We start from the raw sequence: 144179 nt of genomic DNA on the forward strand, positions 1-144179 counted from the left end.
ACAGTGGCTCTCATCTTAGAAAAAAAAGATCGGCTTTTGCTCTACCTGCTACAGAAGCTTATCCATGATGTCAGCAAGCATGTTTCAAGTGTTTACCAGAATAATAGAAATGTAACAGCAACTAAATTCTTTGCGCAATTAGACTAATTAAACTAGACATTTAGACTAATGTATAGACAAACTTGTTGTTTGCTGTTGTCCCTTGGAGGGACAATGAAATGAACATCATACTGTCAGAAAACCATGAATGGAAAGGAGGGATAAGAGGTCACGGATGCCATCATTTTGTAGGAAAGTTGGAATTCACCAACCAGCTGTGGCAATGAGAAGCAAGAAGGTAGGAGACATTTCAGAAAAGAACAGGATTTGGGGACTGGGTTTGGGGACTATAAACCCTGGAATAGTTGAAGATGGGTTTAAAATACATAGCCAAGAAGAGATAGTTGAACACTTTCCCGAGGATGTAGATAATACAGGAGGAATTTCCTGAGAGATTATTCCTGGGTGAACTCAATAGCTGGGGTGTTTATGAATTGCACTAAATGCTTATTTTGTGCTTTTAAAAATTCTAAATTCATGAAGGTCAGCAGGACTTGTGACTCACTTCCAAAGCACAGAGTATGGAAAAGGACAAATAGTTTGTATAGTGGAGAAACCTTGCACACGATACATTAGAGAGTGATGATGTTATCATGAGTGACGTCATGCTGATATCATGCACCACCTGCTACGATGAGATGAGAACAATAGTCCACCTCCCTGGTATTTTTCTTTCCCTGAACCCAGAACTAGAGTTAAATCAGACAAACCTGAACTGAGAGACAAAATGCCCTGCCATTATTCTTCAAAACTCCCAGGGTCATCAAAAACAAGGAAAAATGGAGGAATTGTCACACAGAACAGGAGATACGATGACTAAGGCTATGTGGTGTCCTAGATGGGATCTGTTACCTCCTTTGTTTTGATAACTGTTCCAGGGTAATGTAAGATGATAACATTAGAGGAAACTGTTCAGGTTGATGTAACTTTCCAATGTTTTGAAGGCTGGGACTGTGTGATGTAATGATAATATTGTTGGCAACAACTGAATAACAGCTGAACTTTCTAAAGCATTTTCACATGCACCGACTCATACTGTGACCATACAGCGAGTCTGGTAGAACAGGTATTTTTATGGCCATTTTATTAACGAGTAAACAGTGGCTCAGAGCCGAGCTTACCCGATATCAAAATTTTCAGTGCCTTGGGCTTAAACCATGATCTTATAAATCCAAATCCTGTGTTAGCTTTACTTCCTCAAAGTATTAGAAACACAGGCCAAAGTACATGTGCGTGTGTAGATGGGGGTGCGTACAAATAAATGGAGGGCGACCTAAAAGATTTGAAATGGCAGTCAAATTTCAATTGAGGTAAAAACCCCACTGAGGATCAAAGTCCAAACAATAAGGAATGAGTTGATTTTTTTTTTTTTACTTTCACAGATGTGCTTTTTCTTTCTCTACTCTTGTACCCTTTTATATTAGTGATAGTTTCTTAATAAAAATAAAGTGACCTCAAAATCCCGGTTTTGTGAGGCTGCTAACTTATTACACTCTGGAGCCCCCGAACCACTTTGACTACTTTTTTCCTTCCTCTGTCTCCAGCAGCACATATTTCTAAAGCTGATGTAGGGGTCACGTGGTTAAGAAACTCGTTGCACTTATTCTGTTCATACATTAGATGTGATTTTTTTTTGTACTTAATTTTCCTCGCCCCGATTACAATTGTCACGTCAATAGTCTTTAGTAAGGAGCACATCCAGATGATACTGTTTCCTTATCATTTATTTAGTTTTTATTTTTTAGGGTTTATTTATGAGAGAGAGAGGGACAGTGCTAGTGGGTGAGGGGCAGAGAGAGGGGGGGACCCAGAATCCTAAAGAGGCTGCAGGCTCCCAGCTCTCAGCACAGAGCTGGGTGCAGGGCTTGGCCTCTCAAACCCTTGAGTCGGGTGCTTAACTGACTGAACCACCCAGACATCCCTATTTCCTTATAAACAGCGATAATCTATAGTACAAATTCTGTACATCAGCAGCTACTTGTCTCACATTTTCAGTCTTCCTCATTTTCTACCAGCACAAATGACAAGGTAAAACCTGTGCAGAGTTCCCTCTTCTTTTAAACCAAAATGTATTCTTAAAGGTGAAATAATTATACTGTTATCTCAGGTTAAGGTTTCAAAGACAGAACCTTATGTGGATACTCCTGTACACTTATGCACACCAAGATGAGTATTTGAAAGCAGGTAGATGAGTTATTTGTGCTAAAATGTGGTCTTCCCTGTGGATTCTGCCGCTTGACAAGCTCTCCCTAGGCTTTGCTGCCCCCTTGGCAAACTGAAAGGATTTACAGCGAAATTCTGCACCAAGCCGGCTGGAAACTGTTCCCATTTCCTCCCTGGGTCGGCCTCTCTCCGGAGGCGTTTGGAATGGCTATTACAGATTCCCATTGGCTTGGGGAGGGTGCAGAGAAAACTTAGAACATCCATCCTGTGGAGAGACACTTTTTTTTTCTTTTAAAAGTAACTCCGTTTTCGCAAGAACCACGTGTTACCCTCTAAGTGATTTTTAAAGAACTTTCTTTCTTTCTTTCTTTCTTTCTTTCTTTCTTTCTTTCTTTCTTTCTTTCTTCCTTTCTTTCTTCCTTTCTTTCTTTCGTCCAGAATGGAGATGCAGAAAAAGGGAATCTGTTGAAAATTGTCTGAGTTTGCGCCGTGGGTGACGTTCTGGCTCATTTGGGTGTGACGGTGACAGCGGAGGCGGCTGGCTGTCAGTTTCTCTTGTCTAGACTTCCATTCCCCCTCCAGGAGATGACTTACTTCCAACTCCAGTTAACTTCTTGGGAGTCCGGAACACTTAGACAAAGATGCTTACAAAACGCAAAGCATCTGGGTGGCCAAGGCTGAGCCTCCTGTATTCTCTCTCTCTCTCTCCCCCTTATTTTTTAAGAATTCATTCATTCATTCATTCATTCATTCATTCATTCATTCTGCTTCCACAGGAGCCCGGGAAATATTGTCAATCCAAATCTAAGCACTTAAAGCTGACCTACTGTTTTCAATGTTGGTACGCAGATATATTTTCTGCATCATCTTTCTTGTCTGTGTTTCCCTTGTTTATTCCGTCCTAAGGCGCGCGCTCTCCCTTCCATCAGCCCATTCACATCTTAAACTTCCTCAAACCCGCCCCCTACCCCATCCTCCCGTGTCTTGGTGTTATTTGAATATGTGGTCGTCTGCTGTGGCTGACACTGGGTGAGTGGGTGGGAGACAGCTCTCCCTGCGTTTTCATTTGGATTTCGCGTGGGTGGGTGGGGACCCTCCACCATTCGTCTCGCACACGCAAGAACAGTTATAAGCTAGAATTAGAATGAGCGGCGAGTTCCACATCTTCAAAGCACCGCTAGGAAAGGAAATAATGCGGCGGGGGGCGGGGGCGCGGGAGGGAGGGAGGAAGAAACAGAGGAATAAAACCCAACTTTGCTGGCAACTTCAATACATCTGGTAACTGGAGGCAAAAAATAGATTCCGAGGGCTGGGTCTGGTCCGGATGAAACGCTAGGGCTCCTTCCCATGCCGGGGCCGGGCGCTGGAAGCCTGCCACTGGCGTCTTGCCACGCGAGTGCCCGCTGGAAACGCACGTGAACAAAGCTCTGGCCCCGCGAGCCGCCGCCTGCGGTTTCCGAGTCGATTCCAGCTTCTCCAGGGAGTGCAGGGCGCACACAGGGTTAAATTAGTCCCCTCCCCAGTAGGAGGGAGAGGAGGGGGAGGGGGGACGCAGCCTCCGGTCTTAGGCTGGGTACCTTGTAGTTAGTTGTACGGACGAAACCTGTCGCTGTCACTTGTGAGTTGGGCATCTTCCATTGTCGCCGCAGAAGAACCAGCGCCTGGAGGTATCGGCGGCGGCCGCAATCCCCGCGCCAAGGCGCTGCGCTGCTTCCGCCCGGGGTGCGTCTCGAGCCCTCGGTTCCGGGTGCGAAGCAGCTGCGAGGCGGCCGCACAGCGCCCGCCGCGGTGTCCACCCCGAGCAGGGATCAGGTTGGCCGTTCTCAACGATGGGCAGGAGGGACCTTGGCGGTGACCCCTAAAACAATACCATGCCCCGGGAGCCCCGCTGCTGCCGCGCCAGCTTCTTCCCTTTCCACCTCCCCGACCCTGTCGGATTCGGATGAGCCCTCTGCGAGGAGACACGGAGGCCAGGTAAAGGGACAGAGGTGCCAGGTGGAGTTTCCAGCAACTTCCAGGGCTGCTGCTAAGCGGCTGGGGGGTGGGGGTGGGGGGGCGATACGTGTATTTTTTGAACCAACGCAGGGGTGGTCATCGGGATGGGATGTTTTGGGTTTTTTTTTTGTTTTGTTTTTTTTTTCCCTCCAGAGAGAGCACAGGCTGCTTAACTCTCCCCCGACTTTAGGGAGGTCTATTTGCAGGTAGAATTCACCTCCTTCAAAGAGTTTTGTAACTGAGCTCTGGGTCAAACGCAAATTTGCTAGTTTGCTAGGAGGATCCATCCCCAATTGCGGGTTCTCCAGCCATTAAGCTTGCTGGAATCCAGCTTCTCACTTCCCCCGAATGAATACGCTAACTTCTAGGAGTAACACCCCCTACTCCGCCACCCCCGCGCCCGCTCCATCTGCTGATAATGTCACCGCTGTTATCGAGCGGCTGCATCCAAAGCCGGTAGCCCGCCTCCTGCCCGAAACCCGGGACTGATTCCTGGCTAAACGGACGCGGAGGAGGTGCCTTTCCCTTCGAGGTGCATTTGCCTTCGACTTGGGGAGAAGGTTACTTTCTTCCGAAACCAAGTCTTTCTCCAGCTCTGCTGCTCTTCGGTGGCCCAGCTCTGAGCTCGGCCAGCGCGTCTTCCTGGCGCGCCAGTGGGGGCGGTGAAGGCTCAGGGAGCACACCAGGCTGTACCCGGGTTACGTTCTCTGAGCCGCGAGCGTGGGACGCGGAGAGCCGGCGGAACACGCTACCCCGCACCCCCTGGCGCTAAGTGCGGGGGCCAGGCGGCGGCGAAGAGGGCGGGAGCAGAGCCTCGCCAGCTGCCACCGTGTCCCCGCGCGGGTCCTGCGCAGCCTGGGAAGATCCCTCCGCCGCGCTGACCAGTGTCGGGCTCGGCTCCGTGCCTTCAGCGCCGGCGCGGTCACTTCTCATTTCTAATCAGGCCCAAGATCAAGGTTGCCAGTTGAGGTCGGGGCATTAACCTGGGACATTAAGAATCGGGGAGCAGGGTGATTGGGGCCGACTGGACTCTTACTAGATGCCCGGGAAACTCCTGCATCGCATGGGGCTCCAGCCAGCGGCAGCTGCTGGTGGAGGTGGAGGCCACCACGGCTGTCCTCGCTGGCGCCTTGGTCCTGGAACCTCCCAGCAAGATGGCACTCTGTCTGTCCTAGTCCAGTTAACTCCCCCAGCCGTGCCCCCTCCTCCCGTGGATATTTGTTAGTCACACACTGAGTCTGGGGAGAGGAGCGGTTATGTAAATGTGAATCAAAGTATTTTCCTGACCACTTTGCATAATGCAACAGGAGCAGCGACCCGCGGGCACAAACCCAGGTCGTGTGTGCGTGTGTGTGTGCGCGCGTGTGAGCGCGTGTGCCAGCGTGCGTCTCGGGCGTGCGTCTGGGTGGATCCGTGCGTGGCTTGTGCTTAGGAGGCAAATGGGGCGTTTCTCTAAGTCGTCTTAACACGGCTAAGGCGCTCAGATACGTGAAGGCGGTAGACACAACAGGGATGAGAAGGAAATGGAAACAATTGGGAAAGTGGTGCCAAGTGACTCAGGCTTTGAACTGAGGACGGGGAAATCCTCCCGAGCCCGTCGCGGCCACCGCCCCTGCCCCACTCGCGGTCCGCGACAGCCCGTGGATCCCCAGGGAGTTGGTCCTGCGCTAGTTTCAAGCTTGCTGTTTGCTTCTCGCGTGGCCCCACCGACGGCGCCTCTCCGCGCAACCCCACGCTTGGCGCGAGCTCGCTCTCCCTCTTCTGTTCGCATTCAGCCTCTCTACAGACTTGTTAAAACATGACAGCAACTTACTGGAGCCAGGAGGAGCGACGATGAAACGAGAGCAGAAAACCAGAACCTTTTAAAATATGTTTTCCAAGAAAGAGACGTGCACCTGGTTTTCTTACATTACTCTTTAACCTTTGCAGAGAGATTGCTAAGTGGAAACGTCGCCTGTATACAAATCAGGCTCTTTTTGCTGTCGAGTCTTTTTTCTGAACCTTTGACGCTGAATTTAGTTGTCCGTGGTAATCTACGGGGAAAGTGAACACCCCTTTTTCCCAGCAGCCAGAGTGAAGGGAGAAAATAGGTGTTCAAAATGATCATGTTAAACTTCGGGTTATTTTTCCAATTAAAGTTATTTGATAAGGTCCGGGATCTGGGAATTAACGGGGGATGGGATGGGGGTGGGGGCGCAAATCACCAGGGTTGCCTTCATTTGAAATAACGCCATCTTGGTTGTGAGACTTGTTATATTTTTACCCTCTAATCTCACGTTTCGATCATTTCTCCGAGTCTAAGTAATAGATCCTCTGCCTTGCAAGTACATCGCAGGCGGGCGGGGTGTGGGGGGGTGGGAATCGACTTTCAGCGCTCAGACGTTGGCATTATCCCTGAGAGTTGGGAGGTGGGAGGGGGTGCAGGCTAGGGAGAGAGGAGAAGGCGTGCTCGGTCCGGGTGGCATCCATGGTGTTGGCCCAGACGCCCTGCAACTCTCTTCAGGGAGGAGAGGGTTAAAAGCCGAGTGCGACTTTGCCTCTTGGAAAGCTTAGGGTTGCAGCCGCGCCTCCCAAGCATTCTTTAAACCAGAAATGTGGGAGGGACTCCGAAAGGGAGGGAGTAAAGGAGGGGGGCAGAGAAAGAGGACTCGAGGAGGGGAGCGCGCCAGAGCGCGGGGGACGGAGGGAGAGGAGGAGCGCGGGAGCGGCGGAGGCGATCCCGCGAATTCATTACTGTAAACATCTCCCGGGGGTGTCAGGAGGGGTGGGGGTGGGGGCCGCGGCGTCTACATTAGCCCGGCCGCGTCCGAGCGTGGCAGCAGTGAGGTCGGAGCAGCCTCGGGACCCACACCGGGGCCGGCGCCGCACTTGGAGCGAGCCCCGCGCCCGCCCCCGCGCAGCGCCGCGCTGCGCCCGGGTCCGGGGCTCTGAGCGGTCAGCTCCGGGGCGCCCGGGGCGCGCACGCCCGGCTCTCGGGCCGCCCCCCAAGGTCCTCCGCTCCCGCGGAGCTCCGGCGCTGCGGGGCCTCTTTCCGCTGCCTTCCCCGCTCGCCCTCTTCTTTCGGGACTCGTGGCGCGGTCGAGGCGGAGAGGGGGAGGCGGAGGAGGACCAGAGGCGGGGGCCGCGGCGGCGGGAGCCGAGAGAAAGTGGCATGCCCGAACCCTGGAGGCGGAGGTGGCGGAGGAAGGGGGAAGACGATGCCGCGGCTCCGTAGGGGAGAAAGGCGAGAGCGAGCGAGGCGAGCGAGGCGAGCGGGGCGCCCGGGCTCCGGCCGGCTGCGGGGAGGCGCGCGCCGCTCTGAGGCTCCGGCCTCCGCACCCCCGAGCCCCGACGCTGCGGGCGACAGGGCTGGGCTTCGGCAGCCGCCACCGTCGCCGCCTCCGCCACCCGGAGGACCGAGCAAAAGTTTGGATCTGGGGGAGGACGCGGCGCTGAGCGAGATTACCACCGGGGCTGGAAGGAGACCTCGAGAACCTTCGCAGGTAATGCGCACCCCCAACCCTCTGCTTCCGTGCCCGGCCGCTGGGCTTCTGCTCCTTCCCAGCGCCTTTGCTGACGCTGGCCAGACAGATCTGACTGAAAGTAAGAGGGAAGCGAAGTTGGAGATCCCGGGGATGGGCACCAAGCGCGGGGAGATCTACAGTCAGGTTAGAGGGGCCCGCGGCGCTTCTCTGCCCCCGGTGGGCAGCTGTGCGGGGAGGCGAAGCTCCCCCTGGGGATGGAGGAGAACCCTCGGCCCCAGCTGGGGCCTCTTTTCGTAGCTCGTTGGAAATTGAGAATGTGGATTGGGGGCTTTTAGTATTCTTCAATCCGGGGGAATGATGCATGGATTGCACTAATTCCCACCCTCACCTTCACCCTCTCGCTCTCTCAGCCTTATTTAGCGTCTTTTAAAGATGATAGGAGCCCACTCCCATTCGCCCACTCCGTTTAGCTGGTGCAGGAAAGCAAATCTGGGCGTGTGTGTGTGTGTGTGTGTGTGTGTGTGTGTGTGTGTGTGAGAGAGAGAGAGACAGAGAGACAGAGAGAGGGGGAAAGAGAGAGAGAGAGCGCGGGAGGGAGGAGGAGAGAAATTCAAGGAAAGGGAAACATTTTACCTTTCCCCCCTTTGACATCCTCGGATCTTTCCCTTCCTCCCTCCTTCCATTCACCTTCTGGCGTCATAAAATAAAAACTTTAGAAGTCACATTTTTATTGCAGGCTGATAAGAAAAGCATTAACCATTGACGACGTGAGTTTGCAGTGTTTGTAGTGTGTGTGTGTGTGTGTGTGTGTGTGTGTGTGTGTGTGTGTGTGTTGGGGGGGTAGTGGTGTTGCGGAGAGGCCGGTTTTTCCGTGGTGGCCTGATGCGCCATGGTGGGGGTGAGTGTTAGAGTGTGTGCACTTGGGGCGGGGGTGGGGGGTGTGCAGCGGAGAGAATATGGTCACGTTTCCCAGAACAGCAGCGTTACTTAAGCTAACTAAGAAAAGAGCTCCTGCTTTTCCCTCAGAGAGCTACAGAAAGATTCCAGCCCCAACTCTCCAACCTCCCCTTTCCCCCCTGTTGAGTTTTGAGTTTCAAAGCAGCTCCTCCTTTGCTGCTGCCACCATCACTATTAGGATCATTATTTATTCACCTGGAAGCTCATCTTGACTCCTCTTGTAAATGGAAATCAGTCTCCAAGACCTTTTGATTAATTTTAGTGGAAGGAATCTCTTGTAAAGCTTACAGTAAGCTAATCAAGTGCAAGGCGCAAATCCGTGTAAATGCTCACGCGGGAGTGCAAGGTGCTGATTAGGTTTCTTCACATGCTGCATTTGCTATGCAAAGCCCCATCTAAATGGGAGCTATTGCTTCCCACTCAGCTGGGAGGCTCTTAAATCACACAGCATCTCAGGGGAGCTTTGGGGCATGTCCCCTTGCTCACAGGCTGATTGCTAAATGTATTATGTCTAACTTCTCCTAGCCAAAAGCTAGTATGTAGGCTAGCTTCCATATAGGAACCCATATTGTCTGTGGACTTAAGTGATATGACCTTCTTAAGTCTCCAGTGAAAGGATCCCCCAACCATTTTGAGGTAATAGAATGCAGGTTGGCGTTTGTCCGGGGATGTATTTAGTTGTTGCAGTATAAACGTAAAATTTTAGGTCAGTATTTAAAGTGTGAGAACTGGACTCTTTTTCTTTTTTATCACTAAGCAATATGCAGCAGATTCATAAGATCGACAGGCCACCATATTAGAAGAGAATAAATCTTTGGGGAATACACATGCCATGAAAAGTTGCCCGTTCCCCATGATGCTATTGTTCTTCCAAATATAACTTTTCTTCCTCTCCTCCTCAAAAGCCCCAAACAGGATAGGGTTAAACCATTTAAGACTTTTTAATGATCATCTATGGCAGTGCAACACCATACTGTCATGTTGAATTGCCAGTATGTGAGTGGAGGAGGTTGGAAGACGAAATTTCAAGCATTATTCAATGTCTCTGCCAGTAGGTACAAGAAATCGTAGAAAGAATTGGGCTAGCTGTGTAGCAGAACCTATTACAAATACAAACCTAGCATGGAAAGAATGCTGGGTTTTGTTTGTTTGTTTGTTTGTTTGTTTGTCTTAATGCCCATGTCTGAACACTTCAGTAGTTTCATTGCAGTTTTAGAAATTCCGGGGGGAATTTCTTCTTTAACAGAAGAAAGTAGATTCCCAAATGACACCATGCTGGGCTGCCTTGAGGTTCCCTAGGCAGTCATGGTTTTTCTCCCCCCTATGCTAGGTTTCAGATGATGTGATCTTATCCGAGTTTGACTTTGACCGGCTGGATCTAATTTGAACCTCCTCTGATGCCTGTTACATTTATATTCTGGCCTGCTGGAGAGTTTGATTTAGGATTTAGACATATCTCCCTGAAGCAACCTTATATCTTCCCAGTTTGAAGCTGTGGTTTCAAGAAAGGCTCAAGTATGTACGTCCAGAAGCTTTATTCTGTAGAGACTCAGTGTGAACATCTGATCTAGTTTGACTCTTTGGTCTTGTAGCCTACAAGGAAGAATTCCCCTTCTGCAATGAGCAGTGTCTGAAGTTAAAAAATAGCAAAGGGTGTGTGTGTGGGGGGGAGGGGGTCTCGGTTTTGCTCACTATTTAGAAGATTCAAAAAAGGTCAAGGTGATGCAGTTGTGTTTCTATTCAGGTCAGACCTTTCTGGATAATCACCTTTTGGTATTTTTACTTTAATTTCAATTCAAATTCATTTTTCACTAGATTACTTTAATAACTTTGTGGTTTCTGCCATGGTGATTCAAATTCAGTCCATTAGTGACCTCTATCTGTGAGAAGTGAATACTCATTGTTTTTCTTTCTTCTCATCAGTCTGCAGATTATGTAGGGGGAAAAAACGCGAAGGCTCTGTAGTTCTTTCGGAATATTTAGATTTCCGAGCCTGATTTTTCTAATACGGAGTTCAGCATGGGTAATGATATTTAACAACAGTAATAAAATGTTACAGGCTAATAGGCTACTAAATGGTTATTCCATATAGCATCGACAGTATGATCAATATAAATAAAATACCAGTGCTATCCACTGCCAGTAAAAAGATTGTACAGTCAGGTAGACTAATGTTTTGAGACTCACAATGCTGCTGGATGTAAGTGAAATTTTATTGCCCCTAAGTGCTTACATAACAAGGAAAGCTTGAGACAGGCTCAGAACATATATGTGATAACTAGACTTCGTGGTAGCAGTGTGTGTATGTCTTTAAATTCAGCTGTGCTTCTGCTGTGAACTTATGGGACAGATCAAGGACAGGCGAGGTGGGATGTGAGAAGGGTGTCTATAAACAGATGGTCTTTTAAGGAGACTTTTAAAATCTGATTCCTAATCCCAGCTTTGTCTTCTGAGGGTTTTGAAATTGAAATTTCAATTTGAGTTGATTATCCTAAATGGTAATTGAAGACAAAGTTTACTGAATTTCTTAGGTGGGTGGATACCATTATCTGACATTTTCCAGATGGTTTTTGATGGAGTGGTATTCAGGGATATGGAATTTTTAGGAGGTTTTCTTTCTTTTCCCTTGGGCAGGTTTTACGCAAAAGACATTTTTAAAGACATTATTATTATTATTATTATTATTCAACCATTATAGTACCCTAGCCAACTTTCTTTCTTTTCCCCGCCTTCCAAATGCTTTGCTTTTTAAAAGTTACGTATTTTTTTTTCTAGAACTACATGTTGGGGATAGGAATATGACTCCCAGTATCTTTTTACTCTTTTCAGCAACGTGAACTCCAATTAAGTATCTGTTTATAGTAAAACACACACACACACACACACACTCACCTACACATCAAGAACCCTTTTAAGACAGAGATTCTTTTCAAGGTTTTAAATATGTTTCTTTTTAAAGAGCTATGACACAAATATTGTAATAAAAATATCCTGTGTTCCGATGAATACAGAGACTTATTTCAGTAGCATGGAACAGTAAAACACTGTATTAGCAAAATAATCAGTGGTATTTTCAGTACATGGTCAAAATCTGTTAGAACCTTCATGGGTTTTTTTTTTCTTTCTTTCTTGGCGAATTTCACATCTACTGGTCTTTTTTGGTTTTCTTTGATTCCTTCTACTGGGGTTCTTTGAAGTGATTCAAAATTAAACAGTAGCTACTTTTTTTTAGGGAAATTCATCATGGTATATTCAGGATTCCAGAAGAGTTAATGATGCAGAAAAAGTCCTGTAAAACATCTTTCTAAAAGAAGTCCTTCTCTTGTGGGCTTCCCACTTACTGGCCTCCTGTACCATTTGCAGTGAATTGGAACTCCGTTATTTATTTATTTTTCAAATACCACCTCTAACTTAATTTAATGTGGGATGTGTTTCTGCAGAAGCATGCAGCACCATGTGTCTAGAGTCTCCTGAACAAAGCAGTGTCGTTTTTATGGATCTGTAATAAGGGAAAGTCAAAGAAAATATCCTTGTATACTTTGGGAAGTCAAAAGGCCACATTCACGATTCTCAAACACTGGTCAGTTATTCTGCTGATGCTTAATAAGGCCACACGTTTTCCGGCAGTTTAGTGGTTAAAGACCTCAGCCATTTTTTTTTAAGCATTCACAGAGTAAATCTCTGGTCCTCCTACCCGTTAGGTGCTCATTAGAGCTGAGCAGTTTTTCTCACTTTCTTCCCTGGTTGCTTTTAAGGGAATGTGCAGGAAACTTGGCAAAAGTTCCTCTGTCCCCTTCAGTTCACAGGTCATGTGTTATATTTCAGTTCTCTTTATTAGAGCTTTCAAGACACAGATAAAAGAATCTTCTATCTGAACCTTGTAAGAACCTGAGGGCTTTTGGATTTAAACCCACCAAAAAATATCAGGTCTCAAAGTTCATAGAAGCTATTAGGTCCTTGGAATATCGAAACCCCCTTCAACAAAGAGTACAAGAACAGTGGCTCCTAAAGTCTGTTCACAAATATAGTGCCCACTGAAGTCAACAGAGGTCATGAGCTGAATGGAAAACATTAGACTCATATCAGTCCCGAAATAGGTCCATGTGCTGGTGTCACTCTTATCCCCAGCTGCCTAGGGGCGTCACTTTCATGAAAATCCAGTGTCAAAATAGCCTTTGTGATAGTTTCCTTTCCCACTTTGCTCCAGAACTTGGACTCAAGTATTTTGAAGAAGGAAATAATGCAGGGAATTCTAATACTCCTCATAGATAGAGGGAGGTGAACGTTACAGAAGTAGGTTGGAGAAGCATTTGACATAGAGGTTCCAGAAAATTCTGTCTAGGCTTCGAGGGATGAAATTGATTCATACCTAGCCTTTCCCCCTCTTCTTGTACCTTTTCCAATTATCACATGCGGGATTTTATTGCTCACAACTGCCTCTGTGAGTTGGTCTGAGAGAGCCCTATTAGTCTAGTGTCTCACTGGATGATGGGAACCAGAAACAAGTAGAAGGCTACGTAAGTCTGCATAGAGTTCCCCTTGAGATCCTTTGGCTTTGCACAAAATGATGAACGTTACATTTTATCCCATAGATGTTGAATTCTCCAGATATAGTTTATAAGTTTCTTCCTTTACCAACCTAACCGAAAAGATTAGAGTTGGATTTTTTATAAAAATATTAACAATTATTTCAATCACATAAATATTTAGATGTAAAAAAATAGCATTTCTTGTCTCCCCACCATTATATTAAATACAAGTTTTCCTGTTATGGATGGCTTTAATTTTATGATGTAGGCCTTGTGATTTGGGACCTTAACTGTGTTGAGGAGTGAGCGGTAGGGAGATTGTTGTGGAGGAAAGAAAATATATGTCTATATAAAGAAAACCTGTATTCTCATGTCAGCACACTCCTTTCTACATTATGACTTTGGACAAATTACTTAATCTGCTGGAGACTTAATTTCCTTTCTGCAGAGTTCCACAGGGTTGGTGCAGGGTCAGATGAGATTAATGTGTGGGAAAATACCATGATAATCATACAGTGTTATAGTTCCATAAAGGCGCATTATTCAAATTGATAACATTTACCTATGCAAGACTGTCATATGCCAGGATAGTTCTAGGTCTTATATTAAGACAGTGTCCTGCCTTCCAGGAGCTTTGGTTTTTGTGAATGCCATGAGATATCTATCACCCAAGCAGTAAAGTGTCAGTAAAGTGTCCACATCATTTTTTCCTTTCATTTAATGGTGCATTTTCTTCTTTTGTGAGTTTTCTCTGTTTTGATGCAAGTATTCTTTTCAAGAATCAAGGGTAATTATGGTGAGATCTGTGTAAGGGCCAAGCTTCCCATCCTTGACAGGTTGGCTTAATGTTAGAAACTGAATTTATCACAAATGGTTTCCACTGAGGATCTTTTGGGAAGAAACCATTAACATTCCCCGCAGTAAGGCTGTTTCTCTTCTTGGGTGCATTTATGCTTCAGTCATCCAAGTTACCTTTTGCAAAACACAAGTCATTAGTAGAATATATGATGGTGTTGGGGCACCTGGGCGGCTTAGTTGGTTAAGTACCTGACTTTGGGCTCAGGTCATGGTCTTGTGGTTCTTGAGTTCGAGCCCCGTGTCAGGCTCTGTGCTGACAGCTCAGAGCCTGGAGCCTGCTTCAGATTCTGTCTGTCTGTCTCTCTCTCTCTGCCCCTCCCTTGCTCATGCTCTGTCTTTCTCTGTCTCTCAAAAATGAGTAAACATTTAAAAATTAAAATATATATATATATATATATATATATATATATATATATATATGATGGTGTTTAAAACTTTGGTTTTGCAACATGAGGCAGGCTGGTGAAAAGCCTGCCTTTTTGGTAGAGCAAACCTAATAAGCTCATTACCAATGAGTGGAAAGACTTGATTTATTAAGATACCAAATTACTCTCCAAAGGTTGGCCTTATTTTGACATTGTTAGTATCACAAAACCTTTGTGGGGTAGTTTTTTGCAACTTATTTTTCCATAGTGTTTTTCAGTTGTGTTTTTATAACTGTCACATCTGAGACATTTTAATTTTAAATGTTTCAAGAGTTACCGTGTTTATTTTACTTTCCTGATTTGTATACATGTAGGACCTTGTAAAGGTGAATTTGTAATCATTTTATGGTTGCTTAATTGAAGCTTGCAGAAAACACATGCATATGGGAAGTGTATTTATAAAATGTATGGTTAGGTTGTGATTCTTGATCAGAAGAATGTTTTTATCAGTCATTTGGACTTATGACAATCTGTATTTAATAATGTTCTTTTCAGTTTCTGACTTACAGTTTGCCAGAGTTCTGACACTGCCTTCCTTTTTCCTTTTCTTTCTTTCTTTCTTTTTTTTTTTTAATTGATGAGTATTTTAGCAGTATGTTGTAAAGTACCTGGCCATATAACTATATTTTTACATGACAAATTACCTTTGTAGTTTGGCAAAATTAATCTGAGTGCTTTCTGTTCTGGCAGTGCTGAGTGACACAATAATAACATTTGAAGAAGGAAAATGTTTGCAACTACTCTGAAGAGTTCTGCTAATAAAACAAGAAGAATCTGGAGGTATATGTGTGGGAAGTTAGAAATGCACAAACAAATCTAAGTCTTAGATACCATGGGGAGGGTGTACTATTACATTCTTAAGCTTGGTGGTGCTAATCTAGCCCATATGTCCCCAACAGAATGGAATAATGAGATAGCCCAAGTTATTTTTAATTGGACATTTTCTTTTCCAAATAGGTCCTAAGGAAACTCTAAATAAAGAGAAGCACAAAATGCAATGAGGGGATATATTTTTGTGTGAATGGCTTGATACTCATGAAGGAGATATGATTCTTTTAGAGACAGAAGGTATGCACCAGATGATAAAGCTTTTCCATTCATCCAAGAGGTGACTTTTAGCACTTGCTGTATGCCAGCCATAGAGTAGGACTGGAGAGGCAACAATGATGCAGGAGGATCCCTGTCCTTGAGGTTGCCTAGGCTGGGGAGGAGAGAGGGAGACACAAAACCTAATTGCATTATACTTCTCCATGACCGAGGATCAGTCAACCCTAAGAAATGTGCCAGGAATACACAGTATTAATGAAAACCATGGACAGATTTTTCAACATCTTTAAATTTTTTTTAATGTTTATTTGTTTTTGAGAGAGAGAGAGAGAGACAAAGTGTGAGCAGGAGAGCGGCAGAGACAGAGGGAGACACAGAATCCGAAGCAGGCTCCAGGCTCTGGGCTGTCAGCACAGACCCCAACGTGGGGCTTGAACTCATGAGCCACAAGATCATGACCTGAGCTGAAGTCGGATGCTTAACCGACTGAGCCACCCAGGAGCCCCTTCAATGTCTTTTCATCTTTATGTCTAGTATAAAATGGGAGAAAACATTTTCTACTCACCGAGCTGTTCTTCTGAGAGGGTTGAGATAATTATATAAAATGCCCCCCTGTGTGGCACACAGTAGAGGCTTAATAGATGCTGACTGCAGATCCTTCTCTCTCCAAAATGATGATGATTCCCCTATGTTACTTTTCCCCTTCTACAAATATCTTTGCCATTTCTCTGGAATCCCAAAAAAGGCGTTTGACCCCTTGAACCGATTCACCAACAAGATACAGCTTCTTCTGCAAAATAAAATCTCAGTAGTATGCGTGTAACGGAGCATGAAAAGGACAGCAAAGGAAATAAGCACTTCACACGGTGGCAGAATGAGCTCATAGCTAGTGGTGTATCTCACAGTCGGCTGGTGTCATAGGGGTCGGACAAGGGAGGGGAACAGAAACGAGGACACTTTCATCTGAGTTCTGGGGAATCAGAAAGTGGTGTCAACGGGGGCTTGTCGAACTTATGGTTTTGCTGTTATGGTTGTGGATGTTGTTGTTGTTATTGTTGTTCATTGAAAGCACAGGCTTTGGCACTCGAAGAGTACTTCTCCATGCAGCCCCCTTCACCTCCATGCACCCTTCCGGGGTGGCCAATGCCTGCAGCTTGCAACAAAGTCCTGCGTCCAGACTGTGACACTGGGCTTAGTGAGCTACAGTTAGTAGGTCTTTGCCAATGTACAGAGATTTTTATCCGGATGAATTTTAAACGCTTGCTTCACACAATTCATCTCACACATGACTCTTGGCAGAGTCCTGAGAGTATTTTATCGTAGAAGATTAACACGCAAATTATTGTTAGGTTTATATAATGCTTAGTTTGTACTTACAGAATGATTGCACCTTGCTGGTATAATGACAGATGCCTGAATCCGAATGATGCTAGTGGATTATCAGTTTAATGTGGAACTATTTCTTCCAGAAAGTAATTTCCAGTGAAATTAAGCAAAGGGGCTTCTAAGTGCTTCTATGGGAGATATTCTGAACAAATATAGTGCTCAAGGCCACTGGTCAAAATATACAATTCTGGGGTTATTTTTCATTTATCACCGTAATTGAATGTATGTATAGTATAAGTTTTGCTTTCTACTCAACCATTAAAATTTAGGTGTTTCCCCCCAGTATAAATCTATAAATTTATTGCTGTAGGAAATTATAGTTAACAAGCTGTTAAGCATGTCCCAGACCTCCAAGTCCTGAAGCGCAGAAGCTTTTCCTGAGAAGATCACATAATATATAATGTGGTATATATACATATAATTAATCAAATTGGAGAAGAGAGAAGCAGACACTAGAGTATATTTTGTAAGGTGTCCACATCTTGGTAAGTAGCTTCTGAACCAAATGTTCTACCCGGCGTAAAACAATAAGACCTTGTTTTGCTACTTTAGAACATGTAAGAGAGATTAACATTCTTTGGAAAATAGTTTAAAATTTTTCTTTGACTCAAATAGGTAAGGAACAAGTCCAATAGTGCTGACAGCAGTGGAATTTAAAACTCAAGTCTAATAATCTCTGAGTCCCGAAGGAATGCAAGGCAGACATCCGTTCTAGTCACGGGCTTGTAACTGGGGATTTGACAAAGGTTGAATCCTTACCGTGTGCCAAGCACCATGCTGTTTTGGCATTTGGGATATTCTTGCAAAGAAGACTTCATCCTTGCTCATCAAGAAATATGATGGGTTGGCCTAGAGATGCCCTTTGCCAAACTTGACTCATCCGTCTTAATTAACTGGAGAAGTTAGTTAAAAATCCAGGTTCCTGGGCCTTAGGCCTGGAGATTCCAATTTGTTAAGGCTGTGAGAAGCCTGGGGATATGGATGCCCAAAGACTCATGGAATTGGAGTTTACTGACCTACATAATTTTTTTAGGATTTTTTTTTTCTGACCCAAGATTCAGTAGTTTTAGAATCATCTGGTTTATAGTCATTTGTGAATTTCTATCAGTAATTTTTCTGTGTATTTTGTCACAAAGAAAATACTGCTTGATTTAACCCAACTATTCTAGGAAAGAACCTTCAGAGGGCCAGACGCCCGGACTGGCTTCTCTCTTGGTGGCCACAGTCTCCATATGATGCCTCCAGCTTCCATCCATGTTGCCTCAACTATTACACTGTGCTGTTTTTGGAATCCCTGCAATTACCCTCCTAAAAACCAAATGACATTACTTTGGTCATCTACCACTTGGATTCCCTGTCCCTCTGGATAAAGCCCATCTAAGCTTGTTATCATAACATGTGAGATCCATGAAATCTGCGTCTCAAACCATCATTCAGGCCTCATTCTCAAGCGCCCATCTCCTGCACCCACCTTTATGATTAGGAATGGCCTCTTGAGCCTTTCCCTTAACTGTTTATCCTTTATGTGGAATATTACCTCCTCGCTCTCCATTTGGCAAACTCATTTCCTTTAAGACCCACACAAATGTCACCTTCCCTCCCAGTCAAAATTACTCACTCCTTCCTCTGAGCTACTACAGCATTTTGTTTGTACCTTTATTATTTCCCTGTTCATGTTGTGTTGTAGTGTGTCTGTTCTAATGTCAGTCTTTCCCATTAGATTCCAAGAACCTTGGCTCATTCATTCCGTCTCCCTAGTGTTAACAATCATGCCCAAAGCACCAGGTTCTGCAGAAATGTAATTGAATAAATAAATGCATGATTGTGCTGGCCAATCCTGGAAGACAAGAAGATTCATAATCTAATGATAGGGATGGCTTCCTCGGAAGTGCATTTTCATTCCCATAGACTGGTTGCCCAATGGGGACAAAATACAATGCCCACCTTTCTACCTCACTCTAAGCAGGTTTGTCAGGCAAATGCCTGCTGGTTAACCCAACCCTGATCAGCATCAAGCGCTCCAAACCACACATGAGGCAATTCAGATGCCACACTGGAAGATCTGTTTAAAGAAGAAATAATTCCACTTGATGATCTATCTTTCTTGGCACTGAGTAAAACCATCAGTTAAGTAGATGTGCACGCAGATGTGGTTAACCATAGAATGAGAACTTAACTCGTACCATTAACTTTGTGTATCTTTCTTGGCTTAATTAAAGAGAGCGAAGCAAAGAACTTGTGAAAATTTTGTTCATTTGTACTCTCATTTTTTTGCCCTTTGCTTTTATTTTGTTGATTTTATCTCAGGCGCATGATTTCCTGATGGAGATATCTGAGGAGCCAGGGCTCTCCAGAGAGGAGAAAAGAAGACCTGAAATCATAACTCCTTAATCACTCTGTCTCCACAAAGCAGGATCCACCTTAGTGTTCATGACGTGCACATGAAGAACATTTGAAGGTTACGATAAATTCTAAACTTTCCAGGTTTAATGTGGTCATAATGGTGACAGACGTTGGACTCTCAGTCCTTCTGCTTAGGCAAAAGATAATTCTAACAGTACCTTGCTACTGTTCAAGGTGAATTATCAACTGATGGACAGAGGTGACTCTCATGCATGTGGGCTCGGTGTGTGCAAAGTTTCAGCAACATTTCTGATGCCTAAATAGGTGGAAGATGGTGGAACATAGTTTGATATGCTCCCACCTTAAACTTGACCCTTGGTTCCCTCGGGGCTGTCTGTATGTTGGCAGTGCTTTCAGTGCCAATAGGAAATACACAGAATGACACCTGAGTTGATTTTTGATAAGCCACTATGCTTTAATACTAGAGGCTTCGAACACCATCCTAGAAGAGCTTATAATGTTAACTTATGGGACTGTTTAGAAACAATATGCTCTTCTCATTCTTGAATCACACTTAGTATTAGCAAGGCCATATTGTCATCGGGGGATTAGGCATCACCATAATAATAATAATAAACAACAGCAATATATAAAAGTATGGATCATAGACGATGTTTATTTAGAGTATGCTTATGAAGTTCATGTATATTATCACACTGAAATCTTCATGAAACCCTATAAATACGTTCTGTTGAGTAATACTGCTAATAACCCAATTTGACACCACAAGAAACTAGAGTAGAGAAAATTGCCTTAGGTTGTTTATCTTATTTCGTAGCTATTATCTTTATAGGATAGGTGAGCACTGGGTAATTTCCAAAATCAACATTAAATTTGTTTTTTTCCATGCCTTAAAAATCAAATTCAGAGGTGATGGCTCATTGTCCTGTAGGGAATCTGTGATGTAAATTTCTGTATATGATTTTTTTTAATGGGTAACTATTTAGGAAATCATTCTTTGCTCTTTGCCTGTTTTTTGAGTGAAAATGGTTGTTTGGTTTCTCAAGGTATTTCTGTAAAATGGGAAGAGAGAAGACTCACTAGTTTGAAAATAAAGTATGGCAACTCTCATCCCATTTTCTGTATTAATGAAAGTCTACAGATAAATGCCTGATTGTGGGGTACATGTTTTACAGAGAACACTTTCCATTCTTTTCTTTACCAGCACTAATAATAAATAGTTAAATGAATTGATTTGAGAGTCACTTCCTTTTCCCTGTGGAGGTGATAATGGACAATAGAATGACCAGAGGGCAGATAATAGCATAAAGTCAGTGGCCCCTGAGAGAGCCTGGAAATAGTGGAGAATTGACTGTGTTATAAATAGGTCAGATTCTCTCCTTTTCTAGATCTATGTAATTGCTCAGCCCGTAGACTATATTGGGTGAAAAAACGAGTCAGAGATGGGCTGGAAAAGGCTGCTCTACACTGATGATTTGAAAATAAGCGCAGGATGCACTTGAAAGTCTTCACCCTGTTGAATGACATTTGGCCATCTCTCCCTTTGTGCATTTTGTACTGATGCACTTACCTCTGCCTATAGCAAAATTGTGTTTTCTGAATTCAGGGATCGTAGTGAAGACCTTCCAAATTACTGTCCTTCCCAGGTCCATCTAAATATTATCCATGCTGCCTTAATTCTTTAATTTCCACTCCTTAATTCCTTTGTTTCCCTTTAGACAGCTAGACCCTGTCTACTGGTGTTTCTGGGTTCTTCTGTCACCGTATGCCTACTATCTGTCATGAGGCAGCTCTGGATGAGTGGCATACTTGAGTCAGTATTCTTGAATCACACTGAGTATTAGCAAGGCCGTGTTGTCAGTGACCTGAGTTAATCTAGATGAGCTCATTGATGGAGTTATGAAAGCAGGATCTGCCCAGGCACGGGACCAGTTTAGTGAATGGCCCCATGGTCAGCCAAGCTCCATACCACATGAAAACACCAGTTCTGTTTGGCCCTTCGGGGAATTCTGTGGTGTTTCTTTCTGCAACAGTCTGAATTTGGCTGAATTGGGTGGAGCCAAAATATTTGCTATCTACAGTTTGCCACCGAGAGATGATCAGGTCACGTGAAAGAAACCTAAACATACTAGCGTCGCCCCTGCCAGTGGTGACTGCCTGGTTTGTCTGGACCGTATGCTTCTGGAACAGATCAGCCTGTGACCCCGTGTCACTCTTCCCTCTCCACTCTGAGTGCTGACCCGATTGGTTTTCTCCTGGACTTCAGGGTGGGTATGTGTCAGCATGAGCTCGTTGTTCGCAACTGAGTCCCAACAGAGAACTTAATTCATATTTCTTTGTTAAGCAAGTTATGCTGTCTAGAGCCACGATTTTGAGCCATATTTGATTACTCCTTTTATTTCATTTTCAACTCTTCTATCTCTAGTTTTATGCATCTTTTAAAAATGCTGTCCATCTTCCCCTTTCACTTTGGTTCCCTTGTGGCCCCCGTATGTCTTTCCTACCCTGACCTTCCCACCATAGTTACCTTAGTCTTCCTCATTCCAGGGCTGACGACATTACTTTTCATTATTTACAAGGTCAAGCCTAAACTTCTTAGCTTGATACTCAAGGCTGTTCCTTCTGTAGCTCTCCCTAATCTTCCCAAGGAAAGTTTATCTTCTCTTCTGAACTAAATTTAGAGTATGGCCTTACTTTTATCTTTATGGTAGTCTTACTGTGGTGTACATTTTTACCAAGTGCTTTGTCTCCACTATCTGTGAGCTCATCTAGCGCAAAGATCATGCCCAATAAATGTTTGAGGAGCTAAACTGAACTCAGGTAACTGACCCCAACCACCGCTGTGAAATTTGCACACAGCGCAAGTCCGTGTCTCCCTCTATACTGCTTCCCATCAGATTTTAAATATGGAAAAAATTAATAGTGACAAAGTTTGCACAGATAACTCTTACATTTTTGAGTTTTAAAGTTATATAATGGAATAAGCTCCCTTTGTTCCCTTAGTGGAATTTTTTGTCAAAGCAGTGTACTCTTGCTTTGAAAACAGGAAGGTAGAACATTCCAACAACATCATGAACCCTCTGTTTATATTTGCGAAACCTGTAGTCTTTCCAGGCCTTGAGGCAAGAGCAAATAGACATAATCAGAGGCATTAGAACTTGATTATGTTGAATTGGATTCTTATAACTGAGGCTTGATAGCCAAAATTAGTGGTGTGGTAGTTTATACTGAAAGAGATGTTTGCGTTATTGCAAAACCATAGACTTCAGCTTGCTGGAATCTTTGACGGCATCTGGATGTTTTGAAAAAATACAGCAATCACATGCTTTTTATTATCTCTATAATTGTGTTCTTTTTACAAGGGAGCTGCATAAAGACATAGGGTTAGGGGTAATGCAAGGCTATGACATTTGGATTCAGATTTGAATCCTGGTCCTGCCTCAGCCAACTAGGGTAACTAGAGCTTGTACGTTCTTTCTTTTTCTTCCTTCCTTCCTTCCTTCCTTCCTTCCTTCCTTCCTTCCTTTCTTCTTTCTTTCTTTTTCTTTCTTTCTTTCTTTCTTTCTTTCTTTCTTTCTTTCTTTCTTTCTTTCTTTCTTTCTTTCATCTTTTGGGTCTACTTTCTCAGTGTTTAAATAGAGGAAAAATAATATGCATCTCATAGGATCACCATGGCAAATTGATTCGTGATGCTCGATACATATCAAGTACTAGTCAGCATTAGCGCTCTTCCCCTTTGCCCTCTGACTTGAAATAATATGAATTCTGTGGCTTATAAATGGCAATTTTTTTTCCTACATGGACAAGACAATTTTTCAATCCTGTATCACTTTTCCCCAAAGGATCTCTGTAGGGACACAGTTCCTCCTACTCAGTTTCTCCATATCACTATTTATTTCTAGGGTCCAGAAGAAGATACAATACCCCAGAAATAGCCATTACTCTGTCTCAGTTAGGATACTCACTGCTGAAAAACTCTTAAAATCACTTATTTTTATGGGAAAAAATCTTTCCAGCAGTCTCATCGCCTCAAAAGCAGTGGGTATCCTGGATTATTAGAAAGGAATTATCCAAAGAAAGTGCTCTTAAAAACAACTGCCTGCAGAGGAGTCTGGCTTATCAACAGGCAAAAAAGGATTTTTTCTATTAAATTTCAGCTTGTCACTACAAACATGAAAATAGCAACAATCATAATATATTCTTTGGGGACAGTGCTGTGAATGTTCACCACTAGGTGAAATTCTCAAGTAAGAGCTTCTAAGAATGAACATGAACCGTTCGAGAACCCTAGGGAATGTCTATTAGGAAACAGGTAAACAACAAAATGGAAGCCATGACAAAGAGAGAAGCAAACAAGGCAAATTAAGTAAATAATTTCATTGCAGACCACACTGTGGAAAATACGATGTGATAGAGACACAGTTCATTTAGCCTGAATGACCAATGTAATTATAACTGAATAATGAATATTTTTTTTCTTTCTCTGCATAATATTATTAGTGTCACACTACCATTATGAAGGTGTTTTTCATATGAACACATCACAGCTATGCAAAATTATATTTATTGACTCCTTTTTGGGGAAAAATCAGGGTCATGTTAGCCTTTACTTAGATTTCAGTTCAAAGGCTTATCCATAGTCTGGAAACACAGTGTTAGAAGATAAAGAAAGATCTACACTATACAACATGAATGTTTTTGTTTTGGTTTTTGGTTTTTTGTTTGTTTGTTTGTTTTTACTTTTAACAAACAGATACTGGAACTTACCCTTGATTATGCTTTTCTTTGTATGGAGATATTGATCTCCTTATGTAAAATACTCTGTAAATCTGGAAGGGGTTTATGGGAAAACTATCTATAGCATTCCCTTTGTTAGTGATGAAAATAACAAGAATAATTATCTTGATGGTTTTAGCTTGTTTGGTCTTTTCATGATAAGCATAGAAAGAAGCAGAATTGCCATTGCCCCTCCTGTTCCGTGTTTCTGTATTTCTCAGTCATTCGCATAATTTCTATGAAAATGGATAGCAAATATATTCCTGAAAAAAACAAAACAAGTATTCAGATAATTCTTTGTCTTTGAGTGGTGGAGAGATTAGTAAATAATGAGATCCAGAGGAAATCTCTAATTTCATTTAACTGGTAGTTTGAGTTTGAATCTGACTCCACCCTTTTCCCAGAACTTCTCTCTTCAAAATTAAGAGCATGTTACTCAGCATTCAAGAAGAATGAAATCTTGCCATTTGCAACGATGTGGATGGGGCTAGAATGTATTGTGCTAAGTGAAATAAGTCAACCAGAGAAAGACAAATACCATATGATTTCACTCATATGTAGAATTTAAGAACAAAACAGATGAACATAGGGGGAGGGGGCAGGGAGGGAACAGAAGAGATGGACACAAACCATAAGAAACTGTTAACGATAGAGAACAAAAGGGGTTAATGGAATGAGGGGGAGTAGGGGATGGGCTGGATGGGTGCTGGGTACGAAGGAGGGTACTTGTGATGAGCACTGGGTGCTGTATGTATATGTGATGAATCACTGAATTCTACTCCTGAAACTCATATTGACCTGTAGGTTAACTCGCTAAAATTTAAGTACAACTTTAAAATGAAAACAAAAATTAAGAGCACGTTGCAGATGGAGAAGTGGGAGTTGGTATCTGTGAAATGTGTGAATATGACCCTCAGACTGCAGTTGAAGTGATATAAAGAATAGGATGGGGTGGGGCGCCTGGGCAGTTCAGTCTGTTAAGCATCCGACTCTTGATTTCAGCTCAGGTCATGATCTCATGGTAGGGGGATCTAGCCCCCCGTGGGGCTCTGCACTGACTGTATGGAGCTTGCTTGGGATTCTCTCTCTCTCTCCCTCTTTCTGCCCCTCCCCACTCACATGCACAGCTGCACTCTAAATCAATCAATCAATCAATCAATAGACAAACATTAAAAAAACTAACAGAAAATTAAAAGAATAGGATTATTTGGAAAAGTTAGGAAATGGGGTCAGAGAGACAGAAGCTTAAGAAACACCCCAGCAAGTCACTGGTAGGGATAACCTCCAAGAATTTCTTTTTCTGTGTGCAGTAGCTCTTACCCTTCCCCAAGGGATGGTTATTGGGAATGGATAAAAATATGAAATGTTTGTTTTTTTCATGTTGTTCCATCATTTAACTCTGTAGAGCCCAAGTGACGGCAGCAGTGGTTCCGGTGTCACCTCCACTGGTCTTGTTTAATGGGAATGGATGGGAGGGGCAGTTCCCTGTGGTCACGGGCATATCCAAGAATGACCCCACATAGAGGGAACCTCAGGTACAGTGTGGTCGTTCATTGTTGGAATTAGGTGGGCCTGAGTTTGAATCCCAGCTCTACTATTAACTAACTGTGACCTTTGGGGCAAAGTATACATTTTATCCAAGTCTCTTCTGTAAACTGCACACATTAATATTTTTTTAGAGTTATTATTAAATGATGTAAGAGATGAAAAGTATTATACATAATGGGATCTTAGTATATTGCTGTTAGTTTTATGTGTTGGGCTAATCACCACTGTATCCTAAGATGGATGGATAGATGCATGGGATGGATGAATATGTAGAGAGGTTCTTCCCTGAAATGTCTAAAAGATTCATTTTAGTTAAGATCACGGTGGGCCTTACTGGTATACCTGAAGATTTAATTTAATTGTTGCTGGAGGGAAATTATGGTATGAAGTGAGAAACTTGAATACGGGACTCATTCTTCATAATCTTTTCATTTTTGTAACTCAAGTTTCTTTTATTCCTTAAATTAAGCTTTCATTTTGGTTTTGCTTTCTGGTCTCCTGCAGTAGGTAGGGCGTATGTAATTATCCCTTTCTCAGAGAATCCCGAAGAGAAAAATGAAATGCTGAAGGGCATGTCCCTGTGTTTTGTGTACCTATAGTCATCCTATCAACAGTTGATGCCATGGATTGAATTGGATGGGCAGTGTGAGATACCCAGAAAATCATTCAGTTGGTGGGCAGAAGGTCTGAGTTTTAGTTCTGCCCCTAAAAAAGTCTTTGATATCTGTCAGACTGCTCAACCTTCTTGGACCTCAGTTTCTTCATCTGTTCTCCACTGGCAAGTTCCAGTAATTGTGTAATTATCGGAATCTGGGGAGCTAGCATTAGAGATTCGGAGCTTGGCTCTGGATTTTGTCTACTTGGGCTTGTAGCTGCCTTCCCTACTTCACAGATTTGGCACCTTGGCAAGGTACGTAATCCAAATAAGCCTCACTTTTCTCAGTGCAGTGGCAAGAGCCTTTAAATCAAAACCTCCTTAAAGAGTTGCCTTAGGATGAAACGAGGTCACACGTGGAGAGTGTTTAGCATAGTACCTGGTGCATTTATGTGCTCTATAAATATTAACAAGTTTTCCAGCATGGCTTATTAAAAAAAATGATATGGTAAGTTTCTCTGATGTTTTGAAAGAGCAGCAGACGTTAATGTGTCCCCTCATTACGCACCCAGCAGCTTAGGTCATGCCCTTCAAAGCTACCAAGGGCAGATGATCACAGAAGAACATCTCACAGGCTTCTTCAAAGAGAGATAGAGTCCCTCTAGCTCCCTCTAGGAGCTCAGTAAATGTTTGACAATGCTAATGCTGATGATTGTCAGAGCATGGAGTTTCCTGGTGCAGACAGGTAAGACACAGGGACCTTTTGGCTTAAGGCAGGATTTGGAAGGCTGATTATGGAACCTTTGGTGTGAGGGAGCTATTCCAGTAATCCTTCCAGAAAGAGGCCTAAACTGCTGTAACTAACAAGTCAGGTCTCTCTTGTATCTGACGTTTCTGCCATGCATTAAGTCTCTGGAAATTTACCAGCCTCACCTCCCGGATCTAGTTTCAGAAGACTGCAGAGGTAATGGCATTTTTTGATGCCAGGTTCAAGATGTGACTCTCACGTTTATTTTTAACTTTGGGAGTTTTGCAAATTAAAGACTTTCAGGCTCAACACATACCGCAAATAAGGCTGAGAATACTTAGAGAGCAGCCACCTTCCACCTGTTGGCTCTTTTCTTTTGCTTCAAGTAAGGTCATACGAGTGTCTGCCTTAGTCATTGTTATGAAATGCACACCCGCTCTCCTTCACAGCCTTCAGACAGAGGAAAAGGATGCAATGGATAATGCGGTATAAAAGTTTATTGGCCAAGATACATGCGATCAGGACAGAATGTGATGATCAAATTTTCTTAGAATGCAAACAGAGTATTTAGTAGTGGCCAACTTTTAAATGCTTGCCCCCAATATTCCACATGCCCCCCCTCTCTTTTTCTTTCTCCTTCTCTTGGTGATACCACTGGGATCGTGTATGGGTTCTTTTTCCTTGTTGAACTCCTTGGAACGACAGCTGTCTACGTCATATTTTATCCCCAGTTCCAGCACTGATCAGGTAAAAAAGTTAGCGATTCAACACATATTTGTGGAAAGAAATGAAGGAATCAGAGGAGGAGAGAAGGAAGGATAAAGAGGGGGGGGAAGGGGAAGATTTCAAGTTCCCTCCAACAGGCGATCATAAATAATTTCATTGGTGGTGGTGTTTCCGCACTGTGATTTTGGAAAATGACAGAGCCTTTTTGTGTTATTGAAGAAATAGCATAACAGATGACTTTTGGAGTACAGTGAAACTCAGCTCTGTGTGCTTGACACAGTTATCCAAATTACTGTACAAACAGAATAGATTCAGCTTTATGTTCATTAGCTTGTAGGATAAGGCATATACTTTTTAACATGAGTTTGAAGTTTAAATTGGAAAGAAAATCTCATCTAGGGCAGAAAATCAAGCTTCACTTCTCTTTCCATTCTCAGGTAGAAGAAAGGGGAACACATTTTATTTTATTTTTCAAAGCACTTAACTTATTTATTAAAGGACTTCATTATGCTCTGCAAGATACTACATATATGTAAGTTTAAAAAGGATGCATGACTGGGCCAGCAATCAGCAGCTATTTATAAAAGTCCCAAATACCAGAAAGTTCCAAGTACCAGTTTAGTGGTCTTGAGGGATTTAGTAAACTGTCATCTTACAAAAAAATTAAAACAAAAATTACTGCAGAAGACAAGCATTTGTCAGTGAGTGGTCACAGGCTGCAAATACTCTTTCTACAGAATGGAAGTATTATGTGCTTCATTCCCTGAAATATTAGTCGAGATAAGAAACACAGTCCAGGTGGGGCACCTGGGTGGCTAAGTCGGTTGAGCGTCTGACTTCGGCTCAGGTCATGATCTCGCAGCTTGTGAGTTCGAGCCCCGCGTCAGGTTCTGTGCTGACAGCTAAGAGCCTGGAGCCTGTTCCGGGATTCTGTGTCTCCCTCTCTCTCTGCCCCTCCCCCGCTCATGCTCTGTCTGTCTCTCTCTGTCAAAAATAAATAAACATTAAAAAAAAAGTATAAAAAAGAAAAGAAATACAGTCCAGGAGGCACCTGAGTGGCTCAGTTGGTTAAAGGTCCGACTCTTGGTTTAGGCTCAGGCCATGATCTCATGGTTTGTGGGTTCAAGCCCCATGTCGTGAGTATGCAGCCACTTGGGATTCTTTCTTTCTCTCTCTCTCTCTGCCCCTCCCCTGCCCGTGTGTTCTCTCTCTCTCTCTTTCTCAAAATAAAGAAACTTAACAATTTAAAAAAAAAGAAATACGGTCCAGGATGTACAACATGTTCATTTTTTTTTTTTTTTCGAAGCTGGCCAGTGGCATACATATAACTCTAGGTCCTATCAGACCACATCTTTGCAGCTTGAATGCTTATTTTGATGCTCCATCCCCCACCCTTAACTGAAAGCTGACATTCCAATTAAAGCTGATAATGACTTCAACTCACTTAACAGAGCTGAGAATCCCTCCCTCTCATATTGGGATATTTCTTCTTGATCCATTGTTTGTAAAATTTAATTCATTGACTTTGACCAAAGTAGTTAGCATTGTCAATAGGAGTGTAGTGTTACCGAGTGTTGGGGTTATGTTTTTGTAGCCATTTCTTTCTGAATGTAAAAACAGAGAGCTACTGCTGTGAGTTTCAATAAATTTGGCCTGGTTAGAACAGAACGGTATCACGACAGGATGCTGGTAAGGTGATTCTAAGGTTCTTTTCCCCTAAAGGCGGCTTGCTGAATGAGAGTCAGAGATGGCACTCTGTCATGAGCCAGCCTCACACGCCCTCACCCCCTGGGTATACATCACACCCCGCAGAAAGCACTGATATGAATTAAAGACCTATGACATCATCTAATAATGCCTGCCTAATGGAGAGAGGTATCATTCTGGTAATGTAATTTTGGTCCTTAGACACTTGCAAGTTAGAAATTTGATACCATTCTTCATGCAAAAGCTGTCTTTATTGAAAGGTAGAGATAGGAAATTTACAGGTGGTAAGGTACTGAAGGCTTTTCACATCAAATTTTACAGTCGATTCAGATCCTGATATAAGAGGGGCTGAAGGAGGCTGGAAGCCCTTATAATCTTGCTGTGCCTTCAGAGAGGAACTAGTCACTGTGTCAGAATATGACCAGATTCCTGTAAGATTATGCACAGATCGGCCATGGAAGTATTTCTCCTCTATGTAAAAATCTTAAAATGAATCTGGCAATGAGAAAAGAAAATGGGAAGAAAACCAAATAGTGAAAACTAGAAAACAAATAACTGTTATAACTTTTAGTGATTAGAGGAAGAAAATAAGCATTAAAATGTATACATGTTTCTATTTTCTAGCAGTGAGATGGTAATACAGTATGGGTAGGAGGGATATAAGTAAGAAATTTGCTGTGAAGTTGATAAATTCAGTCTTATGAATGTAGATATTTTATACTTTTAAGATCTTAAGATGGTTTTAACTGGAATATCCAGATGATTCTCTAAAAATTAAATCAAAGCATGAGTACCAGGCTGTGCAGTCTGGACATTTAAAATGTCTTGAAAGTTTGGTATTTTAGAGATAATTGTATAAATTTTATCTGCAATATTTACCAGTTTGAGAGAATGCCCAGTGGGCTGTTGAAAATTAAGCACATGGGAGTATGTGCAGGGCACTATCATCTCATTGGTAGGAGCTTTATTCGAGATATTCACCTTACCTTTTGACAAGTTCTATCCTGCATCCCAACACCCAGTGGGACTTTATTCATAAAACACAAAACAAAACAACAACAACAACAACAACAACAACAAAAACAGGTGATAACATTCATTTGGGAAAACGTTTTAACTTGGAAAATGGAATTGTAGCCTGAGCTTGGCCTGAGAACCACACATTCTTGGAAGGAACCTAGTTTCAACCCAGTGATTCTGCACACACTTTTCCCTGCAGGGGTACAGCTGTACCTGGAAAGAGTTGTAGAAAATGGGTAAGCTGGTCCTAGAGCCAGACTCCTTGGGTTCAGATCCCATCTCTTCCTTGGTGCTCAGTTGCTCTAGACAAGTTATTGTGTCTCTGCACCTGAGTTTTCTTATCTACAGCACAGAGATAATATCTACCTTATAAAGTTGTTGAGAAGATTTAATGAGTTGATGGTGCGATCTGCTCAGAACCAGCGTGGCAGGTAGTCTGTGCACGTCATGTATTAGCTATTTCTATTAACTATAAAGAGTGCTTTTCTAGCACAATTTCTGTCCCGTTTGTCATCAACTAGTAAACGACTTTGTGAACGTTCCTTGCTTTCTGAGTGATAAACCTAAAAAAACATAGGCCCCGTTACTCAACTGGAAGCTAAAGTCATGACTAATTTATAGTGTTCTCTTTTAAAGCTTTTTTTTTAAATTAGATAGCTACATTATTAGTTTGCAGATACCTTGAGACCAGAGTGCATATCATATTCGTTTTGTAAAACCTCCACGGCTCCTAACCAAGTGTTGAATGAAGTGATGAACAAATCTGCTTGAACTGCTTTTTCCCTACATTTATAGTATGAATATTAAAGTTTGTGAATGGAATACCCAGATTTTTCTAAAGGACACAGACCACGTGAGGTACCCACACAGGCCCAGAGATTATAAAAACAAAAGCAAACAAAAAAAGACGCTTCTCACAACTGCTTTTTGTAAAGGATCATGTCATGTTAGAAAGAAAATGGTGATTGCACCGATAGTTAATCTGCGACCCTTTTTAGGATGTAAAGCAGGTAACGGGCATCTCTAAAAAGTGTTTCTTATGATGTTCTAAGCATAGGTCATAAGAATAAGGAACCCTCTGTGTGGTCTGTTTGCTCTTGGAATACTTACGTCCTGCGCACGTATGTGTTTTCATCTGGTTATGAAATTGTCATTTGGTAAACAAAACCAGAGGCAGAGGGCTCTCATTTGCCCCCAGAGTTTTGGTCTGCTTTACCAGGGGATTTGCATTTCCACCCTGCAACATTTATCCTTACTTCAACGTTAATTTAAAAACAAAAAAAAAAAACAAGTAAATGAAAACAAACCGAGAAAACAAAACGGATAGGTTGTGGGGGGAGAATCAGAGTCACAGGGAGGTGCTTAGCTGATTTTAATGAGAAGCAAAGCAATGGCCAATGTTCCTGGATAAATGTCGATATGCATTATTAAGTGAAACAGTGGTAAAATATAGACTGTCAGAAGCATTTTTCTTCTGGAGACATGGGGAGAATTGAAATGCACTTTCAAAGGAGACGTCTCTTTCAGTGTTTCTTCAATCATTTTCTGTTTGAAGCTTTAATTACAGTGCTTCTCGCTACCTAATGCTTTCAGTTTAAAATCACATCGCAGAGGAGAGGGGAAGACACAGTTGCTCAGACGAACAGCAGCCGTAACATCAGCATCGAGATGTTTATTCACCGGGGTCTTCCCCCTATGTGATTCCTTCAGAGATCAACATTTTGTTTTGGGAATGCTTTTGTGTCATGCGTGTAGGACACAATGTGTCTTTAGAGTAATTGCTATGATATTGCTATTGCCAGAGCAGATAATAACTTCCAGGAAATAACGTTTCCCGAAATAAAGGAGCTGGCTAGCTCCATGGTCTTCTCCAGGTTTGGCAGTGTGGGTGGCTAGTGGCTTCCGAAGTGTTTAGTATCCTAATCAAAGAAACCTGTATTTAAAATATAGTCCTAGATCTAGATATGGAACATATAAGCATATACATACGTATAGATCTATATCTCTACACATGTATGCATGTGTATATACATACACTTATAACTGTCATCGTTACTCATGCTGAAGAATTTGTTACTCAGCCTAGTCGATACATACTCTTTGAACACATGCTCAGCTTAGGGGTGCCGAGGGGCAGAAGACTGAGCCTCTGTCTCTCAAATTCCTCGTGGCCTGGGGGTGGAAAGATACGTGAGGAAATATCATTGTGGTGGTTAGCAGGGTGTATGCAGCGGCTTGACAGCCAAGTAAAAATGAGCCTCATTTCCCCTGTGGGATCCTGAGAAGGCTCCAGAAGGAAGTGACCTTTGCGCTGGTCTTTGAGGAAGGAATTAGCTAAGCAGATAAGCAGTGAAAGGTCTATCAGGAGCAGCAGGTGATCAATTTGGGGCTAAATGGACATCAAAATGAGTATGAATTCTTTTGTTACCAAATAGTTTAGATGTTCTCTGAATGCATTGTTCTCTGTCCAGAGGGAAGGGAGTCATGGAGCCAAACCACAGTTGCTTGTAGTAAGGACTGTATGATAGGCGATATGTGTATATATACATGTATATGGGATACATAAGGCCCTTTATCAAGCTCGTTTATATTTTATTTCATTTTTAACTCGTAGCAGTTCAGCAAGATAGATGACTAGGATCATTATTTTTTCAGGTAAGGAAAGGGAGGTTTTCCAGAAATGGTGTCCCTTGCAAAAGGTCACATGGTTCAGTTTCCCTCCGGCGACGTTCCTGGACTCACCCCTGGAACCGAGTCTGCACTGCCCTTCCCATCCTGAGGGTGGATGGTGGGTTCTGGGTTAGATTCCAGGGTTCCAGTACCCAGGATCCCCCACGTCAACAGCATTTAGTCGGTGGCTTTCCTTAATCATTAGTCACTGATGATGCACAAGTAGTTAGTGGTAGTCAGTGCACCTGCTTGGTCACTATGACTTCATGTGAAATTGGCAAGACTTTTTATCTGTTTCAGGAAGCCCATAGGATTTGAGCAAAAATGTTGACTTTGTCACCGTTCTGCCAGGTCGGCTTCCCTTCTCCTGCCAGGAACTCACACAAATCTCTTACTGCTGTAGGCTCATTTCTGTACTTCAAAGTATTTCTGCCAGACAGACCTTGCCTGTTCTACCTCTGACTCTTCAGGGATGGGTAGGTTTGTTTGTTTGTTGGCTTGTTTGTTTGTTTGTTTATAAATTATTACTTATTTACTACCTGGGAGACGTATACCCACCTGGGAGGAGCAGTTTTGATTTTCCTCATTTGTACAGGGGTGACAGTGTGACCATATAACTAATTGAAACTGGGTCCAAAATCAGGAAGTAATGAGCAGAAAAATCCCTTAACCTATAAAAATTAGAAGTGATGTCATACAGCAAAGGACCGCCTCCTCCTAAAGACAGTCTTCCCATGTAGCATCCATTCTATGCAACAAGGAATTTGTAACGGCTAAAAAAGAAAATGTTGCTCATAAGCAGAAAGTTGAAAGATGCTATATGTACCAATGTGACTAGGCTGCTTGATTTTGGATTCTGCGATGCTTGTGAGAAATAAAAGAAAAAAAATGAAGAGGATATGAGGGCGATCTAGCTGCGACATCTGTCACCCATTGATCGCCAGGGTTGATTCGGCTGATCTGGCTGGCTAGGCGGGTGTCCCCTTCGTCCCTCACCACTCCATGTGCATCCCTCCCAAAGCTGCGCGCTCGGTCGAAGAGGACGACCTTCCCCGATAGAGGAGGACCATTCTTCGGTCAAGGGTATATGAGTAGCTGCACTCCCCTGCTAGACGCTCCAAACAAGCTCTCAAGGTCCATTTGTAGGAGAACGTAGGGTAGTCAAGCTTCCAAGACTCCAGACACATCCAAATGAGGCGCTGCATGTGGCAGTCTGCCTTTCTTAAAAAAAAAAAAAAATGAAGAGTATTCTTTTCTTTTTTCCCTACAATTAAGATCTTTTTGACTAAGAAAAAAATGCAGAAGAGCAATTACTCCGTTACTTTAATTACTCTCCTAATTATAACGATAACCTTGTCACATTATCATAATTCCCCAAACAGAAAATGCAGGCTCCAAATTGCACCAATATTTGTTAATTTTACCTTGTTAACGGCTCACTGTCAGTGCGCGGAGCACTAAAAATGTTCCCATTACCTTTCAGCAGCAGGGTATCTATTTTCTTCTCTCTCTCTTTCTCTCTCTGTCTCTCTTTTTTGCCTCTGAAAATGACGTTGCATGCTATAGAACATGTTTGTGTTCCGCCACCCCATGATACGAACACAACTTTTAAACACCTCCTCGCAGCTTCGAAAACTATCTGCGGAGCAGTCTGTCATTGTCCCCTGGCTGCTTGATGGTGACAGAGAGCTGGGCACGTATCTGGAGAAGGGAGATCCCAGCCTGGCGGGGGGCGGGGGGGGGGGGGAGGAGCTATTTATCAAGGTATCTTACAGTCTCAGTTTATGTTGCTGTAAAACGCTACCCTGAATGTTCTGTGAGATTATATCTGCTAGAAATTTGTCAGCCATCGCCAACATACGGTAAGGAATAAGGACATGCGTTCTTCCAGCCAACTTAAAATAGTCTGCATTTCTTTGCCCTCATTTTCAAAGACACTGACAACCAGGGACACTTGCTTGATGGTGCCATCTGTTAGATTGTGAACTGTGCAGCGTGAGTGCTGGGATTCTACTAGAACGCTCCCAGAACCCTGGCAGGTAGACATCAAGGCATCCTAATGCATGAGTCTTGCCCACGTGCAAATCCTCCCTCCATTATTACAGCAATGATATTGCTGATGTCCGATCAAGTCGCAGAATGACTGTTTGGTTTATAATGAATATGTAAGGGTGAGACAAAATAGAATCATACCAGAAGCCTTTCCAAGTGGAACGGTAAATCTCCCTTATTTTAAGATGTGGGATAATGTAGCCCTGAGAATCATTAATTCTTTAGACAGTCCGGGCCTTTGGTAAAATTAAGAAATCAGTTTGGTCATTATTATGATTGCCTTTGCATTTTCTTGTTGTCCTCTTTTAGTGCCCAGAAACTTCCAGAGCTCCCCATCCTGACTTCTATGGGACATTTTACTCACCATATTTTTTTTTTCTGTCCTCAAGCTCCTACCGATAAAACTAGTCTCAAGATGAGCTGGAAACTCATTCTGACCACAGTGAATATAACTGCCATCAGTGCTAAAGGTTACTTTTTTGAAAGTATTTACATTTTTGCTTTTGTTTCCCTTGCCTCCGGAGACATGTCTAGTAAGAAGTTGCTGCATTTTCAAACTGTGAGTAAAGCCTTGGGCTAAATGCAAGCAGTTTCTGAAATGGAATGTTTGGCAGCCCTGGGACAACTAATGGGGAAGAGTGTTCATGGGAGGAAGGATGCCATTTTCTTCTGGAAGTTCACTATACACCTGGTTGGCTTCTGAATAACCCATCTGACTCACTCAGGTTTTCAAAAGAATATTTTGTGTCACATAGACTTAGACACTTCTCAAATTCAAACCCAAAGTAATTGGAATGTTATATTAAAAAATAAGTTAAGTTTTTTCATGATTCCTGTATTTGGCAGGGAGGATGTCTGGCAGCGTGTACTGAGAAGACCAAGTTTGAGTGCAGTCTCTATCACCCTTTGGGTTTGAGGACCTAACACAGGTTGTTTGATTTTCTAGAAGTGCAGTCCCCAGCTCTGTTAACTGAGGTTCATAACAGCCACTCATAGACTTGTTCTGAAGATCACGTGAGATGGTATAATGTAGCGGAGAGAGGTGGAGAGTAGACAGGAGTGAAACACAGGTACCTATAGCTGGTTCCAGCTTGACCCACTGCTCTAGTCTTTTCTTTTTTAATCTAGATACATGATCTCTAATTTGTTTCATGTCATGAAGACAATGATGCTCAATGGGCATCAGTTATTTTCCTGCTCTTTAGAACATTCTTCAGGCAACAGCAGTTCACTAACAGGAGAAAATGCCATCACATGATTGCATCATATTCTTCAAAATGAAGTCTATTGATGGTTGAACGGTATAAACAACAAGGAACATAATTGGTCAGAATGACCCAGGGGAAACAACCCAATGAAATTAAACAAAGGAAATTTTATACTGTGAGGAAAAATCAATGGGTTGTAACAGAACCCTGAGTGAGGAGACAAAGCTCTTGAATCCCAGAGACCTACAGGCAATTGAAAAGCCTAGAGCCTCGGACTCTTGTTTTACTTTTCCAAGACTGTTAAAACACTGTTCAATATAAAGATACATCATAAATCAATATACTTTAAATCTATATTTTCTTACGTAAAATCAGACGCGCAGAAGCATCTAAAGCACATGCACTCCTTAAAAGGAAAGAGACACGTCATTTTTTGAGAATTACAGTTTTGTAGACTCTGTGCTGCCCTACGGAATTCAATCATTACAGAACTCTGATAAAGATGAATTGTCATGGTTATGCCCAAATAACATCCCAGCAGTTACTTCTGTCACCAGGGCCACACAACCAGGAAGTGATGACACTGGGATGGCTCCAGTTTCATCTGACTCCAAAGTGTATGCTATTTAAACAAATACACTGAATGATCCCCACCCCCCAGCTCCCGCCTTTTGTGACTGACTTGGTTCAGATCTTCTGTAATATCCAGACCTCAGTACTTAACATGACTTTAGAAAAGAAACACAAAAACAGAGAGGACTTCTCTCGCAAAACAACGTGAAATGTCAAACATCCTAGGTGGAGAGTATGGATGTGTCTGGTATTTGTAAGTAACTTACTAGATGACTCTTGACTCTAAATCTCAGTGAAGATACTGGAGTTGAAAAGGAGATGGGTTGACACATGTAAGAATCTTAGCATAAAACAGCCCTCAAAACAAAGTAGTGCAACACGTGGCACTTGAATAGACATCCAGAAGTCAGGGCTTCTTCCAGAAGAGGATCTTTATCAAAGCAAGTAAAGGATAGGCGGGAGGGTCTGCTGTTCAGTGGATCTGTTTTCAATATTTACATGGCAGAAAACCAAAGTGACACATGGCTACACCTACTCTTCTCTGCCCATACATGGAGAATATTGTAGCCAACTGGCATTTTTTCCCCCATGTCTCACTCATTGAATAGATTTGGCCAATGACTATGCATAACTTGAGTTGGATGGATAGGTTTAGAAACTTCATTGAATTTTTTACAGCCTTACAGTGAGTAGCAATTTGGAAATGTTAAAAGTAACACTGGTTTCCCTCATTTAATACAAATGGGTTATCTTAGAAAAATAGAAGATAATCAAAAATGGAACCAACAATATCCATCACTAACAACCTGAACTAGAAATATATTGAGGTAATGAAAAGCCTGAATCGTCACATCTCCACTGGGTCAACCAAGACCACTCCGAATGCATTCATGGAGGATCTATGTGAAGATATTTTGTCTTTGGCAAAAAGAGCTGATTTTCTGAGTGTGCCATTGGACTCACAGATAATACAGAAATAAAGTATTTGGAAGTAAGGTTCTGTCACTTTTGTATGTAGTTTGTAGACCGTAGAAAACCATTTTCTATGTCTTTTGTAGACATAGGTAACATTATTACAGAAAAATATGACTCTACCTATCATGATTGAAACAAAGGATATGTAATTTAATATAATGGCTCTTAAACTCTTCAGCAGCTCTGCATCGTCCTGCAGACCCGCTTCTTCATCTGTATGGTGAGGATTATAATAGTGCTGGTTTCAAAGGACTTGTTTTTTTGTAGTGATCAGATGTGAGACTGTATCTAAAAGTGATTTGTAAGTTGAAGAGTACTATTCATGTGCGAGTCCTAGTGGTGATTATTATTCTGATTCTACCGGATAGTTCATGCATTAAGCCATGTTTCATGTGGCCTGTCTTGTTATAAGAGGTTTGTATAGTAATACCCAATTTAAACCTATTTCCTTTGGTTCACTAATTTACTGTCTCATATTTCCTGTATAACTGTGAGTTATTTCGCATATGTAATCCTGGCCTTGCCAAAAAGCAAACAATTAATTTTATAATTCAATCAAGCCTTGAAGATTTTCAAGTATTGCTTCCTCAATATTAAGGAGAATTTTCAAACTCCTGAATTGATGGAGTTCCACCTAATTTATATAATATTAAAAGGAAAGCTGTTGAATCTGTACTGGTCATTTCATAGTAAGAAAGAGATAGGAAATTCATCATGCGATAACTGGTTTTATCTTGTGTCTGCCCTCCCGTTTCTATGACAGCAAGAAAAGAGTAGTAGAGTTACGAACTATACCGATTGTAGAAACAGAATTGATAGGATACTATATACAAAAGTCAAGGTACAAAGCCATAGAAATCCTAGAGTTTTTTGTTTGTTTGTTTGTTTGTTTGTTTGTTTTTAAAAACTCTACCCCCAACATGGGGCTCAAACTCACTATCCCGATAAAAAATTGCACGATCTACTGACTGAGCCAGACAGGTGTCACTCTAGAATTTTATTGTTTTTTTTTATTTGTTTATGTTTATTTATTTTTGAGAGAGAGAGAGAGAGAGAGAGAGAGACAGAATGTGAGCGGGGGAGGGGCAGAGAGAGAGAGGGAGACACAGAATCCAAAGCAGGCTTAGAGTTTTATTTTAAATGAGTCTTACGTGTCTGTCATTTCTCTTCCTTTAAAGGATCTTAGGAAAATGTGAATGAAATATCTTACATTAAGAATTTCCTTTTTGGTTTGTTTCTGGGTTTTATTTTTTTGGGGGGTAGGCAGGATAAGGATAATGACAATCTTCCTGGTCCAAATGACATGCAGTCTGGGGTGTCATATATTGTTTTTGCATAGGAAGAGTGATATTAATATCTTCGGTATGTATGGAGTCATAAAAATAGCTTTTGTCATGATATCTCTTGTGTGCCGTTACTTTTCTCATAAGAAATCTGTCACATTCATTTTAAGTTACGATGTGGATATGAGACAACTAGATACTGTAGTTGTTTTAATGGGCTGGGTGTAAAAATGATGACGTTTATGGAGATATCCAGAGTATTTTGTAGCATCTGGAACCCCACTAGTTTCTTAGTCTTATTAGTAGGAATATTACCAGCTCTCCAGTACCTGCATGACTAATGACCAAGTTTATTTATTTTTCTAAATGTTCAAATATTTGAGGAACCAAATCCATGGGGATTTATTAAGAGGTATATGCTTGAGAGTTCCTGTGGTCAGGTTATTGGTTTCAAAATACAGGTTGTTAGCTTTTAAAAAGAGTTTCTATTTTAGGTTGTCATGCTTAAAAGACACTTGGAAATGGCATAAAAAAGACTCCTACATTGAAAGAACTGTCGCAAGTCGTGAGGGAAAATGTGCTTGACATCACACTGATGTATGCGTACCTATTGAATTCATGGGTCCTTGGGAAGGTTTAGAACCTGTAATGGAATTTATTACAAAATGCCAACCAACAGGCCAGATCTTAGGGGGGAAAAAGTCACTGCTTGTGGAGTGCTTTTAATAGAGGATGAGAATAAGCAAAATGCACCAATTTTTATAAGATTGTCCCCAACCTCCAACCATTAGAATAAGAAAAATGGGTCTTGGCCCTCTGGCAAATCTAGGCCACGCTGACAGGTGACCTAGTGTAGGAAAATCACAAAAGGAGAGACATTTACAAATGCTACTATGCCAGTAGTTTTCTGATGAATTATCCTGATTATTCATACAATGGGGACTGGAGGACAAGGTATGGTCTAACTGGATAGATTCTCTTTCATATTGGCACTTGCCTAATTCTCTCTGGTTGAAGGCCTTAAAGAGAGCACATGAGCCAACAATAGTTTCTAGATGTGTTAACGTGGGGGAAAGGTCAGTGTTGTGGACTGAAGTACCATGGTGAGCCACACGTTCATGGGTCAGGGCAGATGGTATTCACTGGATGATGGCTGGGTCTAATTGTAGAAATTTACAAGGAAAACTTCCATTGAGAGATCAAAGTAACAGATTATTATTGCATTCAAGACTGGAATCAGACTTTGCCCTCTAAGAATAAAATGGCTTTGTCAAGAAATCCAGGGGATCATCTTGATTTTTTCAACCTGTAAGATAACACTTGGTAAATTTTCAAGGCTAATCCTAAAGGAGCCATTCTTACCATTCAAAGAGTATGAGTGTGTGTGTGTGAGTGTGTGCACGTGCTTAAGAAGGATGGGAATCTCGGCTTCTATTTAGGTGACAGCATTTTGGAAAATGCAGTGTTTGGTATTACTCAGTAGTTGATCCAAATACTTTTGGTAGAATACACAGGATTTATATTCCTGGCCTAGTTGAAGGGAAAAAAAATGTCATCTGGTGGCTGAAAAATAATCTCAGTGTTGGGTCCTATCAAATATTTGGCATGAATAAAAAGAAACATATCCCTCCCCGGTATCAGCTTCTAAGGAATGAAGCCAGCATAACTACTTTTCAGTTTGGTCATTTGTGAATTAGTCATGATGAAGAAAACAGTCTGTTTCTGCCAGATGAAGGGTAATAAGTGGAAAACTTTCAAGCAGTATAATATTTGTGTTGTGACTAAAAAGTAATGAAAATAGTTTCCACCGGTTACACAGAATTTCTTGTGATTCAACCAGTGTCATTGAGAGTTGGAGGAAGGACACATCGATTGGAACATATTTAAATGAAAAATGTGATGAGACCTGTGCTCAGGAGCCTTTTTTCTTTCTTCCCCCAAGGCAGCTGGGCCAGGAAAGGTGTGTGTGCCAACACAGCCCTAAATTGGGAGCAGGACTGTGGATTTGAGCTTTACAGAAGTGGTTATAACCATCCGGTTCAGCTGCCACATTGACATGTCCACGCAGAATTCTGTAGGCACCCGGGCACTGTTGTGAACACAGTATTCCCAATACTAGCTTGGTGTCTGCACATAATAGAAACTCCAAAAGTATTTAGAACCTCTAAGCTTCCTTCCAGACTTTTCCCATTAGTCCAAATGGTGCTTTCTAGGAAAATGGGGACTGTCTTTATACATTGTGTGTGCTTGCCCTATTGCTATATTGTATGGATTAAGAGCGTGAATTCTGGAGCCCGATAGTCTGGACTCAGACCTCAAATCTGCCATTTTCTTATGTAGGAGACTGGACAAGTTCCTTTACCACTCTGCCTCAGTCTCTCGGGTACAACGCACATAATTACATATGTACTCCTGTTGTGAGGTTGTAAGGATTGAATGAGTTAATATCTGCACAGGGCCTAGAATGGAGCCTATAACAGAGTAAATAACTTGATAAGTGAATTTTACTTTCCTGTAGAGATCAGAGGATTGTTTATCTTGCTTAACTTCTATGAAGAGCATGGGTTACCCTTCTCCCAGCAGGTGAGTCACAGAAGGCTTGTACAGAGCCACTAAGTGAGGAGTCTTACGACTTATTTCGAAATTACCCCTGTTCTCCTTGTGGTTGATCTCTTGAGAATTTGGCCTCTTTCTTGTTTCATAATGGGACAAATGAAGAGGAGATAGTAAAAGCAGGACCATGATGAGTTGGGGGAAGGAAGTGCCAGGGTAAGAACACGGACCTTTGAGGTAAGACACGTGGCTTTGTTCTAGTTCTGTCGTAGGCCAGTCACTCAGTTTCTCACTCAGTAGGAGTGTCTGCCCTGCTTGGGCAATCAAAAGAATTATTGTAAGAATGGACACTGAAATTAAAAGATGATTGGAAAACCTTAATGACCATGTGTGAGGCACTAATACACCAAGATAATGGTCATTGCTAGGTATATCTCCAAATGAATTTAACTTTGTGTTATATAATGTAAAGGGGGATTTTCCTTAAGAAATGTGCTCATATTTGGGAAGCTTGGAGCATGTCTGGACCAGAGGGGTACAAAAATGGTGATTGAGCATCACAGTCGGTTAACCAGCTGTTGGTTTCGTTTTGTTTTGTTTGGTTGTTGTTTGTTTTTTGTGTTTTTTTGTTTTGTTTTGTTTTTTGTCTTTTCTTTATTTCCATGAACCTCATCTGGGAACCAGGTGTCCCAATCCTGCCTCCCGCACCTCGCCATAATGAGGACACCTCACTGCGGAACCCCACCTTGCCTACTCTCTCCTCCTTTTCTTGCGATCTTTACCTTTCTCTTGTCAGTTACGAATCTTTTGAAACTCAGTTTCCTGATCTGTAAAATGGTGCAGGCTTTACTGACTTCGGAGGTTAATGGACATGGTATGTATATGCCTGGCATATATTAACCACTTCTCTCTGCCTCTCATTCTCTTAAAGATTTGTAGGTCAGTCTCTCTTTAATCTCAGAAATTCCAGCTATCATACTAACTGATCAGTTAACCCTTTCATGATAAATAGTTAACATTTAAATATTTTTTAGCATTTATTCATTTTTGAGAGAGAGAGAGAGAGAGAGAGAGACAGAGTGTGAGAAAGGGAGGGCCAGAGAGAGAGGGAGACACAGAATCTGAAGCAGGTTCCAGGCTACGAGCTGTCAGCACAGAGCCTGATGTGGGGCTTGAACACATGGAAAGCGAGAGATCATGACCCGAGCTGAAGTCGGACACTTAATTGACTGAGCCACCCAGGCGCCCCAATAGTTAACATTTTAACAGTAATTTCCTGGCAACTACACTCCTTCCCTGAAAAAGAAGGACTGTATGATGATGGACTTTTGGGGCACTGTAGCAAAGTAGCGAAGACTCTTTGGGGCAAAGAGGGCACTTTAGCCTCTACTGGTGATTACCATTTTGCTTTTGAGCACTTCCTTAGGATTTCTAGAAAGAAAAGAACCCTGTCTGCTCAAAGCAGCTCTGTCATTGCCACAGATTCTTGGCAGCTGACCATGTATTGTTAAGGCTACCAGTGTCGATACAGGTTTCCTTCTTCCAGTCTGGGATGGAGTAAAGGGGAAGTTTGAGCTCCTCTGGTTCCCTGGGCTGACCAGAACATGATAGCAGGATACTTTCTCCAAGTGGGAGTGTGGAACCCAGTGTGGAGTTCTCTGGGCTGGGACCATGGAACCAGGGCAGGGCAAGGACGGTTTGGGCAAGAGATCATTTCTTGCACCAAACACCACACTGGGATGCATTCAACTTGGCCCGTAGGGATGAACATTAGAGACAAGGGAACATTAGGAGCCAGGACCCTGTGAGTCCTTTAGAGTTCTAATAAAAGTCTGCAGACACTCAGTAAGAAATGTATTTTAAGGATTTCAGACGAGGCTTATTTTGTCCCCAAGCCCTCTGGTTACCATGGCTTGTTTTGTTTTTTTATCAGAGCTACTGAAAAATACATTTATCTTGCTAAACACTGATGAGCCAATGGCAGAATACCAATCCTGAAGTAATGGTATTAAAGCATTCTCTTTCGGTGCTTTTGGAGGGATTTTACATCAGCAATAAAAATGATCACAAATGCTGCCATTACCAAGATGTTTTCTCCTAAAAGTTTTGGTCGGTTCAATTTTGGGATCATGCTCATTAAATGTGACAGTGAATCTTAGCGGCTTTTATAAGATGTTGGTATGTCCATTTCATCTGCCACCGTATTCTCTAAACAGGCTTTCTCCGAATGGGCTTATCATATTTCAACGTAAGAAAAACATCCAAGAACAGAAACTGACAAGCTGCCTTTACACAAAATAGCACTCTTTGTCTCTACCATCCCCCTTTTCTGGCTTCTGGTATTGACAGCCATCACCCAAGAGGGGGAAGTTGCCACTTGGACACGTAAATTAGACCTTGGCTCCTTTAAAGATGTTCTCTTGTTCTTTTGCCAAGTTTGCATTGACCATTAAAGGTGAAAGCCCTTGGTTTTCATGGGTTTCAAGTTTCAACTCTAGATTAGAATCTATGTGAGGATATTCTAAATAACTCAGTAGATATTAACATTGAACATACAATAATTCAACTCCTTTTTTTTGTTTTAGGCATTAGGATTCATAGTTGTACTTTCTTACCTCAACCTGACCACAGTATTGGAAGCAGCTAAATGAATTCACATTTAGAGGTCAATTATTTTTTAAAACACTGCATAGATGGGCTTTAACTTGTACACTTAATGAAGGACCAAAGAGTGGAGTGTATGGTTTTAATGAATTCTTTCTGTTTGTGTTTTCCCTTAAATTCTCATTATTTCTTTGAGAACAACTCTGGTAACTTAATATATCCCGTTTTACTTTTTTTTTTCTTCAGTACACTCTATACTGAATTAAGAGTTTAGATTTTAAAGCATTGTTTCCTCAAGTGTGTAAGACCTGTCTCTAGAGAAAGTGTCCGTTTAGGTTTCTCGGTGGTATTGTCTTTGTGTGGTTGTGAGGCAGTAATGGGGCCTGGTGACATTCCTAAGGATTTGGAACCCAGAGATTTTCTTCATCTGTTTTGCTCAAGCTTGAGTGGTTTAAAAGGATATACTTTATTTCAGTATGGAACGCTATCTGCTAATGTTTTCCTCCAAAAGAGTACATCATTTTTTTTTCAACGTTTATTTATTTTTGGGACAGAGAGAGACAGAGCATGAATGGGGGAGGGGCAGAGAGAGAGGGAGACACAGAATCGGAAACAGGCTCCAGGATCTGAGCCATCAGCCCAGAGCCTGAAGCGGGGCTCGAACTCACGGACCGCGAGATCGTGACCTGGCTGAAGTCGGACGCTTAACCGACTGCACCACCCAGGCGCTCCGTGAGAGTACATCATTTTTAGAGTCTACCATGGTGTTGGCTTAGGGTTGGCCATAACGTTTTTATATTTGGATCTGCTGTAATATTTTTTAATATTCTAAAATATCTTTAAATGGAAATTATCACACTCTTGTGTATCAGTTTCAGAAATGTTAGCAAACTAAAAACATAAAGAATGTTATGGGATAGGGAGAATATTACATTATTAGGTGAGCAGAGAGTGCATATTGTGACATTTTCATTTAATGGTGCCTAACTGGCAGTTTAAGAGTATAATCCAATGGGTGGGCTGGTTAATGTGGGTATAACAAAGGAAAATAGTTTGTCTAAACTCTGAGCTCTTCCCTTCCACTGACATGTCCAAAGCCTGTCTAAAGATTGATGCCAAAGAAGGGAATCAAAGATAACCATTATTTGTCTGGTACTTCCGTAACTTTCTTACCATGGTGGAATGGGACATGAGTAATAAGATAGTGGAGTAGCAAGGTGGGCTGAGGCAAGTCCACTGAGACAGAACTATAGTGGGACTCTCCTTCTCTGACTCTGCATTTCACGTCTGAAGAATACAGTTAGCACCTTCTTTCTTTATCAAATGTGTCTTGATTGGGCTTGCCAAAGCTGTTAATGGCCTCTGTTTCTCATGGTATAAACCATTTGTCAAGAGACACCATTGTTTTATAGTCAGTGAAACGGAAATGTGTGTGTGTGTGTGTGTGTGTGTGTGTGTGTGTGTGTGTGTTGGGGAGGGAGGCATTAGTGCCAACTTACTAAGATTATATATACTCTACAATCAATCTTGTCTAAGCAACCCCAGACATTTTTGGGTGGCATCTTGAAAATGATCTCTGTTATTATCTGACGGTGGTATGGTAGTGAGCCAAACAATAAAATCTTGAGAACCATGGGCCTAAATAGCCATGGTCATAGGGTGCCTGGGTGGCTCAGTCGTTTAAGCGTCTGACCTTATTTTTGGCTCAGGTCATGATCTAATGATTCTTGAATTCGAGCCCAGCATGGAGCTTTGCACTGACAGTGTGGGGTCTGCTTGGGATTCTCTCTCTCCCTCTCCCTGCCCTTCCCCTGCTTGCACTGTGTCTCTTTCAAAAATAAATAGCAATAGCAATTGTTCATCTTTTGTGCCAAGCATTCAGTGCTATGATGACATGGGTAATAGTACATTACTAGAAGTCATCACTGGGCCCTGTGTTTTCTCATTTTTGCAGCTTTACTTATATCAGAAACCTAGGATTTTCTCTTCTCTGCTGATCTAAGTCCCACATCGCTTCAGAGTGAATCTCAAGTGGCTTCTCTTCATGAATTCCTGGGGTTTCTTCAACTCATGGTGGTTCCCTTTTCCTTGGAGCTCATCGGTGTTATCAGTTATACAACTTCTCTCATAATTCATCAGCTATCCATCAACTGCCATTTTTACTTTTATGTTGTCCTTTTGTTGTAGTTATTTTGCTGTTATTTTCATTAACTTCTCAAGCAGGTACAGTTATCTCCTTAACCAAGACATCAAGAGCAGGGCAATATGTCTTAGAATTTTTTGTATTATCATCATGAATTAATCAGGTCCAATATTCATGGCAGGGGTTATCAAGCATGTATTGGCTAATTGATTATAAGACAATTATATGCAGACAGTAAGTAGGCCTTGATATTCTTTTCCTGCTCATTTGTCCTCCTCTTAGCTAGGTACAGAGTTAGTTCAAAACTAAGAACAGTAAAACCTTGGATTGTGAGTAACTTGTTCTGGGAATATTCCACAAGGCGAGCAAACATTTCTAATAAATTTTAACTTGATAAATGAGCAGTGTCTTGCAATATGAGTAGTACATGATGCCGAACATCACATGATCACAACTGAGCCAATGTTTTTTCTCTCTCTTTCACTGCGGGATTGTGGTTGATTGTCTCCCATACTTGGATGCTCGGTCTCAGGCCACAGTGTTTGGCAGAAACCAGTGACTTTTCAGAATGTGGGAAGGTGCCCCCAACTGGCACTAGTATATTTTATGTCACTTCAAAGCACCTATGGACAGTCCTTTGCTTTTCCATACAAGAGTAAGCTTAGGAATGCTTAGCTTCATTCTAGGTCAGGCTACCTGCAGATATAGACCCTCTCCTCTGCTGCTTTATTGCCAATTACATTAAATACAGTACTTGGCAAGTTTATTAATACTGTACTGTAGTCAACATCCATGCCAGTGTATAAAATGACCCCCATGCAGAAAAAGATTCCATTGAACCAATAGATAGCAATGATTCCACTAGTGATAGTGAAAGTCGTCCTACGTAATAACACTCCTCTCTTGTCACCCTCACACCAGCCATGAAGGCTTTCAAAGATAAATGCAGATTAATTTGTTGATTTTTCTTTATATTTTGTATTTTCTTTATTATTTTGTACTATACTGCAGTATTGTAATTATTTTTATATGAATATTTTTGGGTTGTGGAACGAATCATCTGAGTTTCCATTATTTCTTTTGGGGAAATTCGCTTTGATATACAAGTGCTTTGGATTACAAGCATGTTTCCAGAATGAATTATGCTTGCAAAGCTTTTACTGTACTAGCAAATACATGGCAACTCAATGGGTCCAGAGGAACACACTCTCTTGCTTCTCATTCTTACCATTTAGTGAGCCGTGTGGCCTTCCATGTGGTAGGTACTTCACACATACTGATTTATTTCATCCTCATGGTAGTTTTTGTAATTACATGCTGGTATTTACATTCTGCCAATGACTAAGGGGCTCAGAGGGTTTGAATAACCTGCCCCATATCTCATGGACAGTCAAGGTAGAACTTGGATTTAAACAGAGGTCTGAGCAACTCTCAAGAGAGTCTTTATTGCTACTTTCCACTCTACTGAAGTTCTATTAACTATAGACCATGCTTCAGTTTTAACTCTCCAGTTCTTGGCCACTCTTACAACTGATTAGACATACTTTCTATGTTAAAATCTTCTCATGGCTGAGCCATGCCTTTGGACATTTGAAGTTCATAGTTAGCAACCTAGAATTGTCAGATATTGTCCATGGGAGGCAAATTCTCATCGCTTTTAAATGGAGGGCTAAATTGTAAATGGAGGAGTTATATTAAATGGTTAGAATATCACAGAGAAGAAAGTCTGCTGATAGCAAGAGAAGGAAACACTTTCTCCTTCATCATTTCTACCACAGATACAATATACACGCATGAACGCATGCATGCATGCACACACACACACACACACACACCACATATCCTTGGAAGCAAAAAGTAATTGAGTTTTATATTCAGTAAAGTGCAATTAGATTTTTCTTTACTCACTTTTAATGCTATGTTAACATTTACCGATACAATGAAGAAACAGCTTACATCTGTTGAGATAATTCCTGATTCAAATGTGGATTTCTTTATGCTATATTGTGATTGGACACTTACTTTGTAGCTAAGGAGTTTACACATTAGCTAAGGATAGAAAAATGTCTCAGCTCCTTCTGTTGGGTGTGCCAACTCCTTCAGCTGTTCAAGCCAGGATGTAAGGAAGAATTGTTTAGAAATGACAGCATGGGGTGAGTTCTGGCATTAGGTGTCAGAGATGCTATTCTCGGTCGTGATTCTGGATTGCGAATTTTGAGTGAGTGATTTTTCCCTCAGCATCTTCCTCTGAGTAGTGAAGAAGTGGTCCATGATAATATTTCATTAACCAGTATTTGGGTATACATGATCTCCTTTGGACATTCTCACATTAACACTTAAGATTTCAGACATCTGACCCCCCTCTAAAGGCTTAATGGAGTGATTTGAGCCATCAGAGAAATCAAACTTATTGTGTCTTCCTCATTTCCTTTTATTAGTCTGGGTTAAAACAGCCTTTCTCAAATATGTGTGTATCCAGACTCTCCCACAAGCAGGTAAACACAGTGCTGTTTGTCCCATAGGGGAAATAATCTGTAAGGGAGTCTCAGGAGTCAGCATTTTCGAAGGCCTTCTTAGGAAATCACAAAGCACGGTAATGATTTGCACCATTCACAGGTTCAAAAATAGTTCATTCAAAATTAGCTCATGACTGATCATAAGCCTAATAGATTCGATACATAAAAATACAGCCTGCACAATTAAATTCAAAGTTTTGATAAACAGTGAATGTATATGTATAAATATATGCATATATATAATTGCATACATGTGTCCTATGCTCTGTTTGTATCTTATTTTATTTTACCTGGCAGCCTTTCATGTGACAGAAACCTAACACTTGGGTGTTTCACAAGTGTTAATACTAGGAAGTCAGAAAGGATCCTGACACAAAAAGGCTATGTGGAGACTTTGGTACTGTCTGTTAACTTGTATCTTGATCCTTTTGAGAGCATTATATTAGAAAGAAATTTGAAGATGCCTTTTTTATCTTTTATTCTTTTCTTTGCCTTTATGCTGCATTTTGCCATTGTTGAATTCACTTTTATTTCTTAAATAAATTGGAGGGGTTTTTTTTAGAGTGCAGGGGAATTTAGCCACATGGCTCCTATTAAGCCATCACTTCATGTGGAAATTTGTTCCAGTGCTTCTCATGTGGGTACCAACCACCTTCTCCCTAAATCACGGAGCTCTATTTTGATGTGAGGCTTATGAGGAACCTAAGAGTTCCCTGTTGAATAATTTGTTGTCTTCCCAAATAGTTATTCTTCCAAATGGAATATTTTCCTCTGTCATTGAGTTGCATCTCTTTAGTCTCTTTTGGAAAAAAAATTTACCCAGGACATGCTGTTTACGATAGGCAACAAAGGCATCGGCCATCATTCGAGAGGAGACCGGGTCATTGCCAATACCACTAGGATTCATTTAGGTTGAAATTGATCTCTGGGTACCGCCCACCCTTATTATAGACTGACTCAGCGGGAAAGGCCTGTAGTCATTGGGTAAGCAAATATTTTCATTTTGGTTTTTATTTAATAAATTATCGGGCGTGGTTTTCCATGCACTTAATGGACACACTTGTCTTGTGAAGATGACAGATACTCGCACAGACTCTGTACTAGGTGGTTGTGATTACCAAGGAAATGATTCAGCTGCTCGGACCCAACCTGATTATCACCCTGAAGGTTGTTTATTCCCAAGCGTTGCTCCTGAGCTTTCCCCATGTCACTGAGATCTCGAAACCTGAACCCAAATCATCCCCCCCAAGTCCTTGTGTGTGAAAAGGGCCCGATGTTATATTGCAGGTAAATATTGAATGTGTATATCTGATACCTCCGGATGCCTTTGAATGGAGTGTAGGTGGGTGGGACACGGGACTTTGTGACCTGCAACCCTATTTCTCATTTTCTGGGGCTGTTGATAATTTGATTAGGTCTTACATAAATATTTCTTCAAACTCAAAAAATACCTATCAGTACCCCTCTCTCCCCCTCAAAACATTGTTTTAGAATGGATTAAGGGGTCCTGCAGCTCAAAGAAGAGAAGATGAATGCCTCCAAATTGACTCACTTTTTTTTTTTTTTAAAGTTAGGTTGGAACTAGAGAAATGAGATAGTTCTCTGCTTTGGGACAAGCACATCGGCCTCCCCAGTGGCACTCTCATGCAAAGGGCAGCTAACAGTAGTAATGAGAGAGGAGCAGTTTGGATTCCCAAGTCCCCCAACCAACATTGCTTACAGCAAGTGTTGAAAACCATGCCTCGGACTGTCCTTCTTCCTGTGGGGCAAAGCATTAATGAAGAGGCCAGAGGCAGCAATGTCCAGCCCCTCTGGGAGGTGCAGACAGTGAGTGTGTGCACGAGGGGAGACAGAATGGGGGCCTGTCTTTGTTCTACCTCAGCCCCCTTCCAGTCGTAGTTCCCCCATTCAGTGCCTTGGCTTTCGAGTGTCAAATTGTTGATCTGTAAAGAAGTGATAATACTACCTTCTTGGCTGGGCTATCCAGAAGATTAAAGCAGGTAATATATGTTAAGTGCTTAGCACAATGTCTGGGAGAGACATGGCTTTTAAGGAGTTCAGTAAACCTTAATTCCCTCCTGCCTGTAAAACTCCATTTGGGAGGGTATATTCTAGGATACTTATTGTGTTAACTCTTTAAGAGATTATTCACAACCTTGCTTATTTATTGTCTGCACTCTCTCTGATTAATAACCTACTATTGAGTTCACCAGTGACCAACGGAGATAAAATGATCTTTCTCTCCTCACAATTTGTGTCGTATTTGAAATTCAGGTCATCAGAAGCAGTCTCAGAAACTCATGACCAAACCCGCAGTTATTTGGGTTTCCTTCAGATTCACTGCTATTTTTTTTAATTACATGTGTTTTCCTATTTTCCTTTCAGGACAAGAGCTACGTATTTTCATCACCATGGTTATCTTCTGATGCTTTAAAGTATTTGCCTGTTTTCCTCTATTTGGGCATAGAGGCAGGGACGTTGTACTTTGTCTAAAAGTATTTACTGTCTCCAAAGAGTAGACAGAGTAACTTAAATTTATAAAGTGCTAAAACATTATCATTATTTTGTGTTTGGTGCTTGCAAACTCAGAACTTTACATGTTGGGAAGAGCTTTCAACACCTTCTTTCCCTCCTTTGAAAAATAATCAACATATTGCCTCTAGCATTCTTTCGAGGAAAGCCAAAGATTGTGTTTTCTGATTTTTGAGCATATAATTTTTATAGCAATGGCAGTACAAACTGCTTGTACCTTTTAGGGGTAACTTAACAATACGTTGTCTTTTTTTGTTAACAAACTCATTCAGATTTACAGCTCTTCATATTAAAACCAATTACTTGCTTGATAGTAGATATATTCCATTACATTGGAGAAAGGGCATTATAGATACACCTTGGAGGCATTCCAGATCCCCAAGAGCATTCATCTACTGTGCTAAGAAGGGAGCAAACATTCTGATGGCCAGCCCAAGTCCTTGCCATGAAAGTCATGATGAGCACATGGTTTGTATTTCTGTTTAGAAAAAGTGAAAAGCCAGTTCTGTCCATGATGTTAAATATTATTACTCCTCTAACTATAGCTCCGGCCATTGGTCAGCGAACTCTGCCACCCTTGTTAAAAACAAAATGGAAATTCAAATCTCACAATAAACAAGGAAGAGAAGATGGGAGCCTCCAAATTGACTCACCTTGTAATGGATTGCCACTTGTATTTTTCATTTTGGGTTGGCAAATCTGAGGCTCGTGGGATTCCATTGTGGGTGACCCCATTTAAATAATTATTCAAAGGCTTTCAAATCGTATCGTTCTGATGCTTGCGTTTGCTGTTGGAGTAGAAAACTACAAAGCTGAATCGATTTTTTAAAATTTATTTTTGTATTTTGTCAGTATGTATAAAAATGGAGGATAGGAAGGGAAATGATTCATTTTAAATGACGTATGAATCCATTTTCTCCTGCAGTGCTGTTACAGAACTCCTATTGACATTAAGGAGAGTTGAGTGCATCATGAGGAGGAGAATTCTACTAACTAGTCTAGTGCTGCTATCATTAAAAGGAGGTGCATGGATTTTTATTAATTCCCTGCATCCGTGACCCCCTTGGATATTCTGCTTTCTAGGCACTATGCTCATTGTTAGTCATCTTCTTAGCCTCCGAGGACTATGCCCTGCCTTCGATATGTATGTTCTGCTTCCTCTACTGTCGATAGGACTTGAGCCAGAAGGTCAAGGACAGACTTGGGCCTTTATTCAGCAAACAACAATCACTGCCTTTACAGAGTTTGTCAAGCTCTGAGTTGAGGAGGAAAGAGCCAGATATTTTTAATATTGCCTGGGTGCTGCTCTTTTTATTGTCAACCATGCACAAAAGGACATCCAGTCTGTTGTTGTTTTTAATACATAGACCCCCCCCCCTTTTTTTCTCTATTTCTACGTATAACCATTCAGAAAGCTGCTAAACATTCCAGGATGGCACTTTTGCTGACTCGTGCCTACACAAAAATCACAGGGGCACTTTGTTGACTAGGTGGCGTAAAAGCATATTGCAAACATCATTATCAGATGAGAACATCTTTATATAACCATTTTGAATAATAATGGCAGCAGTAGCAATGCTAACTGATGGATGATAAACCAAGAATCCATGGCCAAGTGGCTGTCTCTAAGAAGTCACCTTGCAAATCAGAGGCCAAGTGGTGGGAAGGATGCATTGGCCTCCTACCTAGGGCTGACGCTGGCCAAGAAAATAGAGGCCACAGCAGAGTAGGGAAGTTGAGGGTTGGGGAATGCTAACAGACCTTGGTTTTTGGTTATTTCATGTATTGGCTTTATGTAGCTCAGTGTAGGAGCACTTTTATAAGAAGAGTATTCCTTCTAATTGTAGACTCATACAAAGTCACAGATAGCTCTGTTGGAGGGTGAAACACCCCTGTCAGGTGGTAAAAGGGGTAAGCTGAGTCTAACTGAAATCTAGATGGCTGTCTATGCTCCTTCAACCCACACGGGCACTTCAAAACCTGGAACCATCTTATAAACCTGGGAAATATCTGTGCAGCAGAAACACATCGCTTCCGGTTGAAAACCCTTCCATCTTCTGGTCCTCCCAGCAGCTCTGATAGGAATCAGCTTTTGGAAAGCATTTTGAATTCTTTATTTGAGTTGACTGGCATCTGCAGTGAATCTCCACTCATATTCTAGTCTCCCCTTAGCAGAAGAGCCTTCTTCCAGATGGCCCCAATGGGTCTCATGCCCCCCTTCCTCTCAGAGCCTTCTTTGAAGTGCAGTGGTTGGTGGGAGTGAGAAGCCAGAGGGGAGGAGTGGGAGCCAGCTGAAATTCATGCTGCCTGGTGGGCTTACAGGTTTCTCCTTCCCTCTCTCTTTTCTAATGTATATATGATTTTGATTTTGAAATGTTTGCCTTCTCTGGACGAAAGTAAGAGAGAGTTGGTCTGGTTTTAAAGAACACCCCCAGGGCCATCCTGTTTATGCATAGTTGATGGTGACAAGCAGCTGCCACCAAAGCCATCAGTGCCAGGATTAGGAAATTGGGTGTATACTCATTTTATTTATGCTTGAATTATTGGGGGTAGGGGGTGGCTAAGGGTTGGGACGTCTCAGGAAATTTATAACTGCGTTCTGATGCTCTCTCTTCCCTAGTATCTCATTTTCCAGCTACCTGGAGAAAACTACTTTACCTCTCAGAACCTCAATATTCCGTATCTGTAAAATGGAAATCAAACTCTTGGCTCATAGGGCTGTTTGGAAGATTAAAGGACACAGTCTTTTAAAGCCCTTTGGATAGTTTCTGGTTTATCGTAACTACTTAAGAACCTGAATCCCTTGTCATTATCAGGACCATGTTTACAGTGCAACGAGTTTTTACTGAATCTGTATAGAGATCTAGAGGGCAAGAACTGACAGGGTCTCCTTAAAAGCAACACCTTTGGAATAATAACGAATACTCTTGGGAGGATATATGCCAATAATCCAGATGAGGGGGGGGGTGGTCATTCGATGCCTAGGCTATTGGAATTTCTTAACATGAGTAGTTCTCAAAAGGGGGTGCTTGGGTCATTTGTAGATTTGTCCTTGAACACTCAGTAGTCTGCTTTGGTTGTCTCAATTGTGTCACTCAGATGTGCATCTTGTCTTTCTTTCTGTTTTTAGTTGTTTGGATTTCTCCCAAAGTATTTGTGGCTAAAATTCCTTTTGGACTCTGAGCTGCCTTTTTTACATAAGCCTTGGAATGGAGTCAATAGAATGTCAAGATGCCAGGCACATTCAGCTTAATAGCAGGTGGGTGTCTGCCGGTCAGCGTGCCTGATTTGCCTGACAGTAGCAAATTTAGGCCAGAATTAATGAGCCAGAGAAGGTGCTGTTGGTGTTGCAGGATTTCTGCAGAGTTTCCAGAAGTCATTTTGTTTTCTCCTCCTAATGCGATCACGCGTGCTGAAGAAATTCGGGTTCACGTACGCACCCTTGTGCGCGTGTGGTGTGTGCGCATATGTTTACCGTGACATCGAGCCGACTCATTCTTGGAAAATAACCTTGACACACAGACCTCAAAATCTGGCTCATAAACCTCAGGAGAGTTGAGTTGAAGGTAACCGTTTGTCTCGGTCTTTTTAGTGGTCAAGGAGAAGAAGACATGCAAACGCTGAGTAAATCGCTGAGGTTTTGGTTTACACGTCCTAGGACACATTCCTGTTGTATGAAGAACAATGTCAGAAAACAACAGGTCAGCGGAAGGGAGATCCCCTGGGGGAAGGGAATGGAGTCACAATCCAGGGACTACTGTGTTCCAATCTTCTGCTGTTTAGAGGATGTTTAACATTGAAAACACTACCTGCCTTTTCACTTTCTTTTCCTCTGGGTCTTTACTTAGGTATCAGGGAGTAGAAAAAGACTAAATATGGAAATGCAAGTGAAGTGGTTGGTGTGCCTCATAGCTACTTCCTCAGCGGTGGCTTTCTAGCTGATCTGTAGAGAGAAGAATACAGAGATGGTTCTAGTTTCTTCCCTGTTGATGTTTTAGTTGGTCCTTTTTTCTTACTCTGTGTCTGGCATCAGGCTTTTTCTTGTTTCAGCTTTGGATTTCAGATAGACACTCGACTCTGGAACGTATGCTTTCTAATCGTTGGCCACGATGCCCTTTAAATTCCTGTGACCTCCCACGGCGCGATGATATTAAATATCCTGATCTAGATTTGGGCAGAGAATGAATAAAATGGAAATGAGGTTTATGCAAATGAGCTTCCCATTTGTTTGGAGACGGTCCGGAGGCTGCTGTGGCAGTCATGGAGTATTCCAGGATTCTAGAACAGAGCAAGCAGTGCTCTGAATGACAAGTCCGAGGCTTCACGTGGCTCATTACAGGATGCCACCTACCCCAGAGAAGACTGGCCTCTATATTTAGTGGTCAAAGAAAGGAAAACAATAGTTTGACTGTACCATTCAGCCCTAACTTAAACAGTTTAGAAAATTCTACCACGTCTCCACTTCTCGGAACAAATTGATGGTTGTTCCCTTCCTTTGGTTCAAAGCCCCAGTCCTCATGGACGTCTATAGTGATGAGTGCAGCACGTTAGCACTGGACGATTTCCATTTTCTTCTGGAATAAGAGGTTAAATTCTCCCTGTGCAATAGTCAAAAAGTTTGCTATATGGTATCAATTATTTTTAAATTTATAGAAATAGATTTTAATAATAAAGTTATTTATTTTTATTCAGGAAAAAGGTGTGTGTATTTATCAGGGCTATGAAGATAGTGCCCAAAGTTGCTTTGCCATATTTCACCGGAATGAAAAAGAGATCTAATATTTGGGGTTATTTTTCAGTGTTATTTCTGAATATTATTCTATCCACAATTAGGACGTGTGACAACAATGATTCTGTCATCGCATTTCAGCTTGGGTCATAGCCTTTGAAGGGATGAAGCCCGGGCTGTGGATGACAGCTGTACCTGCAAACGTGGATGCAATCTGGCATTAATTTATGCGTTTCCCTACAGTGAGGGGCACGGTTCTCTTTTTGTGGTATTCCTACTTTACCCTGGTTGTTCTTTTGTTGGAGGTTCACAAATGGAGAGCATCATCAGTGCAGTTTGTCAGTGGAAAAATTAAAGGCTTTGGAGGAAGAGCTAATTTTAAATATTTACTTGACTATTAATTTTTTCTGAGTCTCTGTTTTCATGTCTCTAAAAGCTGTACATAAGAAGTCTTTCTGGAACGTTCTTAGGAAGTTTAAATGAGAGGATATTTATAGTGAGCAGTACCTCTAACAGTGGAAGATATTTACTTACTAACAGCTGTCACCCCATACCCTGTATGATATACCAGGCGCAAGATATGCTCCAGTCCTATTATATATGCAGGCTGGTGGTAAGGCAAAATGAATGGAGTTTTGATATGATTCTGTTCAGCAGCCAGATGAGCATTAGTTTGATGTAATCTATTCTTACAATTACATGATGTGTGTGTGGAGGGAGGGGGAGCGGGTTGGTAATCATGGTTTGTTTGAATTCAGGAGCCTCTATGAAAGTGATAGAAAGCTTGAGTTGGGGAAACTAAGAAAGAAGTAGAAATTATTTGTCCAGTTACTCTGGGAGATCATTTTCAGCCCCACTCATTGATTTTCATTTGTACTTAGGGTTTTTTTTTTGTTTTTTTTGTTTTTTTTTTTGAGACAGTAGAGCCAAGTGGCTATGAAGTGTAGAATCAGGCCAGTGTGGGTCGCGGTTCTGACATTTATTGGTGTTCCTCTTCGGTAAGTTACTTACCCGCTGCGGGCTCAGTTTCTTCATTGGTATAATCGGAGTAACTAGAGAACCGACTTCATAAGGCTACTGTACGGATTAAATGAAGACATCTGGAATAAGATGTCTGGCACATAGTTAGGCACCCAATAGATACAACATAGCTACTTACCATAATGTGTATAAAGGGGATAATAGTTCGATCATATGCAGTCGTTGTGTGGATTACAGGAGATACTCGTGCACGGATTTGTCCTCTAAGAAAGTGCTCGGTATGTCTAGCCGTTTTTATTACCAACTCAGGATGAAAGCACCTAATGTTGAGAGATGTTAAGTAGTGACTGTGGAAAAGGACATCATTTCGTAGGGTTCCGTATATGTTAGACGTACGTTAATTTTTGTTGTATATTTCTACTGTATTCCTATATTCTGTATAATTTTTTTCAGAATAAAAATTGCTCATTGTTTCACCAAACAACGTTGTGGGTTAAAGCTAAGCTTCCTGCCCACCCCCCCCCCCCCCCCGCACTTATCGAAAATTAGAAAGCCATCTGAGAGGAAAGAATCTAGAGAAAATTCCTGTGTGAGGAGTGAGATTGTCCTTATGAAGGGTTAGGGCTCTAAGACTTGTATGCAGAAACTCATTGAGAAATAATCTCTGTAAGATGCTGAAAATTATGGGAGGGAGGTAGGGGGATCCAATCCTGACAGTGAGATTGCCTCTCCTAACATTTCCAAAAATAAATACTTCCGGAAAATTTGTTTCTGTAAGATAAATTAATTTTAATTTATACGATTTTTGTACTGTGCTATATAATACTTAAAGTAGTAGAGGTAATGAGAAAAAAAAAATATATATATATATAAAGTGCACCCGTTTTGTTAAATCAGAAATTAAGGAAACACTTTTGACCCATTCAAAATCTCGCTGTTGGCTAAAGTGGAATGAGATTTCCCAAATAGTAGCTTCAAGGAATTAATCCATTGAGTGACTGCTGGGCACTCTTTACCATGAGCAGAAGTCAAATGTGGGTTAAAGCAATGAATTTTGGGAGCAGAAAACTTGCAATTGAGTAGCTCCAGATATACCCAGAATAAGGCAGTGGATGCCATAGGGAGAAGCTGCGAGCACACTCCAGAGCGCCTACGGGATGAAGTCAAGATCAGACTGCCGGTCCACTTAAAGGGTATTGCTTCCAGGCTTTGTGCAAAGATGAAAATCTAACTTCCTTTACCAGGCGGGAGTGCCACATGCTGATTGCAGTGCTCTGGAGAGAGTGAATGCAGGAGCCTCCTGAAAATCAAGGAGAAAAAGGAGGAGGGGGCCTTTCTTAAGCTAATCAGAATCTGACAATGGCTAGAAGGATGTTTTAAGAATACGCGGTGATTGGCCGAGGTGTTTTGTTATTTGATTGGCTCCTGTGATGCACTGGACTGTCTTTATCCCTGTGATAGGATTTATTTATTTATCCCTCAGAGAATATGGGCTCCCCCATTCTCCGGAACCTGGGAGCTTTCAGTCTAGGGAAGGCTCCACAACTCAACTGCTCTCCTCTTAATCTCTATTTAAGCAACAGTGAACTAGGGCTCCGTAGCTACTTGCCTCGCCAAACGGAAGAGCTGATTAGTATTTGCACAGGACTAGGAAATGTCTTTTATGAATGGGATGTGCACGTACCAGGCTGTACAGTATTGACTGGGAGCACTGCACTTATATCCTTGTTTAAATAGTTAGCAGAAGACGTTACATGAAAAAAAAAAAAAAAAAAAAAAAAGAAAGTGCTGAAGCGTTTAAAGAGAAAAATGTGGAGGCCAATTAAAGCCACGAAAGGCCTTGTGAATCGTGCATTCGTTCTGTATTCGTGTGCAGGAGTAGACACGGAGGGCCTAGGTTGGGTGACTGGACTCAGTCAGGCTTGGAGGTTCTTCCTTAGCCACTTCTGCAGCTCTTTCTTCCCTTCCTGTCTTTCAGGACATGACAATATGCCCTCCAGAGCCACAGAGGACAGACGTCCTCCTCTGGGCTCCTGTGGCCACTTCTCCACTCACATGGCAGGCCTGCCTGGCCTCCGCAGAGAATGACTTCCTGTGCGGTGGCTGACCGCAGGTGCCCGCCGACACAGGGTGCTGAGTGGCACTGAGAGCTGCTTTATGAGCCCTGCAGAGGCGGTGTGCATGTCTGCAGCTGCGTGTCTGTGACAATACTGGCGTGTTCGGGCATCGCTGGCCCTACCTTCGTCAGGCCTTCTGTGTGGGAGCTATATGAGGCTTTTATACCCCCACTTACTTTTCATTGCAAACGGAGCATCATCCAAAAAGCATGCAAGGGGGGGCTGGCAGGGGGTGCCTGGGAGAGGCAATGAATAAAAATACAAGAGGGCTGAGGAAAGGCAAGAGACAGGGGAGGGCTTCTGTGGCATGGTGAAAGAATATTTAACTTAGAACCAGAAATGTGGTTGGCCTTCTACCACAGCTGCTGACTGGCCGTGTGACCTTGAACCCTGGTTTCTTTATTTGGAAGATGGTGGTCTAATCTTGCAGCTACCTGCAAGGTGGAGGTGAGATTAAGGGAGATATAATGCTTGTGGCGTCATCTGTCATCAGCACTCAATAAGTGTCTCCCGTCCCTAAGCCTTTCAAAGCCGTCCCTCTGCAGGTTTGAGTTGAGTATCTCCCCTCTGGGTTGAAAGAGCAAGATTGCTTGCTCAAATGTTTTATTCCCCATAACTAGTCTTTTTCAGATTTGGTTCATCCCAGACTATCATTTTTCTGGACAGTATTTTACCTTGTTGGTTAATACTGCCTTCCCCACTCAAAGGGGGCTCGGTAATGTTCAGTTATAAGAAAAGTACTAAACTTATCCTTATTTTAAAAACCACGAAACTTATTTCTGGTCACAAATATAAGGCAGAATTTATTTGCAAATAAATAAACCTGAAGTTAAAGAGTAAAGTAACCAAAAATAGTAATCTCAGTATAAAGAATCCGTGTGTGTGTGTGTGTGTGTGTGTGTGTGTGTTATACAGGAGAGTATACGTATATGTGTTGGGTATTTTATTAGGTATTATTTTACTTAATGTGTTATTTAGAGTTCTAGATTCTTCAGAACAAAGTTTGTGGAGATTAAGGATGGGTGAATTTTATTTTCTTCATATTATATATATCTAAATCATAAGAGATTGGACAATGCCATCTGGCCTTGGACTCTGTGACAGGGTTTAGGTGAAGAGCTGGGAAACAAAGATGAGGTGTTGCATTTTCTTTTCTTTTTGTCTCCTAGCTTATTGAGGAATAATTGACAAATAGAATTGTATATACATTTTCCTTTCTTTTTTCTATTTTTATTTCTCTTAGGCAGAGAGAGAGAAAGAGAGAGAGAGAAAGTTAAGAGAATCTCAAGTTGTGAGAATCTCAGCCCTCTTGTATCTTTATTCAAGCAGGCTCCATGGAGCTGGACCTGAGGCTCGATCTTACAACCTTGAGATCATGACCAGAACTGAAATCAAGAGTTGGATGCTTAACCAACTGAGCCATCCAGGCACTCCACATTTTCCTTTTTTAATGTTCTTCAAGAGTGCCATTGCTTCAGCTTTGCTGTTAGTCAGTAATAATGATAGCAAATACTTTTATATCATTTATCTCCTTGGCATTGGTTCTATTTGCCATATATATATGTAAGCACACATGCACATATAAAATACATATATACACACATATATACACACATATACATGCACAAACATACAAAATATATGACTTATGTAATTCTTTTTATAGAAGAGGTAAATGAGGCACAGAGAGGTTAAGTAACTTGCCCACAAGTCACACAGCCAGTGGAGCCAGGCTTCAATCACAGGGGGCTGTGTGACTTGAGCTTCTAGCAACTTCACTGACTTCATTGACGATGCTGGTGTAAGAAATCATGCTCGTTTAGGGGCGCCTGGGTGGCGCAGTCGGTTAAGCGTCCGACTTCAGCCAGGTCACGATCTCGCGGTCCATGAGTTCGAGCCCCGCGTCGGGCTCTGGGCTGATGGCTCAGAGCCTGGAGCCTGTTTCCGATTCTGTGTCTCCCTCTCTCTCTCTGCCCCTCCCCCGTTCATGCTCTGTCTCTCTCTGTCCCAAAAATAAATAAACGTTGAAAAAAAAAATTAAAAAAAAAAAAAAAGAAATCATGCTCGTTTAATGGGCATAAAGTTTCCTTACTGCAAGGTGAATAAGTTCTAGAGATCTGCTGTATAACATTGCGCCTATAGTTATAGTACAGTATCGTATACTTAACATTTTGTTAGGAGAGTAGATCTCATTCATTGTTCTTACCACAATAAAATGAAATTAAAAAAGAAAAGAAAAGAAACAATGCCTCAGACTGGTGTTTCATAGTCCTGATAAATTCCCCCTCTACTGAGGTGTCAATTCTTCCACAGTTTAGGAGTTGAAAATATGGTGTTTTGTTATTTTTTTTCAACATAAAAAGTGAAATATAAAAAGGGATCCTGGTTTAATTTTTTTAAGCAATTGAAGTTAAAACGCCAGCCAGGCAAATTCTCCTGGGCATAGTAGACACAGAATCACTGAGGAATGATCTTGTCATTTGTATAATGGGGCCATGATATTTCTCAAAGTCAGAAGGAAGAAGTTCACATCCAAAATGTCAACACAGGAAGGTAAGCTGCTTCTCATGGAATTTAGGTGAATCAAAGTAATTCCCACATAGCTTGTAAATGTTAAAAATAGTAGAGATTTTTTTTTTTGGTAATTTTTGGAGTTGCCTTCCCTTTATAAATCAGTATTATCCAGTTTAGCTATCAGGGAATCTCACTATTTTATATTACTAATATCTGACTTGATATTTGGCCTTTGGTTATGTCTTAGGTAAGGTGTTATAATTTCCAGCTTTACCATCAAGTGAGAAAACTCACTTTTACACTGTTTTCAAAATGATATTTAAAAAAAAACATTTATATTATTCCAGCATTTCAGAATATGGGCAGAAGTAGATTTTAAAAACTGCTTGGTAATCCAGTTTGTAGATGGCTAAGGAACGGAAAAAAAAAAAAAAAGCAGAGCTCATCTCGGTCACTCTAATTGATACTGACAACAGACACCATTTCCAAAGAATTCTTGTGGAAGAGCTACTCCTGCTGTCCAAGACTTCCCTGATTTGTTTTGTTTGCTCATTTGATGTGCAATCTTGTGGTTTCTGGCCCCCTTCACCATCTAAAGCAGAAAAACATACTCGATTCTCAGGCTCTTTTAACTGGAACTTGCTCTTCAATTTCTAACTGTTTCAACAAATGGAAGGACTTGACTGTGGAATTTTTTTTTTCCTTTTTAAGTGAACAGTTTGCTGTTGCTCAGACCCTACCACAGGTTCAACAGGCAAATGAAAACTATCTCTTCAGATGTGGTCACCCTTGACAGTTCGAAAGAACAAAATTACAACGCTTCAAGACTTGAAATAAAAACTCATCCTTGGAATGAGAGCTCATATTCCAAAGGTGATATTAAAATGATAATACGTTTTCATATTCTCTTTTTAGTCTAAAATTTCCCTGATTAAACACTACCCACAAGGCTGTCTTGTCTTCAACAGCCTTATAGTAAGAGTTCTGGAACCCTTGCTTGGTGAATGATGAGGAAGTGTTCTGGGATGCTGCTTTTATTTGAGCTTCCTTTTTTATTTTTGGTGATGTGGTTAGATTGAAATATTCTGGAATGAACCAAACTTGACTATGTGAGTACTGAATTTTATTTTTTATACTATTACAACTTAAAATGAGCGATTATTCTCGTGGCCTCTTATATTTTCCTTTCCCATCTTCTTGTGTTAAGTGAAAAACACAGGCACTGTTACCAATAAAAATTATTTAAAGAAATACTTATGAGGCAATCAGCATTCCAGTAGCTGGAGGAAGTGCTTTGCTTGGATTATGTCTTACAATATCCTTACCCACCTTTCAAGGAAGGTTCTGTTGTATTATTATCAGCATTATGCAGATAAGGAGACCTGGGCTTCCAAAAGGTCAATAACTTGTTCAGCGTCATGTCACTGGTTCAGAGTTTCTTCACGGCAGTGCGACAGTTTGAATTGAATAGCTCTTTGTTGTGGGGTCCGTTGGGCATCCATGGACTCCACCCACTAAATGCCAGTAGCACTTCCAGTCATGACTATTAAAAATGTTTAGGGGTACCTGAGTGGCTCAGTCAGTTAAGCATCTGACTCTTGATCTCAGTTCAGCATGGTCTCATGGTTGGTGAGTTCAAGCCCCACATCAGGCTCCACACAGACAGTACGGAGCCTACTTGGCTTTTCTCTCTTTTCCTCTCTCGTGCCCCTCCCCTGGTCATGTGCTCTCTCTCTCTCTCTCTCTCTCTCTCTCTCTGTCTCTCTCTCCCTCTCTCTTTCTCTCTCTCAAAATTAATAAATAAACTTAAAAAGAAATGTCTACAACATTGCCAAATATCCACCAGGGGAGGGGGGCAAAATGGCCCCTGTTGAGAACACTGGTTATGGGGCCTAGCTTGGGAATGTCTTAGATTAATCCCCTTCCTCTAAGATCCCACACTGCATTGCTTTTCTCTGTCCATATAGCAAATTGCTACAGCTCTTAGTTCTTCTTGCCTCTTTCCCCTGCTCTTTCTTTTTTCTGAACTTAGAGTTTTAGCCCATAGTCAATGGTCAATAATGTCTGCTCGTTCATCTCAATGATGGGCTAAAAGTGCAGTGATAAACACCCTCCTATTCTCTTTGTGGGTGTAGTCAGTTAAAATGGTGTAGATGTCTGCACATTGGGAAAGGAATAGCGCACACAAAGCAGCATGCATGAAGAAACATACAGTATGCGTTTTTTTTTTAATTGCTCATCTGTCTTGCCTTTCTCAGTGTGTGCTTGGGTGATGCAGTAGTCTTGTGTTCATGGGGTTGACTTCTAATCACTGTGTCCTATGAATAGCTGAGTGGCCTTTTGCGTTTCCTAATTTTTTGTGGTTTTGATGAAATGAGAACCACCCTTGTATCGTGGTGCCTCTTACTGTGACTTTAGAGAGCGGTGTGATGTTAACTGCTGAACACTTTGAAAAGAATCCTGAGACATCCAATTTGTTGAAAAGTAAATCATTATTCAGGGGGATTGATTTTTAAGATGATATGATCTATTTCTTAGTCATCACTATATAAAGTAGAAGAAAGCAAGGAGGTAGCAACACAAGTCTCTCCCAAGCTATCCTCAGGCTGGTTTCAGTATTCTCAGGAGTAGTCACCTTTTCAGACTTTATAGTCACTGAGGATTTGGACAAACATCATTTTTAATTTAAAAAAAAATTAATGTTTATTTCTCTTAGAGAGAGAGAGAGAGAGAGAGAGCACAAGTAGGGGAGGGGCAGAGAGAAAGACACACACAGAATCAGAATCAGGCTCCAGGCTCTGAGCTGTCAACACAGAGCTCAACATGGGGCTCAAACTCATGAATCGCCAGATCATGACCTGAGCTGAAGTCAGATGCTCAACCAACTGAGCCACCCAGGCTCCCCAGACCAATATCATTTTGGGAGAATGGAATGAAAACACCCATTGGTGGTGTCTTCATGTTGGTGTCATCTGTCCATTTCCCAGAAGCTGAGGACATATCTGACCTTGTTCCAGTCTAAGTGTGTTTGAAGTGCATTGTCCTATGGGAATTCATTTTCTGTGGAAAGTCTGCAGTGGGAAGCATTTGAACTCGGAAAATCTGAAGATGCACATGCAGGGGAAGGACCACAGTCCTGTACGTTGCTTGGGGAAGTTATGGAGCAGGTTCCCATCAGCACTTGAAATGTAATTTAGGTGAATGCTTAGGTGATCAGAAACCGCATCCCCTTCGGCCTGCAAAATCACCATCAAATTGTTCTTGCCAATTAGCATAGACAAGAACTGAGGATTAAACAAATCTTTATATATCTAGGTTAGTAGACAACTAAATGGTTCCTCTTAATTGCTTTTGATTTACTGAGTGACAGGTGTACATGAATGCTTAACTTATAAATGAGATTCAGTTTTGTCTCCTAAATATATAGCAGTTTTATTGCTTAATAAATATTTCTTGAGCTAAACCCCGACTCTTATGGATGTGAGGAATAAAGAGGCATTATGCTTACATAGAATGCTATATAAATTTAATATGCATTCATCTTATTGTTTTAAACACATAAAGCAGTCAAGAAATGAATGACTCACTCCACTAAATTGAAATAACAAAGTAAATTACAAATTGATTTTTTTAAGTGTCAAATTAAATATTTGTCTACATAAGTAGTTGATTTCACCCTGCCTGAGATGGGTCATTAAAATAGATGCAACAGGAAGAAAACAATAATCTTTTATGAGATTTTTTTTAAGAAAACACGTGATAGGAAAAAGATGGCTTTCTTATTTCTTAATGTTAATCAATATATTCTGTGATGATGGAAGAGAAAATAGAAAAGAAAGGAAATGACTCTAGAGAAGGAAGGAGGCAGCTCCTCCTTTGTTCTGCCTTTTACATCCCAATGGCCACATCCCCACTTTTCTCCCACTCTGGTAGCAGTCGGGTTACAAATTGTGGGACACACAGCAAATAGTGACCTTCACTCTCCCTTCCTCCTTTAACAGGAAAGAAAACTGGCACACACTTTCTCCTTTGGTGATGAAAGTGTATCAACTCAGAATAAATGGGCAAAGAAGTGCAAAGAAGTATTGGCATTACTCTCAGTCACAAACTGACCACATGACTTCTGCACCTGTTCATGTAGGATGCCATGCCGAGGGCAGTGGGGGATCCAGATGTGGAGAATATGCTGCATTGCCGGTTCCATGAGCTCAGGGCTTTCTTTGTAGTCAATCCATAATATTTTAAAATCACATTAATATTTTGCATAATATTTTCAAATCAGTGGAAAGAAAATACACAAACTATATCTTCATCTCCTGTATGTACTACATCTCAATTCACATCTGATACGGGTACCATTTTTTCCCCAGTATGTTATATAGTCGCCACTGGGTGACACTATGATTCATTAGGAAAATTTAGGTTAACATCTGGAGAAAGGAGAAAAAGATGATTTGATTAGATGTCTACATAAAATACCAAGATTAACTTTTCATTTCTTCGGGCATAGCTTTCAAATGGTTAACTAAAGATTTTTTTAGATTTTTCTTAAAACTTCTAAGTTTTTCTCTGATGCCTGTGGGCTCTACTCCGTGTTGCTTTTGAAATTGCCTCTTCCTTATGATATTCAGACTCTGTTTCTGTACCTCATCACCTGGCTGCATGGCGAGTAGGTTAATATAAGGTTTACCAAATCTTTCATATGATTTTTTTAAGAAATGGAATTGGAACCCTATTGATTTGATAAGATTGAGACATGTTGAGCCAAAATCAGTGGGTTCCAGGAGAATTTTAAATATGTCCTATACTTTCTGGGGATTGGAAATATTGAAGGGATATTGTTGAATATTTATAGTCTATCTGGAAACCAGTTAATAATGTTTTATAGATTTTGGACTCTTTATACCATTGCCAAACTTTAACTATTTCTTTTGGTCATTTAGCATTATGAGTTTTTTTTTGAGAGAGAGAGAGAGAGCTTGCATATGTGCATGCACGCAAGTCAAGGAGGACAGAGAGGGAGAGAGAGAATCCCAAGCAGGCCCCACACCTTCAGCACTGAGCCCAATGCTGGGCTTGAGCTTATGAATCACAAGATCATGACCTGAGCTGAAGTCAGACTCTTAATTGACTGAGCCACCTGGGCACCCCTATTTAGCATTATTTACATGTCTCTTGGTTGAGAGCACCAACTCAACTCAATCTCTTGAGTTGAGATTTTTATAGACCTGGCTCTAGCATTACAGGTACTCAGTATCTGATTTCTAAAAATTATATTTTAAATATTTCTATTCACCTTATGTCCTTGGGATCCCATCATTTCTCTGCTATTTTAATACTCAGATCACAAGTATCTCTTAATAATTTGTTTCAAATTTATCTAAAAACAATATTCATTAATACAAAGCTTATAATATTTAAATATTATTTACATTATATGAAGCAAACAAGTGATTAAAGTTTTAACTAATAGTAGTTGACCATACTTATTCTTTACCTAAAACGATTAGGTAAAATTTGTATTTTCAACAGTAATGAGGTTTTAAGCCCACTCAAATTGTGGTCTTCTGAATATTTTAATGAATTGGCTCTAGACCTAAGCAACTCAATCTACTTTGTCAAGAAAATTCATATCGCAGTTGATAGATCCAGATAATCTAGCAGCCATGTGAAACAGCCTAAACTCTGTCCTGACATAACCAAGATGAGCCTCTTCCTATGGCAGAAAACGTGAAGCTTGGACTGGTGGGAAGAGACACACAGAGCTGTATGCCCTCCCTGAAACATCAACCCCACTGTCTGATACCCATTAGCATGGCTTCCTTCCACTGAATTTCCAGAAGATAAGAATACACTTTAAAATATAAATTTGTCTTGATTAAGGGTGCCACGTCTTGATTTGGGCTCAGGTCATGATCTCACTGTCATGAGATGGAGTCCCACATCGGGCTGTGCACTTAGCATGGAGCCTGCTTGGGATTCTCTCTCTCCCTCTCTCTGCCCTCTCTCTTTCTCTCTCTCTCAAAATAAATAAATAAACATTAAACAATTATCTTAATTAGAAAGGGTCTCTTAATACTCTAGAACCCTTAAAATGGGACGAAGTTGGTTTCTAATTTAGAATAAGAGTAAACCCAGGAAAGGAGAGGCCAGTTGTAACAACATCTGACCCATAGGGACAGAAAGAAATAATAGAAATTCCACAGACACACCGCATGTATGTCAAGAAGCAGAGACTTGACCCTAAGGAAAGTTACAAGTCTGTAAAAGAAAGTGACGCTCTAGGAGGAAATTAGAAATGTCGGTCAAGACTGAGTGACTGCTTATGGGTGCAAGGGTCTTGCTCAGGTCCTACATATATCTGAAGTTTGCTTCAGGGAAAGGAGTAAGCCATGATTACTACAGTTGCAGGAGTCTGGGCATTTGTGTTTGTGCATGGAACGTATGCACATGTGTGTCTTTTGAGTATGGTGATGTGTGCCTGAGCAGAGCTTCATTGAACTGTTTCCCCTGGTATCCTTGTACCCAGTTCCCTCCTGCCTGAAGGTCTCAGCTCAGATGTCCTGTTTAAAATGCACCCACTCAGCCCTTTGCCACACACCCTAAACTCCTCTTACTGCTGTAGGTGCTCAATAAACAGGAATGTTCTCCCTGAGCACGGAAAGAAGTTTGGCTTCCAGAGTTGTGCCAATCTCCCGTCATTTCCAGTTGAGGAACGTACATGAGGCTTTTAAGTTTTGGTACTTGTAATTGTAAGTCTTTTTTCTATTTACATTTCATATAATCCTGAAAGAACTGAAATTTTCTTTTTTTAAAAAATTTTTTTTTCAACGTTTATTTATTTTTGGGACAGAGAGAGACAGAGCATGAACGGGGGAGGGGCAGAGAGAGAGGGAGACACAGAATCGGAAACAGGCTCCAGGCTCTAAGCCATCAGCCCAGAGCCCGACGCGGGGCTCGAACTCACGGACCGCGAGATCGTGACCTGGCTGAAGTCGGACACTTAACCGACTGCGCCACCCAGGCGCCCCAGAACTGAAGTTTTCTTAATAGTTCCACACACACCCACACTAACTTAAGTTAATAGGAGATGCGTGTGATAGAATGACCCTGGGGTTTGGAACTCATATAATAATCCTAGGTTCAAGAGTTGATGGTTATAATCTCTGCAAATTTGAGCACATCATTTCATTTTTCTTAAATTTAGTTGTTCTTTTTTTTTTTTAATCTCAAAATTGGGTTAATAGTAATGACCTACAAGAGATTTGTGAGGATTAGTGTGGTAAGATGTAAGAAAAAGATGCCTGACAAGGTGCTTGGCATTAAGAACATGCTCAGTAGTTGGTAGGCACACATTTTGAATATATGTATGTATGCTTATTTATTTTATGTTTGTGTATATGCACGTGGCTATGTGAAATCATGGATTTCAAAGATACGGAAGAAAGAACCCTTTGAAGTCTATATGAAAAGAGCTTAGGCATTAATGTCCTTCTTTTATCCAAGGTATAAGTGCCTACCATGTTCAAAGAGCACCAATAGGATTAATATTCAGAATTTTCTTTGAAGTCCTAATACAGAAGGGCCTGGAAATGAAACCCATAGCTATTTCTATAGGGGGATAACTTCTTAATACCAAGCAACAGGCCCAGCGGGAAAACTAGGCCATTTCTGGTTCACTGCATTTTCCTGTCTTCACATATATATTCTCTCGGTGCCATGAAGAAGGTTTAGAGGGCTTCAGTTGACTGGCAAGAGGTGAGCACGTTCCTTACTTGGTGGGTCACTTGGAGTCAACTTCTACAAATCTCCTAAGGGCGGGTTGGGAGGCCTTTGAGAATTCTTCCCTTGGGGCTGGGCTCATGTTCATTGATCTTTGGACCGGCTTTAGGGCTGCATCTCTCAGGAAATTACAGTTCATTTTTCTGACTATTCAGGAAGGACCTTTTAAAATACCAGTGTCCAACAAACAAACTGTCTCTCCCTGCACGGGTCAGGGAGATGGTTTCTCACCCAGGGGCCAGGAAACAGGCTCCTCTGAACTCATGCAGTTGTTTGTTTTCGTGTGTTATCTCTTCTTCCAGATCTGGAGAATGACACAGAACCTGGCCTCACGGATTTAGGTGGGATCCATTAAAGAATCACCCCTCACCCCCTCATCTTCACAAGAGAGTTAAAATGAATGAAGCATTTCTGTAAACATGAAAACAGTTGGACAGGCCCTTTTCATGTAGTTTTTCTTTTTCTCTTTTTGAGATGCTCTAGCACATTTGCTATTTGTTGTGCTTACGCCTTGTAGAATCGTGGACCAAACAAGAGATTAGACACAAACGCAAGACAGGATTTTTTTAAAGTAACTTCTTCTTTTTCTTTTCTTTTCTTTTCTTTTTTTCCTTTTTTTTTTCCAATATGGAAAGAAGACTTCAACGTGAGAATTTAGTTTTTGGAAATTTCCAATGTGCAAATTAGATAACAGAATTACAGATTTAGACCTTCTGAAGAAACTGAACCCATCATCTTTTGAAAGCCATTTTTTTAAAAAAAACATTTTCACTATTTAAACTCTTCCTGCCTATCACTATGGCTACCTGGGAGAATTTGGATGTTTCATAGACCTGCAGTTACCATGCGACTGCACAGATCAGAACACGCTAACTGTGCCTTGCTGGTTATGTGATGTGTTGACTTTCAATTGATTTTAAGCACACTTTAAATGGTAATGAGAATGCTGAGCTGGGAGATAGCATATGGCTTTAACGATTTGATTCTAAGAAAGCAAGCAAACATTTAAAAAATGATAGAGTTTCATGATAGCGAAAGTCAAGGTGAAATCTGAGTGTTTGAATGACAGAAATTATTTCTTCCCTCTCTATTATTTTCAGCCGTGCCTGTATTTTATTGTGTTAATATGAAAAATAAAGAGGAAAATCAGAATTTGCTATCGAAGTTTAGATCAAATTAAATGTGACATAAGGCTTTGCTCAAAAGGTATGACTCCTTTGGTGCTTTTGAACTCCAGTCACCCTTTCAAGCAAAATTTAATATGAAAAGTCAATTAAAATATAATAAGGAAAAATGTAGTTCAAGGAGCTGGAAAATGAGAGAAGATGTGTCAGGGTGTGAAAGAAAAATGAAGAGAAATATTAGCTATTTAGGCATGAACTACTTTTGTATATATGTCAGTGCTCAGTACATATTCTCTTACTAGCTGATAGAAATATCTGAGTAAACGAGATGAGCCACTTGGAGATATTTTTTTTTCTTCGTCAGGAAAAACATCACAGTGTCATTACGAAGTTAGTTTTCTTTATTTGTTCTACTAGATTTTACTGTCAGCCATTCCCAGCTAAATAACAAAAGTCTGTGAGGTTATTTTTTTCCCCTTAACCTGCTCTATGTTAATACTGGAAATAAAATGCAGTCGGTTTTTAAGATTGGGGGGGGGGGAGCTTTAAGCAACTTCTGAGAAGTCCCGTCTGCTCACAGAGGCAGCATGTTTCTCTACAGTTCATTCATTTCTACTTCTGCAGAAAGCTAAAGATATTGGTGAATTCTACAGCAGACGTGTGGCTTAAAATTATATACGAATAGGATGTTACAGCTGAGCGGGATCTCAGAGATGATATACTCCGGTGGTGTTTTTTTGACACAAACAGAAGTGACTTATTTACAGCCACAAATATAATTTCTGCAGTTGGGACATAACCCTTTGATCTCCTCTGGTTTAGACTCACATTAGTAGCTTTGTATTGCTAGTATTTCACTGTAGTGGTTTCACTTGAAACTGTTACTCTCGTTACTTCATATAGAACAATTTATATCCAACGATGAAAATAATGATTCCCATTTATTGAGTCCTTGGTCCATTCAGGCCACTTGCTCGGTAAAGACTTTGCATGGATCCCCTCACTTAATCTTGACACCCACGTTGTAAGGAATTTTTGGATTAGAGGAGTTAAATGGTTTGCTTCTCAGCTCTGAGCTCTGCTCATTAATGGCAGAGAAGGTGTCTGGAGACACAAGTCTGTCTGGCTGTATTTATTCATCTTTGAACTAAACATGTTTCCTAATTTAGTTAAATCATTCTGTTGGAATTCTAAACTTCCTTAGATTTTCAAGTGATTTTAGATGGCAGTGTATAAACGATACTTATCAGAAGCCAGGTACCGGAAGCAGATTCGGGAACCCGTCTTCTCTGTCACTCTCATCATCACACTGTATTCATTCTATTTATTGTAGGGCTCTGCTTCTGATGGTAACATTCAGATATTCTGAGAAATTCTTTAAATCTGAAAGCTAATTTTCAGTTGGACCCAACAGGTGGCACTCCATCCCTGGGACTCATGGGATGTTCAAGCTGAAAGAGACCTGAGGCATTGTAAAAACCTTCTTCATGTTATGGTTTTAATACTCAAGAAGAGAAATGAAATAATTTTCCTCAAGGCCACATATGTACTTAGTAACAACACTGAGACAAAGAGCCAGGTCGCTACAGTCTATGGCTATACCTCTGTCTGCTATTCAGACAGGCTTTCTTGAAAACTAATGTTGAGGGGCGCCTAGGTGTCTCAGTAGGTTAAGTGTCTGACCTCAACAGAGGTCATGATCTCATGGTTCGTGAGTTCGAGCCCCGTGTTGGGGCTCCATGCTGACAGCTCACAGCCTGGAGCCTGTTTCAGATTTGGTGTCTTCCTCTCTTTCTGCCCATCCCCAGCTTGCACTCTGTCTCTATCACTCTCAAAAATAAATAAACATTAAAAAAATGGAAATAAAGAGTAGTGTCGAGTAACGAATTTAATCATCTACAACATATTTTATGCAGCTATGAATTAGGATGAAAGAAGGGAAATGATTTTTTGTTTGTTTTAAATTCAGATGGCAAATGCGACCAGATTTTGGCTGCATGAAACACTCTTGACTCAATAAGCTAAAAATATCTTCCAATGTCAGAGATGGCTATGTTCTGGCTGTTTCATCCCTAGAACATGCTCAAGAATCGTACTAATAAACAGCCTCAAGTTGCTGGCTACACTGGTACAACACGTTGCTATTCCTAATTTTTAAAGTAACTCTGTAAGGTAGGTATCACTATCCCTGTTTACTGGGAGAAAACCACGATTCACTGAAGTTAAATGATTTTCACCATGTCATATAGCTAGTCGTTAGAATATTCAGAACTTGAACACTGGTTTCTCTAGCTAGGAAGTTTACACGTTTCCCTCTGTACCACATTGGCCTAACAAAATTGAAGCCAATTAACGTTGAAGAATTATCAAGCACATCTAACAATACCACTCACAACAAAATCAATTCCTCCTTCCTAAATTGCGCCTTAGACACTCAGTTAACGCATTCATTCATCTATCCTTTCTTTATTTCATCGGTGAGTTAACACCTGCCTGTGTATTTTACAAGTGAGGAAACCAGGTCATGGCAAGATTAAGTCATTTCCCCAAGGTCACACAGCCAGAAAGTAGCAAATCTGGGATTTCAATTCAAGACCCAGATAAAAAGATAGGCTGTAACTGGCTATGAAAAATTTTAAGTGACAATATCCTCACAAGCAGTAGATACAGATTTTTGAGTGGCGTCACACAATGATACCCCCAGGAAACTCATGTAAGTAATTGAGAGCGGCTAGAAAGGAGATGCTGGGGACAAGGAGATGTGGGACAAAGTGTAGTTTTATTTAGCTCATTATGGGGGAAGCAGCCATCATATGAAGAAGCACTTATAAAGGAAGATCTGGCCTCACCAGTGCCTCATTTGGGTGGTAAGTTTGGAAGAAGGAAGACGAGTGGTGGCCACTACTGTGGAGTCACTGAGGGAATGTCACTGTCACCGGTTAAATTGGAGAAGTCAGAAGAAGAGCTTTGAGAGATCGGTTTGAAATTCTGGCTGGATGTATGGCTGTTAACGTCCATAGGTCTGGAAATCAAATCAGATGGATCAATGTTGGAACTGGGTTGAAGATTTGGAATCCAGCTTTATACTATTAAAGCAGGAGCACTTAATTGTGTGTTGAAGAGAAGGTGCATGAGGATTGAATTATAAGGATGGTCCACCTATTTAAATTTTTTTTAATGTTTATTTTTGACAGAGAGAGACAGAGCATGAGCGAGGGAGGGGGCAGAGAGGGAGACACAGAATCTGAAGCAGGCTCCAGGCTCCGAGCCATCGGCACAGAGCCCGACGCAGGGCTCGAACCCAGGAACCGCGAGATCATGACCTGAGCCAAAGACCTGGCTCAACCGAGGGCCTGAGCCACCCAGGCGCCCCAAGGATGGTCCACATTTAGAGGCTGGGAATCAAACGGATGTGGTCAGAAAAGTAAGAGGAAGACTAACTAGCAGGATATCAGAGAAACTGATAGAAATGGAGAGTTTAGGGAAAGGAAACATGATCAGGAGAAGCAAGCCTCGTGGAGAAGTCAAGGTAAAGGACAACTGAAGGAGAGCAGTAGATTTTATATTTGGAAATCGTACTGTGGACTTTAAGAAAAATGTTTATTTATTTTGAGAGAGACAGAGAGAGCCGGGGAGGAGCAGAGAGAGAGGAGTGACAGAATCCCAAGCAGGCTCCACACTGTCAGCACAGAGCCCGATGTCAGGCTCCATCCCATGATCCGGGAGATGGTGACCTGAGCTGAAACCAAGAGTCCAACGCTTAACTAACTGAGCCACCCAGGCACCCCCTAGTGTGGACTTTTTAGAGAGAAGTTTCAAGTCATATAAGCTGGATCATAAGGAACCAGAGGGTAGGATATAGAGATGACATGATTTATGTAAATGCAAAGAGAAAGGCAAAGCAAGAGCTTTGAGATTGAGTATTGGGAAAGAGGTTTTGAATAGTGAAGACCTGATCAGCTTTGTTAGCAGAGAAGATCTGGTTGGAGGTGAAACCTTCATCTTAACATCTAGCTGCATAGTATCATCCATTCCAGGTACTTAGTAGATGTTTGTGGAATATTGTCACTTAGCCTTTTATAAAGCCAGAAAGATGGATAGTCCCCTCATTTTATTTATTAAGAACATGATGAAATCAAACGAACAAATGGAAGCCATGACCTCTAGTTGGCAGGAGGGAGTGGAGGAAGTTGGATGGAGAGCACAGGGTTAAGTTCAGAAAGAAGAAGGTTCACTCATGGCCAGGCAGGGGCTACAGCTCCCGAAGGCAGTGAAGATGCAGATACAGAGACTGGTGCGCTGAAGGGAGCATAGGATGAGATTTAAAGGACGCAAAATGTGAAAGAGACCACCTGCAGAATGTACCCAGGGCAGGCGGTAAACTGGCAGTCCAAACCCATCAGGGGAAGGTTGAACTCACCACGGACCCACAGACCATTGTCGAGCCATTTTGTCAGCATTGCTTACAAGCCCCTTTGAACTTTAAATGACACAGCGTGATCCTAATAAAGAGGTCCTGGAGCACAGCCAGAATGCCAAGACGAAAATTATGCCCAACATCACCAATTCCCCCAGAGAGACTGCAGGTCCCTGGATAATAGAGGACAGCAGGCTGTCCTCGCAGCTGGTTAATGGCAAGCTGCAGTGGATGGGTGGCCTGGGGAGAAAAGCCCTAAAGATCTTTCCACCCCAAAGGAAACAGCATAGCTTTAGCATCAGAGCACTTGGGTTTCACCCCCAGCTCTGCTACCCACTACTTCGATAAGGGTGAACAGATCCCTGGAACTGCCTGAGCCTCAGTTTTGCCATTTGTAAAATGGCCCAGTGACAAGACTTGCCTCATTAGACGTGGGACGATCAGATGACATGTATGGGAGAGTGCTTTGTAAATGGCAAATTCTATGCAAATATTATCTCTTTAATGGTTTTCATTATTGTTGGTAAAGCTGCAAAGATGTGGATGGCTAAGAAACAGTACTAGCAGAAAGATTACCCTGTATCTGAGTCCTATACCTGGAGTACAATACTCGGAAATGCACTTGTCCAGGAGTCCACCATGAAAGGTTCTGAATACCCTTTACAGGTGGTTGCTCCTAGAAGTCAAGTAGAAGACTTTGACAAATAATACTGCTTCTTGGTCTGTATGGAGGAAAGGCTCTTTTCAAAATAGACTCATGACTTTCTTAACCATATCTAAAATTTACCATTAAATACGTATTCGTAGTAAAGAGTAGAGAAGTGTATTTTGTGGGTATATATTTGCATATATATATATATACACACACACACACACATATTCTGTAAATGCATGTAAAATTTTACATGCATGTTTACACAAAATTACATATACAGCTACTTTATTTTCTTTGCTGTAGCCTATAAAGCTGTCTTTTCAAATGATGATACATTTATTCCAGTTTCTCAAAGTAACTGTCTTGCTATAACAACCTTGCAGTGGTCCCTGTGCTCAGATTTAGAGTTACCACTGCAGAATCATTCCTGCTATGCTCTTGGCTCTTCTCTGGGCCCAGCTCCTCTACTGGAAGGCAACGTGACGCTTCCGATTTCATTAAAGCACCCTGTAGCTCAGAGAACAAATTGGAGAAATCAGGATTGATTACATTCTGTGCTCTCTTTGTCTTCATCAGGATCTGTTCAAAGCCAAGTTAGAGTTTTCAAAGTGAGTGTAGCTTAAGGGGGTTCTACATTCAGTACAGAAAACTGATTTGGTAAAAAAAAAAAAAAGCTCCAGTTATTATGAAAAGTGAAATGGAAAGAGTGAGTGTAATTTTGCTTTAAGAACCCTACCTTAACACCAATGCCTTCATTCACCCTGTGGGGGAATGGATCTGGCAACTTATTTATCAGGAAACGAGTTGCTACAATGTCATAAATGGATGGCATATCCTTTGATGTGTGAGAATTCTGCGTGGGGACCCTTCATTCCTGCTGAAAATGAAACTAATAACCATTTGGAAGATATATTGTAGAGAAAAATATGCCATAACCCCAGATGAATGGTCATCTCTCTTCTTGGATTTATTTTGGGGAGTCAGGCAGGGGGGTCTTGAGGTGATTTCCTTCTTTACTACTGGATGAGGAGTTGGAAATGAAGTTAGTCTCAAATGCCACTTCCCTTCCAAGTCCTTCAGATATTCCCAAATATCCCCCCTCTTTCTTTTCAGCCTGGATATAATTTTGTTGATACCTCTATTTATGGCATTTATGACCTTCTGCCTTCAATTATTCATTTATCCATCTTCTTTGCCTTCTTTTCTCCTAAGTAACGTGCAGGCAAGGACTTGAGCTGATTTATTTCTGAATTCCCTGAAGGCACTCAGTACAGAGCTCTTCACTTAGCTCGCTCACTTGGTAGCTGCTGAAGCTATTCCAATGAGGTAAACCCCAGAGTACAGGAGATAGAGACCTCTTTGCTTGTGTCTGTAGGGAAGACGAAAGTTGAGGTTCTGGGCATCGATTATTAACAGAAAAAAAAAGGCTTCTGTCATTAATGCTTTCTAGAATAATCGCATTGACTGAATAACTGATAAGCTCAAAACCAGCATATGAAGAATGACCCTGTCTTATTGTTCATTGATGAGTGACTTCTGCTTGAGGACAAGATAAGGGCAGATAAATACCTTCTGATAGAAGATGAAGGGGTTCTCTCTTTATTTTTTCTTCTCTTTTCTTTTTGTCAGATCTTGGCAGGTAATTGAGACCTGGATTAAGAATGGAGAAAAGGTCAGAGATGAACATTGTACAGATTTCTGGGTAACGAAAAAAGTGACTCCACTGCTTTTGATGGGGACGTGTTGGCTGTGTTAAAATACACCGCTTTTGTTCATGCTCACATCATTGCTTTCTTTAATATTATTTCTGTGAACTCAGGAATTTCAACAGTTCTCTTACCTAAATTAATACTACCCAGTTTTACTGGATTTTAAAAACATTAATGGGGAGTTTTGTTTTATCATTGTTAATTTGGGGGGATGACATGGGATGAAAAACTGTCACTTATCTTAACATTGGAAAAGAAGAAGTTCTGATAGAAGTGATTCCAGCTCCTTCTGTAAAGATATGTGTGACACCAGGCCTAGAAAAGTTAATTGGCATGCCTGTATTTTTTTTAATGTTTATTTATTTGAGAGAGAGACAGAGAGAGAGCAGGGGAGGGGCAGAGACAGAGGAAAACACAGATTCCAAAGAAGGAGGCTCCAGGCTCTGAGCTGTCAGCGCAGAGCCTGACGCGGGCCCGGACTCATGAACTGGGACATCATGACCTGAGCCTAAGTTGGATGCTTAATCGACGGAGCCACCTAGGCGCCCAACTGACATGCCTGTATTAGCAGAACATTCGGGAGTAAAATCAGGATCTCAAAAATCTTACCCAAGTCTTCCTTCAGTTATACTTTATTTCACGTTTTCCACCCTGTTCCTCTGTGGCCTGGTAATCTTCTCTAATGTGCATATTTATTTACCCAGCTAAATTTTAAACTTTTCAAGGACTTGGATCACATCTTTGACTTCTTTTCACCTTGCACAACCAAGCCTGCACTTTTGAACATTATTATTCACATGAGGTCACACTTCAAGGATTAATGATGGCTGTGGGCAGTATTTGTTTGTACAAATTGCTGTGGATGAAGAAATCGAGAGTTGGAAACCTCCACCAAAGGAAAAAAAAAATCAGAAGCAAGATAAATAAGCCTACGGATTGTCTTTAAAACTGAGGACCATTTCTTTTTTGTTCTTACTGTTTTTTTAAAGTGGACTAATGGCAGAGGAAATAAAAAGATGCAGATAAACTAAATCGTTCTAAACTGCTGCAGCTCAGCACACTGCTAGAGAAATACCTTCAAAGAGGGCTTAGAAAATGGGAAAGAAATTAGTCTTTCCTGCTGCCTGTGTGCACAGAGGGGCGGCCCACGGGGATTAGGAAAGAAAATGGGAAGACCACAGTGGCCCTCCCAGCCTCATCTGGCTGTCAGGGCCCATTAGTGAAGACGGGACGCTTTGACACGGAGGGTTCAGAATCATCACAGGTCACAAAGACACCACTAAGAATTCATAACCCTTTTGGAGCCTAACTGCAGTGCACCTGATAAATAATTCAGGGAGTCAGAAGTGCCTGGGTGCGGAAGACTCTCAGTGTGCTTTTTCATCTTCTTTAATAACATCCAAGACTTTCCATCTATTTGATTAAATTTTCACTCCCTCTTTCTCTCATCTCCCTTCCTCCCTCCTTTCTTTCTTTCTTTCTTTCTTTCTTTCTTTCTTTCTTTCTGTCTTTCTTTCTGTCTTTCATTCTTCCTTTCACCTCCCTCCCTCCCTCCTTCCTTCCCTTTCTTCCTTCTTTTCTTTCATCCTTCCTTCCTTCCTTCCTTCCTTCCTTCCTTCCTTCCTTCCTTTCTCTCCCCCCGCATATATGTCTCTCTCTCTCTCTCTCTCTCTCTCTCTCTTTCTCTCTCTCTCTCTCTTTTTATGTCAAGAAATGTCATTTAGGGAGCCCAGTGGTTTCTTTTCTCTTAGCTATATTTTGCCTTTGCTAACTCACAACAGTAGGTGGAAATAGGGAGCATTATTTCTTTCGGTAATGGTAGCTGTCTCCGTTGGATGGTGCGCCTCAGTTTTGCTTAAGTTTTTGCCTCAGTAAAACAGGTTACGGGTTTCTAGGTTTTAGGGCCGATAGAACTGCGAGACGCATTTGAAAATGGACATAGTATACAAGTTGTCTATATCAAGTACACTAGGGGAAGTTTAATTAAGTTTAATTAAGAAAGCATTAAAATATTTAATAATAACTTATAGACACACACACGCACACACAAACATTTAAATGAACAATAATTTGCCAGTCTTTTCATGTGGGGCCCAGGGTTCCATCTGCTTATGGAACTTACTGGATTCCCGTTTTCTTTCCCAAATGCATCAACTCTGATTTCCAGTTTGCTTTCTTATAGTGCACTTAAAACATTCAGGCACAAGGAGAGTAATCTGAGTGCAAAATCATCACAGAATTTTAAGATTCTGCTCCCTCCATATTTGTCTTCCCTAATGTGCCAGCAACTTTAACTGACTTGCTATTGAATAAAAAAAAACTGTTTTTATATTCAACCGTGTTTTCATATGAGTAACTCCCTTTTCGCACTTCTGTTTTATTGCTTTACAGAATCTTTATTCTCGTGTAACTACAGTACAAAAGCACCCCTAGCATAACATGGTTGGGAACTCTTGGTAGGCATAGAGCTCGAAAGTCAAGAGTGTGTGTATAGACGCTAGACGAACACTGAGCCGCCACTAACATCCCCTGTGCCACTGTCGCAGTCAGTGAGGGTGCAAATCATCTTCGGGTATGTTGATAAAATCTAACATTGGTAAGGAACTTTCTGCTACACGTATCCCAGCTACTATATATCTAAGATGCGTAACACTCAGAAAATTAAACGTTTAACGTCTCAATACCTACATCGCTAGAATGGCAATATAATAATAGTTATCACATAGGGTTGCCGCGAGAATTAAATGAGTTGACGGATCTCAAGCCTGTGACAGTATGCACGTCACAGTTTTACAAGGCTCTCAGCACATGCTAGCTATTATTATTCTTATTTCCATGCTTGGTATTCTTACTTCCAATCTATGGAATTATTTCTCAAACTTTTTTTTTTTTATTGCCCTCCCCTGAAAAGTTGCCTAGATTTTTTTCTTTTCCTGAAGACCCCCTTCCCTCCTGACATCTTAATACTGCAGACATTCAGTATGTCTGTTCGGGTAGTGTGGCCACTGGAAAGCCCATAAACTATCATAATATCTAAGGATTTCTTCTCCTTTTTTCCGAGAACCAGTGTGTACCTGCCTTGGGGATGCTGTCCCCCTTGTCAAGAACGCATGACCTATTGTGTTTCAGGTGATTGTACTCCCCCTCTACCCAAGGCAGTGGGGCGCTGTGTTAGAGTGGGCGTGGCTCAGGACATGGCTGAGCAAGTTGACCTGAGAGTCATGCTCACTTCCCCGCTGGATGTTCCCCTCCCTGAGACAGACACTTAGATTTGGGAACTGTTGATACAGACAACCCTGTAAGGAATTGAAGCACATCAATGATTTTTAGAGTCTGAGAGAGCAATTATAGTTAGACAATATACTTTTCTTAATGACCTCTTAGTAGCTTTCATTTTTTTTTTATTAATGGATTATCATCGAAGGTATGAAGTTGTTATTCATTTGCCTGAAAAGTAGGGGGGGTGGATGAATTCTTGAAACTGCTGGGGCTATGACCATGGCACTTGAGAAAAGGTTTTCAGCTCCAAGAGTGAGAAATGCTTAAGGCCTAGAAGCTGAGATTAGGTTCAGAAGGAGGTCCAGAGTGGAGGTCCAGAAGGAAGACTTTCCAGCGGTATGCAAACTCAAATCGCTTTGCAGTCCTGCTCTGAGAGTGAGACGTAAGTGAGCTCTTTCTTTCTTTCTTTCTTTCTTTCTTTCTTTCTTTCTTTCTTTCTTTCTTTTCTTTTTTAAAAATTTATTTATTTTTGAAAGACAGAGAGAGACAGAGTGTGGGGGGCGGGGTGCGGAGAGACAGAGAGGGAGACAAAGAATCCAAAGCAGGCTCCAGGCTCCAAGCTTTCATAACAGAGGCCGACTCAAGGCTCAAACTCACGGACCGCGAGATCATGACCTGAGCAGAAGTTGGCCGCTTAACTGACTGAGCCACCCAGGCACCCCTAGCGAGCTGTTTCTTAATCACCTCAGTTTACAATAGACTCTGGCATATCTTTCTTTTCTGCTGTGTGGTGAACTACTGTTGTAAGGTATCTCTCTGTTAGTCTACTGGAGCTGCCATAACAAAGTTCCACACACTGGGTGGCTGAAACCATAGAAATTTCTTTTCTCACAATCCTGGAGTCTGGAGGTCTGAAATCAAGATGTCAGCAGGATTCTAAAGCCCCTCTCTTCAGCTTGTAGGTGGTCATTTTCTCTCTGTGTTCTCACATGGTTCTTCTGTGTGTATCTGTGTCCTGATCGCCTCTTCTTATAAGGACACCAGTCATAAGGGATTAGGGCCACGCTAATGACCTAATTTTAACGTAGGTGTATCTTTGGAGTCTCTGTCTCCAGAGGTGGTCACATTCTGTGGTTCATGGGGCTATGACTTTAACACATGAGTTTTGTGGGACACAACTGAGTTCATGATAATCCACTACCTGTCGTGTGTGGACATTCAGCAGTGAATTAATGAATGAATGGATGGATGAATGAATGAATGGGTTAATGAATGAATTTTTATTTTATTTTTGGCCACGTTTGAATTAGCAATTCTGTCCGTTCTTGTGAGTTATTAGTAAGTTTCTTAAAATGTTTATATTTTTATCTCTTTCACCCTGAAAGAGATAAAATTCCACGGCGGTGTTTCTGTTTTTTCAGTAGCTGTGCATAGTTGCTCTCTCCATGGTGACATTTTCTCTTATCACCGAAGGGCCACTGTCACCAGCAGCACTGCCCTAGACATTTGTGGGGCCCTGTGCAAGAGTTGGAGAGGGAGGCCCACCTCAGATTTAATCCCTTGAAAGTTATAAATATTATTAACAAATTGTTTAAAAAGTGTATACAGTTCTCCTAGGTGACTGATCTTTTAGAGTGGCCTGGAAGGCCAGCCAGGTTTGACTTTAGAAGTCTCACACTCCACCACATTCTGCATGGAAAATGACAGTGCAGAGAAAACTGGTAGCAACCCTTTTCTCTTCCCTCAGGGGCTGTATCCTGAGCCCCAAGGGGCCTTGGGCACACACACCAGCTCTGCATTTCCCCCACCGAGACAAATCGGCCTGGAGGTGCCATAACCCTGGGAAGACAGATGCAGCTGAGAAGCCCGTCAAGGTTCTGGGAGAAGGTTTCTGCAACCTGGGTACTCAGAGCATAGCCTAGAAAGGGCTATATAGGCTCTGGATGGTCATGGCCTGTAGCCCTGTGCACACCGTGCCCCTGGTGGGAGGGTGCAGGGTGCACGTCTTGAGGGTGATGCTGTGGTCAGTGGTCAGTCTCAGTTCCTTGAGGAACTCACCTTGGTTTTGAAATTATTCCCATGCTCTGACTTCCCTGAAGAGGGAGCAAGAGAGGGGACAAAACAGTCTGAGGAAACATTAAGGTCAGGGCTTAGCCACATCCAAAGGAGGCTAATGGAGGGGGGTTGTTGCACCTGAGAATCAATCCCTCCATTAAGTCCTGATCATAAATCTCCAGCTTCTGGCCTCACAAGTCCCACGAAAGACGGACTCATTTTTTGTAAAGAGATTTGGGTCTAGAAAGTGTGAGCAGATTTCCAGTGGAAGCTGACAATGCCCGGGTTCCTGCACCCTCACCCTGAGTGGGGTCCACCCTTGCCTGAGGGGAGCAAAGCAGCAACCCCAGCACCTCCTTCAGGTGAGACAGAACAGCCTCCATGGAATGATGCAGCCCCGCCTCACCCTGGACAGCACTGGCAACTTTTTTGTCACTAGGGTCACTAAAAGCCACTTTTTCAGATTATCTAGGGTTATTTGCCTGGCTGTGCTCCTAGCTTCAGAAAACCAAATAAATAAATAAATAAATAAATAAAAAGCCAGTGATTTTCCTCACCACATAGAATAATTTATAGTAGGGACCAATTTACTTGCTAGGGAACAGCAGGTAGTCTGTGCCTTTCCCAGTGAAGGGGACATTATGCTAAGCAGGGTGGCTGGCTTCAGTGCTGAGGATAGAAGGGGAGAGACCCTTCTAATTAATTATGTGGCTGTCTTTCCCCAGCATGGGTACCTCACTTTGTCTTTTAAGTTCTTGTTTAGTCAAAGCTGTATTTCTTTTATTTATTTATTATTTATACTTCATCTATTTCCAAAGAGAATTTGAGACAGCTGAAAAATGGTGGAGGGGGGGTGGCGGATTTGTCCTGAAGCAGAGCATTTAAAGAGAAAATTCTGACAGAAGAAGTACGGAGCTTACTTTGCCTCACCGAGCCCCTCTTCTCCATCGCATTTTCTGTTCTACTTTATCCCTTCCCCCCAAACTTCTTTCAGCTTTTTGCTGTAGAGATTCAAGTTGTCTCTTTTGATCCTTACCTTCTCTCACTGTACCCTCCCTGTTTTAGTCTATTTAATTGTAGGCTTCCCATTGCCCTGAGAATAAAATCCAAAAGGCTTGCTAAAGCCATGAGACTTTGTGTGACCAGGCTCATCAGTGGCCCTCTGTTCACTCCACTCCTCACCAAATGCCAGCCACATTGGTCTCGTAGTTCTGGGAAGAGGTCAGGCTCTTCCTCCATTGATCTTTGCTCCTGCCCTTACTATGCCCAGAGTGTTGTTAGCCGCTCTCTTCTCATGGGCTGTCCTCCCTTTTCCCAGATGCCCCATTCATTACAACTCCTCATTCTTTGGGAATCCCATTCTGCAAAATGTCATCCATGACCTCCATATCTGAACCTACACCTATCACCCACACTGATATTCTCTGTCACTCTTCTTTCTTTCCTTCATGACATTGCTCACTATCTTAGCATTTCTAGGCTCATGTTTATAGTATTTTTTTTCTTTTCTTCTTCTTGACTGTATTTTTCATCTTTGTATCACAAAGATCCCACACTGTGCCAGGCACATAGTACGTAACTGCTCAACAATCGTTTGATGAATGAATGAGTGACAAACACTAGCTCTAGGAAAAGGTCAGATATCCTTTACTTGATTTAGAATGTTTGCCAAGAAGGTTTGGATTTCTAGAGAGAGTAGCATTCTAATCCAAAGGAATTGGTTTATATTTATAAAATTTTAAGCATCAGGGACCTGGTGAGGAAAGGTTTTTGAGGAAACCACATCACGTTAAGTGGCTGCCCACTCAAAGTGTGTTTTTCTTTGACCTATTTCTTGAATGTGTTGTCTCAGAGAGCAGACCTGCCATTTAAGATGTAATACTTTAGAAGATAAGCCTTGTTAGAACAATCATAGTATTCCCAAGGGTCTGGGGGGGCACATTTTAGTCAAGTATGAGAGTGTAACTAAGGAAGCAATGAGTAATCTGATCTAATTCCATACATATGATGTGTTGAGACTCATCAGTCTCAATGTTTTAAATTTGCTTTATCATCCCAAACATCCTGTTACTCTCTAATACTTGAGTTTGTAATTTTACTTAGAAGTGAAGGTTGGAACTCTTTCTTGTACAACTATCAAGTAACTGAGACAAAGATGAAAAAACAGCCCAAACTGTCTTCTCACGTGATGTGTGGGTTAGAGTTACTGGGACCATCGTTTAGCTGTGTTGCTTCCCTCTGGTGGCAGCTTTGTGTACATGGGCTTGGTGGGCAAGCACTGAGTCAGACTGTAGTTTCCTTTTCCTAAAGGAAGGAAGGAAGGAAGGAAGGAAGGAAGGAAGGAAGGAAGGAAGGAAGGAAAAGGAAAGGAAAGGAAGAAATCATCATGTTCTCCTGGTGTCTGTGTGTGTGTGTGTGTGTGTGTGTGTGTGTGTTTGCGGTGGGGAAGGCACTGTTTTTAAACAGAATTAAGTGATTGAAAATGATTGACAGCATGTGATTAAGAAAAGACAAACTTTTCTGCGCTTTGGATAAAGTTTGAAGTCTGCAGTGTTCACAAATGAAAGCAGTGCTCTGACTGTGTATAATAAACCTGTAAAAGATCTGCTCATATGTTTTAATTCCCCTTTGTTTGGAAAACATATCTTAAGATTCATTCAAATGAGAAAAGCTGCCAGTGTCGATTTTTTAAAGACAGCTTTTAAAATCTGCTGTGCATTTTTAATATTTTCCTTTGAATTATTCCTTTTCTGCAGTGTGAAACTCACACTGGACACAGTACCAATGGTTCTCATCTGGGGTTTAATTTTAAGTCTTGGAAATCACTTGATTTTATCCCATATCTGATCATGCTGCAGGGGTCGGGGAGGATGCCCTTGAGAAAAGGAGACGGTCAAGGAAAGGAAATAATCATTCTTCTTTTGTTTCTTTTCCCCTCTCATCGCTCAAATCCAGAAATACCCCCCTGAACATAGCCTGATACTTCAGCGTGACAGGTGTTCTGAAGATGAGAAGGTGCAACGTAAAAACTATTTATTCAGTGAGGAAGTTTTGCACCATTTACATTCAGAGCCATCCCTATGATACCGAAATAGGCTTGTGCAATGAATTTTTCATTTTTTAAACTCAAAACCAGATAACTCACCTGCAAATACACACTATGTAATTTCATTTCATGTGCCTAATCAATATCACTGACGGAAATCTGTATTCTCCTTGTGAAGGAGACAAGGTTTTCTGTTTCATTATGCATATTACATATGTGGTGCAATATTTCGGTGGGAAAATGGGTCATGTTTACATTTTTGGATTCAGTTTATTTTTTTCATGAGCTTTTTTATAGCTCTCAAAGTTCCCGGCCTATTTTGTATGGATTGTAACTATGAGGAATGGTAAAGGGGTAAGCAATTAAAGCACAGTTGAACTGTCACACTGAAATTTGTGTAAACATTTATAAGCTGTTGGCATTATTTGAGCACAAACATGTATTTTTTTTTATTTTATTTTATTTTATTTTATTTTATTATTATTTTTTTTTTGCAGTAGACCATAAGGACTTCCCTGAATTCGGGTCAGAATCATAGAACCTGAAGTATTAGGTATCTAAGGTGATCATCATGCCTTTCATCAAACCAAGTTTGTAATAATGGGCCAGACTGACCCCATTTCAGTTGATAAGAGCACAGAATTTGATATTATGTTACAAAACAAGTATAGTGCTATGATAATTACAGTTACTTTCTAGTTGCATGATTTATGCCTTTTATTAAGGTGGTCTAGTTTCTTTGTATTTGAAGACTATTCATCCATCTCTCTGTCTATCCCTCAATCTCTCTGGGTAGGTTGATATTACTTAAAAACTTTGAAGCCGTTTCTGAAATATTATCTTGGCGATTTCTTATGAGATCTCAGACTGAAGATGTCGACGAGGTTTTACAGCCTGCCTCTTCAAACAAAGTGATCATCTGAAGGTCGTTCTTTGATTCATCATTTATTCTATAGACCCTTCTTGAATGTCTGCCATGTGCTGTTGTAGGTCCTGGGGAAACAAGAGTAAGCAAAAGATGTCTGAACTCTGCCTGTGTGAAGCTTACAGGGAGGCAAGACATGGGTTGCTTCTAGCAAGGCTTTGCAACTCATGACTGAGTTCAAACTCTGTCCTTGTCTTCTATCTACTGATGGGTCTTGGAGAAGCTCCATAACTTGGAGCCCTGTTCCCTCTGTGGGAGTAGTAACAGTACCAAAGTATTGCTTTATTATGAGTCAGTGAATGTAAGTTTCTTAAAAAGTTTGAAATTGCAAATGCTAAGTTAGAAATGCTCTTAAAACACTTAATAGGTAAATCAGGTGGGTGTTTGCTTTTACAGGTCAGGAGCTAAGAAGACAGAAGGTTTTAGACTAGTCTTTTTGATTTACAACCCCAGGGCTGATTGTTGACATCAGTGAGACACGCTTGTGTGAAAATAGGAGCAGGAAACAGTGTGGAATGTGAAGATGGGTGGGAGGTGAGAAAACAGAGATATCAATTATGGACTATTCTTTCTAGAGGTTTGGATCAAAGTCAGGAGAGAAATACGGCAACAGCTGGAGGGAGGATTTGGAGTCAAAGGGATGTTTTTGGTGGAAAATATCAGAAATATGATTGACAGCAGATCCAGTCTGAGACAGAGAGGTTGCATACACAGGGAAGGAGCACATAGAGTTACATTCTAGAGAAGCCTGCAGGGCAAGGGCTCCACAAGAGAGATAGAATTGTCAACCACTAAGGAAAAGAAAGTGGGTGCAGACACAGATCAGCTCAGATGTTTGGCAACAGAAAGACATGGGAGATCCTGTCTGATGTCTTCTGCTCATCTTCAGATGAAAGTCAGGTTGTCTACTGAAAGGGAGAGAAGTTAGCGAATCTAAAGGAGAGTTGAAGACTGAGGCCATCTTTGAGGAGAATGAGAGACAAGTTTTCCAGAGAAGTTTAACAGTGTTCCTCGATTTGGTGCAGTCTCACTGTAGGCTGGTGATTTCTTATTTAAGGTAGACCTCATCTGTGCTATTAGGTGACTTTCTCTGGCGAGAACCTGAAACTCGGGCAGGCACAGGGGAGATTGGGCTTGTGATTGGGTGGCTTTGTTTGCTTGATTGGTACAATGAAAGAACAGAGGGAAAGAGAACTCTGGGTGTTGGCAGAAGGATTTTTGAAGTGCAGATTGTACACCCTAAGCCAATAAGGAGGAGAATATAGTAGGAAGAGCACCAATTTTTTTCTGTTCGTCTTTCTTTCTTTCTTTCTTTCTTTCTTTCTTTCTTTCTTTCTTTCTTTCTTTCTTTCTTTCTTTTTCTTTCTTTCTTTCTATCACAAAAACTGAGCTGGGATTCTATGGCTAGGATTTGCTACTATTTGAACTTGAGTAAGTCACAGATTTCTCCAACCTTGTTTCCTCATTTGTAAATTCAGGATAATTATGACTTATTTCTCATCGCTCTGTATTTCACACTAGTAGCAGTGTTTAACACTCAGTGGGTATTTGAATAGTTAGCTGAATTTAAACTCAAGTTGGAAATGCACCAAAGCCTAAGAGTACATAAAGTGATTATAGTTATTTGCTTATTTCTTCTGTTGAATTACCAAGGACTGTATAAAAACAAGCTCAAATCTCTTGTTCTATCCCAACATAGCTTGCCTCTCAAAAAAGGGGGGGGGGAGGGGAGGAGGGAAGAAAAGAAGATGACTTCTCATTTCCTCCCCCTCCCCCCACTCCAGATGAATGCTGGCAGAGTGCCTTTGGGAATATGACTGGCTGGAAGACAGCTGGGAAAGGGACATAAGTATTCAGAGTGAGCCCTGCATGTTTGGATCATAGGGCAGAAGATACAAGAAATATTTCAAACTTTATTTTTTTAATATATTTTAAGTGTTTATATCTGAGAGAGAGAAATAAAGAGATAGTGCATGAGCAGGGGAGGGGCAGAGAGAGACAGCAACAGAATCTGAAACAGGCTTCAGACTCTGAGCTGTCAGCGCAGAGCCCAACACAGGGCTTGAACTCATGAGCCCAAGTTGGATGCTTAACCAACTGAGCCACCCAGGCGCCCCAGAAAACTTTCAGAATTTCTGGAGTCAGGTGTTCCAATGGGATTGCTTAGGAACAATCTGTTGCAGGAAAAACAAAAAACAAAAAACAAAAAACGCTGATCTAGCAAGATCTTTCTTAAAATTACTCTATGTTAGATTACTGATTTCACTTTCTACAGATTTTTTTCCCTTAGAATTGAAGGAATTCTTGACACGTATCATCCCGAGTGATTAGTATACATAAGGTGGCCATGTGTTGGGTAGTTAGGGACTAGCTTTATTCCTTCAACAGCTTTTCCCACGGTGGCCCCACATGAAGACCTTCTCAAGCTGTAGAATGTGGTGACAGCCAACTTGAGATTCTTTGAGATAAAGTAGGCACGGAAACTTTGCTGTCTGTTTTGCTACCATCCTATCAGTAGTCATCAAGTCCTTTAGACACCTCCAGTCCTTGGCACCTCGATACTGCTCATCAGCTGAGCTGCAGCTTGGTTTCCTACTCCTGGAGTCCTGGAGTCACATGGGGAGAACAGACACTGCGTTCCCTGGCATAATTACTCTGTATTTATGCACCAGTCCAGCTTAGAGGTTTCACTCACTTCAGATGCCAGGCTACTGATAGCTTTGTATTTTTAAGCAGTGGGAGAGGCTTTAGTTTTTGCACGTTGGCTTTAATACCATCGTAACTAACACCAGTCATCAAATCATACCAGTATCTAGTATTTTCTTATGGAAATTTTATAATACCATCTTCTGTTCATATTATCAATATGGCTTCAACCAAATGACTTCATCTCTGTAGACTTCATTTGAGGTTCATATACATATCTCCTAAGGGTTGTTGTGGGATTACATGAAATGAAACATATTAAAATGCTTTTGGAATTGTAAAGAGCTTCATGCAAAGAGTTATTTGATCTGACATAAACTGATACTCAAACACAGGGGCTCTGTCATAGATATATTTCTAGTAACTAGTTCTCTGCCTGGCAGGGAGTGGGGCGCTCCCCACGTGTTTGCTGGGCTGTATTTGGTGCTGATCAGACCACATGAGTCTTGTCTTCCTTTATGGGCAGCACATACCAAGAAATGGAGGCATCAGCATTGCTAAGATTGTGAAGCAAATGAAAGAAATGAAACATTGACATAGGAAAGATCTGAGAGACCCAGTAAATGTCTCCGCATATTTGCAGTATTGATACATGGGAAGATGTATGTGTGTATCTCCAAAGGAAAGAACTATGATCAGTGAATGAAAAAGGAAAGTGAAATGTCATGGATTCCAAAGAACCAACTCTTTACTCAATTAGGGACAGAAATTCCCAGTTCAGGAGGCTGTGTGTTATGGTTGCTGTTTTCATGTTATTTTATTTTCTTAAGTTTATTTATTTTTGAGAGAGAGGGTGCAGGAGAGGGGCAGAGAGTAGGGGGAGAAAGAATCCCAGGCAGGTTCTGCACCATCAGCATGGAGCCCAACGTGGGACTTAAACCCATGAACTGTGAGGTCATGACCCAAGCCGAAACCAAGAGTCTGACACTTAACTGAATGAGCCACCCCGGCACCTCTATTGCTGTTTTTTAAAGCTAAAAATGGGAATAGCCAAAGCATAATGAGTGTGTGTTTATATTAGATATTAGATAACACTTGAAATGATTTACAGCTCTACAAAAAGTATGAGAGAGTAAAACTGCCATTTTCTCCATTTGACAAGTGAGTTAACTGGGGCCAAGGGAGGTGAAATGTTGTGCCTGAGTTAGCACAGCTGGCAAGGAAGAAAGCTATCCAGGTCACGTATCCCCAGAGCCCAACACAGTTCATTGAGTGCCTACTTGGGACTCTTAGTTGCTTTATATTCATTATCTCTAGTCTTCCCGACAACATTGTGAGCATGGCTTAATATCCTCTCTTGAGATGTATAGAGTGAGATTGAGAGAGTTCAAGTCAGGTCTCCATCATCATGCTTTTGAAGTGTGGCTGAGCTGAGGTCAAAGCCAAATTCTGACTTACCCCAAACCCTTTGTTCTTGTCATACCACCACACCTACAGTTTCACCTCTTACAAGCCAATTTGATCCAAAAAAGAGAAAAATCAGTTGCCTCCATGCCTTGAAAACAATTCCCAGTAGCGGTATCTGGGTGGTTGAACTCAAAAGTAAATGATCATCAGATCCACCTGGGGAATATTGACAAAAGACAATGAACATCCTTCTTTGAAGGCCTATTAAACCCCACTTCTGCAGGGTGGTACTGAGAAACCCTCTTTTTTCATCATCTTCCCATAGTGTTTTTGATGGGAAAATCTGGAGCAAATGATGGGAAAAATCCATGTCAGAGATAAAAACATGAAACCAGCTATTTTCTAGGCTGAAACATGAGGTACTCAGTATATATTTGTTTGACCAAATGAATGGATGTATGAATGAATGAACTACCTCTTTTGGAAATGGATTGAAAAATATATAGATGTGGGTTTTAGAGGGCTCCATCCTTTATGGACCCTACTTCTATCTTTATTGGTACTGTCTCAATAAAATTCTTCTCTATTAGTGTCTGTTCACCACTGAGTTTAAAAACCATGAAGGCTAGGGGCACCTGGGTGGCTCAGTCAGTTGAGCGTCTGACTTCAGCTCAGGTCATGATCTCATGGCTCATGAGTTGGGACCCACGTCAGGCTTTGTGTTGACAGCTCGGAACCTGGAGTTGCTTTGGATTCTGTCTCCCTCTCTCTGCCCCTCCCCCACTCACACTCTGTCTCTCTCTCTCTCTCAAAAATAACCATTAAAACAAAAACCAAACAAACAAGCAGACAAAAAAACATGGAGGCCAGTCTTGCATCCAGACATGCAGATTTTAATGGACCCAAGGAATGGTCAGTGGAAGCTCCCCAGTGGATGAGGAACAGAGAATGGCAGTAATGAATTTGCCCTCAAAGTTTATGTATTTGGGTTTTTAACATTGGTTGTGTGTTCTCAACTTATTATTTGAACCAACTGCATTGGAAACCACATGGGGACAACTCTTCAAATGCGTTAGAGAATTTTATGCTTGCTGGGAGAATAGCTCTTTTTTTTTTGGAGGCAGGGGGGCTCCAATTTTAATGTTTTCAATCCTAGACTGACTGGAGCCAGGAAATTGTCTACTGTTTACCTAAAGTGTTTCCTTTCTTTCCTTCCTTCTCTCTTCTCCTCTGTCTCTCCCTCTTCCTTTCTTTCTTTCTCTTTGTTTTAGCAAAGAAAAATATTTGTCTATTGAGAAACTTCAAGGAGCTTGGTTGAGGATCAGTGAAGGAGATGGAAAAATTGTTTCAAGTTAGGGGGTGGCTATTGTTTTATTTTTCCCCAAATTCCTCTGCTAATCCCCACATCTTGCCCATCTAACTATAGCATTCTCCTGACTGTTGTGAGAGCAGTATTTATAACCTATCTTCAGGAATGTGGAAATGTGCACAAGATCTATAAATGGCTTTAGTGTTTCCAGATTGTAACAGAGACATTTGTAGTATAGTTAGGCCTATCGATTCTGCACCTGTGTGTCTGATTTCAAGCACGAATTGCCTAATTCCAGAAGTGCTAAGTCCCCGGTACCCCCGGAAATTTTGCAGAGAATCTCTCTTCAGGTCAGCTTTCTCATTCACACCAGTTCCTTTACTGCACTGTCTTGTCACAATCCAGCCAATGCTGAGACCATTAACATTTTATTAGGTTTGTCCTGGTGTCACTATATTATGCAATCGGCAGTGCCTATTGACAACTCTTATTTTCTGTACTATGATTTTTATAGTCTGAGTTTATTAAGCGCTCCTGGAATACAGGCTCCTGGAATTAATTAAAAAAAAATCTTCCTAGGCAGCACTGGGAGAGAAACACTTTGCTGAAAGCTTTAACATGATTTATGTGCTTTGAGTCTCAGTTCCTATGAAAAGAGTTGAATTAAGGTAAAGTAGCCTAGAATAACTGCTGCTCTTACTGTCAGCTTTACCAGACTGGTGGGGCCAGGCTCTTGATGTCTCCAAAGAGCATTTGTTGTGTGTTGATTTACACTCAGTCTTTTGAAACTGTGTTTGCTACTTTCAGTGAAAATTCTTCTTTTTCCTTAGGACCTTCCACTAAACCGTTCTTCATAATCGCTAGTTTCCTGGAAAGGAAGCATACTCAGTGCGGTACTCAAATAAATAGGAAAGGGGGAAAACATTGCCCCCAGTGTTTGAAACGCCTCTTGTAAAAGCAAAACCTTTTATTGCTAATATTTAGAGACTTATAAATGGAAATGGCTAATGACCTGGAAACATGGGCTTGTTTCTTACCTTCCGGAAACTGGACTATCTCAGGGAGAAGTAGGCAGAGTTGGGAAGGTGCCTTGCCATCCAAGTTTTGTTCCTTCTCTTAGCTGGAGTTTTACCTCTTGATCCACCTTACAACCTGCTTGGTTCCTTGTGCAGCCCTTTTTGAATCTCTTCCCTTTCTTGTAACTTTTTATCCTTCAGATCATTACATAGACAGTCTTTGTCCTGCAACGTTTTTCCTGATACCCCAAGGACTAGGTGAGAGCTCCTTACACAGTACCCTAAGTTTAGAACTCCTTATACAGTACTGTAATTCCCTGCTTATTCATTTCTCTCCCCTGACTTAATCAAGCTCATGAAGTCAAAACCCACATCGCTTCCGCCTAAGAGTGTATCTTCATTCTAATGCCCAGGCCAATAAATATTGGTTGAATAAAATGAATGAAAACCATGCTGCATTTTCAGGTTTTTTTGTTTTGTTTTGTTTTTTGTTTTTTTGTTTTTTGTTTTTTTTTTTTTGGTGTCCATGGCAAGAAGAATTTTTAGGTTCTGTTTATTAGAAACCTATGTTTGATTTCTTCTATAAAATTAGAATAATAATGCTAACCTTCTAAGGTACTTGTAAGATGGTGTAGGTCAGTGATTCTCAATTGGGGGTGATTTAGTCACCCCAGGAGACATATATTTGACAAGGCCTGGAGACATTTTTGGATGTTCATGGAAGCTCCACCACAGAATCATCTGGCCCAAAATATCAGTAGTGCTGAGGTTGAGAAGTCCTGGAGTATACAAAAATGCATAGAACTTGAAAGGTTCAAAGCGATTTTATTTTGCTCTACAAGTTGGAGTTCACCTCTTTGGACAACCTAAATATTCATAATTACACAGAGAATAATAGTTTATATTTATTATGTTCTTGTAGGTATCAGGCAACATAAAAGCTTTTCACAAATACTATCCTATTTAATTCTCTCAAGAATACTATGAGATAAGAACTATTATTATTGTCATTTTTCAGGCGAGGAAAGGAAGGCATAGAGTTTAAGATCCTGCAGCTACTCTGTGTCAGAGGTGGGATGAAAAGTCAGGGGCTATGCTTTTGACCATTATACTGTACTGCCTTCTCTATGGATGGAGTCTCCAGCTTAAGATCTAAAAGGATTTCTGCCCTCAGTATTTGGTAGGAATTCACACTGAAAATATGGAGGAAATTTTAGCCTATTTAATGAAAAAAAAAAAAGTCATCATTGCCTACGTGTTTGTAATTTTACACTTGCACTAATTTGAACAAAGATACAGTATACTGGCTGACATAATATAGGCTGTCGTTGATCCAAGGATTACAACAAATCTATTTGATGTAATTTTGTGGGATTCCGAAGAAGCTCAAAGAAAACCCTGAGAGTTTGTTTTCATTTAGAATTGAACTTGTCATAGCTGATCAACACATGGTGATCTCGATGGGACTTTTCTCCTCTTAAGGTGGATAAGCAGTGACAGTTTGCCCCATGTAATCCTATTAGGAGATTTCTTCAGGACCACATCCTCTTCTTACATAATTATAAAAGAACCACTCGTAAGGAGAGTTCAGAGGCCAGAGAGCAAAGCCTGGGGCAAAGGATTGGCTGATGGGGCTTTTACTGTTCTTACAGAAGACACAGTTCAGGCAAGTGGAAAATCTACAATTTGAAAACATGATAGTGTCCAGGTCTGTACTGAGTACTTTGCTAAGCTCCCAGTGATTATTAACTTTGAGGCTGTTAGCTGAGGAACTTTCCAAATAAATTCTGTCATCCTCAAGTATCGGCTAATTGTTTCCAGGGCCTTAAAACTTAGACTGTAAACTCAGTTAAGAGACATCTATTCTCTTTATTTAGGAACTTAGAACCCTGGGGTAGCTGGTTTTCTATCTTAGGAAATTATTGTGTGCTACTATCACATGTTGAAGATACTTGTGGAATGCTAAAAAAATGTGTTAGGTTCTATCCTTTGGTCTCATTTTCCTGCCTCCTGTGAAGCTCAGATGCTAATAACACCAAACAAATATTTCTTCTTAAATAAATCATGTTTTGTAAAAGTGGGCTCCCCTGATCACAAGTAACTTTGCAAGCTTCTACAGGGCATTAGTGCCTGTCATGCAGACATGCATTTTCAAGGGTCTGTTGAGGCCAAGTAACACATATGGTGTAACCATTGCACTACTCCACCTCCAAGATGTCATTTATACATAAGATGTCATTTGAGACTGTCTCCGGGGGACAAAAGTGATGAGTATGCCTTATGCTTTCACTCTTCTTGAAGAGTCATTGGGCATCTTCTTCCACTTATTTTATATTTAATAAATTAAAATATTTGAATGGTTAAATGTTACTGTGTTTAGGGCAATGCCTCTCAAATTTTAACGTGCACACCCAGGTTCTTGCTAACGTGCAGATTCTGCCTTTCGAACAATTTCCCAGCTCAAGCTCATGCTACTGGACCAAGATCACACTTGAATAGCTAGCTATTAGGGAGCATTGAGATGGCTTAAAAATTTGAAATCTGAGCTGAAGGATGATGTCAGGCTGATGGCATTAAACTAATTTTCCCTATACTATCCTTGGCTGTATTATAAATTATTCTTTAAGTTATATAGGTAGATTTTTGCTGGGTTGGAGGGATGGCTCCTGTCTAGTGGCAAAACATATATTTATTTGTACGTTTTAACAAAGTAAATAATGTTTGATTTTTAATAAAGTATCATATCTCAATCTGTTTTGGCGTGGAGAAAACTCCCTATATCTCCCCTTCCCTTTTTAAGGTTTTTGAACAACAAAACATGAATTTTACTGTTTCAGGTCATCAGTGGCATTTTTTTAGGTGGTTCACAATTTTTTTTTTAAGTTGTAGAACAAATTTACAATATCCTTGACAGTTAAACAGCATTTGTGGTGTGTTTTTTTTCTTTTTTAATTATGTTTCTAAAGATAGCTAAGGGAACAATTTCAAATAGTTCCTCTGTGCTTCTAGATGTGAGTTGTTTCAATTTCTGTCTTTTGGTGAGAATTAAGAAACTCATAGCTTGCCATGTCCTGTCATGTTGGCTTATTTTGTAAGGAAATAAAATCTGGCACCTTTCAATTATCTGCTTTACCTCTCTGATCTGAAAACAGATGGAACACATTGTAGAGCAGGGAGGCATGATTACTATCTGTGTATTGCCTTGACTTCCCCAACTGGGTCTTCTATCGTTTCAAAGTGTGCTAAAGGTCTTTCTTTAAAGCAGGAAAAAAGGGGTGCCCGGGTGGCTAAATTGATTAAGCATCTAACTCCTGATGTCAGCTCAGGTCTTCATCTCAGAGTCATGAGTTCAAGCCCGGTACTGCTCTCCACTCTGGACGTGGAACCTACAAAAAAAAAAAAAAAAAAAAAAAAAAGGTAGAAATAAACACAGATGGAAGGAAGGGGGTGGTGTTGAAAAATACCTTATTCCCAATCATGAGTGTGGCAACTCTCAAATCTGTACCTGGAGGTCCCGAAAGAGGGAATAAATACACATGTATCATGAACTGGAGTTTGGTCCTTCTCCTTAGTACCTTGAGGGTAAGCTGTTTTGATGGAAGACAAAGGTGAGGAGAGACGAAAAATGGGGAAGAAAAAAAAAATCTCTCTGCCTTCACGCGTGCTTCTGTGCATTGTGTTTATTCCTCTTCCTTACGGCATTAGATCAAAAGGACACATCTTTTTAAATGACCTCAGCAGTGCCTATTTTGCATTTAGAAAAGGCTTCACGTTTCTTCTCTCAAGTGGTGTTAGATACTCAGTCATTTGTTTCATCTTGAAAGAAGATGTGACCAGTTGGATTTGTAGGTAACCATCATTATTGATTCAGTGGATTCAGCAGTGTGCCTTTTGTGCCCTTTCTATTTGGATATTCAAACAGATATTTAAGAGACGGTACTGATTGGGTTGTTGAAGATAAGGTAATTGAATCGTGTTCCTTTGTTGAATACCTTTTCAACTAAATTATTGTTGCTTAAAACATCATTTAACGCCAACTCTGTGGCCCTGGCCATTTGGTTCTGGCCATAGTGTTCTTAAAAGGCATCTAGTAACCAGAACTTCATCCATCACTATCCTAAACTGACTTTTTTCTCTCTACTTTCCTCTAACAGAGTGCAGATTGAGCTTAACCAAGAAGTTCATAGTCTGATCAACACTGACCTGATCTACAACATCAGAAGGGAGTTCTGCCTGCCCAGTTGGGCCTCTGTTGACTGCAGATAACTCAGCTTCACTCATTGCCTGTGTGGAAAATTCTCTCTATTGATTTTTTGTGTTTTTTTGTTTTTTTGTTGTTTTGTTTTTGCACATGGAGGACAGTAACAAAGACGGCAACACAGGCTGATAAGAGCAGAGATCATAGGAGAATTCTTTTCTTACAGGCCCTTGGGACTTTTCCTCTAGTTGGAGTTCTGGACTTTAACAGAGCCCTTTCCAGTCATTTTGGTTTTGTTTCTTGTTACTTTCCCACCACCTTGTATTTTGTTTCCGTACTTCAGAAATGGGCCTACAGACCACACAGTGGCCCAGCTGTGGGGCTTTTTTCCTGAAATCTTGGCTTCTTATTTCCCTGGGGCTCTACTCACAAATGTCAAAAACCTTGGCGTGCCCTAGCGTGTGCCGCTGCGACAGGAACTTTGTCTACTGTAACGAGCGAAGCTTGACCTCAGTGCCTCTTGGGATCCCGGAGGGCGTAACCGTACTCTACCTCCACAACAACCAAATTAATAATGCTGGATTTCCCGCAGAACTGCACAACGTACGGTCGGTGCACACGGTCTACCTTTATGGCAACCAACTGGATGAATTCCCCATGAACCTTCCCAAGAACGTCAGAGTCCTCCATTTGCAGGAAAACAACATTCAGACCATTTCGCGGGCTGCTCTCGCCCAGCTCTTGAAGCTCGAAGAGCTTCACCTGGATGACAACTCGATATCCACGGTGGGGGTGGAAGATGGGGCCTTCCGGGAGGCTGTGAGCCTCAAGCTGTTGTTCCTATCCAAGAATCACCTGAGCAGCGTGCCCGTTGGGCTTCCTGTGGATTTGCAAGAGCTGAGAGTGGATGAAAATCGTATCGCTGTCATATCAGACATGGCCTTTCAGAACCTCACGAGCTTAGAGCGTCTGATCGTGGATGGGAACCTCCTGACTAACAAGGGCATTGCCGAGGGTACCTTCAGTCATCTCACCAAGCTCAAGGAATTTTCCATTGTTCGGAATTCACTCTCCCACCCCCCTCCTGATCTCCCAGGTACACATCTGATCAGGCTCTACCTGCAGGACAACCAGATCAACCACATCCCTTTGACAGCCTTCTCAAATCTTCGCAAGCTGGAACGCCTGGACATATCCAACAATCAACTGCGCGTGTTGACTCAAGGGGTCTTTGATAATCTCTCCAACCTGAAGCAGCTCACTGCTCGGAATAACCCCTGGTTTTGTGACTGCAGTATTAAGTGGGTCACGGAATGGCTCAAATACATCCCTTCATCTCTCAATGTGCGAGGTTTCATGTGCCAAGGACCCGAGCAAGTCCGGGGGATGGCTGTCAGGGAGCTGAATATGAATCTTTTGTCATGCCCCACCACGACCCCTGGGCTGCCCGTCTTTACCCCAGCTCCAAGTACAGCCTCGCCAACGACCCAGCCTTCCACACTCTCTGTCCCAACCCCCAGCAGAAGCTACATGCCTCTGACTCCCACCACAGCCAAACTTCCCACGATCCCTGACTGGGATGGCAGAGAAAGAGTGACCCCGCCTATTTCTGAACGGATCCAACTCTCTATCCATTTTGTGAATGACACGTCCATCCAAGTCAGCTGGCTCTCTCTCTTTACCGTGATGGCATACAAACTCACGTGGGTGAAAATGGGCCACAGTTTAGTAGGGGGCATTGTTCAGGAACGCATAGTCAGTGGTGAGAAACAGCACTTGAGCCTGGTTAATTTAGAGCCCAGATCCACCTATCGGATTTGTTTAGTGCCACTGGATGCTTTTAACTACCGAGCTGTGGAAGATACCATTTGTTCCGAGGCCACCACCCATGCCTCATATTTGAACAATGGCAGCAACACGGCTTCCAGCCACGAGCAGACGACTTCCCGCAGCATGGGCTCCCCTTTTCTGCTGGCGGGCCTGATCGGGGGTGCGGTGATATTTGTGCTCGTGGTCTTGCTCAGCGTCTTTTGCTGGCACATGCACAAAAAGGGGCGCTACACCTCCCAGAAGTGGAAATACAACCGAGGGCGGCGGAAAGACGACTACTGCGAGGCGGGCACCAAGAAAGACAATTCCATCCTGGAGATGACAGAAACCAGCTTTCAGATCGTCTCCTTAAATAACGATCAGCTCCTTAAAGGAGATTTCAGACTGCAGCCCCTTTATACCCCAAACGGGGGCATTAATTACACGGACTGCCATATCCCCAACAACATGCGATACTGTAACAGCAGTGTGCCAGACCTGGAGCACTGCCACACGTGACAGCCAGAGGTCCAGCGTTATAAAGGCGGACAGTAAGACTCTGGAGAACACACACACGTGTGTGCACCGAAAGACACACGAATTACATTTGATAAATGTTGCCCAGATGCATTTGTGCATTTGCATACTCTGTAATTTATACGGTGTACTATATAATGGGATTTAAAGAAAAAAGTGCTATCTTTTCTATTTCAAGTTAATGACAAACAGTTTTGTAACTCTTTGCTTTTTAAATCTTAAAAAAAAATAGTTGCTGAAGTACTGTACAGGGTTGTACCATGAGAACCCAATGCCAAGGCTAAGGAGTGATTCTTCCTCATGATGCACATTCACCATTTTACTGTTGAAGCTGTCAGAATAAATTCCTTTCTTATGGTTGGTGGTCAGATGAAAAGGCACATGGAAACGGACTCATCAGGGTAGGCTACACAACATGGGGAAAACAAGGAATGGCCCAGATAGATATCTTTATGCTATTTCTGTACTTCCTGGTGTGGAAGGAAAGTTAAAAATTTCAAAGTAGAAGAAAGGAGGTAGTTACCCTGATTTGACCCAAAGCAGGAAATCTAGAAAGCATCACGAGGAAGCCCGTTCCTGTAAGATAAGTTAACCGAACCCGGCAGAATCCAGAAAATGATGTGGGCTTTGAAAAGAACTTCAAACCTGGGGGTTGGCTTTCTGACTGGGAGCTTAAAAATCACCCCTCACGCCTCCCTGATCCTATGTGATAACAGAGTTAGAGACTTGAGTCTGATTCCGGCCATCTTCAGGGACAGATAGGATGTTCCAGCAAGAAAACTCCCTTTAAAAGTGTTACTATTCAAATTATATGTCAGGTTGAATCACATTCAACAGAGATATATTCTAGAATACTTTTTTAGAAGAGGCTAATAAAATAACGGGAAGAATTATATTGAATGGAATTATTTTTGATAATGAGAATTATTTGGGTAGATTCACCACAGCTATGTCAACATGATATTTAGACCAACAAGAGATCAGTGTTTGGAATATACTAAACTTGTTATTTAACAACTATTGGTACCATTTAGACAAAAGCAAGTGATCAGTGATTCTGCTACACTTCATGAAACGACTTTGTTAGTATCATGTTGAAATAGCTTGAATTAATACCTTTAACCCTTGCAAATTTGTCTTCCAATCACCTCACCTATATTTTCGTAACTAGCCGTTTATGCTAGATTTTTCCCCCCACTCTGCTTAAACTTTGAAAGAGAAAATGAGATCCCAGTCTCGGGTCCACAAAATATCCATATATACTTATACACTTTAAAATGTATACTAATTTTCTCTGCTGATAATTCTATAAGGACATATCAAAGCTGGCTGAAATAATGTATTTTTTTAAAGCAATACTGAGTTTCCACCTTGGACCGATGTTCATCCTATTCCATTTTTGAAATTTCATTTATTCCCTCTCAGTCTTGGATGTCCCTCTTCCTTCGGAATTGTGGAGGGATGATCTATCTTACATTAGTAGGATCACATGGAACAAGTCAGAGAGCACAGGCTCCTTCCCCTAATCTTGGCAGAGTGGGCAAAGAGCAGAGGGCATAGAGAAGAGAGGGATGTCTGTGCTTAATTCTAGATATTTTCAAAGCAATGCCCATTTTCACAAAGTATGTATAACTCACTCCTTTTCATCCCGTAGATGTAGAAGGGCTATCGATCACCTACATTAACTAAAAAAAACACACCATTGGAAAATTCCTTTTAAAATCAAATTCTGCCCTGTGTTGTGGATTTCCTTTACCACTGGCCATTTTTTAGGGACCTGTGAAATTGATGTCACACTCATTTTGGCTTTCTCTCTCGCTCTTTCTCTGTCTCTCACTTTTAACAAAATAGAACTGTGATGTGTCTTCTTTGTAAGAGTTTAGGTATAAAACGCTATGCAAGATTTTCTTTATAGTAAGAGCTTTATTTTCTTTAATAACGTACCCCCCAACTTATATGTTTTAATCTCCCTTGTCCCTCAGAATAAGCAGAACATATAACTGAAGTTATAATGTTGTAGAGGCAAGAATCGAAACGGCAGTCAGTTGAACTGAAATTAGCTGTTAATTAATTTGAATTAATTCTAAAGTGACTTAGGTTTCCATATGAGTTTATTAGCTAGCAAAATCTGGCTGTTGCTTGTTGAAAGCTAATTCCACACAGCAAAGGGACAAGACAGTCTGTGAAGGTGATCAGTGTTAACAGTAAGCCATCTACCATTCAGGACAATGACATGGGGTTGTGTATATTTAACTGGATAATTCCCTTCCACTGTTGTCTTCTCCTTGGCTGTGTAGATAAAACTATGTGTTCACATTATGGTACTTTGACTTTTGAGGGTTTTTTTTTCTCTTTTATCCACAAAATAATCATGCTCGTTTATTTATATTGTGTATCTAACTCCCAGCATCATATTTGGCTGCTGAAACATTTTAGTTTCGAGCCAAGACCGATGTTGGAAAGGTTTCTCTGATGTCTTGTGAGATCCACAGAATTATTTGGGGCTTGAGTGGTACAATGAAGTCCTAGTCATGTGAAGGGACCTCTGCTAAAAGACGTTCCTGAAGAGATAGAACCTAGTTACAGTCTTTGCTTTGATCTTGCACACAGTATGACGGAGGCTGCTAAAAATAAGATCAGTGTCTCGTTTGTCATAGCATACCTGGGGCTCTCACGCCAGGATAGGAAGCCCATCACGGAATTTGTAATGTCTTACGTGTCTTAGGAAAACTGCTAAATAACCAACTGTCAGTGTTGGCTTAGGCTTTGATTGGCGTCTTCAATCACGGGAAGTGTGTTTTGCTGAAACATCTACCCTCTAATGGAGCCTCTCTTGCTGCCATTGTTATGTACTTTGAGATTAGGAAGAGTCACAGTTGAAGATGCAGGTCAGGACCATGAACCAACAAGACATACACCCTGGCTTATAGAATTGGATGCTGTTTGACCAAACAAGCTGATTTGAGATAACACACGGCCACTTTCAGAGCTAGGCAACTGTCACCGTGCAGAGGAAATTCTAAGAGTGAGAGGTGTAGCCGTGATCACACAGATGTTATTGATTGTTATTCATTCCCAGGGTTGTCATTAATACCTGCTTGTTGTGGGGAGATGTGTTTGAACAGGGAGAGGCTCTGTGCTCCCCTCAAAACTGTCAAATACATTAGCAGTTCATCACAACGGATGGCCACAGGCAGAGACAAAAAGTGTGTTTCCCTGCCCAGTTTCCTTGTATGAGAAGTGGAAAGCACTCTATCCCCTGAGAAGTAATGCGATTTCTAATTACCTGGATGTCTGTTGGAAATATATAAGATATGTTACCCAAGGTTTAAAAAAACAAACAGTGTTGCTGTATTGTGACCAGTCTGGCAAAAAATATTAATGAAGTCACTAATTTTAAGGCTCCGTTTCCTACCAGTGCCGATCATGATGGTCTTAGTCACTTCCCAAGATCATAACTTACTTCCCCACGTGGAGAACCAGCTCTGCATGCGGTGAGCAGAATACCCAATGCAAGCAAAAGTTACAGGGAACGGCTGAGGCAGATCACCTTTTGACAGTGAACTGGTTAGTTTTCATCAATGTCTTTGTTTACAGCATTTTTCTCTACCCTACAACAAGGAGACATTGAGTTTTACGTTAGAACAAGAGCAGTTTTGCCCATGATTTACCTTTCCAGCTTCATGGGAGTGCAAAGCAATTTCTTTGTGCCGCAAAGGGCAACACAAATACAAAACAAACAAACAAACAGCTCTCCTAATTCTTACTCTTGTCAAAACTGACCTGATGCTCTTTTTTAAAAAGTCAAAATACTAATGAAGAAAGCTATGGCTTACATCCTTCTCTGATTTCTACATCAGGGCCATAAGACAATTGACCACTGGGGGATGCTTGTCACAGAATGTGGGGAGAAAGTTTTGTCCATGTATGATACTGTTGTTACAACAAACCAATCAGATTCTTTTGCTATAGTTTTCATTTTTCTTTTTCTAGAGGCACATCATCCACCAGAAGAGCACAAAGCAAGGCCATCGTAACAGGCATTTTTAAACTAGTATGCAACACACACGTACATGCACACACACACACAAACATGCACACTGAGGCATTTATGAAGATGTCCATGGGATATAAGATTTATAACTTTTTGAGGCAAGGTGAAGGCATCACCACTGTCTGTCCCTCTAAGACCAGTATATATTCACCAAAAGTTAATCCCAATGGTTTGTTTGAACCACATGTTGATTTCCTTCTGGTTTATGTTTAGTGTGTTCTCATAACAAGGGACTGCAAGGGTCTGGAAGATTCTGAACCGCACGTCCTCTGAGACCTACCATGCTGCACACCTTGTTAACTACAAACTTCACTCTACACTATACAGTACCTTGTTGATATATTCAGTAAAGGCTTATTTTAAAAGAAAACCACATTTTGTTTATCTGAGTAAGTTCATTGGGTTATAGCCAACACTTGCATTGTTAATGTGAAAGAGAAATTGTTAATGTGGAAGGCTTCCTGATGATGCATGAGGGTGGCAGGAATAAAGGAGGTGATAGGATTTTTCCTTTTCTCCTACCTTGAAGACAACTTCTGTTTTTAAAGCCATTTAACCTTTTTTTGTGTGTGTGAGGGGTTTATATGAAATCTTCATGTTCTTTTCTACTTCCCGACTAGCTTGTGTGTTTGTCTGCATATCTTTTCAGTATACACCATACATCAAGAATATTGTTTTGTATTTGTGAAATCTGTATTGCTTAGGATAGAGATAAATACGAATGTAGTTATCCAATCAGAATAGCCCCCCCCATTTCATAACATACACTATTGGTTTTAAAATGTCAATTTTTCTTAAGAATCCCCATGGTACATTTCTACTTCAGATTTGTTTATAGCTCATGCACCCATACTTCTAATGAGCACTCATGAAAATGTATCTATTCACGTGCTCCAGTTCAACTCGGATTATTCTCACGATTTTGCCAGACCCCTTTCCTCTAACTCTTTAATAATGTATTTGACAGAGATTAAATCAGGAAACAAAATCACAACACTTCAGTTAACTAGTATTAATTATTTTAGAATCTATGTTGGAAAATTAAGTATGCAAGACAGTGGTCACTGGTGATTTCTATTACACTTGGGAGATTTTGTGTCAAGTAATGTCCATGCAACTCTCAGTTACTTTTACCAAGAATTGCAGACCTTATTCTGTGAAGACCAGACCCTTAGTCAAGGAATAAAATTCGTTAAAAAAAAAAAGTTTATTACAAGTCAGCATTTGGCTGACTTCAGAAGTTTTGTAGAAGAATAAAATACAGTCTTAGGCAAGTCAAGCACACCTTCTACTTCCCTGTGTTCCTAAAGAAATCTGTCTGTTCACCCAAAGCATTTATTTTTCATGTACCTTCTACAGAATTCTATGTTAGGTTCTTTTGGGGATTCAGAGAAAAATATGACTCTACCACTAAGGAGCTCACAGATTGTGCAAGAAGCTTGTTTTCGAACACATCCCGGAGTCTCAGAGACCATGTAATAATTTTACATTCTCTCAACCTCAACGGAGTATCTAAGGTGACAAAAGAAATAGACGTACTTCTTGATACATTTGATGATGCATTTGTTGTATATATTAGATGATTTTGGTGTTTAATAGATGACACAAAGTGATGGTGCGTTGATGAAATTAGAATTGAATTTGAATCAAATTTTCAAACATATACTAAGTAATTGAACATTTAGGAATTGTTTTTGGTAATTAGACATACAACTTTAAATTTCCGCTGGGCACCAGAATATAAATTAATCTAAAACAATAAATAATGGCACCTGACAATTCTTGAGCACCAATGTAATGCCACATTTAGAATGCTTTGATACATGTGGTCACATTTTGTCTTCAACTATGTAAGGTGTTTCATCTTAGCTTTTCAGCATGTAAAACTTCCCAAGAAGTATAGCGATTCGTCCCTGATCATAAAACCTGTGAATGGCAGAGTCGGGCATTAACCCCAAACATGATTCTTAGACTCTTAAGTACTTTCTCGCCTCTTAAATTAACTAGCTTTGAGATGGACTAGCCTTCAGGACAACTTCTTTGTCAACGGTTAAAATGTGTGATGATCGAGATATCACAACGTCACTCTGAGGACACATATATTAATTATTGTTTGTGGCAAATCAAGGAAACATTCTAAAAACCTAAAAATATTTGTCTTTCAAATCCCATTCCTGTTTTTTTAGAGAAATTCTGTGTTTGTTATTATTGGGTGGCTGCACATTTATCTGACTTGAAAGCTTCAGATGGAATCAAGATATGCCTACACCCACGGGGTGAGCTGAAAGAACTATTAAAAGGACTTTAGTGAGGTTATTTTTAGTAATGAGTTTGTTTCTTACTGGAGAGGTTGCTCGAAGTATTTTGTAGATCCTGCTGAAGATGCTCATATGTCAGAATCTATTAGGGCCTTAGCAAACTGGCTCCTGGATTTACAATTTTTTTTGATAGCACAAATAGAAAATGTGCGCTTTAGAGGATATTGTAGGAGCTTTGTTTTTATTAGTTATATGGAAATTTAAGGATAAAGCATCTGTAATGGTACACTCTAAAAACAGAGGTCTTTTTAGCACACACACACACACACACACACACACACACCAATTGATGAACCCGTTTGTCCATTTTCTTGGTGTGAAGTCTAAACTAAATGAAAAATTCATTACATCCTTAAGGAGATTCTTGTCATTTCTGTGACATAATCAACGTCCATATTAGGTCAATCAATTCCTAACCAAATATCAAATTATGCTGGTTCAGATTCTGCTAAACTCCTTGGTTTGGGTAGGATGGGCCTTTTTAGTTTAGTTTTGTTTTCATTTAGCAACTATTTGATGAAGCCTGGTAAGTTTTGGTGCTGAATAAGATTGCTTTCCGGGACAGAAAACTTGGCATCATCAGGAATCTTTCCTGAAAGTTATGGTACTCAACACATGGGCCAGGTTTTTCCTGTCTCTTTGCCTCCTTTGAGCACTCGCACTCTTACATTTGAGTAATCATACAGCAGTTCTACTTACAGCACTTACATGCTTTCTCAAATGTTTTTTCTCCTCTCCGTTTCCTAACTCTGACATGGTTAAGACCCTTCCTGTATTCTCTAGTCCACCTGCATCTTTCCTACACACCGTGGGACAAGGTCTATAAATAATGCCGGATTGTGACAAGGCATTACCATGATTTTAAGAGAGAATTCAAGCTCTTTGTATGACATAATGTGTCATATATACATTACTCTCTGGCATTCCTTACTAGTATGTCCTCCTCATTCATTATGTTCTCTGGACTAGATAGATACTTGAAATCAACCAACAGTCTATCTCTAAGAAATGTCAACTCTTCCATACTGCTGTAGCTTTACTCAACGTTGTTTATCTTATGACATTCACTTTCTCCTTTGCTTGGTGAACTGTTCCTTCTTTAAGATATGACTCAAGTGGCCCCCACCTTTGGGAAGCTTCTCAAATCACATCTGTCAACTATCTGACTCCTTTGTGCAGTTAATATAACTTTAAAATACTTTTCTTTATGGCATCTATATTTTGTGGGTTTTCATGGGTATGTTTCATGCTTATATTTTAACCCCCTGGAGACAGAGGACAGACTCTGGCAATTTTTGTATCTCATCCAGTGATGAGTAAGTACAGTGTCCAGCCCTGGGCAGGTGTCTCGTACGTGCTTTTGGGTAAAATGTGAACAGAGCACATGGGACAATGAAGTGATGTCAGGTGTCCCCAAACAGCAGCAGCTCAAATAACAGCTACCCTGTCAACCTCCTACGGCTGGATGACTTTCTTAAAAGCCTCCGAATGATCGGTGGAATTCTGGATATGCAGAATTAGACTTGCTCAGAAGCTACGATATGAATTTTACAAGAAACAAAACATACATTTCCTAAAAAAATCTCTTGTTTACCCATGACTATTTTTAGAGAAATTTTGTTTTCATGATTATTTGTTGATCACACATTTATCTGATTTGAAAACTTTATTATGAAATCAGGATATGTTTATACCTACAAGGAAGGCTGAGAGAACTATTCAAATGATTTGAAGAACATCCTTTTTATATTTTACAGAAAACCCCAAAACTCTGAGCCAACTTGCAAAAAGGCATATGAAGACATACCTTAAAGAATTGTCTTACCAGATGCCATCATCATGAGAAGTAAACAAAGTATGGATAGACATAAAGTCAAAGTAAAACTTTTTGACACTTTGCTAGGCATGATGAACTTTTCACGTGTAAAAAAGTAGATTAGTTTTTTGTTTGCATCGGCAATATCAAAAGGGACAGTCGATATTCACTGTGTCATATCTTTTACCTAAAATATGGCATGTATCATTTAGAGGTCCACATTGTATTATCTTGATTATTTTCTCTACAAATAAATAGTTCTCTTCTAGAAATGATATTCCCATAAAGAATGATGCAGTGGAGGTGGTAGTTATTAAAACCTCAAACTTGAAACAGGCTGACTTATTTTGGAAACCTGTCTCTGCCAGTTGGCTTTGTTAATAACTTATACTTTATGGTCATCAGTTTCCTTTACCTGAAATGGAGACAGTGAAGTCTAACACATATGGGGGTTTCCAGAAGTGCAGGTATGTAGAGCAGTTAACAGTTTGTCAGACTCGGCAAGCATTGAATAAATGGCATTGGACACGATATATTTTCAGACAGACCTCTTTCACAAGCACAGAGTGACATATTGCCCATTTTATATGAAGACACCCAAGTTCATGAGTATTAAGATCAGCATTATACAAGAGTCATGTATTCAAAGGTAATTAGCATCCCAAATTTCACATACTTGTGTACAACCATTATCAATACAGTCCAACAGGGAGTTTTCCATTTTTTCTACTTTTTTTTTTTTTTACTGGAAAAGTTAGGGAAAGTGAGGCGCCATAAGGTAGCACAGAACAATACCAGGTCCTCTGTCTCATGATGGGTGGAACCATTGAGCATCACTGTTGAACGGAAAAAGAATAGACTTCTTTGTAGTGTAGCTAACATATTTCCTCTCTGATCTTCAGAATACACATACATGTGATTATTGCTAAAAATTAGCACAGAAGTATCAAATGTGCTCTGAGAATGAGTGTTCAGAAGACATTGGGAAATTAAAACTAAAAAAAAAGCAAGATAATGACTTTCTGCTCAAAAATCTATAATGTTAAATGACATGGTTTTATTTCGTTTTACTATAACCAACCATAGGATCTATACCGGCACTTGGCTGGCAGATAGCGGGGGTTGGTAACAACCAAATGGAAGAGCATGTTAATGGTTCTGCAGTGTAGATGTGACAGTCTACCATCTGTCACCCAGTTACTTTTTGCAATCAATGTCATTTTTCATTTTGTAATCTCGTTGTAATTAAGAGGCATACGTCCTCTTTGAATAGGTCATGTTCTTTTTTCCTTTGGTGCATGGTAATTGATGGTAGTGAAAACAGGCTCAAAACAGGTCACTCTTTTGGGCTCTATATTAGCGTTATTTTCCTTTTATCCTGCCTTTCCTTGTTTAATAAAGGCAGAAGGTTAGGCATTCAGATGCTAAGGGAAAAATGCTTTCTCTTCTAGTCCTTGACTGCAGAGTTTAATTGGTTTAGGGGCAGCTATTCGGCAGGGAGAAGTCAATATTGGCATTCCTCTGGTCTATAGACAATTTCTCTTCTCTTTGGGCTGGTGTCTGTTTTGATAGCTTGCCTCCCGGCTTTTTCTGTTGTTAACTTTTTACATATTGACTCTTACTAGTTGGAATACAGTGTGCTCCACTAGCGGATCTTGAATAAGAGGGAACCATTTGCTTTGTAATGGAGGCCAATCACCTCTGACAGAAAGCAGCAGTTTCTATACAGCCTATTGTATGGGGCTTACTGAACATGATGAACCTCTCTGATTCTGAGTTCAAATCTGTCCAGAGTTTTCCTTGCTCCATTCCATGGGCCTTGAGCGTATTTATGCTTCTATTTCCTCATCGGTCCTTGAGGTAATTACAATAATTACTTCAGCAGCAACAATACAGCAAGGTGCCTGGCACACACTAAAGTGTTCAATCAATGTCAGGCACTTTCTGAAAATATAGGGAATTAATATCCACAAAGTAGGATTACACACCTTGGATCTCCTTTGGATCATGGGTCAGACCATTCATCTCTCTGGCCTATTTCTTCTTGTTGAGAGCATAAGACTTTGGTTGATTTCTTAAGTTCTTTTGGACTCTCAATTCTGTTTCATTCTTGTCAATTTTCCATGAAGCTTAGCTATAGTGAATTGGGCTGATTTATGCCATGTGTTTTCATGAATTTCCGGAAGATATGTATGGGAGAGAAAACAGGACGCATGCAAAAATTCCATTTCGTTGACTTTATTACAAAGACTAGCATGTCCCCCATTAGTTACAGCAACAGTAAACTCAATATGTTTGGAAAGCATCATGCACAAGTATGAAAAGAGCCTTGGAATCACAAAGAGCTCCCACTTGATACCTGTGTGTTATTAATGTTCCTAAACCTCACTTTCCTCATATGTGAAATAGGGTAACAGTACTTGTGAAGAGTCAATGAGATAATTTATGTCAAGTGTTCGGTGCAGTAACAGATTCATTCAAGCTCATCATGGCTGAAAAATGACAAATGAATAGAAAGAGAAGCAAGTGGAAACAAAGCTCATTCTTATTAACTCAATTATCTTTCCCTCAAAAGAGAGAAATTCAAACTATGTTACTAAGTAGACATATTTATAAAATACTTTATTTCGATAAAAATTATTAAAGATAGATTTCCCTACAATAAAACTTGTATAAAACAAGATTGTTTCTTAAAATACTGAGTGCATCTTCTATCTTTGTAAGCCTTTTATGTAATAGCTATTAAACTTTAAATATTCAACAGAAAAGAAATTATGATAATACCCAGGAAAATGCTGAATGATAAATGTACTTTATTTTTGATGAAATAGAACAGATTTTAACACTGACTGTGCCACTTCTTATCTTTGAACCCTGAAAAAATATACAATTGTGGTCTTAAAAATAAAGAAAGAGTTTTTAGAACAATTAGAAAATACTTCTTTCCAGGCCCTTCAATACATTTATAAAGCCATGGCTTACCAGGTAGCAAAGGATGTTAATTTGAAAATATTTACCTTAAAGTGGTTGCCTAAGAATCCCAGCCAGTAAGCAATAGCTTTAATTGATCACATCATACATCTGAATTTAATAATGAAACATTGCTTTATTAAGGATGTTTATATAATGCAGACTTTCCAATAATTTATACCATCTAATGATGGATACTTTAAATAGCTTGTAGCTATGTACTTAGAAAGTGATCCTTGGGACTCAGATCGAGGTATCATTATCTGTTCACTTCTTTTACAAGCTCACTTATTCATTATGTCCTTGTTATGGAATTTTTAAAAGTTTGTTACTTCTATGAAAAGAATTTAGTAAAATGCAACCAAGTTAGTACAATAATTATTTTCGAAAGTTAGTTAAGCCTTATGCTACCTCTGTAAAGGACCAAAATCACATTTTAAATGAATTTATCAAAGCAAATATGACAAAATTACTTAATAGTATTTTTTTCCAAACACTAAAATTCTGCCTGGCAGTTTAAGAACTTACAAGTAAATCAAAGATGAAGTCATCTGAGGGAAAAGTACATAATTGTTAATCAATTTTGCATAGTGAAGGAAATTCAAAACTTAGAGATATGCTTTTGAAATAATTTATTTTAACAAAGCTTTCGTTAGTGAAAGAATTACTACAAAGTGAGTCTATTGTAGTGTAACCTGAAAGCCAGTGCAAGCCAGTGCAACTGGAAAAGTAAACAACAAACAAACCAGCATAGGGAAGAAAGATAGAAAATGTTTACATAAAATTACCATGTTAATGGACAAAAAGCCCCCATCAAAAACAAAATGAAACACACACACACACAAAAATGTTTTACAGAGCAGTGATTAAAGTATGGGCAAATAAATTGGGGTGTGAAATGCATTTTTAGGGAAAAACACACAATGTATTTTGTAGGTACATGAATCAGCACACTTACATCTACAAATCATTTGTGGCATGGGTACAAGATAATCAGGTTTAGTTTAGAAAATGTAATAAAAAAGAAACATCGAGACCAAGAAGTTATCAAAAGAATTAACAAGTAGTTTAAAATATTAACCATCCAGGGGCGCCTGGGTGTCTCAGTCCGTTGAGCGTCCAACTTTGGCTCAGGTCATGATCTCGCGGTTCGTGGGTTTGAGCCCCGCGTCAGGCTCTGTGCTGATGGCTTGGAGCCTGAAGCCTACTTCAGATTCTGTGTGTGTGTGTGTGTGTGTGTGTGTGTGTGTGTGTGTGTCTGCCCCTCTCCTGCTTGCACTCTGTCTCTCTCTCAAAAATAAATAAACATTTAGGGGAAAAATATTAACCATTCAAGTACTAGAAATTTGAACTGCTCTTATTAAAAGTTATTTGAGAATCCACAGCGTATATGATGGTGGAAATTGCAATGGTTTTAGAGTTCAAATACTGGCTCATTGACTTACCAGCTGTGTCCCTAGCCAAATAATTAACCACTTTAATATTTGGTATCTTATATCTAAAGTGCTATAATAAAAAAACCCCTATCATTGTGTTGGCGTGAGAATTCATTTAAAGTTACCAGCACAGTACCTTGTACCTAGTGATCGCTCAGCTATGTTAATTCCATCCAACTTCTTTCTGTCATTTCCTGTCTCTTTCCTTTTCTATCACCCCTCATAGAACAAAATGCTGTCTTGTGTTCCTGTAATGAATACAGACACCCCACGGTCTGTTCTTTCATGGGATCCTGAGATAGAGAGAGGTAGGTACTATCTCATGCGACCAGGAGTGACATAGCTTTGAGTGTGGATCCACCCATCCACATTTCAACCAGGCTTGCTCATGTATTGCTTGATTTAAATTAAGTTTTAAAACGTGGTCATTGCCTTTTGAGCTTCTGTGGGTGTCTGTGGGAGAGCTGATGGGCACGCACTTTCGCAAATTTTTCACGATGTAGTCTCCCCACATTAGCAACAACAGAGTTAACCATACATACCTATGTAACTGTGCCAAAAAAGAAAACAAAACAAACAAACAAAAAACTTAGGGGCACCTGTGTGGCTCAGTCAGACTCTTCATTTTGGCTCAGGTCGTGACCTCAAGGTTTGTGGGATCAAGCCCCATGTCGGGCTCTGTGCCAACTGCGTGGAGCCTGCTTGGGATTCCCTTTCTCTCTGCCCCTGCCCATCTCACGCACGTGCCAGCGTGCATACTCTCTCTCTCTCTCTCAAAATAAATCAATAAACTTGATTAAAATTTTTTTAAAGCTTAAATTCCCTGTGGCTCTTACTCTTTGCTCTGTCATCCTTCACTTTGTTTGAAACTCCCACCAGTTTCTTCATTCTTCTGATTCCAGGCATCCTCGCCAGATGGGTACAAGTTACCTAGGTTTTCAAGATGTAGAATGTATACTAGCCATTATGATGGGAGCTGGGCATATGTGTCTTACCCAAATATAGCAATTACCAGTAGAGGATGGGACAAAAGACAACGGAGTATGGTTGGAAAAAGGAGAAATGGCAGAGTTTGGAGCACAGGCCACTAGGATGGACAGCCACTGAAAAGGATCCCAAATTTGGGGGCAGCATTAAGGAGGGCAAAGGTCACCTATATGTTTGGCATTCCATGAAGTGCACTGGTGCTGTTAGTAGAAAGCTTGAGGGTGAAGAGAGCGTATTCGCTGAGCTTCTTCCCTCTTTCCATGGCCACCAACCTTCCCTGATGACTGGTAGGCACCTTGGTTCACAAATGGGCTGCAGGTTCACCTGAGATTTCATCACCAGTTCACCTCTCCCTCTACGCTGTCCTTCTTCCTCACGCACCCCTTTCACTTGTGTCAGTTGAGCGAGCCTTCTCTAATAAGCCTCTTGTACGCTAGTCTGTGTGCAAGTCTGATTCCCTGAGAAACCAACCCACCACGGCCTGCTTCACACTTCTGCTCAAGGCTAAATGTCACCAGAGGTAGGACTATAATCACATGAATGGGTATGACTGAGCCCAAAGGTGTCCCCTATTTATTGAACAATATGATATAAAATTAACTTCACGTTATAACCTCTGACCATTTAGTTCCGTGAATTTGAATGACGTACATCAACGTGTACTCACAAGGTCCAACTTTGATTGCATGTTTATGGCAAACCTAGTGAGTTGATCAATATTGAACCTTTCTCCATCTCTGATGATTGTCAAATTTCTAAGAAAATAACTCTAATATACCTTAAACATAAAAATTTAAGAAAAACACACAAGGTACCAAAAAAACCCCAAAAGAACAGTTAACATTCAATTCCTTGAAGCCACATGAAGCCAAAGTTTATCAACTCTATATGAAAAGAAAAAGATATATGGAAAAGGCAATCGAAATGCTTGGTGTGTTAGTCTAGCTAAATCCAACTCTGTCTGCTTGATGCACGGCAGAGGTAATCACTGAGAAATCCTGTGTATGGCAGGAAAGGGTCTATTGGAGAGGCGGCCGGAGAAGGAGACAGGAGGGCAAGCCTGAAACCCACCTCCCAGAAGGAAGAGAGGCAGAGAAATTTAAAGGCAAAGGAAAAAGATGGGGTAAAAATTTGCACTTGCATTTATTAGTATGCAGCTGAGATCTGTCCCATTGACCCTTTGGTTACTGGTTTCATGAGAACAAGTGTTTTCTGTGGATAGACAAAAACTAAAGCAAACTGAAAAGAATTTCCAGAGCAGGCGGTCTCTACTCTGTAACAAATGTTTTTTCATGATCCAATTATTTCAACCATACATGCAAAATCCCAGGAATTTTCTCAGTCATTGGCTGAATGCCGGAACATGGGTGACTCTCACTCACTTTGGTCCAGTTTCCTTCTTTCAGACATAATGCCACTTGACAAATGCAGCTATCTGGATGGCAAGTTGTTTATAAGCACATCTTCTCCTTATGTGGACAAAATCTTGATGGGAATAAAAAAGTTGAATTCTTTTTGGAGTAGTTTATGGTTTAGAATAAGCAGGGTTTTTTTTTTAATGTTTATCTGTTTTGAGAGAAGAGAAAGAAGGTGAGAGGTAGAGAGAGGGAATCCCAAGCTGGCTTCACGCTGTCAGCTCAGAGCCCAATGCAGGGCTTGATCCCAAGAACTTTGAGATTATGATCTGAACCAAAATCAAGAGTCGGAAGTTTAACCAACTGAGCCACCCAGGTGCCCTGAGAATGAGCGGCTTTTCTTGAAAGCAGTTGCCCACATGGGCAAGCAGAGGATAAGCCCTAAAGGCTATCAGGTATTCTAGGCTCCAAATTTACTTTCTATAGATGCAAGTAGAATTCTGGGACTCCAGCAGAAATCCTAAGACTTCTGATTTTCCTTTCTGCTACTGACTTTTTTCATATGCCCAAGGAGTGGTAGCAATGAATGATTTGTCTCAACCCTATTGGAGGGCTGCTGAATTTTCTCTTATGATTTTGGCTAGGATCAGAGTGCTTAGCAGAATTTATACTTAGAAACTTTTTTGCTATCCTTATATGCATCTCCCATTTCAGAGATGCCATAACTGAAGCCCCCTGAGAGAATTGGTGACCGTAAGCGATGGAGTCAGCTCTGACGCTTTGAAACACAGGGCTTAGGATTTCAAATCAGGTGTTTCCCCTCACTGCATTTCGCTACCTTACTAGTGAGTTTTCTTGCAGTTATTATTATTACCTGATTACCTAACTAGTGCTGATGCTGTGATGAGCCTGTGGTAGGCCATCCTGAAGATTAATCCAAAGAGATCTGGAAATGACCAGTCTGAGCACTTTATTCCCCAAACTGTATATTTTATCAGAACAGCAAGGTAGTCAGTGGATTAATGACCCAACCATCCTGCTGACTACATTTAGAATCATGCAATTACAGATTTTAATGCAGATCATGACCCAGCTTTCCTTGGCAAGTAAAATTGAGTCACCAAAGTATATATACCACATATTAGACATCTTGAGAATTGTTTTGGTATTTTCTTTAATCTTTGGAAAAGCCATTGGGGCCTTCTTTAAGAAGCAAATTAGAAGAGACAGAATTCATTAATAATAATAATAAGGAGACTTAGTTCTCTCACTAAAACCTCTGCCATTACACAACAATTTGCTGCCATAAATTTCCTACTTTTTAATAAATGTGCCTTGTGAATATTACTGTGTCTATATACATGTGCTAGATTCTTACTGGTCTCTCTCTGTCTTTTCTGTTGGAGTCTAGCATCTCTGCAAAGAACTTCAAGCCCCTTGATTAAATGACAGCAAAGTTCTCAAGGAACCTGGTGAACATATCTTGAGAAACCACCTCCTGTTCTCTCTCACATATGGCTTGAGAGAATTAGTGGGGACATTCCTAAAATATAGATCCTACCTTAGGGTTCTCCATAGCATAGCTGAGTACCTGTGTGGAAATCCTGACCTGGCTTTTTACTCACCACGTGACCTTGGGCAAGTTGTTTAAACTGTAGCCATCATTTCCCCATAGATTTGGTATAAGTTCTAAATGAGTTTAAATGCATATAAGGCACATCCTATATCCAGTTCTCCATAATGTGGGTAGCAATATTATAATCCCACCTGTAGTACACTTGGTCTATGACTTATTTGTAGTGCCCTGCTATCCTGATAATAAAACATTTCTGCTAAAACTAAATAAAGCAAAAGTGAAACTAATGGCAGGGCTTTGCAAAGCATAGTACCCCCCACAGATAAAAAGCAGGGAATGTAGTATATAATGCTGAGGTGCATGGTGTAAGAGTTAACCTTTTTGACAAAGCCCTTAGGTATGGCTGATTGGTATTTGTCATTCCTAATTCCTTTTATATACTTTTTTTTTTTCCTGGAAGAAATCTTGCACATGTATAGGACACCCCTGCATGCAGCGTTCTAGATGTCAGTTAGGCTTTGCAAATTACATGCACACGTGCAAAATTTCCAAGACAATCGTGGAGTGGAGGCTATCTGCCTATTAATATGTGGGTTTAGGTATAGAGGCAGTCACACAAGGTAGCTATAATCAGTGTCCCAATGCCTGAGGTCAAGAGCCAATAGCAAGAGAGCCCTGATTTCTAGATAAAGGCTACAATAAAATGTTATTGCATACAATAGTTTAAGGGGTGGCCCCAGACTTCTCCTCCCTTAGCCATTTCTTGCTCTTCTGGGGCTAGTGCCAAACTCTATAAACAATAGATTTTTTTAAGTCACCTTTTAAATAGGAAATAGAAGGAAGAATTTTTGCATGGTGACATGGAAGTAGTTTAAAAATAGTGTTTTTTCTGAATGTTGGTAGATCACGGTTTGTTACAATGAAAGCTTGAGCTGAAGATATTAAAGAAAATAACCGTTAAGCTGTCCAAAAATTATGCACACTTAATATATTGTGCACACCTAATACTTGTATTAAATCCTCTCCTGTTTAAAGTACTGGAATCATTTCTATCTCTTGCATTTTATTCTTGTTGGATGAAGTATTTGGAATGCAAACTGGTTGCAAGTCTATTTACTCAAAGATATAAATTTGGTATTGGTTACCTAACCTGGTTGTGAAAGAAGAGACAATTCTATCACTGTGTAATGGAACATTAGCAATTCTTGGCTTGCAGTGGAAAAAAAAATCAGCTACTGAAATTATTACCTGAGGTCACTTAGAATGAAATACCTATTAAAGCCAAAGTTTTGGTGAGCTATGTGATTTCTTCAATAGAATTTTATGATAGGAATATAAATATAATAATTGTGGGGCAGGCTAGCTCCTCTGACTGGACTGAAATGTGTAGAGAAAGAAAACAACAGCTCAGGGTTTTAAATACTTTGCTCAAGGCAAGTCAGAGGCCCAGAAAGCATCCATGACTACTCCCCACAGTCTTTTATATCTTGTAGCTGCAGGGCTGCTGTTGGCAAAAAAAAAAAAAAAAAAGAAAAAGAAAGAAAAGGTGCACAGTGTCAGATCTTGTTTATTGCTGAATCACAGCCTCACCAGGTCTCCTCTGTAAAAGTTACGGCATTGACTGGGAAAGACTGAGAACCTGGAAAATTCAGATGGAAATATTAGGTGGATATAGATTAATGTTACTATACTGATTGTCCAAATCCAATGAAACCTCCTTGCTAGTAGAAGCCCATTATCCCTGTTGTAAAAGGTCAGTTTTTCCTGACTTGGGGAACTAACTTGCCTGAGGTAACTCATGTATAAGGAATGCCATTTTTCCTCATTGCTTGTCCTTGCCACTTTACTGCTCTCAGACCTAGAGTTAGAATCAGCTCCCAGGGTGTTAGAAGAGGCCAAAGGGTGAACCAGGAGGAAAAGGCTAAAACATGGGGAAAATGTCGTGGTTTTTTAAAAAAATTTTATCAGTTGAAACCTGGGGAATATGTGTGGCAATAGACTTGAAGGGAGTTTCACCAGATGAGAAAGATCATAAACACATTGGTTGAAATTAACCAATATGTGTGCACCCACTAGAATCTGCATCTAATGTGCTTTCCCAAGCAGCTCAGAGTGATTCTAACTGTCTACTGGATTGGTTGCCTAAAACCTGGACTCAATAATGGCTCACACAAAATGAAGGTGAGATGCAAGGAATCTTTGGTATGTGGTAAAATCTGCAACTTGGGGGCATACGAACAGAGGAGTGATTTATCATCTGATTCACTTTACTTTTAATCATGTCTCCTACGGGAGTCCAAAAGGTATTTATTTCAATGAGGCATTTAGCAATACATTGATGAAGCTGTCCTATCTTGGACAGAAATGATACTGCCCTTGAAATGGGTTCTATGCTTAAGTGGGAATGATGGAATCCTGGAGTGAGAGAGGTCAAATGACAGAACTTATTACCAGGTATAGGGTGGACATGATTATAATAGGCATCAACAGTAAAGTAGTACAAATATGGCTTACCCATTTTCTAGGAGTGTGTATTTATTGTCACTTTATGAATAAAATAGATGTCCAGCCAACTTAACTCATATTACATTGTACAACTGAAGAAATGACCCAGGTATGACAAATGAGAGCCTGGCTTTAATTATGACAATGGAGTGTCATAGCCACTTACCAAGAGTTACCCAGAGTTAAGTTGTAGGGATAGTGATTTTTATGTTATCCCCATTTCACTTGCTTCTTTCACGGAGAAGAGGTTGGCTCTAGTTTGGAGAATGGCAGATCTAAGTTTAATCAAGTGGTGACTTCAGTTGCCACGGTTGTAGACAATGTGGTCTTTATTGAAAAAAATCAGCTGAGCTGTGACATCTTGATTTCAGCTATTAACCTAGAAATGGTTATAAAATACCTTTTTGTTTTATCTCAATAAGCAAAGACACCAAACTGGTTTGCTTTCACCTTAATGAACATTTCTCCTGGTGACATCATGCATTCCTTCCAGGGGCCTTGACTGTTTCACCACGCTAGAAGATGTCACACAGGTCTACCATTTAATGACATCGAGTGACTGAAATTGGAGAGCTATGAATAGGTGATATCCTAGCCAACTTTGTAATTTACAGACACGCTGAAAGGTAGGAGAAAACACCTCATGGAAATTCAGGATCTACCATCTTTTTCATATTTCTGAAAATTCGGTGAGACATGTCTGAATATCCCTTCCAAAGAAACAGGCCCACTTCTTGGTGGGCTTCTGGATGTTTGAAAGCAAAAATATACTAATTTTGGATATGCTATTACAATATTTTTACCAAGTAATTGCTAAAGCTGTGAATTTCGTTTGTTCCAGAAGAAGAGTAGACTCTCTAGCTCATGCAGGCTACACTGCAAGCTGTTCCCTATGCCACTTGGTCATAATGATGCAGCAAATTCAATGGTGTCTAAAGTGGTTGAAGCAAATGGCCTTGTAGTTTGGAAAATCTTGCAAGTCTGATAGGAGATTAATAATGTAGACCTTTTGGGTATTGAAACAAAATCAGGTTTTTTTCCTGATATTGATTATTAATATCCTTTTGTGAAAAAGAGTCTACTTTGCTAATAGATGCTAAGAGAGGCCAAACACTTGACCATCGGACCCCCAAGTGGCCATGCAACCATAGCTATCATTCTTAAAATGAACTAACCATAAAGTTGAGCTTGGGCAACAAAAAACCTATATGAAATAAAAATGGTATATATAAGATTGGCTCAGTGCTCAAAATTGTTGTTTGAACAATTGTTTACCCTACCCATGGATTATGTGTTTGTGCATTGCCACTTCTTTAACCTATGCTTATTCCCCAGAAAAGCTATAGAGATGAGAAATCTTCCAGGTGGGCAGATCACTGAGTAGTGCATGTGCTTGTTCACTTTGCTTGGAAATGAAGGTTGCCAGAAATATGAATACAATTTGGAAGACTGGTAATAAGGAGATCTAGGAAAGAGGTATGTGGAAGGACCTTTTAGAACTGGTAGAGTCCATGTGGATATCAATGTCCCATAATTCTCTTCAGAAGCCATTCCCAGCTGAAGAACCTCTCAATAATTGTGTGAATACAATGACTCATTATAAGAATGTCAATAAGTTACTTTCAATAGCCACTTCCCCTCGCTTGCTCAGTAGATTCATGAATTAAAAATTAACAACAGCAAGAATATAGGTTAAAACATAGATTCGACAACATGGCTTATTTGGTTCAGTTCAATATCAGTATCCATGTCAGTATCAATATCCAAGCTGCCAATCGCAGAGACAAATGCTGACACTCTCACACATCACCATTCAGTAGGGGGACCAGCCATCTATCGGATGACAGGTAATGTCACTGGACCCCTTCCATTATGGAAAGGGCAAACATTTATCCAAATTGGAATAGACAATTTTGGATATGGATTTGCCTTTTTTGTGGCCATGCCTCTGTATCTGTTGACTTATTTAATGGGACATTATCAGAGTGACCCACACAATACTGTTTTGGGGAAATGCATTCATTTATGATACAAAGGTTGAAAAAAATGGACTCAAGTCAATAGGATTCACTTGTGTTATCATATACCACAAGCTGCCTGAAGCAACTGGCTTTTTAAAACAGTATAATGTACTATTGAAGACTCAGTTATAGCATCACTTGGGAGAAGACACCATGGGGGGATGAGGGCACAGTGTTCCAGAATAAGAAATGTGATCTGAATTAGTGACCAATACATGGTACATTTTTATTGTTAAATGTCATGTGGGAATTACCTTAAGCTATCCCAGAGGTCATTGAATACAAAGAGGCTCACAGACTAAACTAAGATGCCCAAATCTTACATGACTAACTCAATTTAAAACACATGACAAGGGTGCATGGGTGGCTCAGTCAGTTGAGCCTCTGACTCTTGATTTTGGCTCAGGTCATGTTCCCAGTGTCGTGGGATCAAGCCCCACATCTGGCTTCACACTCAGTGTGGAGCCTGCTCGGAATTCTCTTTCTTCTCTCTCTCTACCCATCTCCTATTCATGCTTTCTCTCACTCTCTCTCAAAATAAATAAATAAACTTAAAAAAGAACATGACAGAAAGTAAGGGGAAAGAGCTGAGGTCAATTAACACTATTCTTAAAATAAGGTGCAAGTGAGCTTAAGGTCTAAGGAAGGGTCTCTAATAGATAGAAGTACTCTGGGGCTAACTTACCCTACCCAAGAAGCACAGGGCCATGCTTAACCGGCAAAAGCTGTAGACCGCCAATTGTTGCACTAACAGCTATGTATTTTATTTGCATTTATGAGAGACAGGACACATTGGTTCAGGATGAGTTTCACAAATGTGTGGCTAATCCTCAACCCCATAAATTTGAGTACCTCATACGCTTTATATACTTTTAGTATGTCAGGAGTATTTTGTGCCTCAGGTACCTCATGTATATTTAGCATATTATGAATATTAGGTGGATTTTGGTCTTCCCATATCTTTATATCTATGTTCAGCACACAGAAGACATACTTGTTTATCGATATTTAACATGGCTAACATAGCTCATAGGTTACTAACTTTATAACACATCATCAGTTTTTTTGTGTGTGTCAGTAATAGCAGAATTGAATGATAAAAAACAATAGAACATATATAAATCATGCAAAGTATATGTCTGGAAACCAAGCTATGGAACTGAGAGAGGAGACATTTATATTTCATCTAGAGACGACTCAGAATATTTACCTTTCTATTCACATGACCTTGAGCTGCAATAGTTTCAAGATCTTTGCACTCAAAGGAAGACTGCTTCTCTTCCAAGAAGACACACACCAGTGATTCCTGTGAATTCTAAGATTACCATTGGCTAATTTGGTCTTCCCATGCCACTGAACCAATAGTTGGAGAAGTTAACTGCATTGGCTGGCACAACTGATCCTGATTATCAAGGAAAAATAGAGTTGTTTCTACACAGATAAGGAGATGTATATTGGAGCCTAGGAAATTCTATAGGATCACCTTTTTAGTCAAAATTTAAATGGAAGAGAAACTTAACAGAAACCCATGGGAGAGGGGAAGGAAAAAAAAAAGAGGTTAGAGTGGGAGAGAGCCAAAGCATAAGAGACTCTTAAAAACTGAGAACAAACTGAGGGTTGATGGAGGGTGGGAGGGAGGGAGGGTGGGTGATGGGTATTGAGGAGGGCACCTGTTGGGATGAGCACTGGGTGTTGTATGGAAACCAATTTGACAATAAATTTCATATATTGAAAAAATAAATAAATAAAAATAAATGGAAGACCATACCAACCCAGTAGAGGCAGAACCATCAACAATAAAGACCACTCAAGAACAAAGATTCCATTCCCTTATCCAGCAAAACAAACAAACAAACAAACAAACAAACACACCTGACCAATTTCAGTACTGGGAGAGGTACTCAAAAGTAAAGGTAATGGGATTAGGATAAAAGCTGTCATCAACAACATCTGTGATCTTGTGACCAGTTGCAGAATAAGGAATTCATAATCCTTCCTCTTTTCTTCCTTGCCCTGTTATGTATGTACTGACTTTCCTTTTTACCTCTTTCTTTTCCCTCTACAATTTTATATACACTATGATGTTTGTAATTTGGTCCTCCAGTTACAGACTATCAGGTTAGGATTAAGACTGGAGCTGAAGGATGATGACAGCAAGCTATGGCCGCAGTGACAAATACATTTGGGGAGAAATACAAATATTTCTATTTGTATAAAGAATGCTGGCGATATATATATTAGGCAGGTGCATATTGAACTCCCCCCCGCCCCCCGCCCTTTTTTAAAGTAGAAGTTGCAGGTCTTGAGTTGCCAAAGAGCGTATAGGATACAGTCAATTGGCACTCAGCATCCGCTCTCACATCCTTCTGGGTGTGGTCCTGTATTAGAGAAGCTGCAGGCCTAAAAAGGCATTTCCAACCCCCCTGTTGCTAGTAGTGTAGATGGAAATTAGGTAACACCATCAGATGTACCTTTTTGAAAGGCAAACTGAGGCAGAGGCCATGCTTATGCTGCTGTTTCAGTTAGCAAGTTCACTGAGACCTGAGTGCAAAGAGTAGCTGAGATGGGATAATTGCAGACTGAGCAGGAGTTTTCCTAATTCCCAGAGAACAATCACTCAGACGTGTTCTAGAACTTACTGTGATTACCTGCATTGGAGGTCCCCTTTTTCTGCTCCTTCAATTCTCCCTACAATTTTCCATCTACCTATTTTTTTTGTTTTGTTTTGTTTTGTTTTTGCCTAAATACCTAGGGTAAGTTTTATTTCTTGAGCTGTATCTCTGACTAGATATCGGTATTCAGTTGTGTCTACCTCCTTACCTACCCCTGGAACTGCATCAAGGACACCGGCTTCAGTGGTCATCTGTCTGTGTGATTGTGGGTTTCATGACTATCTCCTGTTTCATCACAAGATCCATGAAAGTAGAGACAACAGTTGTTTTGGTCAGAACTTAGCACAATGCTTCGCACTGTAAGCACAACCAGAAAAGGCAGACAGACAACAGTGAAAGTGGCGAAAACAGATTTTATTTAGAAACTATTGCAACCAGGGAAAAGAGAGCTCAATGTAGAAGTGGCTTCAACTGTGAACACAGCAAGGACGGGGTGGGGGAATTTATAGGGGGTGGATTTATAGCCAAGGAGTGAAGTGAGTTGTCAGTAATGGACAGTTAACTATGAGGAAATGTCAAGGGCAGGGGGAGTCTTGTTTAACAGAGTCAGGATTCATCCTTTCCACAGGCCAAGGTCATCACATATCAAATGTGGAAAATTCTCACAACATGACCTAGCAGGACACTTGCTACAAGTGGGCTAGGCAGGCTTGAAGCTGAGGCCTCATTGAAACGAGGGCTCAGAAGAAACTGTCTGAAGTTTAGTCAAGGAGAGAGACTATCACACGTAGTGGGACTTAAAAAACAACAACAACTTTGAATGCATAGATTTGAAACCATGTGTAAGCTGGTACAAAGTTTGTAGATTTTTTTCTTTTTTTTTTCAAGTTTTAAAAAAGTTAATTCCAGGATAGATAGAAAGTTAGCATACAGTGTTATATTAGTTTCAGGTGTACAAAACAGTGACTCAACAATTCCGTACGCTACTCCGTGCTCATCATGATGAGTGTACTCTTTAATCGGCATTGCCTAATTCACCCATTCCCCACCCACCAGTAATTTACCCACACCCATGTAGAGTATTTTGCCACAGACAGTGCTCCAGAACTAATGTGGGCAGATATTCCATATCTCTGGGGAATTTTGATACTGTCCCCCGTCATTATGCCAGTACCTCAATGTGACTTAAGATTGTCTTGAAGTCTAGCTCCAGGATCAGAGCTCTAAATGTATTCATTTTAAACATGATGTTAAGAATCTGAAAATGTACTAATTATTAATTTTCTATTCTACAGTTTCCTCCAGAAAGCTCCGAAGTATTTATTTTGGGTAACAACTTATTTGAGCAGAAATCACTTGACCCAAATTTTGATGATTTAATAGCTCATTGAAAGAACTAGCCTGAAGCAGATAACAAAATCTGTTGCAGATGCGCTAACTCCTATTCGCATCCATTGGTCTTTTGGTTTATGTGCTTTAATAATTTGAAAAACAAGAGGATAATCAGGAGCCAAGATAGATATGTGTGTCTCGAGGCAGAACTTAATTCAAAATTGTACAAAATATTTTGTCAGATGAACTCCTTAACCACATTTGTTATCAGTGGCACAAAATACATTGGATCAAGTTTTTGAATAATGTGCAAGTATGGTGTCACATTGATCCTAACAAACAAGCAGCTCAGGATCGCAACCAGAGCTCTGTTTCTATCACACTAGTTTTAGGTAAAAGATTGTAAGATGAATTCTTTCAAAATGGAGTATCTGAATGTATCTGCACTTTTCATCATTTTAAAATTTAATGAACTTAATATCGCTGACATGTTGGGGTCATCTTTGTAGTCTTCAATTATCTTTATTTGAATTTTGTCAATAATTTCTGAGAAGAAACCATTTTTTGGGCAAAGGCAATGAGTTCCTGCTTTTAATATACATCTATACACATAGAGAATGCTTTCTCATATTCTGAGGAAGAGTGTAGAGTTTCTGTCCTAGTTGATTGTACAACTTATTGCTTTGTTATCTTTTTTGTGTACTATTTTATATTTTTTATGGGGAAATCACTATTATTTACCCACACAGAAAAATAAAGAGAGCAATAAGAAGAACATTCATATACCCACCAACTACCCTTGTCTGATCTTAATATTATTCTACATTTACTTCAGGTCTTGCGTTTATTTAAAAAAAATATACAAATATAGTTGAAGCCTTTGTGTCTCTTATCTATCACACTAGTCCCTTTTACTTTCTCAAATATTTACTATGCTCACATGAATCAATAAACAGTATATAGTGTTGTTTTACATGTTTTAAATATAAACCTAAATTGTTTCAACGTCTATGAATCATTCTCTATCTTGCTTTTTTGTACTCAGTATCATGTTTGTGAAATGTACCTATATTGTTTTAACCCATTCATTCTCAATACAGTATAATATTTTATCATATAAATATATCATTTTACAAATAATATAATATGAGAATTTAACTTTTACGTTAGCAGGCTGATGAACATTTAAGTCATTTTACATTTTACATTTTAGGATCACAGAATCTTCACTGAACATACTTTTAATAGCTTATATATGAGAGTTCTTGATCATATATGTCTAGGATTTGAATTGCTAGATTGAACATTCAATTTTCATTTGTAGCTCTACCTGATATTACCAAATTGTTCTCCAAAGTGTTTGTACAAATTTTAATTATCACCAGTTATACATGAGAGTTCTCATTTCCACACCTTTGCTATTTCCTATTGTAAAACATGTAAATGTTTGTCTATTTTAGGAAAGGAAACAGCATTGTTCTGATCTGAATTTTCATTTCCCTGATTCTCCTGGTGTTTAAGCTTCTTTTCATTTATTTATTTTTTTATCCGTTTGGAAATTTGGTTAATTTTTCCCTTATCAGTTCAAGTCCTCTATATATGCTAAATAGTAATTGTTAGCTTGTTATATTGTCTGCAATCATTTTAAAATTTATTTTTCTTAATACAAGACTACAGCTTTTTCTCTGAGTTTCACCATCTCTCTCAACTTTTCGTGTGTAAGTTTAACATTCAGCTCTAGAATTTAGTTCTGATTCAACTGATGTAACTTCTTTGATCCATAAATTATTTGGGATGTCTCCAGGATTTGTTTATTTGTTTTATAGATATATATCTTTAATTACTTATTCCTAATTATTTTCATTTAAGTTGAGAATATGACCTGAAAATATCCATTCTTTGGTATTATGATTTGTTTTATGGCTTAGTAGAATTTGGTCATTGCTTGAAACGAGTGTTTTTTCCCTAATTGTTATTTATGGAATTCTATGAAACATTAGATTGAGCTAAGATTACCTCATTTTATCTTTTCAACTTTTTGTTTTTACCTGCTTGTTTGATGAATTATTGAGGTACATTTTTAAATGATTGTGCATGTGGCAATTTGTCAATTGTGTCATGTGTTGACTCTATGTTATTAAATGGGTAGATTTTAAACTAGTTCTATGTTTTTGTTAAGTTATTCCTAGTATAAATATGTCTGACCCATTTCATTTCTCAGAGGGACATTTCACTTTATTGCCTTAGACTCTATTTTTTTGTTATCATGGTTACACTAACTTTATTTAGGCTGATATTTTCTTGTTGTGGTTTTTTTTTCCCCCTTATTTTTAGCCTCTGTCCTTATCCTTAAACTGTCTCTTAAGAGGAAGTTCCCTCCCGCAACCGATTTGGAAGATGCATATTCTATTTTTATTTTTTTAAAAAGTGGTTTCCTGACAATCACAGCAAGCCTGTTTGAGTTAAAGTCCAAATGAATCAATGGTTTCTTATTTCTCCTGAATAATGAGAGGACTTTCAAACATGTTACCGTCCTTCATCCGTGCCTATTTACATATGCTGGGAGCTCACATATGCATACATCTGAAAAAAGACTTTTCTATTAAACAGGGGCTTCAAAACAACACCAAGAAAATCATCTAGATTATATAAGTCTCATTAAATGAACTGTTTAAAAGTAAAGCAATGAACAAAGAACATCCAGTATTTCTTAGGAAGGAAAATAAAGTATTATTAGAAGTATGTTTCATGTTGCTGAAGATTCTTTCATAAACATGTTATTTAAAGTCATTAGAATTATGTTCTTAGCACAGAAGACGTTTTTAGCACAGAAGATATTTTAATGATTTGTGCTAATATATTGTTTGGAGAATCTCTAAATAACACTGCTAGTTTTTTGTTGTTGTTGTTTTGTTTTCTTTGTTTGTTTGTTTTTTTGTTTGATATGCAGTAGCATTTACACTAAGGAGCATTTTTTTTTTATAACTGTTTAGGAAAGACTTCTGTTCCCTGACGTGCTTCCTCTTCACTGAAGAATACCCAAGATAACAAGTTTTCTTTCTTTTTTTTTTTTTTACGTTTTTTAACGTTATTTTATTTTATTTTTTGAGGGACAGGGGCAGAGCACGAGCGGGAGAGGGGCAGAGAGAAAGGGAGACACAGAATCCAAAGCGGGCTCCAGGTTCGGAGCTCTCAGCACAGAACCCAATACAGGCTCGAACCCATGGACTGTGAGATCAAGACCTGAGCCGAAGTCGGACACTCAGAGCCTGGAGCCACTCACACACCCTGCAAGCTTTCTTTAAGAAGCAATGTGCATTTTCCACCTTGGGGTGGGTTTTAATTTTTTTTTTTTAGTTACAGAAAATATTTTCTGAGAATTTTATTCTTGAGTTGAGTTTTTCATTTGATAAGCAAACAAAAACGACATCTTTATTTTTAGACGAATTATCCCTTATGAAAATATAAAACTTTCAGACAATCGAAAAAAAAAATGAGTGTGTCTTTTATTAGGCTACAACTTAAACATAATCTTCCTCTATTAGTGAGCCAATTGCACAATTTGAACCTCTGGCTTTTTGTTTATGTTAAGTTATATCAAATGAAGTTGCTCAAAATGAGTATATCACAACTAGTAAGTATAAAAATACTGTTAGTGATTTACAAAAACGTAGAAGTTATCAACGAATTTGCTTTATTTGAACAGTTTTTGGTTTTCAAATTTCCCCCACTCCTTTTAATAAAGGAAAGAAAAGAAATCTAAGTTTCAGTCATTAATCCACATAATAATATCCTAAAATCATTTCACTCTGAGTTGTAGAACTTTGATCCCTTTGATTTGTTCTGCTTGAGGAATGTCATATTCCATGCTGCGAATGGAAGTTCCCTTTAACCACATGAGAACTAGGAGAAAGTCAAGGTTTGAACCCAAGTCAGCTAATACACAATGGCTGGGATGATGGTCATTACCTACAACAAGGAAGGCAGCAAGTAAGTTCCAGACATTTACAATGATGCATCAGAACTCAAAACACATTTAAAAACAAAAACAAAAACAAACAAGAACCAAAAAAAAAAAAAAATCAACTGGTGATCCATTTGAGGGTTTATGTAATTAGGCTAAAGCTTTCCAGTCACATATTACAAATGAAATGTTTTAAGCAAAGTCAAAAAAGAAAGAAAAAAACACTTTGAAAAGCAACCCTAGACACAGAATAGTTTTTTCTAAGGAACAGATGTAACTTGGAAAGATACCAACTTCGTCATCCTAGATGACAAATCTTCTGGTGGCATCAATGGAGTGCCATTTGGCTAGTCAGCCCTGGGTGAAGAATATCCGGAGGTTCTATGTTGAGCCACTAAGGATGCTCCATTAAGTCATTTAAGCCAAACTTCCAAGCGAGTGATCTCCAGAATCTCAATTTAACTGTATCTTTTAGCGGTTTAAGGGAAATCTCTGGCAAAGCTAAAACTGCTTCTGCTAGGGGACCTATTAGTATTCTCCACAGTGCTACTCAAACTCACTGCCTTTTCCTAGAAGCACATGAAAGAAACTCAGATCGAGTATACTGTATTCCCCTCACCAAAGCCACCTTGGAGAGAACGTGCCCCGAGATCCGGAGACGTGGACTCTATTAAGAGCTCAGCCACAGAGTTACTTTGATTGAGTAACTTAACCTTTGTCCTCATCTAAGTGCCACTCCTGGCCTGTGTTGCAGGGACATTTTGAGAAGAAGTTCATGTGTATGAACTTTTCGCTGGGTGTCGGTATTAGAGAGACATCGTCAGGACAAAACTGAGTAGCCGCCTAAGAAATGAATGAAGAAAACAGAAAAAATGATGCCCATTTTTCTTTTAAAGTAAATTACGAAGAAGCTGTACCTTTGTTTTTCATGATACTAAGAATGTGCGATTTTACGGTTTTATCTCCTATCAGTGTCATTTTACATGAACTGACTTAGTGTTACTTATCTTGTTTTTCAAAGTTATCGGATGACAATCAGAATAATTTCTCTTAATCTGAGAGATGTTAAAAGAAAAACTGGTTGGCAAAAGGACTTTGACATTCATGCCTGTGCCAAATACTGTCTGGTTCAGTTTCTGGTGGAATGATTGAAATGAAGAGACCAGCCTTCTTGCCTGTGATTTTTCTGTGAATAATAGCACAGATTTGAGATGGCTATGAAAATGTCATGTATTAATTTGTAAATAACTTCCTCTATGTAATTGCAATACATATTAATTGTGGAAAATCTAAGAAGACACATGAAAAATAAAATAAAAATTACTCATATATTCTCATCGCCCAGAGCTACCAAATGTCACCATTTTCATATCTGTACGTGTATTCTTCTTTAAAAAAATAAAATCCGGATAATCCGATCTAAACAGATCTGAATCCTACTTAAGCAATTTATATTTATAAATTTACTTTTTGAATATACTATTCCATCTTATTGAGGCACTAACCTTTATTTAACCAGTGGTCCAATGAAGAAGGATACTCAGATTAATTTTTTTTCAGTAATATATTTAAAGTAACATGAACATCTTCGTGCTTGTACACTTTGAATAATTGGGAAAATTAGGCAAAGGTCTGAATACGTTTAAGCTTTTATTTCATATAATCACCTTCTTTCAATAGTTTGTACCAAGTTACAGACTTACCTGCAGTGTATAAAGACCCCCGTTTTATACTAGCCCCGCTAACACATTGCTAATGTAACAAGGTTGGAGCCATTGCTGATGTCTTCTTGGTAAAATCATAAAACAGACTCCAACCAGATGTTGAAATAACACCTGGCTATTAACAACAGTTAAACAAATTGAAGAAGCATCTTTAAATTCAATCCTGAAAGCTCTTCCTCAACATTTGAAAAGCTTGAGGCAACAGAAGAAGAAAGAATGCATTAATTTGAACCTAGGGGTCCATATGCTGTCTACAAATCAGACCCATTAGCTTTGCTTACCTTATGGTTTGGCTATCACGTGGAAACCATCTTTGCTGCCAAGGAGAGATAAAAGTGTACATTAAAAATACATTGCACCTTATCTCACGGAAGCGGGTGAAGAGGCTTTCATTCTTTAAGCAGACTGACTCTGCCTTTTTGTCGCATGTGTTTAACAAGAACTCAACATAAATGCTAGCAACATGCAATCTGAGCATGCTGTTCCAGGAGCAGTGTCTGCCATCTGCTTGGGCTAAATGGAACTGCCCAGCCTTTGCCTCCCTGCCCTTGAAACTCGACTATTGGAATTTAATTACATGATTGTATGATTAAATCAAAGAGATTGAAAGGTTAAAGCTAACGTCCCTAGAGGTGAAGCAGGCCCCAGGCTTCTGAAACAGCTGGCATGGGGGAGAAAGGTCCCTCCTGGCATGTCAGAGAAGGAAAGGTAATGAGCTTTTCTGGGGGTGACACTGATTTTGTTTTATTAGATGTGGTGCTGATTGGGAAGGAATTTTAAGTTACGAGGTCCAGAAAATGACTTTGAAAGCTTTCTTCTTTTCTTTTTCTTAAGTCAAAGTACTCAAGAATTTTTATCCCCCTTGATTTAGCCCTTCGATTCCTTTGGCTCTTTAGAGTAATTTTGAAAGTCTGGAACATATTGTCTGAAAGTGAAGGAATTAGGAAGGCAAAAGAGAATCTGGGACTTATTTCCAATAGGTGTGTTGCCTCAAACTTACCTCCAACAAATCAGTGTTATGCTGGTGTCAGCATCAAGATAGATATTTTCTGATGGACTTTGGCCTTGCGAGTCCTTTTGGAAGACCCATCAGATATCAGCCAATGAGGGGAGTTAATCAGTTGCAAACAATCACCTGAATTTTACGCATACTGCGCACTGAGCATAGCAGGAGGTGATACAGCCCAGACTCAGGATAATAAGATTTGTAGTGGGGAGCAGAACCTGTCTCTATCACTTACTGGCATTAGAAAATTACTTAACCTGTACTTGATTCAATTTTCTCATCTGGGAAATGGACTAATAATGACACCTACCTTGTGGAATTGTTAATCAGGATTAAACTGGCTAGTTACTGCCAGGTACCTGGAATGGGGCCATTATAAAGATGAGTTCTTACGGCTGTTAGATCAAATGAGGGGGGTATCCGATTTCTCTTTCATTTGATTTTTCACATACTTGGAAAGTATTCCTTTCAGAGAGGTCTACACGTGCTACTTCTATGTTTCTTTGACAAATTCCTCTGGGCATGCGGAGTGTGCCGTGAGAATTATCACATAGATTGATGACAGTATCATATGGCCTGATGGCTGCAACTGTAGAGTTTGCGGCATGATTTGGTGACGAAAATTATTCTGGCGGGGAGAAGAGTAATAGAAATGGAGGCTGTGTTACTCAGAGGACTTTCAAATCGTCAGTAGCAAAGTCCATCTCTCATCCCACCTTGTACTTCCCTTAGTTTAGCTTCCTTGCATCCTGTCATCTTGAAGCATTCTACATTGGTTACTTTTGTTTATGAAAAGCTTATCCATCAAGGATAGGACAAAGTGTTGCTTGCACCTGGAAAGCAGTGATATTACCAAATCAACAGTTACTTGCACAGATTTATGAGAGAGACAATGTCTGGCCTGCAAATCAGCTCTTACTAGTGACTGCAGAGATCAGAGGAAAGGTAGACTTTAAATGCAGAATGACACGAGCATGGTGGGAGTGGGTAAAAATTTTCCACTAGTGAGTATGGTGAATATTTGAAACAGTGTGTATTCCTTTGTCCTATATGTTTTGTTCCTATAATTATAACAATACTTGTCTACATTTCCACACCTGGAAAGGAATGACACCTGGTTTGTGCTTAGCTCTTGGCAATCTCAAAGCCCTTATTCTTGACCAGGATGCCATATTGTACTGTGTAGAGCAATACAAGTGCCATAATAATAATTACCCAACCTTTATGGAACTTTTCTATGGACTGGGCTCTTCTAAAGAACTTTAAAGTGCATCCTCATATCAAAAACACAATGATAATTAGCTCTACTTTACAGATGAAGAAAATAAAGTTTGGCATCTAATGAGGCCAGACTTATATTCAGGTCCTGCAAGTCAAATCCCATCCTTTTCTTAATTGTATCATATTAAAATATAAGTTTAGTCTAGAGTTTGGGAGTAAAACAAATAGCTACATATGTGAAGCATTAGGAAACAATAAAAAACGATGAAAAGAGTTTGTGTGTAAGGATGTGGAAACCCAAGTTCATGGCTCTGATCTGCCACAACTCTCTGTATCAACTTGGATAAACCAGTTAAACATTCCATACAATGAGAGAATTTGATGAATTACTATTGCACATCCTTCCAGATGACCACTCTGAATATAAGCACCAGATTATTGATACATATCATAAAAATAAAGGTGATTAAAAGGAGAGAGACCTCATTCTGAAAAGTATGGACTACATCTGATGTTCTCACTTTATTCATTTTCTTTCACTTGTCTTTCCTTTTTTAAAATGTTTATTTATTTTTGAGAGTGAGAGAGAGAGAGACAGAGCATGAGCAGGGGAGGGGCAGAAAGAGAAGTAGACACAGAAACCAAAGCAGTCTCCAGGCTCTGAGCTTTCAGCACAGAGCCTGATGCGGGGCTTGAACCCACCACCAGAGAGATCATGCCTTGTACCAAAGTCAGACATCCAACTGACTAAGGTATCCAGGTGCCTCTAGTTTTCTTTCACTTCTCAACGCATTTTTGCAATAGGTTTCTTTTATCCCAAACATAGAAGTACTTTGACAATGGTCTCCAATGACTTTCCATTTCTTATTTTTAGTTGTTTTAACTATTATTATATTAGTTAAAGAATCTTTTTGTGCCATGAAATTTGATTCATTGAGACTCTGATGAAAGCTATAAGATCTTTCACTAGAAAAGTATGCTAATGCATAAAAACACATTTCTACATGTGGTCTCAAGTGACCCACAGTGCCAAATACTGCATTCTGTTCAAGAAGAGGAGGTCTAAGGAAAATCCTGTGAATTTGTCAAGGACTTTGTAACTCTCAGCTGTTAAAGGTTGGACAAAACTCAGAAATGATTGTAGAGGGAAGAATTTGAATCAATGAATCCACTGGAAGTTTGTGGAATTTCTTTTTGAAAAAAGGGCTATATAAAGAAACAGCGTTAATCCTGGGAGCATTAGAAATGATCTTATTTAAAGTCTTTCTTTTATAAATCAGGCAAATTATCTGTAAGAATGGAAAGCAAACTTTGACATTATAAAATTACTTGACTAGATTCTCTTTATTTCTCCCCTTCCCCCAGCCCCAACCTAGGGCCAAGGGCAAAGGAAGTTGTCAACATCAGAGATATGTTACAAATTATTTCTTTTTGAGTATGTATGTGGGATTTCCATTTCTTTCCATTTTCATTTCCCAATGAGAAGGGTCTTACAATCTGTTTTGGCTTGAATTTCATGCTACTGTCTATCCATGAGCTTGTAGGGGTAATGGAGAACAGAACTAAGTGGCATCTTGCTGTGCACAGAGGAGAAAGAAACGATAAGATAATTAGATAAGCAAAGTGATAAATAGCTTGGGTGACAAACACATGCTGACTACTGCTCTTTTCTCCTGATTTGAATCAGAGGTGACATCCCCTGCTACTTCCTTTTACCATTTTTCTACCAGTGCCAAGGATGGGCAGTATAAAGTGAACCCATATGAATGTTGCTTTAGCCACTGAATGAATGACTATGAGCAAGTTGCGTAATGACTCCAGACCTCATTTCCTCATCATCTGCAAGTTTGGTGACAGGTTAATTTTTGTGTGTGTGTGTGTGTGAAGATCCTAGTGAAATTTCTAGCACAAACAAACAAAAAATCAAAAAGAAAAACAAAAAAAAAGTAAAGGAAAATAGTTATACAAAATCATAATGAGCATTCAGTTTTCCATTTTGAAAAAAAAAAGGGAAAAATATATTCTCTAGGTGTCCTCCACCAGTGCTATATGAGAAGTTCATGTTTACATGACTGTGTATATATGTACATATAGGCTCTCTCTCTATATAGATACATCTATCTGTATCTATATTTCTCTATAGCTATCTCTACATCTATCTATTTATCTAGAGATTTATTGTAAGGTATTGGCTTCCACGGTTATGAAAGCTCTAAAGGCCCAAGATCTACTGTCGACAAGCTGGAGATCCAGGAGATCCAATGGTGTAGATCCAGTTCAAGTCAAAAGACATGAGAACCAGGAGAGCTGATGGGGTAAGTTCCAGTTGACATGCCAGCAGATTTGAGGCCCAACAAGAGCCAGTGTTTCAGCTCAAGTCTGAAGACAAAAAAACAACCAATGCCCCAGCCCGACATTAAGACAAAAGGAGCTGAGTCTTTTGGTTGTATTATCAATTGATTGGACGAGGTCTACACACATTCAGGCAAATAATCTACTCTACTCAGTTAACCTCCTTCAGAAACACCTCATAGATATATTCAGAATAATGTGTGGCCAAATGTCTAGGCACCCCATGGCTCAGTTAAGTTGACATGTTAAATTAATCATCACACCAGAGAATTGTAGATGCTCTGAATTTGAGGAAGATGGAATTTGGCTGACTCTGTATGAATTGTATGTTCCTTGTGACTTGTTTTTTTGTAATCAGAAGCCTGCTATAAGGAGAGACAGAGCAAACTGGAAAAGACTACAGTCCCAACACTCTGAGCAAACCATAATAGGTATGACCTATTCTTGAGTGTGAAGTCAGACACAGCCTACTGAGCTTTGCTGTCCCTAAATCTGATCACTATTGTCAATATGGGTCAAATTCCCTTGTCTAGCCCATTGGAGTTATAACAGTAAACACTCATCTTGAAACTCTACTTTGCCTTTCTTGAATAGGGACATAAGATCAAATCTCATAGACAAAATGGAATTTGATCATGAGAGGTACAATGTCCCAGGCAGGAAGTCTATCATAATGACTGTAAGGTTTCACCTGCATTCACCTGAACATTCTCCAATATCATCCCTAAACGTAATTATGCATATCTCCTTACCTTGCTTATGACCCATCTTTGCTTCCAACAGATCTTACAAGGGCTGTGCCAGCCATTTTGAAATCTGGCCACTCTCATGAAAAAAGTGGTACCTTGGTTTCCATGAACCAGTCAATTCTTAGTATAGTTTATGAGCATGACAGGAGACAGATGTCAACACCTAACACAAAAGCTGCTTTTGGTTTAATTTGGAAAACTGTCCACTGGACAATCGATCTCACAGAATCTACTTAGTGTGATTATCAAAGTATAATAAATTTCATTGAAGAAGAGCTTTGAATGCAGTTAAATGAACACCTTTGATACAAAATGTTTTCTAGTCTATTTTCTGTCACCAGTAATATCCAATGATCTCACTGCCTCTCTTTTCCTTATAGAGCCTTTACTTCAAAAAGTAGCAATTTTCTTTGTTTTCTTTCTTTTCTTGGCAAGCAGAGGAGTTGTGATATCCAGGGTACCAAGGCTTCAGCTCTGGTTTGTCATCTGGGGATGCTATCACATCTAATTTTTAAAGGGGAAGATTGCACTGGTGCCCACAGGCCATAGAAATGTCAAAACTACTAAAGAGTTTGATCCTCCCAATGGGTTGGGAAAGCTCTCTGAAAATCCCATGGATGTAACAAAAGAGCAGGAGAGAGAGAAGAGAGAAAGAGAAAGGGAAAAAGTAAAGCGGTATTTATTTCCCCTAAACTGATGCAGCAATCAACTTTGCAATTACCAAGATCCATTTCACTGGACTTTATAACTGGAAATGAAATGAGTGAGAAATGAGAATCTCTAATGAAGGCTCAGGTCCCCACCCATTGCGTTATCATCACATTCCACCAATTCCAACATTCACTCGCCAGCTTTGTAATTTGCAGCTTATTTTCTCACGGCTCGCCAAGCGATTCGCATTCATTGACATTATTGCCGTTTAACACGCAGACGAGTAGAAATATGGTTTCAGATCTGATGGGCTAGGCATTTTTTTTGTCTAGTTGAGTTTGTTTTGCTGCCTAAAACAAATGTCTCTGGAGCTCTGTTTAATTTAGCATGTCAAACTGCTTCCTTCAAAGGCGATTTGGAAATGCTTTATATATACGATAGACACAAAAAGCCAGAAAAAACGGAGCGGGGAGTGATGCTTAAATGAGCAACCATGAAAACACAAGCAGGGCTGTCTATCAGCGTGGATGCGATTTCCATTTCTGTTAGATGAACACTGTGCGCTCCGGAATTGAAACTGAAAAGAAGGGCACAAGGCATTTCACAATTATGAGCTATAAAGAAGACGTTTCTTACACAATTCCTTCGCCTCTTCTTTTAATTTTTTAATTGTTTTTAACTATAACCTAGCAGCGGCAACTCAGTATTTGTCTAGGGACCCAAGCAGACATTTTCCAGGGGTCTCTAGCTCTTAGGGAACTCACATGTTCTTGATACTAGATCCTTATCAGATGTATGATTTGCAATGATATTCTTTCATTCTTGGGGTGCCTTTTCACTCTCATGGTAATGGCTTTTGATGAAAAAACATTTTTAATTTTGATAAAGTCTACTCTATCTTTTTTTGCTTTCATACCACCTGATTACCAGGTCTCCCACAGTGCCTAGTGCCCAGTGCCCAGTGCATTCGGATATTTTAAAAATGTTCTTTAAAAATGAATCAGCCTTGGGGCTCCTGGGTGGCTCAGTGAGTTAAGCCTCTGACTTTTGCACAGGTCACGATCTCATGGTTGGTGGGTTTGAGCCCCACATCGGGTTCTCGGCTGTCTGCTCTGAGCTCATTTTGGATTCTCCATCACCCTCTATCTCTGCACAGCCACCCTCCCCCGCCCCTCCACGATCGCATGCACATGTGTGCTCTCTCTCTCTCAAAAATAAATAAACATTAAAAAAATGTAATCTGCCTGGGTTTTCCAAGAACGAATGGCATCTGATATTGAAATTACGGAAATATAAGCTGATGATTTCTCATCACTGTTTCCAAACTCTTGAAAAGTTATTGAGAGGAACAGTTTTTATAATTCAGGTGTGAGTTAAACCTGTCCTAAACTGTCATGAAGCTAGAGTTAGTCTTTTTGTTAATCCCACTTAGTGGGGAGATCTGTCCATTTTGCTTTTAGAAGTATTAATATGCTTAGTAATGAGATGCTATCCCAGACTCCACTAACTCTCATAATTGGCGTATATACTGAATTACTCTTTTTTTGCCCTGGGATCCCAATAAGCTTCATTTTTAAGGTGTACAATGTGATGGTTTAATACACAAATAAGTTGTGAAACGATTACCACAATCAAGTTGACATATCCATCACCAGACATAGTTTCCCGTGTGTGTGTGTGTGTGTGTGTGTGTGTGTGTGCGCGTGCGCGCGTGTGCGCGCATATGATGAGAATACTTGAGATCTCTCCTCTTAGTAAATTTCAGCTGAATTACTTTTTAAAAATCTAAGATATTCTGAATTTTGAAGAACTTCTGGAAGGGGTTATGAACCTGCAATGATACTAGCAGCTAACAAGGGTGTAATGCCTTTTAGTTTCTAATGGGTTTTCTTGTATTAACACACTTGAACCTTACCAAAGATGTTTATAGAGTGTGTTAGACCTATTTTACAAGTAAAAATACTGATGCTCAGAGAGATGAGGTCTGTTAATGAAAATCAGAGCAGGGTTGAAGGGGAGGCAGTGAGGATACATTTTATTTTTTTTTTAAAAGCTACTGCAATAAGGAAAAACAGACTGTAAGGTTATATTCCAAATCCAGCATGGACCAATGGGAATTACAGCCAAAAATTAAGGTGGGGTGTAAATGAATATGAAATTACTAGGAAGGAATCTTCAGGGTAACAGGAGATTCTGGATAAGCTGACTTGATAAGATTATTGCTGAAGGCAGGTCAGTGTGATCAGATACCAAGGGCCATAAATAGGGGATTTTGTTAGATATTGAGGGTGATAAGATATTGAGGGCTATTCGGAAGCCTTGCTAAAAGTGGATTCTACAAAGAAGAACATGGAACCCCAAAATTGAAGCCTAGCCAGAAAGAGAGCTTAAAAGAGCCTGAAAAATTTTGGTGAAGGATAGAGTCTTTGTCAAATACCTTTCCCAAAAGTGATTAAGTGTCAGAACTGAGAGGTTAGTTCTCATGGCTTCTGGCTCCAAATTCCAGTGGGCAACATAGTGTCTATTTCTCAAGTACATAGGACAAGATTTACTAAACAAATTCACCCATATGCAAAGTTTGGCCAAAACTGTGTCTATGTGATGCTAAAAAAAAGCAGGTGATTTATTGAGAGAGTGGGCAAGAGCAAGACTGAAGGAGAGAGAGAGAGAGAGTCAGTCTATACCAGACTCTCTCTGGACTTGACAGACAGTTGTAATTTTCTATTACTGAAGGCCTGGAGACCTGAAGCCAGGGAGTGGGGTTGATAGAACCAAGAAGATAAACAAGACTGTGGATGTAAGGTGCTCTACACCTCTCTTCCATGGGATACTTCTTAACAAATGTATAGAAGAGGCATATCAGCTGGATAAGATTTTAGGGGCAGAGAGAATTTTGGGACACTTTCCCCTGACTCTTTTCTATCTGTCAGCTCACATAGGCACTCTGACAGATTTAACTGGTTTTATTCCTGATTCATTAAAGGATGAAAATTCATACCAAGAGAAACACATGAAAATGTTTCCATCTCTATGCTTTAGTATTAATAATATTTTTTATATCCTTCTCTGAAAGCATAAGGACTCTGAATTTGAGATGGAGGAGGGAAGGGGCATCAAAGACCCCTGCCAACTGTTCTTAAAGTTTTGGGAGTTCTAGCTCACATACCTTCTTATAGGATGTTACTTGCTGACTGCGTGTCTTTGGAGAAGAGTTGTTAGCCTCTCTGAGCCTTCTTTTTTTCTTTTCCTCGGGGAAGCAATACATTTGGCCAGACTTTCAATATCTGTAAGGCTCTATCTTGCTGGCAAATAATTTGGAGGCTAAGAAGTCACTTTGTATACCTGCCAGCATTTGGGAGGAGGGTGCCATTGGGGGGGGTGGCCATAGTGAGTGAATAGTTAGTTGCTTACATAGTCCTGAGCTTATTTCTAATGAAGACTCCATTTGGAAGTTGTGAAGGTACTTTTTAAGTCAGGACACCCATGATTGTGTTTGACTTCATTCAACCAAACCAAGGTAGGCATTGACAATGAGCGGTACTCTGAATCATCCCCTGCCTCCTCTTCTTTCTACTTCTACGTATTCCTGAAGCAAAAAGTTGGAAAATTTACCACAATCCAGCATTTAGAAGATTTTTTCTTTTTTTTTTTAATGTTTATTTATTTTTGAGACAGAGAGAGACAGAGCATGAGCAGGGGAGGGGCAGAGAGAGGGAGACACAGAATCCGAAGCAGGCTCCAGGCTCCGAGCTGTCAGCACAGAGCCTGACGCGGGGCTCGAACTCACGGACTGTAAGATCATGACCGGAGCTGAAGTCAGATGCTTAACCGACGGAGCCACCCAGGCGCCCCTAGAAGAATTTTTTCTTTAAAAAAATGTTTACGATTCTTCCAAGTTACTAATTAGCTTAGCCCTCAAATACACGGATAGGTTGCCAGGGCAAGGAAGGGGGTGGAATGAAGTCTGAGTGAAACCTTTCTTATTTTGTTTGATTCAAGCAAAATAAGCAGTTTTCATAAGCACACCACCAATCTTTCCTATAAATCCCTTTCCTCTGGAATTCAGTTGAGATACAGGAGCCTGAAGGTGCCTCTATATAAGGACTGTACAATGCACATATTGCAGTGGCTCAAGTCAGCTATCTCCCACACACACCCTAGCTTTTTTAACAAAAACATCTTTACTACCAAGGTTAGGAGTATAAATTACCAGCTACAATCCTTTTTTTTTTTCTTTTTTTTTTTCCATAAAATAATTCTGCTGAAACTAATCCTGTCATATTAAGGTAGGTAGGTTAAGTAATGTTTAAGAAATTTCCCAGCTTCTATTACTTTTGGGGTGTCAAGATAGTAATTCTTACAAAAAAAAAAGCATGTCTTTTTTTTCCCCCTGCTTCTGTGGCTCTTATGATTCTATTATTTGTAGTGGCCCCACCACCCTGATGTAGACTCATTTCTTCTCTCCCTTGGGCTGTTAAAGCCAGGACAGGAAGCATTTTGTGACGGGCAGGATAGATTTCCAGAACTCCCTGGTGCTTCTAAATCTCCTGTTTTGGCTGGGGGAAATTGCCCAGCACAATTTGTAATATCAGACAGCAGTATAAGAAGAGGCTAAATGTCAGGGCTGGGGAAGCAGAATGATGAGGGATAAATGTGATTGCCCAAAGCAGGGCTGAAATGATCTCATTAATCTTCCATTTTACGGGCACTGGTTCCTAAGACAGACAGCAGGGACATGAATAGAAGAGGTGTGCTCTGGGCAGCTTATGGGACAAAACCTTCCCAGACTGGCCTAGTTGGAATGTTACATGGCCCGGCTAATGCCAACATATGAAGGATTCTGATGTTCCTGGTGCTGCCTCAACGATCTCATTAGAAGAATATAGATGGACATTCCTTGAATCTCTGTGGAAAACATTCACAGTTTGCAGGCCATTGGAGAATTTGGGGGGTTTTGTTTTTTAAACAAATCAACCTTGTTTTAGATCTTGATAATTAAGAATAACTTATGGTAGGGGCGCTGGGGTGGCTCGGTCAGTTAAGCATCCAACTTTTGATTTCGGCTCAGGTCATAATTTCGTGGCCCATGAGACTGAGCCCCGGATCAGGCTCTGTGCTGACATTGTGGAGCCTGCTTGGGGTACTCTCTTTCTCTCTGCCCCTTACCCCCTTTCTTTCTCAAATTAAGTCAATAAAAATAAAAATAAAAAGTTCTAAGAATAACTCATGGAAGCATGGTAATTTCTATCATTATTGTTGCTGATTACATCTGGACCCCAATGATTCAATGCCATAATTGCTATATCAAAGCCCATCTACATCTGAGTAAGCAATTTCCCATGAAATCAGGTTAGGTCACAATCAAATCATCATTTTACTTATCTCATGTCACTGGTTCTGAAGAGCCCATCCTAATCCTGGATTTACAAGTTGAATTGTTTATTTACATATTTATCGAAATAGGGTCCCGGACTAGGTGCTCTTGTAAGGTGATCAGCGTCTAGTGTGGAAGGACACTGCATGGAAAATTACAGTGAGATGCGACAGTTCCTATCCCAGAAGCAACAATGGAATGAACCATGGAAGAATGTGTGCTCATGTCTGCTAGGGAAGTGAAGAAAGTCTTCTTGGAGGAGGTGCCGTTGGCACTGATACTTGAAAAAGTGGAAGTTTGCCATATGTATAATTTAGGGGGAACTTTTCTAAGGAGAGGAAATATCACACAAATGATACATATAAATTGAGTATTCCGATAGATAGACTATTTCATCTGGAGTGCCTGGCTGGCTCAGTAAGTGGAGTGTGCAACTCTTGATCCCGGGTATGTGAGTTCAAGCCTCACGTTGGGTGTAGAGATGACTTAAACATACAAAATCTTGACTGTACTAACTTGTAAATAGCCCTGTTTCATAAAAATAATTTAATAATTGTGTTCTGTCATAACTGAAGACGTGTAAGTTCTTTCACATATTGTGCTTCTTCAAGTAAATAAATTACCCAATGATCAGATTCTCTGCGGTGCGAATTTTGTGATTAGTCATTATGAATATTATCTGAGAATATCTCATATCCCACACTGTAATATATAATTGATCTCTTTGCATGTGTATAATGCACTGAAAATTTCTCTTCATAACAATAATTCTGGTAAATTACAAAATTATGCAGTGATTGCTGACATACTGGGAAATATACGAATTATGCCATGTAGTTTTAGTGTCGTGGACTTTCAAATATATTTTCCCAGCTTTTTAAAAGAGAGGTTTTAGGTTTTGATAGTATTTGTGTACTACTAAACAGCAAAGACTACATCTTCCCACACTTGAGTTTTCCTGTGCATTCTGTACAGCAATTGCTCTGAGTATACACCTCTCAAATTATATTAGTGTTGTAGTCCTGTTTAGTAGAATAGCTGAACAACACAAATTATTTTCTAACTCTGTTAGGGAATCTGGTTTCATGTGATCAGTTGTGATCACAAATTTTTTCATAAACTTTTTCAACTTTCATTTTGAAATAATGTCAAATTTTAAAAAGTGGCAACAACAGTACAAAGAATTCACAGATGCCATCTCTCCAGCCTTTAAAAATGATAGCATATTTACATAACTACAGTTTTATAATAACCCAAACGAGGAAATTAACAATGACATAGTACTATTAGGTAATCAGTAGAACTGCACAAATTTTACCAATTGTCCAACCAATGTATTCTTTACTGGTCCAATATTTAATCCATAATCCCACATTGCAATCAGCCATCATGTGTCCTTAATCTCCTCCAAATTGGGAAGGATCTTTGTCTTTCATGACTCTATCCTTTTGAAGAGGATTGGACATTTACCTTGGAGAATGTCTCTCCTTTTGGGTTTGTATGATGTTTCCTCATGGTCAAATTCAAGTTTGCATTTTTGGCATGAGGACCAAAAAGGCATTATGCCCTTTTGACTGCATCATATCAGGAAGTACATCTTGCTGCTAAGTCTATTTACTGGTTTTGTTAATTTTTATAACTTTGGGGTACCTGGGGGGCTCAGTCAGTTAAGGATCCTGCTCTTGGTTTTGGCTCAGGTAAAGATCTCACAGTTAATGAGTTCAAGCCCTGTGTGGGGCTCTGCACTGCTTGGAATTGTCTCTCTCTCCCTCACTCTCTGCCTCTCTCTCTCTCTCTCTCTCTCTCTCTCTCTCTCAAAATAAATAAATAAAAAGTTTTAAAAAAATTAATCACTTTGAAGTTTGACTACAAGAGACCAAACTTGAGTTTATTCTTTTTTTATTGAAACTAGACCACCTTCAGTTCCCAACCTCACATTCAAACTTCAATTTTGGAAATAGTGTTGTTCAGATAAGGGTGTATGAGTTTTAGTTGGAAACAAGATTGTTATTATCTTTTTAATTCCATGATTTAGCTTAAGGAAACCAAAACACAGGTCTAAACTTTTTGTGTAACTTAAAGGAATCAGCATATGCAAGTTCAGTCTCTCTTATTAGACTCCTTTCCTATCTTGGCCAAAACCCACAAAGATAGCAGGACTCTACTATCCACTGTCTATACTTTACTAGAAATGGAGCAAAATGTATCACATATCTCCACCAAAAACCTTTTATCTATACTTGCAATTCTTCCATTTTCAATCCTTTAGTATAATAGTCAACAAAATACTTTTTTTCTTAACGAGTGATCTCTCGCTGACCCTAATTTCCCTTTTATCATTAAAAGATATTATAAGGTCAGTATATGTAAAGAAAAATAAGACCAACAGCCTAGTTCTTAGTGGCAGGAAGGCAGGAGAGATAAAAATTTTTTTAAAAGTCTAAG

At 40.4% G+C, this 144179-nt stretch overlaps 1 protein-coding gene across 2 annotated transcripts; it reads left to right on the plus strand.

Annotated features, from left to right (window-relative positions):
* The first annotated feature begins 4106 nt into the window (after positions 1-4106).
* FLRT2 (fibronectin leucine rich transmembrane protein 2) lies at positions 4107-110748 on the plus strand. 2 transcript variants are annotated; one of them, XM_006933044.5, is made up of 2 exons: positions 4107-4236; positions 97322-110748. In XM_006933044.5, the coding sequence occupies exon 2, from the start codon at positions 97711-97713 to the stop codon at positions 99691-99693; it is 1983 nt and encodes a 660-aa protein (XP_006933106.1). In that variant the 5' UTR covers positions 4107-4236; positions 97322-97710; the 3' UTR covers positions 99694-110748. The 2 variants fall into 2 exon arrangements, with proteins under 2 accessions (XP_006933106.1, XP_023111680.1); XM_023255912.2 differs by lacking the exon at positions 4107-4236 and adding an exon at positions 7609-7739.
* Positions 110749-144179: the final 33431 nt, after the last annotated feature.

Source organism: Felis catus, chromosome B3, assembly GCF_018350175.1.
Source record: "Felis catus isolate Fca126 chromosome B3, F.catus_Fca126_mat1.0, whole genome shotgun sequence".
Lineage (NCBI taxonomy): Eukaryota > Metazoa > Chordata > Mammalia > Carnivora > Felidae > Felis > Felis catus.

Bases quoted from the DNA above. Each gene is read 5' to 3' on its own strand.
- FLRT2 (XM_006933044.5), top strand. From the start codon at position 97,711: ATGGGCCTACAGACCACACAGTGGCCCAGCTGTGGGGCTTTTTTCCTG.